Source organism: Perissodus microlepis, chromosome 10, assembly GCF_051167445.1.
Source record: "Perissodus microlepis isolate ML-2025 ecotype Zambia chromosome 10, ASM5116744v1, whole genome shotgun sequence".
Classification (NCBI taxonomy): domain Eukaryota; kingdom Metazoa; phylum Chordata; class Actinopteri; order Cichliformes; family Cichlidae; genus Perissodus; species Perissodus microlepis.
In genome coordinates, this window is record NC_140470.1 from 7,585,628 (window position 1) to 7,727,089 (window position 141,462).

The following is a 141,462-nucleotide window of genomic DNA, read 5'->3' on the forward strand; positions in this document are numbered from 1 at the left end:
AAAACATTGACTTTGATTTCTTCAACTATGCTGGGATTCATCGTTCTGTACTGTTGTATACTACTCCTAAAGTGTATGTGGATGACATCTCAGTGGAGACCAACTTCATGGATAACACTGGTAAATTAAATTAATTAATACAGTGATGCACAGTGATTTAAAATCCTTACTAGCACAAAAGAATTTGTAAGCAGGTAAACTGATGTACAAAAACTCAGAGAGATTAGCATCCGCATCATATACATCAGACTTTAAATGTGCAGTTTCTGTCTATTCATTAGATGTTGCTGTTTCCTCTGCATTGTAGGTCTTGTCAGATACAAAGTATCTGTTCAAGGTGGCTTCAGCAACACTCTGAACATTACTCTAATGGACAAAGATGGCCACTTTGTGGCCTCCTCCAATGGGTCATCTGGAGGGCTTAAAGTGGTAGATGTGAAGCTGTGGTGGCCGTACTTGATGCACGAGAATCCAGGTTACCTTTATTCTATGAAGGTAAGGCAACATGCTCACAGGCATGTAGGTGTGTTTCTGCAGTGTGATGTGGTTTGACTGAGCATTGCCACTCGATTTGTCAGGTTGTGTTGTTTCGATTATTCTAACATTTTCTCTTCAACATCGAGGTCCACCTAATTGCAGTCAGTGAGACATCAACATATGAGGATGAGTATACTCTGCCAGTTGGTATCCGCACAATAAACGTTACCAACACCCAGTTCCTCATTAACAACAAGCCATTTTATTTCCATGGGGTCAATAAGCATGAGGACTCTGACGTAAGTACCCCTAGAAGGATGAAACTCCTTTAAATTTTGCAGAAAATAGGCTCCAATGACCGTATGTTTACTTTTCTGGTTTTAATGTGTTGTAGATTCGTGGTAGAGGCTTTGACTGGCCCCTAATTGTAAAGGACTTTAATTTAATGAAGTGGTTAGGGGTCAACTCATTCCGTACCAGCCACTATCCCTATGCTGAGGAGATCCTGCAGATGTGTGACCGTCATGGGATTGTGGTGATAGATGAGTGCCCAGGTGTTGGCATCAAAGACATGTAAGTGTTACCACACATATCTGTGTGACCTTTGGATATGTTTGAGGGTTCAGTAAGGTCAAAAGTGAAAAATTCTGTTTGCCACAGCATATGAAGACATAGAGAAAACTGCACATGCTGTCCAACACCACCCCTGCTGAAACTCTTTATGAACTTCATGCTGCCCAAGTTAGAATTGCCAAAAAATGTTACACACTATTGTGACCAATAGGAATACTGCATGAAATGACATGTGATTGTCATAGACTATAAGCATTCAGTCTGCATATCAAACTTGACTTCATTCCTAAGTTAATTACAGCTATGTCACACAGTGTATCTGTCACGGTCTGGCTGGCAGACCGTGGGGATATGGGGAATGAGGACCCAGGCGCGGTGCTCTGTGTATAAACAGTGCGTTTATTTACAGTGATGGAAAAACATGACAATAAATCCCGTCGCTCAGACCCAGGACCCTGACAGTATGAGACAATAAGATGACTGTCTGCCATACACATGTTTAAATTGGAGTGGGTTTTTTTTCATATTTTTTTAACTGACGTTTGTCCACATGTTTCAGACCTGAATGTGTACAGTACTCATAATATTACATTTTATAATAAAAGACTAACTCACAATAGCTGAACTTTACTGGAAAGCAGAACAGTTGTGAGTTAGGTCTTCACATCTTGCAGTGTGGATGGATCTGAGTCGTTAGTCTTTCAGCTCAGGCTGAGTTGTGTTCTTTTGTGCCTTGCTGATAGTCGCAGTTTTCGAAACGCCTCTCTGTCTCACCACTTGGTTGTCATGGACGAGCTTGTGCGCCGGGACAAGAACCATCCCTCTGTGGTCATGTGGTCGGTAGCCAATGAGCCCGCCTCAGAGATGCCTCCTGCTGAATTTTATTTCAAGTGAGTACAGGTTATTTTTCTTTTGAGGTGTAAAGCTCCAATTATTGCCACCCTTCAAATAGTCATCACTGCACAGATAAGCAACATGATGTTGGATTATTCCGTTTTTTTGAAAATGTAAATTCTGATGTTTATTCTACTTCTCAAATATGTGCTTTATCACACTGAAGGTGTAACAGTAATAACTCTTAAAATCCTGGTAGAAAAGATCAGTTTGTCTGTAGCATCTGATATCCATCTGATAACTGGTATGAGGGACAAAGCTAGTTAGGCATGAGTAACATAATGTAGTTTTTTAAAAAGTGGATTTTGTTTTACAAAAAAAACCCAAAAAACCCAAAAGGTGATCATGGAGCCCTAAGAAATGAAGTGAACAGAACTAATTAGAGCTGAAGTGATGAATTATTTTTTTTAAAAAGTAGAGTGCTGATTTTGCATAGTTTAGCCATTAGAAGGTGCAACTCTGCAACATCCCTGTTGTTTGGAACCCCACAAACACAAAAACCAGCTGATCCAAGCAGAGTGTAGTGTAAACAAGTCATGTTTGAGAGAGGAAAAAAATGATCAAATAAATAAAAATTGGCTGATATTTTGGAATATCAGCTTTTTAATTCACTAAATATCATGTTGAGCTTAAATATTCTGTATCCTACTGGCCCTAATTGTAATGGCAACAAAATATAACAAACTAACATTTAAAACCAAACTAAATTGAGCATAAAACAACAAACAATTGAGCTAAAAAAACAAAAAAAAAACAAGCAAAGAAGAACTTAGAGACAAACACTAATGTAATTATTAAGAAACAAACATTTATTTTAACCAAACAGAAATAAGACAACTAAATGTCCAACTAAGGAAGGAAATTTAACATTTAAAGTAAATAATTCCAGCCAATTCCCCATAATGTAGCAACACTTGGTATGTCCCAGACGGCATTTCCTGTATTTAGTACAGCTGCATTTCAAGACACATCTTTTGCTGATTTGAGCCCAACATCAAATCACTTCCTTTTTTTCTACCCCCTTACAGGACTTTGATTGAGCACACACAAGCTCTGGACCAAACCCGACCTGTGACTTACGTCACAATCGCTGAAGCTGACATGGGGTGAGTTTCTTCATCCTTCACACTAATGTCAACATCACATATTAAACAAAGTCTACACATCCCTTTCTTTTTTCAGTTTCCAGACTCTTTATTTGACACATCGTTGATGATAATGGTGTAACAGAATTTGCTAAGTAGCACCTCTGTTATAATCATGTTAAAAGATGAAGTTTGTACTAAGTGGAATGAATCACATTGAGTGCTTCAGGTCTGAGCCCTGCTCAAGATAGCAATTTAACTAAGTTAGTTAATTAACACCAGATGAGCAGCTCACAAAACCCATGTTGATTTTTCTTTTTAAGTCCTAATAAGTCATAGTAAGTAAATTTAGTCAACTGAGTATAGAATAATAATCCTTTAATTGTCCCACAAGGGGAAATGTGGGTGTAACAGCAGCAAGAAAGACACATATACAAACAAACAGTACACAAGACACAGAACAGAAACATACACAATTTTTACATATTTACATCAAGGACAAGGACATATGGACAAGGAGTATGTTTCACCCTCTTTGGAATATTATTGTTTACATCCATTTCCTCAGTTTTGTCTGTATTGATCTTATACGCTGAGTAAAGACGAAATTCAGAGATAAAATTCTTCAATGGAGATAATGATGAGTGTGGTTCTGTTAGTATAGTAAAACATCATCTGCATACAATAAGATTATATGTGCTTCGTCTTGACTTCTATGATGCGGTTGTTATCCTAAACTGAGAGTGGAGTTCTGATACCACGATTCACCTAGGCAATGAAGAGATGAAGAGCAGAGCCTCCAGTTTAATGCAGTGGACCGAGGAACATTAATGCATGTCAGTGTGGGGCATGGTGTTTATTTTAAAACAGAAGCGGCATGCACTCATTTACCCAACTTGAAACTGGTTGATAAAAAGCATCTTACAGATTTTATTATTTAAAGGGTGATTGCAAGAAAATTGTGTGATAAATATTTAATAAATAATTGTAAGTCATAACCATGTTGAAGAATACTTCTGAATCCTTTTCTGGGTTATTTTTTTTTCTCTAGGGTCCCTATGTAGATGTAGTGTGTGTAAACAGTTACTTTGCCTGGTATTTTGATCAAGGCCGGTTGGATATCATTCCTCTTCAGCTGAGCACTCATTTTGAAAACTGGTACAGAAAGTACCAGAGACCCATCATCCAGAGTGAATATGGAGCAGATGCAGTTCCAGGGCTTCACATGGTAAGAATACACTCACTCACTAACTCACTCACTCCACTCACTCACAAGTCAGTTCCGCACCTTTAACAAGTCTTACTGTCACTCTTTAGGATCCACCCATGATGTTCACTGAGGAGTACCAGAATGCTCTCCTGCAGAGCTACCATGATGTGTTTGACCAGAAGAGGAATCAGTATTTCATTGGTGAACTCATCTGGAACTTTGCAGACTTCATGACATCACAAGGTACTGCAGCTTCAAAATAAAGCAACCTGTAGAACCAGAACTGCAGTTAAATACAACAATAGCTGAAGCTCTAGGGAAGCAGCCATTAGGTTAAAAACCAGAGCTTTATTTATTCAGCTTATTATATTCTGCACTGTGACAGTGTTCTTGTCAAACTGTGTTGTGTCTGCAGGAATCTATCGTGTGGTGGGGAACAAGAAGGGTATTTTCACCAGGCAAAGGCAGCCCAAGGCAGCAGCGTTCCTCTTGAGGAAGAGGTACTGGAGGCTGGCTAATGAGACGGGCAGACTGCTTCCTGACTGACTAAATAACTCTGATCACTCTGAAACTCTGATGGTAGCCAGTCTGGGAAATAGTCAACACTGTGTAAGCAGTATGCTGAACCAATACTGTGATATTGTGTCTGAACAACATCTGTGTGTGTGTGTTTGTGTGTGTGTGTGTATACATATTGATCTTAACTAATGAACTTTATAATACTTTATTCCAGCTGTAGGGAACATTTTATAGGTCTACAGTGATTGAAAATAGACTCTTGTGCCTTATCTATTGTGAAGTTCACCTTTTCTAATTAAAGCCTCAATTTAAAAAAAGTCTGACGCAAATTATAAAATATAATATCATAAAACAGATTTTTTTAAACTGCAATAATTTGCAAATCTCATAAGCCTGCATTTTATTCATAATAGAACAAAGAAAACATATTTACTGTTTAAAGTGAAACGTACAGAATTGAATGGCAGTAGCACATCTTGTAAAGAACCAATTGAATGCACCAACAAACAAACTACCTGAACAACCAGTGACTTAGCTCTCTCTCCCCCAAAGATACCAATGAATCTCTCTAAATAAATTACACTGTCAGATACGTCCCCTTCAAGCCCCCTACCAGGAAAGTTCAAACGAAATTAATGCCACTGGAAAGCAGGCTAAAACCCACTAAACCAGTCTGTTTTTAAAGAGGACAAGACCTCATTTTGTCATGAGCCAACCCAGAATTCAGACAAAAGGAGAGACCAAAAAGACCACAGAGTTTATAGGACCAAAATATATTTAATTAAACTGACTGAAAATTTTAGAACAAGTGTAGTGTAGTGGGTGCATGGATGCTTGTAAATTATAGCATATATGCAAGAAAATTGCTCAACCGAATGGGAAGAAGAGAGAACAAAACTCTTTTACATAGCAGGCTTCAGTTCTTTGTCAGTGTCCTGGGGAAAGACATGGGATGATTATCACCTATTGCCAATAGGAGGTGCCATAAGGGTGACCTGATACTGGCACATAGATGTCTCCAGACATGGACTCTAATCAATCATGTGAAGTGTGGGTAAGATGGGACAAAAGTTACTTAAGATTTATTTGAGATTTCATGTCCAGTGGGGAATGATCAAAATTCTGGCACACAGCTAGCTACAAAAAAGCCCTTTCACAAAAACTCAAAAGCTTCAGAGTTTAAAATCGCTAAGGCTTAGATTCAACTCACCAAAGGTAATGTTGATCCAATCCAGGAGGAGTTAAAGTACAAAGCCTGAAAATTGTGAAAATGCCAGAATTACACCTGACATTTAAAGTGGCTGACTTCCTGTTGGGTTTAAGATATGGCTCCAAGAGACTTTTTTGAAGTTGTCAGGACATTCCACAAGGCTGCTAAATTTCAGACACGTGGATGAAATGTTACAGTATAAACACTTGTAACATTTAACTACACATAACACTACATTTTAAAAATAATAATAATAATAATAATTTTGTAGGTGGCACTATGACCCATAAAACATGAAAGCCTTTATCAGTTTGGAGGTATGTACCAGTTTTCATGACTTCTTAGGTTTTTCAAGCCCCTCAACAGCATCTTGTTTCTTTATGCTGAATTCCCATGTTAGGATTCACTGTTGAATGAGAAATCACACTGTTCATGATAAAGCACCATGAAGGTCTGAAGTTTATTCAGACTGCTTTTGAGGTGGATGTGGTCAGCCTGAGTGTAGCAGTACATCAGAGTATAAAACATCATTTTGTGTTGCCACTAGGTGGTGCTCTCACTATTGCTTGCTATTGATGTGTTCAGGTCAGGACTGGACAATCTGTCTGAGTTAAAGCAAGGTTGTGTTTCATTCGAAATATCAAAATTTGCACCAGGGTCACACCCTTTGTTAGAAACTGACTGTTTTCAAAATAAAGCAATACCAACTCCTTGAGGCTTTTCTGACCAAATTTTAGATAGCTCAGGTCAACCACCCAGTCCCCCGAAGTGTAAAACATGACAGTTTCTGTTGCCACTAGGTGGCGCTATGATTGTGATTTAATGTTTACATATGGATCTGTTATTAATTTTAATATGCATAACTCAATCTCTGTGTTACAAAATGTTAAGAGTTTGAGCATGTTTAGGTGCTCAAAAGGGTGATTTATTTGATGAAATAGTGTGTATGTGTGTGTGTAAATGAAAATAAACACTTGACACTTTTGTAATGAATTTATTAAAGACAATCTACTCAACATGCAAACAGTATCTGATTTAATTATTTTCATCATATGCAGTGCAGTTCAGGAGTGGACGGTGCCGCCGTCACCATTTTCAAAAAAGACCACAGACACCTAAAAGGTTAAATGACGTATCGATCATGGATGGTGGCGTGACAGCAATCAGACTGTTCACTATCAGTGACTCAGGCTGTACCGTCATCACGTGGTTGACCTTTGAGTTCCAGCAGAACAAATATTAAACATTTAAACTCGTTACACTAGCCTACCTGTCAGAGTTATTGCTGCAGACATTTTCCATTAAAATGTACTTTTCATAAAACAGAACTGTTTTGATTGCTTTTCACTTATTTCAGGCCCGTTTTTCCAAACATTTAAGGCTTTTTTTTTTTTCAATTGGTCCAACTATAAGAGATGTTTACTTATCAGGTTAGATACATGTCATTAAACACTAATCTGCATCCGCGATTACACTGCTATTAAATTAATGAAATTCAGCTGGCGTGACTGAGACACATTGGAGATACTCTATGCTCACATACTGTTACTAATGCTGTTATGTTCTGTGCTGGTTTATTTCATCTGCATTAATGATTCACTATTCACTAACCACACAAGAAAAAAATAGTAGTGGTCAGGCACGGAGTAATTTACAAAGAAATATCTGTGTTTTATAAGCTGTCTCTTTTAGATCATGTACTTCCTAGCCTTACATGTTACTGCATCTTGCTACAGTGTATTTTTACTCCTCTAACTCCCTTATTACCATTTGCATATCCTGGAGCTAACGGCAGCGTTTGTCCTAGATGTCGTTCTAGAGGCAGAACTAGTTCATCATCCAGGAGCTGTTGTGTGACCCTTTGTGTTCTATAAAGGCTATTGAAGACACAAAGTTTAAAGTTTACTCATAAACTTTCCTCTGTGGTTCTCTACATAAAATCTCAGTATTGGAAATCTCGTTTATCTAAAGTAATCAGTCATTTTCCATAAACCTGCTATTTTTTCAGTCATGGTGATCATCAAAAGGATATTCTAAATTAAAAATAAATTAAAAGTTGAATGTGTCTCTTGTGTTTAATTCTGAAGGGTAAGTTTAGAATAAGGAATTCCTGACTGTGACATTAGACTCATGTCCAGTCTCCACCACCCACCCTCCTTTGCCACTTACAGACATTGAACAACCTCAACCAAACATGAAAATTCCACTCTAAATCTCTCTAAATCTTCAGTGTCTTCATCCACATTCTGCCTATAAACAGGTTTGGGTAGGATAGGTACTCAAATCTCATAGGTCATCAACAGCAATCAAGTACTCCACAGTGAGTGTGGTGAATGACACAAGGAGTCAAACAATCCCAGTCCCTAGAGCACCACCTCTCTCCCACTGTGCTGTGAAGTAATCAGAGTACACTCCAGACTCTGATTTCTCCACTCAGATACTGGAACCTTCACAAACATCTTAGATTCTGAGTTACTACACCTCTCCTCCTGACTCGAGGACCCTGATTGCCAAATGAAATGTAAAAAGTTTCACCTGAAAAAAAGACTTTAAAAACAAGTCTTACTTGTTCAATCTTTGTCAAAGTGTTCTGTCATCAACTTTATCTTTAAGCAAGCTAACTGAGCCTGAGGTGTAGCTCTTGGCGGGCTTTGTAGTTACCAAGCATTGCAGTCTGACCTTGGGGTGAATTTACTGGCATGTCCACTCCTGGGAAGACTGGCGACTGTCTTGGATGTTTTCCACCTGTAAATAATATTTTCCACTGTAGAGTGATTAATTTGAAATGTTTTGGAAATAGCCTTATAACCTTAACCAGACTGATGGGCACTAACAATTGTTTATCTGAGACCACAGCTGATGTCATTCCCCCTTGGCATTCTGTAAACACACCCACAGATGCTCCAGACCAGCAAAAGTGCACTTTTTAAGTGCTTTTACAGAAATGCTCATGTTGCCTCCCTAAGATGATAACCAGAGGGGCAACTGGCTTCTTGTTCGACAACGTGTGGTGCTGTGATAAAGAATAGAAAAAGGGACACACGTTGAGGTAATGTTAGTTTCACAACAGGAAGGTTTATTCTTCACAACAGCTTAGAACAGCTTCAGGTATCACCACACTAACTGCAAAGAAATGGCCTTATGCTTCAGTCCAGTTTACCATACATGGCCACAGTTCCCTGAGCTAGAGACTGTATAAATCTCTCAATACAACTTTGACAAAACATGAACAAAATGTTGCTTAAATCCATTGATAATATCAGATCCACAATGTATCACAATAACACTTATTTCACAAAGATAAACAAAACACAATAGTGTAATCTGTACTTCATTTTTAACTACATTTACAAACATCATAAAATTAACTCGTTTTTAAACATTTTAATTCTTGTTCAGTACTAAATTATTTATGTGAAATGTATTTCCACTGTACTGACAATGTAACTTCTGTTTTTTTAAATATAGCTATTTTACTCTTTACAAGTAGGGCTGGGCTATATCATACCGTTCACGGTAATACCGGTGTAATGAAAATGAAATATCGCGATAGAATATGGGTAAAATGCGCAAGTGCAGTGCCTTTGTTTACATACGCACATGGCGGCGACGCAGAATGAGAAGAGCGAAAGTGGATCGTTAAAGGAAATGGATGAACCAGAATTGGTTTGCAAAAATGCTGCAACTTCAGTGGTGTGGAACTGGTTTAGCTTTCATCTGTCAGATACACAACAAAGCACTATTTTTGGTAGAACATGCCAGCGGGCTGTCGTTATTACCGTGTTTTTTGGAAAATACGGCACACTTAAAATCAATCCTTTGATTTTTCTGAAAATCGACAGTGCCCCTTATAATCCCGTGTGTCTTATGTATGAATTCTGGTTGTGTTTACTGACCTCGAAACGATTTTATGTGGTACACGGCGCTCGAAAATCTGTCAAATGTTTCAGTATGACTTTGCTAAGCTACGAACCGCACTGCTTGATAGATTGTCGGAGCATTACGGATATCGTAGGCAGGAGCCTCGCGGAGTGATACGTACTGTGCTTCAACATAATATTACGGTATTGTGTGTGTATAACCTCTTTTTAAGTTTTGTGGATATTATACATGGTTATGCTGAGGATATGTCGGGCAATTTCCACTGGAAATGCCTTTTGGTTAAACTGTCAGCAAGGAATTTGCATTTGCACTGTTAAATTTTTATATAACTTTAATGCACATAAAAAACAGCTGCTTGTTTAAGTGAAAATACATTTGTAAGGCAGTGACTGGAATAAGTCACAAGGTGTCGCTGTTGAGCTGCATATATATATATATATATATATATATATATATATGGTAGAGCTAAGCAATTTTGACTATTTGTCCTCTGCAGGACACCGTAGTTCCGATTTCTCGTTCGCGCGGGCGCCATCTTGGTTCAGTGTTTACTGTGATTTGCGAAGGTAAGCACTGTTAGTGGCATACTGCATTGGTTTTGTTGAAAATGAAGTGTTCCACTGTGTAAAATAGCGGTTTGTCATTTAAGCCAAGCATATATTTTGTTTATTGAGAGGTTCATGTACTGTCTGATGAGGGTATGAGCAGTTTGTGTGCATGTTCCATTTTGTAATATCTGCCGCAATTTCGGGCTACATTCCCGCTTGTTAGCAGAGCACTCATTCGGGCAAAGTAATGCAAGATGAAGCATTAGCTTATAGCTACTATAAGCTCCAACACTGTCATGCCCCCTATCGTGAATATGACCCATGGAGGTTTTATAGCCTCACCCAGCACCCATGCCTCAGTGCACGTACCAACCTCTGCTTTAGACCCCCAAGTTAGTGGACACCCTGGTTTACCCCCCCCCCCAGCAGGTGCATACCTCTTTAAGTGCTCTTGGTGGGGCTGCAGCCAGCGCTAACCCCCCACTAGCTGCCTATGGTGGTTTTATACAGACTCATCAAGTGAAAAATGTCCAAGCCTTCACTGGCAGTGCTGACAGCAAGGTGCTTGTAGAGGACTGGATTCGTGACATGCAGTATCTTCTTGAGGCAATAGAGCTCCCCATTCACCTCCGCTTTTCCACGGTGGTGCGTCACCTAACTGGTGAAGCCCGAAAGCTGGTCCTGAATCTACCTCTCCATGACCAAACACCTGAAAGGGCATTCGAAGAACTGAGAGCAGAGTACGGCGACACACAGAGCTCCTCAGATCTACTAGCGGACTTCTATGAGCGTGTTCAGAGGTCTGGGGAGTCTGCCTGTTCATATGCTATAGCACTGGAGGCAACACTGCGAGCTGTGGAAGAAAACCAAAGAGGAGGCAAGCCTTTCCCTGACCGTGACAGTAAACTCACCCGGCAGTTCATACGGGGGATTAATGATGAGGATGTGTATGCGAGGATCTCGCCAATGAAGCCCCGGCTTTTGAGTTTCCGTGAGCTGCAGGCTGAGCTCCGAAATTTAGCAAAAGAAACAAAGAGATTCCAGCCTCAAAACAAGTCAAAGAAAACGTATGCCCAGGTACAAGTGGCATCAGAGTGTAGTGTGAATGTGAAGGCAGAAAAGGCTAAACATTCCTCAGAGTGGTCAGAGCTAGCAGAGATGGTCAAGAAATTAGCATTGAGCCAGGAGGAGCAGATGGCCAAGTTGACCCACCTTGAATCGAGAATTGATGCTCCATCCTCTGCCACTCCACTGAGAGTCCGACCACCTCCTGGAACTACAACCCCAATGTCAGTGGTCACATGCTACCGGTGTGGGAAGCAAGGACATATAGTTTGCAGAGTAGTGCTCCCAGGGCCTGATCAGACATGGGCACACGATCCTCAGCCCGTGACCCCCATGGAGGGAAACACTTACTCAGCTCAGCCTTTAAACAGATAAAGCACATGGTCGCCGGGGCAACCATGGGCGAGCAGCAAGTCCCCACACTGCAGGTGAACAAAGGTGACGGAGGAGAGAGCACTCCCCTAGTTGGTCCCAGGAATGAGGGGGAGGTGGAAGTCAACGGAATGAAGTGCAGGGCACTCATCGACTCTGGCTCCCAGATAACCAGTATTACGCATCAGTACTGGCGCAGCCACCCCACCCTCCATAAACAAAAGCTACAGCCTTCTGAGATACCCATAGAAGGTGCAGGGGGCCAGAGTGTCACCTACCATGGTGTGCTACGCATCAACCTGAAATTGTTGGGGAGAGAGTTTAAGGGTGTGCCTGCTTTTGTTGTCACTAACACAGAGTACCGCTCCTCTGTTCCTCTGCTTGTGGGAACTAATGTCCTCCGTGCTTCCAGAAGCCACCTCCAAGCAACCTACGGCCAGCAGTTCCTTCTCCAGGTCAAGGAGACTCATCCGAAGTGGTACACCTCCCTGCTAGAGATTGGGAGCACTGAACAGTGTGATATGGATGACACAGTGGCCCTGTTGTTTACACTGGTCGTAAGGTACACATTCAAGCAGGGAAAGAGATGGATTTAATATGCATAATAAAAGCTGGACCACAAAGAAAGACTTATACAGCCCTAATTGAAGGCCACCCCTCCCTGCGGCTCAGCCAAGACATCCTTGTCGCCAGAGTTCTTGCTGATGTAAAGAAAGGATGTGCCCCGGTAAGAGTGATGAACCTCTCCCAGCATGCTATCACTATCAAGCCTCACACGCATCTGGCCAAGGCATCTCTGGTGGAAAGTATTGTGGACTTTTCAGACAGGGTGCGGGGCAGTCATCACATTAGCGGAGGCAGAGAAGCATGCCTGGGTATGGACCACGTTGTGGCAAGCCAGGAAGTGGATTTAAGTGGAGCAGACGTCGAAAACGAGCACCAGCGTTCCCTTCTTAAAGAGCTTGTGGAAAGGAACGTAGGTGTGTTCTCACAGCACCCCATGGATTATGGCCATACAAAGACTGTGCAACATGAAATCCCTCTGGTCGACTCTAAGCCATTTCGACTGCCTTACTGTAAGATCCCCCCATCACAGTGGCAGGATGTGAGAAGGTTGCTGACAGAAATGGAGGCAGCAGGAGTTATCAGGCCCAGCTAAAGTCCGTATGCTTCACCTGTCGTGATCGTAACCAAGAAAGATGGATCACTAAGGCTGTGTATTGACTACAGGAAACTGAACTCCTGTAGCACGAGAGATGCTTTTCCTCTCCCCAGAATAGAGGAAGCCCTGGAGGCTCTAGGGCAGGCAAGATACTTCTCCACCCTTGACCTCACTTTTGGTTATTGGCAGGTAGAGGTGGCGGAGCATGACAAACACAAGACGGCATTCAGCACCCCTATGGGGCTGTTTGAAGCAAATCGTATGCCCTTTGGACTGCAGAATGCTCCCTACACCTTTCAGAGACTCATGGCCTGCTGCTTTGGCGATCTGAACTTCACCGACCTCCTAATCTATCTTGATGACCTCATCATATTCTCCAAAACCTTTGATGAGCATCTGGAAAGACTGCAGCATGGCTTGAAGTTAAAGCCTTCTAAATGCCAGCTTGTGAGAAAGGAGGTTCAGTATTTGGGTCACTTGGTGTCTGCTGAGGGGATCAGGACAGACCCAGAGAAGATCAGCAGGGTGAAAAACTGGGTGAGGCCCACAAACCGCAAAGAAGTGTTGCAATTCCTGGGATTTGCTGGATACTACAGGCGGTATGTAAGTGGGTACTCTACCCTAGCTGCTCCCCTGTACCGCCTAACTGCTGGTGACCCCAGAAAGAAAAAGCGAGGGGGAAAGAAAAGTCTGGCCACCGATCCACCTTTTGTGTGGACAGATGAATGCGAGAAGGCATTTGAGACCCTAAAAGAAAGGCTGACAAGCGCTCCAGTGCTGGGATATCCTGATTATAGCTTGCCTTTCGTTCTGCAAACGGACGCCTCAGGGGAAGGTCTGGGCGCCGTTCTAGCTCAGGTCCAAGGGGGAGCTGAGAGGGTCATAGCCTTCGCCAGCAGAGGTTTGAGCCCAGCAGAGACAAGGTATCCTGCACACAAACTCGAGTTCCTTGCTCTCAAATGGGCAGTCACAGACAAATTCTACGACCACCTCTATGGGCGTAGGTTCTCTGTCCAGACAGACAATTACCCTCTCAAATATGTTATGTCCTCAGCAAAGCTGGATGCTACAGGCCAGCGGTGGGTGTCTAGGCTGGCTGCTTTTGATTTTGATGTCCAGTATCGGAGGGCACAGAGCAACACAAACGCTGATGCCCTCTCTCGCATGTCTAACCAGGAGGTCATGCACATCCTACAGACATGCCCTCAGTGGGTGGGTGTCAACGAACAGGGGTATGGTGTGAGACAGGCTACCCAGGATACTTAAAGCCTCACTGGCCATGGCACGTCTGCAGGGGAGGAAGTTGAACTCGGCCCCCTATATCCACTGAGCCTTACAGGGATGTGGGGATGGAATCCCTGCCCACCATGACCAAACAGGAGATCCGTGCAGGGCAGAAAAAAGACCTTGTTATTGGCCCTGTCTTGCACTATAAGAGTATGAACCAGAAACCAAGCCGTAGTGAGCGGATCAGTGGTGGAGGGCACGTGCGTCTTCTCTTAAAGGAGTGGAGAAGGTTAGTGGTAAGGGATGGCATCCTGTACCGCTGCATCCAAGACAGCCAAAGGGGAGTAGTTGAGCAATTGGTGCTACCAGAGGATTTGCGTATATCAGTCGAGACTGCTCTCCACAATGACTCAGGCCACCTTGGTTTTGAGAGGACATTGCACATGATAAGGGAGAGATTTTATTGGAAATCAAGGCTTGGTGCGAGCAATGTGAGAGGTGCTGCCTTAGAAAAACTCAGGGCCCCCCTGGTCAGTATCCACAGCAGTGCCCCCTTGGAGCTAGTTTGTGTGGATTTTTTGACTCTTGAGAAATCAAAAGGTGGTATCGAAAATGTCCTCATTGTCACTGACCATTTCTCACGCTATGCGCAAGCATACCCCACTAAAGACCAAAGAGCCAGCACAGTGGCTAAGGTGCTGTATAGAAACTTTTTCTGTCGGTTTGGCTTCCCAGCAAAATTGCATGCAGACCAAGGGCGCAATTTTGAAAGTGCTGTGGTGAAGGAGCTTTGTAAATGCACCGGCATCACTAAGACCCACACCACGCCCTATCCCACAGGGCAACGGGACAACTGAACGGTTTAACCGCACCCTCATGAACATGCTGGGGACGCTAGAACCTCACCTGAAGCCCCGGTGACACGAATATGTGGATGCAATGACACACGCCTACAACTGCACCCGCCATGATTCGAAAGGGTACACACCATACTACTTAATGTTTGGCAGGCATTCCCGGCTTCCTGTCGACTTGGTTTTTGGGCTGTCAACCACTAATGGGTTGGGTGGATATAGCGATTATGTCCAGACCCTGCATGATTGCCTGTCACAGGCTTATGGACAGGCTAATCAGGCCTCTCGCCAGGCTAAGGGTCACCAGAAAAGATACTATGAACGGCAAGAAAAGAGTCAAAGCTTCAGCCCGGGTGACAGAGTCCTTGTTAAAGTGTGTCATGTGGAGGGGCGAAGCAAACTAGGAGACAAGTGGGAGTCACGTCCATACATTGTGGTGAAGAAACAGCCAGACATGCCGGTGTATGTGGTGCGATCGGAAAATGGTGATACGGAGAGAGTGGTCCACCGCAACTTACTCACACAGTGTATGTTTCTTCCCGTGGAGCAGGTGGGAGAGGAGACAAGGGAGGAAATGGAGCTCGACATGGAGGAGAGCTGGGAGATTGAGGACATAGAGGACAGTGGAGAGTAGGCTGGTGAAATAATCAGACAGGGGGAAGAGTCGGACACAATCGAGGACGGAGAGGCTGATAGCCTGGAAGGAGGTGTGGAGGGAGTTTCACCTGAAACAGCAAATGGATCACTTGCCCCCACAGGACCAGAGGAAAGGGACACAGGGGCAGGACAAGAGAGTGAAGAATGAAGGGGGAATGAAATTGCCAGGGGCAACCACTCACCTCCCAGACCCAGTGAACCAAGGAAGAACTTGCCGAGGAGTCGGCATCCCCCAAAGAGACTGACTTAGTGGATTGGTATTCTCACTATTTTTGAGGCGCCAGCCGGCACATCAACGAGCGCAGGAAATAACTCCAACCCATCTGGCAAGCGACAGTCTACATTCGGCTCAAACAACATGACTCCTCCTCCAGGAAAAGCTCTCATGCGGCATTTCACCTGACAGATCTGACTGCGGGGAATCGTGAGTCTCTTCTTTCCAACTCTTAATACTGGACATTCTGACTCTTCCAGGGGTTGCTTTGTGTGAACCACTGAAACAAGACTTTCAGCATTACTCTTCTGAATTCTCAGGGCTTCTGAAAGGAGACTCACTAAGTTTCCGTCGTCTCTTTGATCACCATTCCCTGCAATCATCTCTTGTATCACATTGAAGCCTAGTAGCGGGCTGCTCAACCCTCCTCGACTTACTAGCATGGGAACATGAATAGCAACTGAGCCATGTCTGCTACTTGTGATCTCAAGAAAAACTTCTATCCACCCTTCAAACGGCACATCTGTCCCATTATCTGCATTGACTTTGAGTGGGTGATCTGAGAGTAGGCTTTCCAGTGGCCTAATTGTCACATTTGGCAAGGCGTTTTGCACCCAAGACTTCTCCACAATGCTTACTTGGGCCCTACTATCCAACAACATTTGAAGTTTGACCCCATCTAGATAACAAGTTACCATACACCTGCCCTCAATCAGCTGGGCAACACGGTCCCTTTTGGACACTTGACATGATTTGGAGGTCTTGGTTGAAGATGGAATTTTCTCTTTGGGGTGCAGCTTCTCTGGGATTGGGGACTCTGCATTCTCCAAGGTCACTGGTGGTCCCTCCCCAGCGACCTCACCCGGTTTCCCAACAGAGTTCCCTTTTGTAAGCAGCCAATAGCTCTGTGTCCCTCTTTTCCACATCGGAAGCAGTGTGAGCAGGTGTCATTTCCCTTTAACTTCAGGCTTGGCTGACCGTTTTATGTGTGGCAAAGGGTTGTAGGTGTTTTCTGTTGCCACATTCACTACCGGTGTGATGGCTTTCTCCAAACTTTTGGCCAAAGATGACACTTGGGCTGTTAACTCCTGTATAGCACTGCGATTGGCCTGCACCTCTGCCTGCACTTGAATGGCATTCTGTTTGTCACTGTCCAGCTGGGCTGTATTGATACTGATTGCTTTTTGTTTGCATACCTGTCCCAACCTGGTTTTCCTCTCGGTGTCCTCCCTCAGTGATCTCGTGATCACGTCGAGTATAAAGTCATTAGTCACATTCATGTCTGAAATATGTGGTTGAAGATCCCGTCTGATGTATGAGCATTTTTCATTCATCCCCTGGTAAAGTGAATGAAGAAACACTCCCTGCACCAGTTTGCTATCATATTGGAAGTCTGTACCTTGTTTAGAAGCAAACGTTATGCGCTGCTTGACCCCCATTAGTCTATACATAAACTGTTGTGGGCTTTCTTTATCATGTTGCTTTGCGTTACTTAGTTCCTGGAACAATTCAGTACTGCTCTTATCTCTAAGGTGTGCTTTAAGGAACCTTTTTAACTCAGCAAAGGTCAGGGTGTCTTTGGTCATGAGCATGTCTTTAAAGGTACCAGGCTTAATTATCTTGAGCACCGTTCTTAAGACCTCAGCTTCTGAGAACCCCTCAGCCAGACCTTCATCAATTTGTTTACATAGACAGTTAAAACTCAAATCAGAAGCTGAGTCTGAGATTTTGGGGGGGCGGGGCTGTTTTCCCCAGTTTATGTCTGATACCAGATTTTACTAGAAAGCTATTTTCAACTCTCTACACTCACACTATCTGATGATCAGTGCTTTGTAATCAAGTGCATGATCAAAAGTTTCAAATAAAGAAATTTTATTTGAAGAACCTGGTTGCTATTTTGCCTTTTTCTTCCTTTGAAACGAGTAAAGGTGTACTTTATCACATGGTCCTTCTGCATTCTTAAGACCTGATAAAGACCAGGTGATTATTTATTACATCACTATGTGGAAAACCTTAGAATAAAAGACAGTGAAATTAGTTTTTTCTATCTTTTCCATTGCCCTGACAACCACGTACACTTCAGTAAAAGTAACTTTTCAAGTTTTATCTACTCAGTTGTACTCGTGATGGCAGACACATCAGCACACAAGTAGAAATGCAAATGCCATGTGGGTGACATGGCCCCCATAGCGTGGGTGCTATGGTAAAACAGAACTATAAATCCAGCTTGAGGTGTTTATGTAAACACTGAAACAGGTTTGCTTGCTGCAAATATTCACACTGGATCCTACATTAAAGAACTCTGGTACTCCGGCTTCCTCCCACAGTCCAAAGACATGCAGTTAGTGGGGTTGGGTTAATTGGTGACTCCAAATTGCCCATAGGTGTGAATGTGAGTGCGAATAGTTGTCTGTCTCTATGTGTTAGCTCTGCAATAGACTGGCAACCTGTCCAGGGTGTACCCTGCCTCTACCCTGGTAGGTGGGATAGGCTCCAGCCCCCCTGCGACCCTGACAAGGAGAGAATGGATGGATGAGTGGAAGAAAGAAATGATGGGTGACAAAAATCTTTTTTTTTTTTTAGATCCAGGAAGATACAGAACGGATAATATTTTATAAAGTACGTCAGTTATCTTTAAAAGGGAACACAATGATGCCTTTGGTAACTTACCACCATCTGCTGAGCTGTGATACAACTTCATACTCTCTCATTTATTTTTCAGATAAAATCCCCTGTATATTGTTGAAAGACTCAAAAATGTTGTCAAAGTAATAAGATTGCCTTTTAGGTTTTATTAGTCCAAATATTCTAAAGATTTAAGCTAATAAAACCTAAAAGACTTAGAAGCAAGTCTTTTTGTCTATTAAACACATTATTTCATTCAAATAACTTAAACTAGCAGCTTCAGAGGGAATGTTTTAATGGTAGATCATTTCCACATGACAATGACACAATTAAAAATGTTCTCATGTCAACCTTTTTCCACAGTTTTCCCTTAAGGTAAGCTGGATTTAAACAGGTTATTTTTTGCACCTTCCTACCATTCATGTAACACTTTTCCATGTAAGAAAATACAGCATTTTAAAACATATTTGGCAATACAGAAGCAAACCCAGTAAGATTTCCTCCACAAAGAAATTTAATAAACCTTTTATGCTGACACGTGGATATCCTAGCCCTCCAACCCCCCAACATTTTTTTTTTACTAAAACAACCCAGAATGTTAACAGTCTATACAGCTAAAGGGCATAATTAATTCTGAAAAAACATTACAATCTTATCATTGGAACAGTGTGTTTTCAGCTAACAAACATCTCCTAACTAAGCAAGATAAAGATAATTACATAGTGGAGTAAGGAAAAAAGGAACGGCCATTTCTGAATAGAGTTTTGTACTGATACCAGGTATCAAATCTTTAGGAATTACCAATTAAGCAAATTACATCCTAAGGAAGGCAAGCACAAGTGCCTGTTGCAGTTCTTCATTTTACAAGGCTATTTACTGTTGCTTGTCTTTGGCTCAAGGCCTAGTGATCAAACAGAAGGCACTTTCGTTGGCATTGGTGATGCAACTAACATGGCAGTTTTACCTCAGGGCCTAAATGAAGATTTGTGAGAATGTAGCAAAGATTATGCCTTGACCTTGATTTTAGAGTTACATCATCAAGGAAATGGTGATCCTTTTACCTGGCAAAGATTTCCCAAACTTTTGAATAAACATCCATCAAATTTCTTTCTCGTAGTTTCAAAGTAACTTTACACAAATGGTGTAATGGGCTTTCATGACTGGAATCTTAGATATTGTACGCTTCTCAGTTCTATATCAGTACTCACAGGAACCATACTTTTTAACTAGCAATCTGTCAGTTATTTAAATTAAAAAAAAAAAAAAGACTTCTGTGGATTCACTTGCGCAAAACTTATGAGCGTGCAGAAAAAGGATAAAAGAGTGTGGTTGGTAACCTCGTCCAGTGCTGAGATGAAAAACAACCTGGCATAAAGCCAGGAAATACTGTAGATAGGGAAGTTCTTACCAAAGATGTACTATGAGACACTAACATTTAAAGGACTTGAATGGTATTCGCTGCTTCTTCTTTTTTTTGCTACTTTACCACCAATCACATTTACATAACTGGCAACCATTTTTCAAAGCAAACCAATATTTGAATGAGGTCTCCTATTCCAGGCAGCCACTCATCTCCATTCTGTTTTATGCAGCATGGAAATTCAATTTTCACCAGTTTTCATACTGGCATAAGGGAAACCTAAAATTCCATTATTAGCATGACCCAAGTGGCTAGAGGTGATTTGGGTTCTGGGTAATTGATCCATTTTGAATCTTGCTTTAAAAACTTTAAGAGCATCATCAGATACCATCAGAATCAAAGTGAAGTCTATATTAAAGTGGCCCCATATGCTCTTCTCTTGAACTCCATTAGAGTAGCTTTGTGTGACTTATAGTTCAAAATAATCCTCATTTATCTTAGCCCCTTAGTTCATCCATATGGATGAACTAAGGGGCTACATATGTTCAGGATCCCTCTGCCCTCATGAACAGAAGGTTTGAACCAAGTGTGTGGATCTTCTGCGCTCATCGTCTGGACCATCAGACTGAGACGGCCACATTAGAGAATGCCACTCTCATTCATACCATAAAGAGTCAAGAGTGGGAAAGTGACCCGACACCGGCTCTTTAGAGCAGTCTGAAACCTGAGCTTTTGTCTCACAGAGATTACTTGTACATTGACCTCATTATTTAAAACTTTGGCCACGTTTAATACAAGCATCCACCACTGTAACAGTGTTAGCATCACAGGTCCATTTTAAGCTAGTAGGCCCACACTGGACATACCCAAAAAACAAATCTCAACATGACTGTAAAGGATTAAATGATCATCATTTCACAAAGAAACAAATGTCTGCCTGGAATGCAGGAAAAACTATAAGAAATTATTATAAAGTGTACCTTGGAAAACAGAGGCGTAGTAAATGAGTCCCAACATGCAAGAACAGAAATTATTTCACCAAAAAAAAAAAAAAAGAAAAAGGGATCACCTGAATTTCCATTTTCATACACAACCAATGACTTTGTGATTTATCACATCACTAGTAGTAAATCACTAAAATGACTTGTGACTATGACAGTTGCTATCAACACTTGAAAACCCTCAAAACGATGGAACAGCTTTGTACGAGACCCTGAATTATACTACAGAGGAATGGAGAGGATCAGGGATGAAACTATCAACAGGCTGCTTTATGACCACAGATGAATCACATTATTACACTTTTTATGACTCTTACTGATCTTTGACAGTGGGTGCAAGATTGTCCGATGGCCAACATATGCTAAAAGCCAGGAGACGGTGTACCGTGCACGTGACAAACAGGATACTTTTAACAGTGGAGTCTGGATGGAAGGGAGATGATGGTTCTACTCCCTCGTTTCACTACATGCTGCGCTCGCCTTCTCCATGTCTGCTTAGACCTTCCAATGGTGGATTAGAACAAACAACAGTGATCAGGTTATCTTTTTCTACTGGAACAAAACCCAAATAACCACCCGTGTGGTTAACACGCTGCTTGGTTTTCTTACAGATCTCCCACCAATCACAAAGTAGTGCATTTTCCAAGTTTTGTTCACATCCTGCAAATGAACTGTAACTCAGCTTGGCAAGATCACTGTTACTGTTCAAGTGATATCACATGTATACAAAAGCCCAATGAACATTAATGAAGCGGGAACAGAAAAATAAAGAGTTGCTTCTGCCACTAGGCCGCTCCTGCCCTTGAACAATCACAGTGTAGCAGGCTTTGCTACCTTTATGAGCCTATTAGGGAGAGAGAAACACTTTACTGGTATCTTAATTTATAAAATTATGATCATAAAAATAAAGCCTTGGACCTGTGACAATAAAACAATGAGGAAAAAAAATCTGATGCAATAATATGACATCCCCCCCCCAAAAAAAGGAAAGGTAATTTACCGTAACACTCCTTTAGGCACATAATTCTTTATGGGTTTCCACTCGTGTGGTGGTCAGGAATGCTTTATCCACAAGAACAAAAAAAAAAAAAGAAAAAAAAAAGTGAGGGTGCCTTTACTCAAACCTGGCAAAAAGAACCCACAGTTCCATTTTGAAAGACTTGTGTCTGTGGCTTCAGATGAAACAACCACGTACAACAAAGACATTCACACACGGCTGAACTGCACACCCGACCAGGACGACAGGACAGAAGACATCCCGAACACATCTGAAGTCTGACCCACCAAACTGAGACCCTGATCACTTATTTGTAATTTTTTTTAATCCAGATTTTCTGTTGCTTTGTTGGTAGTTTTTTCCTTTTTCCTTAAAGGTTTGTGTCGACACTAAATCACAATCTAGTCTGGAATATTGCTCAGCAGCTATGTACAGAATTGCAAAACAAACGTTCTGACTGATCTACACACACGTACGCACGCACGCACGCACGCGCACACACACACACATACACACAATACATCTCACACTGTGCCGTGTTTTATTTTAGTGGTCCTCTTCAAAAAGAAATATACTAAAAAGTGTAAACATAAAAAAATAATAATACAAACTGTTGCCCCCTTCTCATAGAACCTGATCTGCAACTAAACGATAACCTAGTGAGTGTTTCTTCTAATTTTGGAACCCAATATTCGGCTCCGAGTTTTAGTGCAGATGAGCTGTGCAGCAATAGGAGCTTTCCAACCATTTCAAATCAAGCACCCTAAAAAAGGTCCTGTGTTTTTCTTCCACTTTCCAATTGTTGTTCAAATGAGAGCTGTCCTCTGCCTCTGGTTGTTTGCGTTGTTGTTGTGTCCTCACCTCCCCCAAATCCGAGCATGCACACATACACATGTATGCGCACTTTCACTCACACACACACACACACACACACACACACACACACACACACACACACACACACACACACACACACACACACACAGAGCCAGCCCCTTCCTTAAGTGAGTTTAAAATGTTAAAACAAGGAAAAAGAAATTAAAGGAGAAAAAAGAAAAGAAAAATCATCTTTCACTTACAAATCCTTCCGTGTTTGCAATCAACAATGAGTTGTCAGGCCCAACATTTAAGTTAAATTTCTTCATTTTTTTTTTCTTTTTTGAACACACAGCAGAATAAACATTGTTTGGAAGCAAGGTCTCCTGGTGGCAAGTCAAATGTTCAGAGGTCACATTTCTTTTTTTTCTCTGTTTATTTGTTTCTCGGGTTTTTCTTGCCGTTCTTGGCAGCTCAGTCCTGCTTGGCCTGTAGCTGCTGCTTCCAGGCCTCATTCAAGTAAACCAATCGCTTGTAGTTGAGAATAAAGAGAATGAAGTTCAGCGCGTATGTGGTGATACAGATGATGCAGAAGTCCTTTAGGACAAAGTAGAGGATGTAACCCAGGTAGAGGGACCCAACCACCGACAAGATGGATGTCGTCATGAGAATGAGGGCGGCCATTGCACTGACAGTCATTCCTAAGGCAAGAAACACAAATTGAGGCTTAAACAGGTAACCATTAAAAAAATAAATAAAAAAATACACCTTCACACAATCTCCTGAGAGAGCTCTTGTCACAGAGCTTTCAGCCTCAGGCACTTCTGCATTTATATTGTGAGTCCTCGTGACGACATTCAGCCCGCACACTGAGCCAGCCGGCTGCTCATGTCATCGTGCTGTCACATGATGACATGTCCTTATTTCGTCAGTGTCTGCACTTCTTTTACACCAGGTTTGTACTCATAGGAGTCACCACTAAACACACAGGTATTCTCTTTTGCTACCGTTATTGTTTTAGACATTTATCATCATTATTTAGATCAAACGATGGGATGCAGCTTTGGTTCAACAATCACTAACAACCGGGAACAACATGTTAAAAAAGCTGTATTCGATTCCACCAGCCTGCGGTGATAAAAACAAGGATTTTTACAGATGTACTGGTAAAGTTACTGCGTTTGTCAAAAGAGTGTAAGGACTGAATGATGGGAGGAAAGGCAGCAAAGATTTTCTAAGCACGCTCTTTCAAGCAGCTATAATGTGTGTTGCTCCTTGCTGTATCCACAGACACACACAGATGTAGATTGTGTGTACTTTTGGGTGTCCCCATTGCCATCTATTGTAACTACAACACTGACTATGGATGTGAACTAGGGCTGGGCTATATCATACCGTTCACGGTAATACCGGTGTAATGTTGGGCAACGATAGGAAAATGAAATATCGCGATAGAATATGGGTAAAACGCGGATGCGCAGTGCCTTTGTTTACATAAGCACAAGGTGGCGATGCAGAATAAGAAGAGCGAAAGGGGATTGTTAAATGAAACGGATGAACCAGAATTGGTTTGTAAAAATGCTGCAACTTCAGTGGTGTGTAACTGGTTTGGCTTTCATCCGTCAGATACACAACAAAGGACTATTTTTGGTAGCGCATGCTAGCGGGCTGTCGTTATTACCGTGTTTTTTGGAAAATACGGCACACTTAAAATTGATCCTTTGATTTTTCTGAAAATCGACAGTTCCCCTTATGTATGAATTCTGGTTGTGTTTACTGACCTCGAAACAATTTTATGTGGTACACGGTGCTCGGAAATCTGTCAAATTTTTCAGTACGCCTTTGCACCACTTGATGGATTGTCGGAGCATTACGGCTATCGTAGACAGGAGCCTCGCGGAGTGATACGTACTGTGCTTCAACATAATATTACCGTATTGTGTGTATAACCTCTTAAGTTTTGTGGATATTATACATGGTTATGCTGAGGATATGTCGGCCAATTTTCACTGGAAATGCCTTTTGGTTAAACTGTCAGCAAGGAATTTGCATTTGCACTGTAAAAGTTTTATATAACTTTAATGCTTAAGTGTTTAAGTGAAAATACATTGATGTTTTTTTTTTTTTTGCACTAATAAAGTTGTGGAGTTGTAAAGTATTTTGTCTAGCGTCAATTATATCGTCAGTTTTATTGTTATCACAAATTTTCAAATGTATATGGTGATAAATATTTTTGGTCATATCGCCCTGCTCTAATGTGAACTTCATGCTTCAAAGACACTAAACCCTAAACCCCCACTGACTGAGTGAAAACAGATGAACCAGTGAAAGTTAACTGTGATACAACTGCACACATATAGGTGCCTCCATGTGCGAATAGCCTGCATCTGAGGACTGTGATGATCAACACGCAGTAAGAACCTCAGATGGGTGTTAACAGATGTGCTTGATTTAGTAAGTGTTCACTTATAGAGCTGAAATGGATAAAAATTCATCAGAATCTCAAACTTTGCTTGATTACCTCGACACAAATATTACTGTATATTTATTTCGTCCTCGCAACACGTAACTAATCTCTAGTTTCTTCATTACAGTTAAGGAATAAAGAAGCTAAAGATCCTCTGCAGGGACATCGCCAAATGTCACAACTATAGCAATAATTCAGTGTTTTGCAACGGCAGTTCTAACCTGCTCACTGGCATTGACCAGAGATTATGGCCCTGGTTATGCTGATTTTGGAGCAATGCCTACGTGCAAATATTTTCCAATCCAAGGCCATGCAACCAGTCTTTAATATGGAAATCTTTACCCACTGCAGCAGTTTGGATAAACTGGGATACTATTGTCCTAGTCAAATGAGTGTTAAATGCAGCAGCTAAAAGGACCTCTTGTTCAGTGCCAGGGCCAGGTGGCCGGGCAAGCCTACAGGCCTCCGGCAGGCTAACATGTCGAACCAGCATGACTGAGTCACTTACGCCAGAGGGAGGAAAAAAAATGTTCAAGTTAAAACAAGTCACACACAGAGAGAGAAATATTCACAATCACAGTTATCTGTCGGTGTCAAGATTAGAGTGTGACAAACAAAACGATATCAGGCATCAAACCAAACAGAAGAAGGATAAGAAGTTTTCTAAAAACGCATCTCTGCAGTCCTATGGGAGTCCAAAAACATTTCAATACAGGTCAGCAGGAAATGCTTCCTACAACACAAACTTCGCATTTAACTGCATTATTATCATTTATAAACTCCATGTGATGTCAGTGTCATGTGAGTCAGGTTTAGGCAAAAATAGCTGTGTTACAGGAAAGCAACAAGTTGAGTCAGCACTTGCCTCTAGAGCAAAGGCAAAGAGAGATTTGTCATATATAATCCAAAACGTAATGACAAAGTAACCCACAACTGGGAACAGAGTATAGGCTTACCTAGAAGCAGCTGAAAGGCATAAAAGACAATCCCATAGACACTGTTGGGTTGGTTCAATGCACTGTCATTTCCAAAAATTGAGCCCAGGAGTCCGAATCCTCGACCCCACCTAAACCACAATAGAATAAAATTGAGTTTATTCATGGAAATCAACATGCACAACATGCAACGAGGCAGACTGAAGTCAAAACATAATATTACAAAAAAAACAAAAAAACAAAACAAAAAAACACTTCCTAGTGTTTGCTTCCTAAAATGCTGCAGTGAGGTGTTCATTTGAGTAAAATAACAGCAAATTATTACTCTCAGAAGAGCATTTTACTATTTAATAAAATGAACCTTTAAAAAAAAGGGGGAAAAAAATCAAAACAATAAACATTTATTGTTGGCCTGAAATTCAATAAACCAATTCCAAAATATGTCGAAAGGCAGCATGTCACAAAGACAAATCACTACCTCTTGACTTATGTGTTGCCTGACATGAAGCAGTTCAAACAGGAGGAATTTCTTTCTTCCTTGAGTTTCTGATATGCCATCTTTTCTTTGTATATGAAATCATTGTTTATATTTTCTGGATGCCAAAGTATGCAGGATGCAGAATACATAAATAAATAAATATGTGTGTACATAGAGAGAGAGAGAGAGAGAGAGAGAGAGAGAGAGAGAGAGAGATTATGGGTAAGATCCAGACCTGAAGAACTTCATTTTTTTAAAGCCCCAATCCACATTGATCTATGCACTTGCTTATTTATCATTGTAAAACATATAATTTGATAGAAGCATGTGTAAATGTCATTTCAATAACTCTGATCCATGTTTGACATCGTCCGACGTAACAACGCAATCCACCATGTCTCACAGTAAGAGTACTAGGAACACACAAAGGTTATGTCCTAGTGTGGACTTGCTTTTTGCAATCACATTTCACTTTGTGAAAGCTTATTCTCCTTTTGTATAATGTATATTGTGTGTGCACCCTGTATATAATAAATTGTATTTTCCACATTACTAAATGTCCTTCTTTCCATTCATTTCACTAGAGCACCATTGTGCCTAGTTCTTTAACTGATAAGCAGAGAAAAACAGACCCTTCAGCTCACAAAAATACAGGATGACATAAAGATTACACTGCTGGAAACCATAACTGATCAGACCAATGTAAGCAGCTCGATCTCTTCTTTAAAAGAAATGTTACACTTGGGCAGGCTTACATCAGTTGAGACAGACTCTCAAACGGAAAAGTCACCGACTCATTCAACAAATATGCAGTAAGTCCTAGACAGGTTGTATTCCAGGTGTACTCAGGGCCAGCAGTGCCTCTCATTCAAACAGGCCCACAGTAGATTGTGTTAGTGTAGTTTATTAGAACTGAATGGCCACCAAAAGCTGTTAAGCACCTTAACAGTATGCATACAAAAAGTGTATAATAATCATGAAAAAAAAAAATCAAAGTAATAATCTCTGGAGATGCACCTTCCTGTCTAGCAAGGATGCGTGATGCTACAGTCCCCTCCACTGACCTCTGGACCAGCTCTGTGTTCCTTTAGGTAACCAGGCTGTAGGGTTTTAGCTCCCTGGACTTATAATTGGTGACGTTAGCACAAGAGCTAACGACAGCTGTGTGACAGCCAAAGTAGGAGGTTAGTCATTTAAGTTATTTGACTAAATTCACCAACATTAACCCAGCAAACAAATGTCCCAGTTCTGGTCATCGGAGTAACTGACTTCACGTAGCAGCATCACTCATACATTCACAATAGCCTCGCTGCGCACAAGCTATCGGGAACTTTAATGCTATATAGTTGGTTTTAACATATGTTTTAGCTTTAAGACGTGCAAAAGACAGTCGGTCTGAACAGGATCCCATTAAAACTGACAGCGTTTATGACTCTGCTGTCAGTTGGTTCAGAAGTGAAACTGGCTTAAATGTTAACCAACGGGTTTCGTTAGCTAATGGTTAGCAAAATTAGCTTCTTGGTGCTACAAAGCTAATGTGGCGCTTTAGAACCAACACCTACAATGGTAAAGTTACTTTTTCTAACTAATGCATGCATAACAGAGAGCTACCAGCCATGGCTCGTGATTAGCTTTTACGGTTGGGGTTAGCAGTCAAATGTTAGCAGAGTGCATTTGACAGTTTAAACCGCGCAGCCCTTCCCAGATTGTCACAATAGCAGGCAGCTTCATTGAGCGCCACTGTCGGCGCTCTTTGCTGAATTCAAATTACCTTGAGCTGAACACTTTTGAACAGCTGATGGAGCTGCTGACGTCGCACAGAGCCTTATAACTCGCATCCCGCGCCTTTTCCCTCTCGACGTGAAAAGCATATAAAGACAACAGTATGCCCAGCAGGCAAACAAGAAGCCTGGCTATTCTTTCCCACCGAGGGGTGGACACTCTCAGGACGGGCGCCGCCATCACTCTCTGGCCTAGCTGGAGACACGCATACACACGCAGCCAGCTCGCCTGTGAGACTCTACTGCGACGTGGAAAAGCGTCACTACGTGCCACACCGTCAGGGCGGGACGCTGGGCCGAGGAGGAAAACATCCCAGAAAATGCTGAGCGCGGATTTCTGGGAGAGAAGAAGCAGGCAAATAAACGATATTCAGGCCACATGCCGCGTTTTATTTTAACATGAATGCATGTAAGAGTACTGGGGAGACCGGTATTTGTTGTATTTTGTGCAGATTTATTTTAGAAATACATACAGTGCATTGCCCGATAAACAGGAATCCACATGCTCTACTTAGGCTCCCTTATTTCAAAATGGTGCCCTATTTAGGGTACCTTATTGTATAATAATGTCCCGCTTAAGCTGCCTTTTAATGTCGGCGCGTTAATAAAAATACATACTTTTCTTTTTATCGTAAAATCAAGTTGATTTGAAAGTTTTCATATATAGTCCTCGAACAGTCACGTGAGAGCGGAACATACAAATTGAAACAGAAACAAAAAAAAAATCATAATACAAGGCAGACACGAGTCGTTCGTACGCAGAGCTCATCTTAAGACAGAGCCATTCCACTTCCTATCAATGAAATTGTCTACTTGTTTCTTCAACCCTGGAGCGCAGCAGAGGGCGCTAGCGAGAGAGTATTTGGTGAAATTGATGTCAGGTGAGCTAAACTGATAAAATAATTGTTTACACATGCTTTTAGACAAAAGATACAGCGTTCCTCTTTATTTTAGCGAAGGTAGTTTTAACCATAAAACGACATTTATGTACTTATATTTTTCCCACAGAGAAACAGTTTTGCTAGCGCCTGTTGACTGGTCGGTCGAGGAGTTACGACAGCGCATACTCCTTTTGAGGCATCTGTGTACAAACGATAACTAGATGTTAGAAGCGTGGTTAACAGAAACTTCTATCCGTGTATAAGAAGCAGCTGGTTATGGTGGTTGAAGATGATGCCATCAGGAGACTGGTGCTACAACGCTCTCTGTTGCTGCTGGCTTCATGCCTGAAATCAAAATGGCGGATGCCGTAAAATGGCTCATGGTGCTGCGATGTCGCTAAATTTCACAGAACTGTGTTTAATACAATTGAACTCCGGAAATATCTATATAAAGCATATTTAAATTATCGCAAAGGTGTCTAGCAAAAATGTTTGCGGAATGTAAATGTCGCGGGCTAAACGTTGATCATCCTGAACTAGCTCGTGAGCGCCCCCTTTGAAAACAAAAGTCCAGAAAGGGGGTGTTTACTCTAAATTTACAAACTCTCTGGTATGTCCGCGTGCTCGCCTCAAAAACAGAAGGAAGCGGAACAGCCGTGATCACGTGACTGCATGTATATAAACACGGCGTGACATCATATGTTTACTCGCTGCAAGAAACTGTCTGCGAGTAAGTGCTGCTCTCCGTGTCCAAATGGCGACAGATATTGAAAGACTGGTCTCTTTCGAGGAGGCCTACTACGATCAGTACGACTACTACAATCTGCTAGAGTACTCGGGCCACGCTGGCGGTAAAGGAAGATCCAAGAGGGAAATCGAGCTGAACACAAACCGCCATTGCCCTGCAGGGCACGAGAGGAAGATTGCAGAAAAATATCACAATAGCCAAATGAAACGCAGGAGAACCAAGAGCTCGTCAACCTGATGGCTTTTTTTCTGCGATGTTTACAGGTAGCTATGGATTGGTGTCGTCTGAACGTTGTGTTTATGTTGAACGGTTGTGATAGAAAAACAATCCTGCCTGGAATTTGTACAGCCCAGCCAACGACGCCATGCCAAAACACTTCACACCCATAGAGGAGCAACAACACCTACCATTGTAACAACAGTCAGGAGATCGCGATCCGTCCTTGAAAAAGGCGGAGTAAGTGATATTGTGCATTGTGGCCTTCAGAATGGACTGAGCGTCCCCACAGCTCAGGTTATCATTTGTCAGTAACTGGATCAGTTAATTTCTCTTTAGCGTTATTTTTGGCTGCTTTGAGATTTCGGGCTGTTTGTCTGTCAAAACAAAAATTTAAATATGCGGGGCTTTTTGATATGTCATAGACAAACTGCTCATGTATAAATAAAAAAATACCTGTAGCGCCAGCCTGCCTTCTTTAAAAAAAAAAAACAAAAAACGTATATGTCAGCAAACCTAAATTTAAAAGGGAAACATTGAGTTTGTTTTACTAAACAATGTATTTATGTTTCTTTTTTTATATAATTCTCCACACAGATTTTGGATTTCTGATGTTGACCATGGCCAAGTGTCTCTGCCTTCTTGACCCAGTGAGTGGAGTGCTGTGACACCGGGAACGTGCCTATTAGTCACAAGGCAGCCCTCCATTCCATAGGTTTCCCTGTAACAAGACACCCCCCCCCCTCCCTTCCTTCAAGTTACAGCTGTGCAAGAATAGTTTGTGTTAAGCTATGTAAGTCAGTGGATTGTGTGCTTGAAAGCTAAATGTATAGATATATATATCCACTGTGGGTGCAGGAGATATGCTGATTTTAAATCAAATAAAAAGTTGATGGTAATTGAACCAGTGTCATGTTTTCATTTGAAATGGGGTTCGATTGCATGCGGCAGTGCTTATTTGTATCTCAGAACCCCAAAAGGACATGGTATATGGGCATATCATATCATAGAGAGGGGAGTATAATTTGCAGAGCAAAGACATTTGGCTGGTGCTTCTCTATTTATGGTTTTTCTTAAATGTTTTTTGCTTTATGACATAATAACAATGGATCCATAAAAGCAAATAATAATTTAACAGATTAGGGATTAAGGAAAATACACAACACTGCTGTTTTTCGGATAAAATCTCTTATCAATAGAAGTAAAACTTTTAATCTAAATAAATGTATCAATATAAATAAAAAAAATATCTGTATACAATTCACATGCCACATTCGATGTTCTTTCTCAAATAAGGATGTTGAAACAGGTGGTTGGTTACTATGGAGACATCTTACCCAAAAATGTACCCAAAATTAGTTTACATACGTTGGTTTCCTGTGGCGGCATGCCATCCTTTTATTATATCGCAAGTGTGTGTAGCCCAGAGTGTATATTACATGTATATCATTAATTTTTCAATGCATTTTTATGATTTGGGGATTTTACTCAGCAGACACACATCTGGCACCATCTTTGCCTGGCTTATAAAGCACTATCTACCTGGGCCCATCAATAGCCATTACTGTAATTCAGTTCGTAGACACCAATTGCTGTTCGGATTGCGGATAAACATTTTAGTATAATGATCCAATAGTACTTGCGTGCGTGTGCGCGCGCGAAATCAAATCAGGATGTGTATCCGCAGCGGAATTTTGTTTGAGTTAGGTCTAAATATGAAACGAAGACAGATTTAAAATGGACACGAAGACCCCCGATATTTCCCTGTGTTTGGATTTTATTTTGTACTTTGTTTCTACCGGAAAGTCAAATTAATCTGTGATGCCTTTATTTTGAAGGAACAACTAAACAACCGGAATAGCGTCATTTTTTGGTGCCTACCACTCATATACCGCACGCTAACAGACTTTTTTCCCTCATAAGTTATTCCTCTCCCTCAAAAGAAAATGCAGTTATGCAGTGTGTGCAGCGAACATACTCCAAAATACCGATGTCCAGCCTGCAAAATAAGATAGTAAGTAAACTTTAACTGAATGTTTGTTTGCGGGCTAACCTATAGTTAGCATTTGTTTTGCTTAGCTACGAATACCACAGATAAACTTTTGGGAACAAAGACTACAGTAGTCAGTTCTTTAATCTGATTTTTTGTAAATTATAAAGAAAAAAAGCTAATATAAGCAGCTTGTCTACCGAGAGAATGAAGAGGTACATTACTTTTGTGACGTTAGACTTCACTGAATATACTCGATACTTGTTACTCCGGTTAATAAAAATCAAATATTTTGTATTCAGATTGTCATTTAACAAAATGTGTGTGCAGTTAGCCTAGCAGTAAGAAAAACATTGTTTTTATTACTGTGTACACCACATGGGACGGTAACCCACATAGGTCAAATCGTGCTAGTGCAGTTTTTTTTCTTTGTGCTCTACCGCCGGTTGACAAAAGACAAGCTGGCGACAGTGCTGCCACCTGCTGGCATGATGTTTGTCACAATCTGTGATTGGCATCGACATTACCCGCTCAGAGTTGTCATGTTCCCGTTGATTGACTCTAGAGTGTGTTTTAAGTTTGTAATAAATGAAGATGCCTGTTTAGAATAATCACATGTGAAATGTGTTAAATACTGTTGAGGACTTTGATATGCTTGATCCTTATGAGTGTTTTGGCTCTTACAGTTGTTCACTTGGCTGTTACAAAAAGCATAAAGGTAAATTAGCTTGTTCTAAAATTTTCATTCACATGTTTACATGAGCTGTGGCTTTACTCCAAAGAGATGTTTCTTATCATATCAATAAGTGTTTTGTTTTTTTTCCTGTTTGCAGATACCTGCCTTCCTGTTGACAAGCCTGTCCCTTCAAATCCTGAAACAAAAACTGCTGTAAGCACAGGTACAGTTACATTCCTCTCATCAGCACTGGGATTATATGGTCTGTTTACTAAATAAGTAATATTACAGCTGCATTTAAAAGAAACATATTTAGAATATTACATGATTATGCCCTCATCTAAAGGGTGATATGCTTTTTCTTGAGCACCGTTTTTTTGTTCATTTAGTCAGAGTTGTGAACTAATACTGTATTTAGAGGTGATGATCTGAATTTAAAAAATATTTACATTAGTGACCACAGCACAGATACAGGTATATAATCATTTGGGGAAGATGAATTTTATACATTTGTCATAAATATTTGGCCTAAAGTTTCCAAATAGTTTCGTTTTAGCATAGCTTCAGTAAATGAAATCATGCTACGGTCTGTGACAGTACTCCTGTCTGGCATTACGAGTAAACCTAACACCTAAAAAGAATTTCCCTTCTTTGATGTCTTTGCAGAGTCTTGGAGTGTTGATGATCTTCTGCATGAAGATGACATCACTGACAAAGTTCCTCTGCAGAGGCTCCAGATGTTAGGTATTGCTCCAGCACCCCTTCTTCATTTTTTGCACTTGAAATTAAAAGCTTCGTGCAACAGCAATGGCACGTTAACACAAAGTAGTGTGTGGAGTAACTGCTGTTTTCTTTATCTCCAGGCCAGTCCAAAGAGCTAAAGGACCTGCTCTGTAATCCTCATCTGAGGCAGTTATTGTGCTCTATAGATGGTGCAGAGCGTAAAGAGGATGCAATGAAATCAGCCATGCAGGAGCCGCTGTTTATGGAATTTTCTGATCAGTGCTTGAAAATTGTAGAAAATGCAAAATCAAGTGAAGATGCCAACTTGTAAAATCCAGCTTTCATTTTTTTAAATATATTTTTGTAGTGTTGTTGCTGCAGTTTGTGTTGTGACTTCAAACTACAGTATGTATATAATGTTCAAATAAAAGCCACAACTTTTTCAAACTGTAAAAATTCCAAGAGTTACCATTAACAAGACTTCACATGTAAAGACTTCAAGGGGAAAGTGATGATTGGAAATCCAAACATTTTAAAACTGACATTTATTTCAACAAAAACATTTAAACATACAAGTGGTACTACTGACAGAAACGGAAGAAAATAAGAATAAAACAGTTAAAATACACAAATTCCATATTATAACTTCTGATAATAACCTGGACACGTTTACATATCTAAGTCATTAAATTTGTGTGGATAAAATGAAAAAAGGAAATCTCTTGAAGTTAAAAGTGTGGAGTGAGAGGCTCCAATGATTTCTATGATTGTTGCTAATGTGTTTGTTCAAAGTTTAAATATCAAACCTGATCGTGATAAGAAAAATCAAGTTTATCATACACAAATACTGTAGTGTAAAAAGACTTTGGTATATGTTACAGTACTGCATTGCTTTGGATGAAATTCACACAGTGGTTCAGACATATTTTGTTGACGTGCATAAGACAAAGAGCAGCGATGTAAATAAACCTGGGTTCATCCTTTTTCACATCAGTGAAGTTTCTGTTATGCAGGGTGTCTACGGCTCCTTGAAAGTTCTTCAATACTTATCAATATAAACCCTTAACGTATTAGTGTGGATGTGTCTGATGTGCTTTTACTCAAGTTATTGAGAATTTCTGGCACACTATTCCACTGTTTTTGCTGCCTCAACACATTTAGATCATATCATATGACTTTAGTATTTGTACAATAATGCCCTTGTTTGCCTGTTTTCATTAAAATACTGTCGACCACCAGTGGTTCCTCTCAGTTCTATGGTAGACACAGCTACAGTGTCGATTTCAAAATCCTGTGTCGTGTTGTTCTCATGTTTGTCGCGTTGACGAGGTTTTCAGACAACTTGCTCCGACCTTGAGGTCGAGGTCACTGACATACAAACTTGTCCAACATTTTTAGTAAACACACCTATGGTATCACCTTGTTCTCCAGTTATTGCATTCACAAACTTAAATGTCCGTGCTGCCTGCCTGGTGGGGTAATGACAGTACACAATCAGCCTTTTGCTGCTCAGGGGTAATAAGAAAAAGGCTAATGATTAACTAATTTTAATGGTGCTTAAAAACAACTGCCTCAAAAATATAAAAATCCCTGAAGCCTCAGGCCAGCAAAGTGTAAATATGCACGACCAAGCTGTCGATTACACTGGCAGACACCCTGAAGATATCAGAGCCTGCTCATCAGTCAAGATAAAGATTCTGGGCTATTAAAATGGTGTAAGAATGAAAATTAATAAAATACATTTTACCTGCTCATGCCTGTAGACACCCTGTCGTGTAATCTTGTTGATTACATAAGAATGTGCATGCTTTTGAAGTGCAATATTCGCTTAACGTGCAATATTTGCTCGATTACCATTTTCCTCCTAGCAGCAACCACAAAACTACACAAGAATCAGAAACAGAAGACTGGAAAAATTAAGTCACAGATAAATAATCAGCCCAATAAATACATGTACAGCTCATATGTGGTTTGATCGTGGATTCTAAGAAAGGCACTTGTCTCGAGGCCTAATACTCTGATCATCTATCAGGAGACAAAAGCCTGCAGCCCTGGTATTTTTTTTCTTTTAAAAAAGTGCCAAGATTATGCCTTAAATTTTGAGTTTTACAAAGATTTCTTTTAAAAAGAGTTAGTGTTTATCCTGCATCACCATAATCCCATCTACACCATGTGCTGTTTTCTACATGTGACAAACATGGCAAGTTCTGTAAAAGAATCCCCTAAAGTTGATTCTGTTCATCTGGACGTAGCGTTTTCAGTGGGAGAAACGTTTCGTCACTCATCCAAGTGACTTCTTCAGTCTCAGCTGACTGCAGGTTTCCCCAATCTTATAAACAGTACATTTGTATAATAACTGAAACTAGCCCACTGAAGGAACAATGGGGTTGGGAGATCAGTTCCTTCATCATAATTATGCACATTTTCATGACCATTGATCAACAACCACTGATCAAAGCCCACTGATCAATGGCCATGAGTACCATTCACAGAGAAATGTGAATGGTACTTCATTTCTTTCTGTAAAAGAAATGAAAAGAAGGGGGTACGTTATCTTAAATGCAGCTGAGGATTGTATCCACTCTCCTGACTCAGATTTGGAATTTTAGGTGATATATTTATATATATTTTGTCATCTCTGGGGCCGTAAGGCAACTGGAGGTGATTTTTAGCACTGCACCAGCTTACATAAACACTTCTGATAAATAATAATTATGCAAGGATGCAGGTTTTATAATTCCCTTCATCCCTGTAAGACAGGGTAAGATCAGTTTCGACCTTCGTTTAAAAAAAAGAAAACAAAAAAACAAACAAACGTGGCAATTAGTGTTTTAACCTACATACACAGTGGCAGCATGAAATAATACCATGTTTTCATGTTTCATGTCAGATTATGGAGAAGCAGCTGCTTCACTGCAAGTAGCGTTTTGCACTGAGGGAGCGGTTACAGAGTTTTCTCTAGCAGGATCTCATTGAACCCCGTCACGTCGCTCTTCAGGTCCGGCTGCCTGTCAGCGTAGAGAAGCGGAGATCGCTGACAGTGCAGCTTTACGGATCCCTGTGCAGGAAACGAGAAAGAGAAGACCATCAGATGAACAAAATGAAAACGTTTCTGGAAGGTGTTTGTGTCCTCACCTTGGGCTGAGCCCTTATGGAGGCGAGTTCCTCCGTGTACTGGTTGGTCTTCACCTGGTACTCTCCCCTCCTGGATGGCAAGTTGAGGGAGGCGATGACAGACATCATCTTCTGGAAGCCTGTGGCTGTCAAAGACACAGTCATGGACGGTGCAGAGGCTAGAGCCAGGCCCATGGGCCACCCTTGCACCGTGACGGGCTCCGGGATGGTGGAGAGCTGTACTGAGCCCCGTTCCCTGACGACAGGAGTCAGTGCGGGTGTATCCTCCTCCACCAGGTCCTTTGCGTCATCAAGTTCTGCTTCAGCCAAGGATTTCAAGAGTAACTGCAAGAAGATGTAAAAAATAATAATAAAAGCAAAGTTATTTACAGACTAACACAATGAAAAAAAGCAGTAAAACTTAACACATGAGGATAAACTTTCAAATATAATCTCACCCTCCACTTCCTCCAGGTGCTCTGGATGACTCCAGCTGCTCTGTTCCATCTCCGGACACGATTCCTGACTAGCCAGGACCGCACCACTGCAGGCAGTTTAAAACAAGTTACTTATTCTAAAGGTTTGTTTCTCTTGCAGAACAAGAACCATAAATAAATAAATAAAGCACTTAGAACATGTGTATTGAACAGCTGAAGTAGTTATTTGTGATAGGCTCTGTCGTTAAAGGGATAAACAGCCTGAATACAGAGTGTGCAGACACCGGCAGCTGGTCACCGTGGGCCCGGCCGTCAGGTCAAAGCCTGCAGAGAACCTGTGGGAACAGGGCCACAATTTGCATTACTTCACAGGCGCATTATGAGTTCACCTGCTTGGATCAAAGTAGCAGACTGGCGGTGGGTGTGTCGTCTGCCCCGCTGGTACCGTAGCCAACAGCACTGAATGGTAAAGGCGCAGTGAGACAGGATCTTCTTCCTCTGATCTTCCAGTAAATCTAGCTGTGAGACGAGTCAGACAGGTCAGTGTGCTCAAAAAGAAAAAGAAAACTGGAACATTTATACCTCTAACTAGACTGCATGAGCAAACAAACAAAATGCAACAAAAAAATAAGAAGCTGAAGGAATTCTAAAAATAAATAAGCTTGTTTGTTTGTAATGAAACACACAGATTTTAAATGACTGACCATCACTTGTGTGAGAAAAACTTTAGTCCTCCCACAATGCACCAATGTACTGTGCTCTTCACTCAGACAGCGGTGTTTCAACACCACACTGAGGATCTTCTCCACATGTTGCTGAGGACAAGTGTCAGCTTCCAAATCTAACACTGAAGGCAAGCACAAGTTAGATTAAGTGATCCACTAAAGATATAGTAATGTTCACAGTTGTGCAGCACTCAGACTGTGAGACTGAGGTTTATCACACAGTAACAGCGTGTGAGGTTAAAAAGTGTAACGGGTGAAGAACAGCAAGGGAGCAAACACATCTGAGTCAATAGCACAGCTTCCATAGCCGCTGTGCTGTGAATTCAACACCAATTTTTTAATCTTTTAACATGCACACGGAGCGGAACACAGAGGAGATATGAACTTTTATAATAATACACAGCATGTTGCAGCATTCAGGTTGTGCATGCACGTGCTAAGAAGTTACAGACGTGACAGCAGCTCTGTAAGTCTGTTTAGGCATTTGTCCAACTGATGAATCACTAAGGCGAGCCTGCTTGCTTACTGGAAGCACATTGCTCAGCGGTTAGTACTGCTGCCTCAGAGCAGGAGGCTCCTGGGTTCGAAAGCATTTCTTTAAACACTCTGATCCACCTTCGGATCAGTCTGTCAAAATCCAGCTATTAACGCGACCCAGTAAGATCTAAGGAACGTTAATGTCTAGATCAGGTGTTATGTCATCCACAGGTGGTTCTTTTGACCTTAATAAATCCTTGCAGTCTCACACAGCATGCAGAAATAAAAAGAAAGCACTGTGCACAGTTATATAATTACACACTTTACATTTTATCACAATATTTATGATGTGGGCAGTAAAAAAAATGTCACTAAAACAAGTACAATTAATATTCAAGATCACTAAAATCCATCTAACGTCAACTCCATGCTCACACTGGACAAAAAGTTGGGAGATTTCCCAAACCATTTTTGACCATCATCCTTATACTTTACTAACTAAAAAAAAAAAAAAAAAGACAGCTGAACACAGCAGTGAAGCTAAGTGTCAGTTGATACATAATAACTGAGAAAAAAAAAAATGGAGGAACATGCAAGGCAAGCTCCAACAGTCATGCATGCATTTACCTGGAAAGGCTGCAAATTTTGTTTGTTATTTTGTTTTTAATGCACCAAGTTAAAAAAGTTCCCAAGGAGAGTAGAGTATTGAGGATCATGTTTACTAAGAGGGCTACTGAAGGAAAAGCAGAATAAACCAGCAGACCTAAAGAGAGGAGATAAAATCACTATTTTCCCCAAACACGAAACATGCGAAACTGACCAGAAATGGATTCAGCCACAAGCTGTACTCACCAACACTGTGACCCCCCAACTTTATGTGTTTAGCAATCAGTGCGTAACGTTGCAGGAAGCTTTGGAAAGGAATCCTGTGCACCAAAAGACAAGACGTCAACCAAAATCCAGCAGAAATTATATGGTACATTAGGCTGATATTCCAATAAAGTTTCACCTTATTGGAAATCCAGCAGCACTAATATGGATGGTCTCCACAATCCCGCAGGCCTCTAGCTGAATGATAACCTGAAAACAAACAGCAAGGATCAAGTGAAACCTTTGCCTTTTGTTCAAACATGTCAGTGTTGTCTTTGTGGTGTTAAAACACAGATTATTAAACATGCGAGTAGACTGTCTACCTCCTCCTTTTTGAAAGTCAGTGGCTTGCACTCAGGGTTTGGCTTGATGCAGCGAGTGTAGTGAGGAGTTGTGAAGTGGAGGATTTTCATCAGGGTCTCCAGTGAGTTCTACAATGAGATATTAGCAATTACCAGTGCCAGCACTAAAGCCTCCAAACTATAAAAGAGGTTGTGACTAGCTTATATTGCCCTGATTATGAAGGCTAGAGCTGGATCCTACCTTGAACTTGGAGACCACAGTGGTTTTACCAGGCCCCTTTTTAATCTGACTCTCAGTTTCATTGTCTTTGAAGATCTGGTGAAGAAGCTGGTTGTTGGACTTTTGAAGCAGGCTAATTAGCTCTGGTGGCACTGGGTCCTTAAAATAAATAAATGAAAATCAGTATCTAAGCAGAAGTGCAGTAAAGGAATACATATTCAGCTTATTTCTGACACAGTTGAAAGCTTTTCTCACCTTGTTTTTCTCCGCCATGCCTTCTATCTGATAGCCAACTTTGCCAGCGTAGTGGGCCACAGTGAAGTGCGGCACCTTGCTGAACTTGTCCCAGCTGATGTTAGCATTGTCACACAGCTCCTTCTCCAGACGAACTCGGAACATTTTTGCATCCGAGGCTCGATTTAGACGACTCTCCTACAATATGTAAAAACACAAAACAAAACATGGTAACATAAATTTGCACATGTTAACACTTCCTTACACAACTATGCAGACTGATTTTTTGTGTTTTTAGGATTCAGAAAAAATGTTTTCAGGAGTTTAGGTGATTATCAAAACGAGTCGCACTTCTTTTGATTTTACCCCTATACTGCCTTTCAGTGAAGACCAACCGAAAGGTTATTTAGAATGCAAAATCAAGCTAATGATTGAAGGTCTGATTTTGGTGGCTTTTTACATTCTCCTTTTTTAAAAAAAAAAAAATTTAATTTATTTGTTTATTTATTTTGGAAATTCCATTTGTGTTTTGTGGTGTCTGTCAGAGAAATAAAACCACAACAAAGGCCTCACATTTACAGACATCAAAGATATTAACAAGAAAGTGCCCCAGTAACATCGCCAAAAATCAGACAGCTATGTGCAAGTGACACGTCTATCATACATATCACCTGGATTTATTCAGGTAAGCTACAAGGTATAAAAGACCTCTGGTCATGAAATGTCCACAAAGGTGGTATTCTGATGGCAGTAAGTTGTATTCACTTTGCTTATCTGGCACATTTATTCTTAAATGTCCTAGTAGTAAAAGTAGACAAGAGAAGAAATTGTGTAAAATTAAACCCAGCTTGGTAAAATGTTGGAATTTTGTTTTTTTCTGCTTTTTTTTTTTGAGTCTGTACGATATTTCCTTCTGTTTGTTTCTTAATGGCCAGCATACCTCATTAAGAAGAGAGAACACACTGATGGGGCTTCCCTCTAAAAGATCGAGGCAACTTTGATTGTCTTGGTATTTGACAAAGGACCACTGCAAACCCTCTGACACATACTCCTCCTGGAAAAAGTAGTGATTAAAAAAAAGAAAGAAAGAAAATTCACATACAAGACATTTTAATCTTTTTTCAATCGCTAGAGCTTTTGTGAAAAGTGAAGAACCCCCTGAAGCCCAAGGTCAGAGGAGTACACTGCAAAAGAAGTTCAACATAGCCAGGCTTTCTTTGCATTAGCTGGTTTGACCCTTAGCAAATGCTCCCTATGAGTGCCACCTACTGTAGTGAAAGGCATTATCAGATGATGGTGATAAAAATCTATGTAGAACATACAAATTTAATAGTAAAATGAAATACTGACATTAATGCTGCAGGAAAAACAATCTGATGATCTAGCTGCTGTTCATGTCTAATATAGCAGTTCTGAAACTTTTCTCGAGATACATTTAAACATCTTATTATCCCATAGCCTAATAAAGGAGATGTTGAAATCGCTTTAGTTTGTTGACAGATTAAATCTGAAATCTGCTTGAGCACTCAAAATAGCAGCCCACTGAGAAATCTGAACAGATTACCTTCAGAGAAACAAAACTACCTGCTGAGCCCTGAGATAATGAGCCACAAAGTGCTGCTGGAGTTTCTCATTGGCGTAGTTGATGCACAGCTGCTCCAGGTTATTGGTCTGAAAACATTCAAAGCCGTACACATCTAGGACTCCTGAAGATTACAGAGGAGTTCTGTGAGCTTGGCTATAGAGCTGGAAATTCATGTTCAGCACTATCTGAGAAAGTAATGCTTTTACCTATGAAGTTGCACCACGTTGATTTATCAGCACATATGCTGTTGTTGATGAATGTAACCAGCCATTCAAATAACCTGGTGGGAAAAGTCACACACTTATTTTCAAGCATGGAGATGCTATAATGATTGTAAACAGACAATATTCATGTTTACTGTAAACAGAAAACAGCATGACAGTTTAACATTTAAGTCTTTGACGACAGCAGAGTCTTCCACAAAGATGTTCCCACATCATCATCCATTCTAGCAACAGTTTTTTGCACTCTGAGAAGTTGTTGATGGTCAAATGGAGATTCTTACTGGGCGTAAATGACTTTGGCTAGACAGTCTCTCCTCACACTGCACTCTGCCTGAGAGCACGGCTTGAGCACGCTTTGCTTCCCCGCCTTCAGAGTTCTTACTCTTAAACATGTTTGAAGCTCCTCAGCAGGAACACACAGCAGCTCAGCAGCCCTCTGCAAGAAGTCTAAAGGTAGGAGACAGGTGTGGTGATGTCATGGAACTTATTACTCAATCCAACAAAAAACATGGAAATGTAACTACCATATATACCTAATCATTCATTATCTGGAAATGTTTTATAACAAATGTCAAAGCAAAACAATATCCAGTACCTTTAGATTTTGCATCAAGGTGACAAGGTTGTGATTCATCTGCTGAAGAGGAGAAGCTGACATTTCCCAACTGGAGAATTCCTGCTAATATCTGTAATGTGTTACAACAACAGAGAGAGGGAAGAAAAAAAAAAAACACTGCACATAAACCACTGAAAGTTAAAGAGCTGAGATAACATGTTATCCCCACTCACCACCCACGAGACCCCACGCCCAATGTCCTACAGCAGATTTAGCCAGACTGACTCAGTGGACTGGCTTAAAAACTTTCTAATGGTCCAAAGGTTAACCTGATAGGAAGTATTAGAAACTCAGATTTTGCTTTAGAATCTCCATCTGTAGACAAGCACTTCTTAATTATAGTACAGCAAGATTATATGACTGACGTGGCTAAGGGGTGCAAACCCCAGACCACCCTCTGAGAAGCACTTAGAGCCCACTATAATGTAAGTAGTAGTAAGGAAGTGTTTATTAAAAATGCATCACATAATACTTGTCAACAACTTTTACTCTGAGGTAGAAGATCTAACAGCACTTGTTACTTGAATAATGCATTTTGGTCTGTGGCCTTCATTGAGAGCTACATTACAGACTGCACTTTAAATAACATTTATTCCAGTACATCTACCCACCAATCCAATCAACAGTGTGAATGCAAAGAATGCAGAGTAGAGGATATCCTTTCTTACCCTAAATATTTCTCCTTGCCTTTCTGCATTGATACCCAGATGAACCATTGCTTCCACTGTCTCATGGAAACAATCCTCTATAAAAAAAAAAAAAATAATAATTTTTATATATATATATATATATATATATATATATATATATATATATATATATATATATATATATATATAGCTGTTACCAAAAACCCAAAAATGACCTGGGTCTAAAAATGAAATAAAATGTACAAATGAGTGTAGACATGTGCCTTAATACACATAAAAAAGGGACACCAACCTTCAATTGTTTTCTCGGAATTTGGCAGCCAAACAAAACTTTGGTCATGTGACATCTTCCACTCTTTCCGCTGCTCATCTGTGGCCCCTTTCATCATCTGAAACATTAAATCGCTCGCTGTTCAGCTGTTCATGTATGTTAATACTGAAAAGAATTACTACATATCTGGAGTAAAATATCTCTGAGCTGTAGCGCAGGTCTGTTCACTTGCCTGGTAAAAGATGTGGAAGTTTCTTTCATTAGCTGGTTGGCAGGCCACCCTGGTCTTCTCCAGTAAATATGTCTGTACAGACGCCCCAACTAAGAGTTGACACCTTTAAATAAAAACGACACATTGACCGCAAATGTGGGAAAGTAAGAGAGAACACTATGCAGACGATGCCACCTCAAGTAATGTTTGTAAATACCTGTCCAGCTGTAGCTGAATGTACTTTCCGAAACGACTGCTGTTGTTGTTCCGGAGCGTGCAGGCATTGCCTAAACGAAACATATGCTGATGATGATGATGAGCGACCGTTTATGGGATTCAGTTTTCACATTAACAGAAACACCTCTGTTTCTCTTACCAAAAGCTTCCATTACAGGGTTGGAGTCCAGCACTCTCCTCTCGATCCTCTCCACTGTGTCCTGACTCTTCACCACCGAGACGGACGCCACTGTGGCATAGTACTTCATCAAGCAGCGAGATGTCCACGTCTACAAAGAAACAAATCATTAAGAGACAAGCAGAGTTTTTTTAAGCATATATTAAAATGTGACAAAAAAGCAACTTTGGGCATGGTGGAAAGAGAATCTAAAAATAATTTTAAAACAATAGTAATAAAAATCTGTGATAGGAAAGAATGCATGAGATGTTTATGCCAGTCAAACTACTGCAGATACCGGCATACAACTTCCTGTGGGATGGTGAATTTGGGTTGTCTAGACTATAGCATGTATGATGAACTGCAGTAAACAAGGAGCAATATTTTGGGGGCATTAATAAAAACAGACAGATGTCAGATTACTAAGAGCCAGATCTAATAAACAGGGTAAAAACTGTGTCATGTTGCAGTAGCAAAAAATGTGCTGATGGGAGTGAAAAGTTCTGTGGGTGACCTAACAATATGCTAAGCTGCCACTCGGTTATTGATGATGTTACTTTGACACAATTTTTCTATTCTCCAGGCTGTGTGAGGCTGTGGGTGGGGAACTCCAGGCCTAAAGGGCTGGTGTCCTTCAGGTTTTAGATATCACCCTGGGTCAACAAACCTGAATCAAATGATTAGTTGCCAGGCCTCTGGAGAACTTCAAGACATGTTGAGGAGGTAATTTAGCCATTTAAATCAGCTATGTTGGATCAAGGACACATCTAAAACCTGCAGGACACCGGCCCCTGAGACCTGGAGTTCCCCCACCCCTGCTCTAAAGTAAGCTCAGTTCAGTAAAACTCCACTCTGCCACATTAAAATATCTGGATTACTCTATAGCAGAAATATGTGTTACACAGTTATAGGACAGACTTCTACCAGTCTGTGGTAGCAAGTGCCATTGTCTGCTAGCAGGATAGGATCAGTCCCAGAGAGGCCAGCAGGATCAACAAACTGATTCACAAGGCTGGAAGCATTGTTGGGCAGAATCTGAAGGTGTTTGAGTCAGTGAGGGATAAGAGAACAAACTAATCTGCATCACGGACAATTAATCACACACTACTGAGGCAGCAGAGTTGCTTTTCCCTCAGACCAATTCAACCTCACTGCCATACAGAATGCTTCAGCATGTCATTTCTGCCGTTTCCTGTGAAACTGTGTCATAACTCTTCTTTCTTTTCCTTCCATGACAGGTGAACACATCGGTCAGGCATGAGACTACACACACATATTTCTGCATCACACATTGTTGCAGCAGTTTCTTAGATTTAAAGTGTACATATTTATGAATGCTATTTGCACTACTCTATTGAACAATTTCAGTCTCACTTTTTATTCTTCTCCAACTTAAACACATTTTTATTTTGTTTTTGTTGTTGTGTATATAAAAATGATTTGCCCTCCCACAGTATAAGGCCCTCACTATGCGCCTGTGGCTCTTTCACCTTTACTATGTTGTTTATTTATTGTAGACTGTACCGTTTTTCTTCTTTATCCTGCCACTGTAACACAATCATTTCCCTTGTGGGATCTATAAAGGATTTTTTTATTTTGTCTTAATGACAAACTCTTTCCAATAATCTTTGTCCCCTCATTCCAAAAACCACATATGTGTGATTCATTGAAATATTCTCCTCCCAGAATTTTGTGCTCTGAAAACGAAACTCTTACACTCATTTGGAATAAGGCCAGCTGCAAAGGTTCTTGTGTCTACACATTTCAGTCTCAAAACTAACACTGCACCTCTTTAGTAAATCCCGACAGCAGCTTTTAAAACATCAAAAGAGGGTTTTGCCACTAAATCTGGCTCTTAGTGTCTAATCAGGTTAGTCCATATACAGTAAACTGGCTCATACTCCCACTTGAGCAGTCAATTTTTTATGGTACTGTTTAACCCAGTTTTCAAAAAACTTGCTAAGCTAAGTAAAATATAAATAAAAACAATGTCTCTTTCCAGTAAGATTTGACTGGACAGTTTTCCATTTCACCTCAGTCCTTCTTAAACAAGCTCAGGCTAAACAAGGTGGTGTCATTGCTCAATATTATTTACATAACATTACAGGTTTTTTCACTGTACAATCTTAATTGGTATTTGTGGAAGCAACAATGAACAGTGCTCACTGTTAAAGGATTTTAGAAGTGTATGCAGTGATTTCCACCACACAACTGTGTCTGTTTTTAATGCAGGTTTTAATACCCGAGGGCCTGAATAGGATGGCTTTGACACTGATTTTTATAGTTGCCCCTTGCATAGTGATTTCACTCAATTTTATGATGAGAAACATCATTCTGAACTCAGAGTTTTCTTCAGAAAGACTTAGCCTCTTTGGGGTGCTTTCAATATTTTAAAATACCAGTTATGTTAATAATCTGTTACCAGCTGATCTAATTTAACATTCAATATTTTTTGGCATCACACCACATTTCCAGATTGTCATTGCCCTTGTCCCAACATGCTGCAGATATCAAATTCAAATGAGCATATCATTTGCACAAAACAATAATATTTGCCATTTTTAACATATGACAGCTTGTCATTGTACTATTTTCAGTTAACTATCGTCTATTAATGATTTGCAATTCAAATCATGCAAAGTGCTTCTGTTTTGGACAAACCGTTGCAAAAAGTAACAAGTAAGCTGACATTCTGGTTCATTATTCAGTGTAGCGGGGTTAGCTTGCACTTTAAGCTTAATGCTGCATGTGTCTGGTTTACCTTTCCAGCACCACTCTCACCACTGACCACCAAGGACTGGTTCACCGGCTCCAGCTGGCCCCGAACATTCCTGTAGGCTTCTTCTGCCACAATAAAGATATGCGGCTTGAACTCCTGCAGGCAAAAATGTCCAGATTTATTAAATGGATGGTCATACTTACTGCATGCAGAGCACCCAATAGCTTAAAGACCTCCCAGATGTTAATAAAAGCAGTACTTTTGAGTTTCACTGAGTAGGTCTGCATCATTGGATGGTTTGAAACACTCACTGATGGCACCACTATTCATCTTCTCCCATTATAGCACAAATCTACAGAAATATATATCTACATATGCTAGCCAAATAAAAAAAAACAAATGGGAGCTGCTTGAAATACCTGGGGCTGATGAGCATAATGATACTCCTTCATCACATCCAGAGAGTAGAGGTCTGGAATGGGCTGGAAGGGGTTAAGAGCCACCAAGGTGCAGCCAGCATGGGTGTAAAACACCTTCATGCTGTACCTGGCCTGCAGGCATTTCAGCACTGTCAGGGAAAGAACAAATATTATCAGACATTAAGTGGGAAAATTTGCATTGTTACAAATAGAGATGGACCGATCCGATATTACGTATCGGTATCGGTCCGATACTGACCCAAATTACTGGATCGGATATCGGCGAGAAATAAAAAATGTAATCCGATCCATTAAATATCAAAAAAGCACCTCACAAAACTTGCTACACGGTGTAACTCGGCTCATAACCTAGCACATCGCAGCAGTATGCATCACGTGATAGAGCGGCTGTGTGTATTTGTAGCTTCGCTACCAAACCAGCATTTCATCTCCGAGGAAGTTATCCCAGAGAGAAGTAAAGCAAGTGTGTAAGTTCATCTCTGAATGTTTGTAAAGCATTCCCGCGTTAAGCTTAACAACCGATATATAGAGCAACTGCCTCTTCTCTCTCTCTCCTGCTGCTACTTCAATCGTGAAACTGCTTAATGATCAGCTGATCGGCTTTTCTGTCGCGAGTCCGTCTCTCTTCTTTGTTTTTGGCCCACTTCTCACCAGAAAGAGGAAACCAGCGGTTGAACAACAGCAGCACTATTAAGCTTGATAAGCTGTTGTTAGAATTTATTTAATATTACTTTCTACACCAGGATCTTTTTCTACTAGCTGGTAACTGTGCAGGGGCGGATCTAACAAAGTTTAGCCAGGGGGGCCGATAGGGCATGAACAGGGAAAAGGGGGCACAAAGACATACTTTTCTTTCTTATTCTCATTTAAAATGTCTAGCTTTTAATAAATAATTATCTGAATCTTACACCCAAAGTTTTAATCTGATGTAAAATATATAGTAGTCCATTACTGTATATAGTAACTGTTAAGTCTAATATACCCTAGTAAGCTATACTACTTTTTCCTTTGGGAAGATACCATCTGTGCAGTCTGCAATTCTGTTGAAGAAAGATGTTGAATCTATTTAATTATTCTTGAAAAATAATTTATTTCTGTGCATTTTTCCCCCTGTATCAAATTAAATTTAATTACATCGATTAAGCATCATGAGGTGGAGGGTGGTTCCCTATTTTTTTTTGCTGGGAGTTTGCAACCCTATTAGTTAGGTTGCTTAATATTTCTGCTAAGTACTCTTTAAAATACCAGAATAGGGAGGATGGAGTAGGTTTAAGTTTATTAGATTGATTGGTTTTGCTGAACTATGAAATATTTTGGGCGCAGTGTATTTTTTTTACATACAGGTATAACAGAATAGCTTTAGTGTTGTTATTTATTTAAACTTGAGTGTAAACTTATACAAAATGCAGCAAGATATTAAAAAAAACGTTTTATTGATTAAAAAATACACTATATCGGATTCATATCGGTATCAGCAGATATCCAAATTTATGATATCGGTATCGGACATAAAAAAGTGGTATCGTGCCATCTCTAGTTACAAATGTTTACAGATGCACCTACACAATGTTTTAAAAATAATAATCTGTACTGTAATGTAGTTTCCTCAAGGTTTTTTTGACATATGATCTATAAAATAGATCAGTATGACTACACTTATATATCAAAACTTAGATAAAAAGAATGAAAACGTAAGTAAAGGTGTAATGAAAAGGCTAAAGGTATAACACTGCATCAGCAGTCATTCACACATTAACATTTTATCAACCATGCAGATTTTATCTTGATGTGGACAAATAATACACTGCCAGCACTGCAGATCAAGATTAAGGTGCCATACAGTGGAAAACACTGCCTAAACTCAAGTTTAGTTAAATCATTTAAATAGGTCAACCAGCAGGCACAAGCATGCCCTATTACATCATTGTATTTACATTATCAAGTGATTTAAAAGATAGACATTAGAGATGGATACCTGTCGCTGGGGTCACTGGGTTGACTTTGGTGAGGTCATCGTAAGTGTAAAGTTGGTCTTCATCAGTGAGGAAGGCCTGAATTTCTCCCTCCAGTGAATCATTAAGGGACCGCTGAGGAGGATGGACTTTCTGAATTAATCCCTTCACCTGAGACAAAACACGAGACATGGGAAACATGAGAAAGCATACATTTGAACTATGCTGAAATATTACTTAACATCTCAAGTTAAGTAAATGCCAAAGGTATGTAAAATGGTTAGTCATTACCACATATGGAGAAAAGTGAAAGATAATAAACAAAATAAGGGAAAACACTTATTTTATCTATGAATATGGTTCAATTTTAAAGAACTAAAGGAAGCTAGGGATATTAAATATATTATTATTCAATTTAATCATACAATCACATCACCTAGACAACTAGGTCTCCACTTTATCTTGCCATTAACTCAAGACATGGGCCTGCAGGCTGTCTGACTGCTGTCAACAGTCTGAGGTGTGTACAGACAGCTTTAATCCAACAGCAGGTAGCCTACATCCCATCATTCTGCAAGGCTACTTTTAAACCACGTAAATAATTGCATTAATTTAATGCCCATTACTAGACGACTAATTCCCTGGGCACATTGACTCATAGCAGGTAGCCTACATGAAATCGCTGTTAGAGCAATGTTTGTCTTATTCAGCTAGTTAACCTATAAATATAATTACAAACATAACATATAGGAAGACAAAGTGATTTTTCTAGTTTTCCATTACCTGTGAGAACCTCCAGACCTTGGCTGTCGCGCTCATGCCAAACGCCATTCAATAATTTGCCAATTTAGCGAATGATGTTTATATACATTACATACTTGCAACCTAGCAACTACCTCCATGTAAAGCATAGTGTACAAACAACGAGCCACTGACCGGCCCAGGGCATCGCACTCTGAAATATACTTAACACGTTCAAAAATGGCCCAAAACACGTCTATTTGACCATCTCGAGTCACGTTCCCCGGTGCTACCATACTTTTGTGTTATTAATGTCAACAAAAAAATGCGCAGCTATTCTTCTATAAGTGTAGCTTCGTTTATGTCTTACACTGCATGCACTATTTTCATCTTCATCATCATAAACGCTGCATAACGGAAATGTTATTGAGTCTCAGGTATTTGTGTATTAATAAAATACTCCAAAGAGAGTCCAAATTAGATCCAACCAATCAAAAATTGAGGACAGGTACAGCCTCATTAATGTTCTCCTAGTCAAGTTACCTTTAATCATATTATTTATTTATTTATTTAATTTACAAACCAAAAAGGCAAATCTCGTAAACAGAAAAACTGTGGACAGGTCATACTCATGCTCCAACTCACCGTTGCTCCTCCATTTCTATATCCTTCTCTAACGTCACGTCGGTCGTCCACAGAGCTCATTGATTGACCGCTGCCCTCGTGTCTCTCTTAAAAGTAAGCCGAAACACTACTTTGACAAAAAGCGTTGCTTTGTACTGATTAAGTTGGTCTTTTATTCTAATTCTCAGACCTAAAACTTATTTCCATTACTGTAAAAAAATTCCTTAAGGACAACCTTCGGCTAGCCTGCTGTCCCGCTTGTCTGTCTGACCGCCTTGCTCCCGAACTCCCAAACCACGCATTTATTCCCGCCCTCTTCCTGTTGATTCACGGACCCAGATGTACCTGTGATCCAGCACCGGCTGGGATTTCTATGAGGGACATGTTTCCCTAAAACTGAGACATTTATGACCTAGCAAGATTAACTTTTTAATGACCAGCAGATGTTATAATTGTTATAATAGTTTTCTTGTTACGTCCTCCAATATGCTTCCACATTAAGGGCCCAATAAATTACTTGCTGTCGATGATGCTAAGCCTCTTTGGTGGTGAAATCTAAAATCTTACAAATAGTAAGTAAATACCTTTTTTCAGTCGTTTAATTCAACATGCACAAAAAATATTTGCGCCGTTATCATTGGAAGTTGACAGAAATCCGAGTTCCCCTGAATGCGTCAAGACAACCAATACGGAAATGAGCGAAGGCATTCTCTGTAGGTGCAGACATCATGGTTGGGTTAGTCTCCTGGCTTTCAGCAGTTGTAATTAGAAATGCTGTAAAACCGGTATATCTGTAAGCTATTTCCAGTCCGCAACAGACAAACCTTGGGTAAGTTCTTATAAACTGTAAATAATCTTTGTAGCGTGTAAAGGACGTAGAGCAGGCGAGAGAAATGAATTCCTATCCTGCACTGAGTAAGCACTGGTGAAATTATGTTTGCAAGTTCAAATTGAAATTCATATCCAGCTGATGATCTAGGTACATTGTTTTTCCCAGTACTTCGTTAAAAGTCAGTGTCTGCTAATAAAGGCTGCTTCGCCTGTATGTCCGTGACACCTCTGGACACGCTCAGCTTTTATTCAGAAAGTCTATCCTTGTCCCAGCAATATCAACACATGATGGTTTAATCTTCCACTGTCTGTGTTGCGTATTCAATGATTTTACCAGTAATTTTCTTTCAGCGTCTAAAATAATGAATTCAAATGTGTGCAGGCCATGGCTCAGAGGGAACTGAAGGAGGCATTTGTCAGCAATCTCAATGGGACCAGCCTGGAGGAGGTGGCCCTGGGCTCGTTCCTCTCCCCAGTGTGTGTTGTCAACAGAGGGCTCTTTTTGATACTTTACTATCAAGCCAAAGGGAACCTGCCACTACCACACCCTCTGTTTTCTCACCTGCTTCTAGATCTCTGTGCTCTCATTGTACCCCTCGTCCTGTCGTGCACTGTTCTGAGCAGCGTTCTCCACCAGGTCGCCGTGAGCCTGACCTTTTTTTCTGCTTGTGTGTTCTGCTACATCTGCTGTGGGTGCCCGAAGAACACTGTCAGCGCCTTTCTGCAGAGTCACGTTGAATTCAGTCAGGTTCCCTTTGTGACTCTCTTCAGGGTGTTTGTAAATGTGAAAACAGCCATCAGCATTCTGGCCGTAGACTTCAGTGTCTTCCCAAGACGATATGCTAAAACGGAGACCTATGGCACAGGGGTTATGGACTTCGGAGTTGGAGCGTTTATCTTCGCAAATGCCCTGGTGTGCCCTGAAGCACGGAGGAGGAACATCTCAGGGTCCAAAATGAGTCATGTTGCAAAGCAGCTCCTGTCTGTCTGGCCCCTGGTTGCTCTTGGCATGGGGAGGCTAGTGAGTGTCAAAATGACCAGCTACCACGAGCACGTGACAGAATACGGCGTCCACTGGAATTTCTTCTTCACACTAGCCATCGTCAGAGTTATGGCCTCTGTGCTTTTAGTTGTTTTACCAACCAGTCTGCTGTGGATCTTTGCCCTTCTGATCAGCGTATTTTATCAGTTCACTCTGGAGACTTCAGGGCTCAAAGCTTTTATCATCCACAATAGTGACAGAGAAAAGGACTTTCTGCACGCTAACAAAGAGGGCCTGTTCTCTATATTTGGCTATGTGGCCATCTACCTTTCAGGAGTTCAAATTGGACTTTATGTGATGCAGCCACGAGCCAATGTTAGAGAGTGGCTCAGAACACTTGTTAGCCTCTTGTTGGGAAGTTTCGCCCTGTATGCTGCTTTGCACGCATGTCAGACGCTTGTGGAACCAGTCTCTCGCCGCTTGGCCAATTTCCCTTTCTGCCTCTGGAGTGTCGCACAGTCCTTGTTTTTCCTGTCCTGCCTCGGTTTGGTTGATATCATTCTGTTGTTCTCTAAAAGAGCATCCGGCTGTCACTTTGTACCTTCGTCATGGAATTTGTACAAAAAGCACTACGATGGTGACAAAAAGAGCGGTGAAATAGGGAGACTGTGCCTCATTCAAGCTGTCAGCAGGAATCAGCTGCTGTTTTTCTTGCTTGCCAATGTCATGACAGGATTGACCAACTCAGTTGTGGACACGATTAATTGTAGCACTTTTTTTTCACTGTGTATTTTGCTGCTGTACATGTTCATAAATTGTTTTGTGATATATGTATTACATTTCTATGGAATTACAGTCAAATTCTGGTAATTCTGTGCACTGAAAAGGATTTGTGTTATTTTAAAGGTTGTTTAAATGTCTGTTACTGCTGGAGTGACAGACGTTGAAAGTCCGGACAACTGACATTTAAAAGATTACATGCTGAAAATAATCTTGTGCAGAATATTTTTATGCAAATATCTTTTTATATGCATATGGGTGAATAAATGAGGACATGAACTACGATATTCAGTGAGGCTCAGTTATTTTGCATTTGTATGCATTTTTCTAAACATGTAATCTGTTGCTGCTAGATTCTGCATTCCACTCACAGTGAGTGACATTAAACTGAGGATGAAGAAGGACTTTGTTACAGTTATGTCCATATATATATTACGCATTCAGGTTAAAAAAATTTATTTTAGTTGAATACCACAGTAAAGTAATGATTTAAACACTTGCTTAACAAGTAAAAGATTTCCAGTTCAGTCCTGGGATTGGACAAAAAAATCCTTTGAGGGTTGTTTCAGGAAGGGCCTCTGGCATAAAAATATGTCAAACCAAATATGCGGAGCTACCTGCTGTTATGACCCCTACATATTGGAAATACAGGAACAGCTAAAAGTAGTACCACAGCATGACTTCAGGTGCAGACTTTCTTCTTTAAGTTCAAGGAACAGGATATCAGCAGCAGACAAAATGGTGAATGATCGCAGTATCATTTCCATGAAAAAGATGAAACCCTGTACAACATCCAGCCATGAAACCACTCATCATCATTATCCAAGTCTATCATAAAGAAAATACTTAATGAGAGAAAATGGACAAGATGCAAACTATTGATCAGGCACAAAATAGAAAGGTTAAATAGAAAATAATGGACAATTAAATGAAGAAATTGCATTGTTTAGACACATAAAACTAAGATCAAAATGTAGTAGAATGATGGGAAGAAAAAAAGTGTCATGAAGGCTTGGAATATGACATTGATCACAATCTGTAAAATAAAGATGCACATGCAAAACCTATAACCTTCCAAAGGACTCCTGATAAATTATTAAACGAATAATTTGTCACTATATTGATTTGACCAGTTATTTTTTCAGACCCTACAAGAAAGGGAAATATTTTTATTTGGCCCCTTGAATAAAGCTCAACTCCATCACAATTGTTTCACTCTCAAATCTGACTGTTAAAATGAGCTAAAATTATAGCCTAACCCTCAATGTAACATGCAGCTATTAACCACCTGTTTCTTTTTCTCACAGTAATGTTCTACTCAAATCTCAGTGGTTATTCTAGTTTATACAACGAAATATGACAATAAAATCTACGCTTTGTTTAATCATTTTATCAAATTATGCACTTTGTGCATTATCATCAGTCTATTCCCACCACCATCCTCACAAACGTATGAGCATTATCATCGGCTCTAGAAACGTGAAACAGTTTATTCTAAAGAATCCAGTAAATTACAATGAATGAATTTAAGTTTAGTTTTATGTCTGAATTGCCACGAACTATAATATGATATACTATACTCTGATACACTAAGATTATGATTTGTTTCAATCTACACTTACAATGTGAACGTGAATCGACTTTTTCCTGCCAACATAGCGCCCTCTGTAGGCCGCACGCTTTAAGACGTCAGCGCCTACGTGAGCAGGGCAAAGGTGAAATCAGTAATGAAGATTTCGCCACCGTAGCAGCTTCTCTCACTGTCGCAGTTGTTTATTTCTTTAAGGAGTCTTTCAGGAGAGGGTAAGTGAAATCAATAGTTAGTTGTAGTCGTGCGCCTTTATCTGCCAAGATAATAAAAATCAATCGTGTAAGTGTTGGTAAAAAAAAAAAACGGACGAAAGTGTCGGACGCTAAGTAGCCAGTCACCCAGCTGAACTTTATATTAGCCGTATTCAAGCTTGCTAACGTTAGCTTTGTAGGATTCGCGACGCTGACGATCAGCAAACGGATAAGTTAACCAAGTTTACTCGCATCGACTGGGCGTAGGAAAACTAAAGCAACACTGTAACATATAAAGTATGTGTTAAGCTGTCATACACTCCGTTATGAGGAGAACATCGCGTCCTGAATACGCCGACTGGCTTCCTCACTTTCTAAAAGCGCTTTGGGAAATGAAATTAGCCAACATGCTAATGATAACTTGCTACTCGCCGGTTACTGGTTTATCCTGCTCAGCGATAAAAATGCCAGCGCTAATAAGCACGTCTTAATGACTGGAATTATTTTGGTCCAAACTTATGCAAATTAATATAACGACATTAAACGCAATACAGCTCTCGTCATCTGTTGAAGCTCTCGTTTACCAAGTTGTTTTGCTAACTTAGCAGGATAAATCTAGGGTCGGTACAAATCTGTATCCAAGTTTCTATATCTGCATTTGCACCATTACACATGTAGTTAAATTCAGCAAATGGCTGATAATTAGCACCCTTTGCACCAGGTGATTTGTCAGATCGTGTTGTTGGCCGGTAGTAACCTGCACCAGATTAGCATTAGCTCGTTGTAGCCTGTGTTCAAATTGATCAGTGGGTTTGCTGTGTGTAATCTGCAGGTAGAACTGGAAGTCATGGCACGCCTAGTAGCAATCTGCAGGGAGGGGGAAGAGGAATACCCATTTCTGGCAAGACAGATCCCCCTGTATATCGATGAAACACTCACGGTGAGAAAGCTGTTGTTTTGTCTTTTGGTATAGCCACAGTAAAAAAAAAAAAGAAATGTTAATGAAGCTAGCATGTGACTGCTGTACCGTTAAAGTGTCAAAGCAAAGAGACAGTTTTGCCTGTCATTATGCTCATTTGATATATGGAACACAGGAACACAGTTTAAGCCTTACAGTTACCTCGTGTCTCTCATCAGATGGTAATGGAGTTTTCTGACAGTGTAATGGATGTTGATAGTCACGAAATAAACACTTCACACTTGAAACAGTTTTCTGAGGTGAGTTTTGTTCTACTCCTTTCTTCTAAAATAAAAAAAAAAGAAAATTCATATTACCTACACAAGCTTAGCTTAAAAGAGGTAGCTTGCCCTCTGTTATTTGCTAACAGTGGTGATTCTTTGGCTCACAGTATCACTCAAAGTTGAACCAGCAGGACTTGAATATTGCTCTGATGGTGGCATCAAGAGAGGTGTACACTGCACTAGCTCAGCTGGTGCCATGCGTGGGCTGCAGACGAAGTGTGGAGCGTCTCTTCTCACATCTAGTGGAATCGGGAAACCCAGCCCTGGAGCCCCTCACTGTGAAACCCACAGGCATGCTCTCTGTCACCAAGACATGTTTGGCAGATGTGAAGAAACTCTACACGCTCTTCTACGTCCATGGGTAAGCTGGAGAGAAAAATACAGTGCTTTATTACAGGTCAGAGTGTTAATCAATATAAATTTTTAACTCTTATATGTACACGCAAGGCTTTCAGGTTTCTAACAAGCAGTGACAGTAGCTACTGCCACTTTTCCAGTTTAGTGTCAGAGATGATAGTAGTGTACTTACACTAATGCTTTATTTAAAGTCGTTATAATTTTTACATTTTTTATTTTATTCAATTTTTTTTAACAGGGCAAAATTGAATGACGTGATTGACGCTATTCCGAAAAGTAAAAAGAACAAACGCTGCCAGTTACACTCCTTAGACACACACAAGCCAAAACCTCTGGGGTGAGTAATGCTCCTACTTTTATCTCTGTGCTCATTAACATGTTCTTTCAGATGTTGTTTTTCACAAAATGAAAGAATTAAGAGAATTGTGACGGAAGACAAATCACGGTTTTCATCTGTGTTAACATGATCAGGTATTCAGGTAAACTTGTTGAAAATGGCCCATGTACACATTAGGAATGGGATTTGATAAAAATTTAGCAATTCCGATTCCGTTATTGATTCCTTTCTTATCAATTCTCTTATTGATTCTCATTGGGTTCTCTTTGGCTCCGTTTTGAGAGTAACCACCAAGCAGCAACACTCATGCGAATTAATTGAATGCTGTGGCTCAAATGTTTGTACATGTTTGAGGTCTTTACGCTGTTTGTTGTGATCAGTGTTGGAGTTGCACAGTGCAAGAGTAAAAAGAGAGGGTTCTGTAGCAATGAGGTGAGGCGTGAAAGTACACAATTTTGTTTTGCTTTTTATATGTTGTATGCAAAATCTTCAGCACTGTTTACCCACTAACATGATGCACATTTTCACAGGATTATGTTTGCCTCTGCAGGCCTCTGCAGACTCAAGTCACCATTCCACATATTACACATAACACTTTTCTTGAAAATAATGCAGTTACTAACTTAGCTTTAGCATGTAGTCTGTGCAGATGCTTGCAAAAGAACCGAAGTTGTGTTAGCAGCATAATGTGGTTGTTTCTGTCCTGGATGCAGTTTTCCACTTTACCACTTATCTCGTCCTTTTGTGCAAATTAAAAAAATGTCCATATTCACACTCTAATAATAATAATAATAATGATAATGATGATGATACATTTTATTTAAAAATAGCACCTTTCAAAGCACCCAAGCACCCTCTAAACTCCGTTGCTGTTTTCCTCCTCTGACACACGAACTGAAATCAGCTGATTGTAGTGCTTCAGGTTTCATTAGTGACCCTAAACCTTTGCGTGACAGTATAAGTGTATATACATTGCACATACCATTGCATATGTTGTGGCTCTGCTGAAAAAGGAAACTGATGAGTTCAGTGTTCTTTACCAGCAAACTAGTTAGCAACACTTCATGTTACTGTGCTACTTGTGCTGCAAGTAGTGAAACAGAGTCAGAGCTGCTGTTCTGGACATGCTGCGTGATGCTTTTTCTAAATAAAACTAACACGTTCTTTCGAAGAAGAAAAAGTAGGTATATAAACAAATGAGTGGCATTATTGATATATTTGTGGTAGACAAATATCCACAGTGTTGTGTCAGTTGTGCTCTGCTAGGAAAAAAATAGGCCTGTGAGGAAAAAGGGGAAAAAAATGTTTCTCTCTTTTTCTTTACAACAATCACATAATTGGTAAAATGCCTATAACAGAATTGTGAATATAAACACTTTTTTTTTTTTTTTTTTTTTTAAGCCATGCTCTACAACAGTCATGCATTTAAGACATTTACACTCAGTCTTGTTGATCAAAGTGTTTGAAACTCCTGGTTACACCCATATCTTTCATTCAGTTGTGTTGTGTTGGCATTGAAGAGCTTGAAGGTGGTCGTTGCGTTTGGTCAGTAAGTTGTTGAAAACAAAACAGGTTAACTTATGCCAATCCCTCTAAAGCTGATAATAATGCTGTTGTGTGAATCAAGGTATTAGCATGTCAGTCTGTAAGCCCCTCTGCTTGATATTCACAGCAGTATAGCATTTTTCATAATATGTATACTGGCAATAGAAATCAACATAGAAGAGCATTTAGAAGCTAAAGAGCTAGAGATTTCCCTTTTACAAAGCTCACTAAAGAGAGGTAAAATAACTGGCCTCAGATATGACTCCTAATGATGATGATGATAACACGTCTGTGTCTGCTGTCTGTGTAAATATCCAAACTGTTATAACGTGTTATTTAAAATGACATGTCAGTATTGGATAGACTTTATCTCCACTGTTTCCAAAAAATCCGTTTCTGCAGGTTTAGGAGCTGATAACTGTTCACTGGAATGACATCGGTGTAATAATTGTATGTTACAGGGGAAGCTGGATGGATGTGTGGGAGCTGATGTCTCAGGAGTGCAGAGATGAGGTGGTACTGATTGACAGTGCCTGTCTTCTTGAGACGCTGGAGACATACTTGCGTAAACACAGGTAATCTTTAACTATCTTAACATTTATTTGTAAAATGTTATTTTTTTCGTTGTTAAAAGGAAACTAATAGTGTGGGGGGGGTTTTTTGTTTGTTTTTTGTTTTGTTTTTTTGTCCTTAGGTTTTGCACAGACTGTAAAAATAAAGTGCTGAGGGCATATAACATCTTGGTTGGGGAGGTGGACTGCAATAAAGAGAAGGGGTACTGTGCTGCGCTGTATGAGGGACTGTGCTGTTGCCCCCATGAACGGCACATCCACGTCTGCTGTGAAACCGACTTTATCGCTCATCTCCTCGGCAGGGCAGAGCCTGAGTTCGCTGGAGGATACGAGTAAGTCAGATTCAAATGTTCATTTTGAGTAATTTTCTACCTTTTTGATAATTTCTGATTTCAATTGATTGTTATTTATTAACTTTTTCCTTAAGACGCAGAGAGAGACATGCAAAAACCATTGACATTGCACAAGAGGAAGTCCTGACCTGTCTGGGTATTCATCTCTATGAGCGGCTCCACAGAATCTGGCAGAAACTCAGAGCCGAGGAGCAGACCTGGCAGATATTGTTCCATTTGGGAATTGATGCACTACGTAAAAGTTTTGAGGTACATATGGCTACGTGTTTATCAGATGATAAATAAACTGTGGCTGTTGCAACTCTGAGGTAATGTCCCTTTCACTACATGCATAGATGGCAGTGGAGAAGATGCAGGGCATCAGCCGTTTGGAGCAGTTTGTCGAGGAGCTGTCTGAGGAGGAGAGAGCCAAAGAGCTGAAGCAGGAGAAAAAGAGGCAAAAGCGAAAAAATCGACGCAAAAACAAGTGCGGATTTGATACATCTGAACAGGAGGGAGAGGACAAGGAGAAGAATCTTGATGAGGTAATCATGATCTAATAATCTGGCTTTCCTTTTTTATTTATCTTTGTTGTTCTGCAGCTACATCTCTCTTTACCTCACTCCCAGGGTTCTCTTGAGTCTGTGGAGAGCAGTTGCAAGGTCTGTGGAAGCCGCGATGAGGAGGATGAAGCCGGCTGTGATGAGACCGTCGCCACCAATAGGAGCACTTCCTGTCGTTGCCCAGACAACACCAAACAAGGTAAAACAAATGTACACAGACATCAGTCCTGTATTTTTAAGGAGGGTTTTACATAAGTAACACGGGTCTTAGTTTGAAGCTGGAAAACAGAAATGTTCTCATCCATTTTTCCAGATTTGTCAGCACACAGCAATGGAAGTGACTGCGGCTACTCCTCAAGTATGGAAGGCAGCGAGACGGGATCGCGAGAAGGCTCTGACATCGCCTGCTCCGAGGGAATCTGCAACCACGATGAAGCAGGTCAGTTTTGAGAAGAACAAAGATTCATTTTAGGATATTGTTCATATATTTTTGCCTCACGGTTCTTTATCTTCTGAAGGAGATGACCCAAACCTTCATCACTGTGCTGAAGACAAGGAGGAGGATGGAATAGACAGCTGTGTTGATTGCTGGCCACACTCTGAGGAAAACGCACAGTGCAAGAGTAAAAAGAAAAAAAGGAAGGGCAAGGGGTTCTGTAGCAATGAGGTAAGGCGAGAAAGTACACAGTTTTGTTTTGTTTTTATTGTTTTTATATGCTGTATGCAAAATCTTTAGCACTGTTTACCCACTAACATGATGCACATTTTCACAGGCTCAGAAAGGTGAAGGTTTCATGTCAGATGGGAACACAACAGGCCACAGTCTGCCTTCAACGCACACATGTCGAACCAAAGAAATCTTTTCCACCTTATGTGGCGATACATTTGCCAGTATTGCTCTACGGTTACCGTGGACTGTACATCAGAAAAACCTCAGCCTTCACATGAGGCCTGCAATGGCAAATATAAGTCTTGTAGAACTTCTGGTAAGTGAGAAATGTGTTAACTGTAGAGATGTAGTAACTACTACACAGGAACGTCCTCAATACCATTTTTGAGCTTTGGAGACTGGATGGTAAAAACGTACAGTCAGATAGTATGGTGTGAATAAATTATACATAACTGCTGTGCTACAGTTGCTCAGAGCAACACAATCTCTCTCACCCAGTGCACAAATTCTGACTGCTGCTGCTCTACTCACTCCAATCTACATCTAGAGCCTCTGATGAATGATCTCCTAGGTGCAGATGCAAAGTTTGCAACACTAACATGAACTGCAGCTTTATTATGAGTGTTGTGAGTGAGGAGACTGTCAAGAAGATGAGCCTAGACACTTTATATTCCTACAAAGATTATAGGCAGCCTGTATTTCAGGTGAGCTTCAGCCAGCGAGCTTGTATCTGGATTTATTGCTGCCTGACAAAATCATCACACATGCAAGTTGTGTTCTGATTTCAGGTATATTTGCATAAGTTTAAAACGGAATACCGGCACAATAAATGATTATCAGTATGAATATAAAGGATTCAAGCATGGCCCAGTTAAACCTCAGCACACCTACCTTAAAAACTGGCTGGGAAGCTGGCTTGTTTTCTGCATTAAGCTACATATCAGGTTTTTAAAATTAGAATTAATACAATAATTCTGGACACAGTCCTTCTTGAAGCATATCTTACCACTCGGCCACTATGTCTGCAGCAGCCCCACATAGTTACTCGGGCATTTATTTTTAAGCTCCTGCAAGAGATGCATAACTTTAATTTCCACAAGTCACCAGGATGTAAAAGTTGCATCTACAGAACATGCTTTTTCCTCAAAATAGTGGCTTATACTTGTATATCGAACACTTACAGTACCACTCATGTAATTATAGCATTCACAGCATTACAGCTTTGTATGTGGCTCACTATCAATGTCATGCAAATTTATCTGACGGATATGATTAACTGAGAAAAATAAGTTCACTTACTTACATCTTAAATTACGGTGAGATACATCTTCAACCACCCAGTTAAAATGCTTTGTACGTTTCTCCGCTCTTGATTAGCTCTTTTGGTTACAAAAAACATCTTTAGTTGTAGTCTGCCTACAGAAATTCAGAAGCTTATGTCTCTGTTCTGGCTCTCACGTTCTCTATTCTGCTCGTGTTCTTAAAACAGGATGATTCAGAAGTGACTTCCGACGAAGAGAATTGTCTCACGCAGGATGAAATTCAGGCGTTTCTAGAAAGAAACCAGTCTTTCTACAACAACCGCCACCAGTACCGACAGCTCCTGAAAGAGAAATTCACAAACTACTGCCATGCCACTGAGCGGAGTAAGCCGGTCTGTGGAAAGTGGTTTGCCACAACTAGTGTCAACTAACTGCACTAATAAATCTCCCTACTGGGGGAGGGGGAAAAAAAACACTCACGACCACTGCTGCAACATTGTTAGAAAGATTTCTTGGAGTACCTTTTGTGTCTTGTTCAGTCACTTCTCCTTTATAGTAAATGTGATTCTTATCTTCTCTTTGTCATCTCTTTTTCTCTCTTTTGCACACCAACACACTTCTTACCTGTAGCTCTCTTTGACCAAGCCTAGCTATTTGTTGGTCTTCTCTGGGGGAAATCGGGGTAAGCACAGTGGAATCAATAATCAAGCTTTGCAAGCTGTGATGGTAGGGATAAAGTTTAGGAATCTTGTTTTATGTTTGGTTTTGTTGGGGGTTATTCCCTTTTTTTTTTTTTTTTTTTTTTTTTTTTTTTTTTCTACTTTGTTTCTCTTTGGTGACACTTCAGTGTAGTGACAAAAGTTGTACCTTTAAATGTGTACAGAAATTCTAAATATGAAATTTTACAGAGAATAAACATCCATTTTTAAAAATGATTTGGGTGTGACATCAAAGCGCAATGTGCAGACTTTACTAAATAAAGATTATTTATTAATATGCAGTATACATTTTGTATGGCGTGATTTGTTTGGTTTTTTGTTTTTTCTCGCATGGTTACCCTAACAAAGTAAAAAATTTGATTTGCAGGAAATACATGAAAGCAACATACCTTTGTTGTTGTTCTCGTAATGCCCGGCGGGGGGCGGCATTTAACCACAAGGGGAAAAAAAGTATAGGCCCCAGGGCTGAAAAAGAAAGTGGGAGGTGATGTGAACCAAACATTTACTCACGCCTGGACTTTTCATATTTCGGCCAGAGGAGCGCGTGGATTCGGGTTTACGCGCACTGGTTACTGCTGTCCTGGATGCTTCAGACTGATACAAGAGCCTGAACCTACTACAGCCTTAATTTTGAACCTATCGCACATAATAGCTGCAGTCCCAGCTGTAGGAGCTTGAAGTAAGCAGGTAGAGGTGCAGCATAGGGGCGGCTGTTTTGTGTAGCTACAGTGCCGGTGGAGAGATGGAGCGGTGGAAAGGCAGAGTGGCCCTGGTGACCGGCGCCTCGGTGGGAATCGGAGCCGCTGTAGCCCGGGCACTGGTCCAGCAAGGCATGAGGGTTGTTGGTTGTGCCAGGAATGTCGACAAAATAGAGGTGGGTGATTTTAATGAAAAATATAAATTAATGTTGTGAAACAAGTCGGTTCGACTCAAAGGAGAAGCTAGCTCTGTATAAAGCAACAACAAAGTAGCTACAGCTAGCTAACATCAATTTCAGCTAAAAACCTTTAGCCCCACTATCACAGCCAGTTAAATCGATATTATTTATTTGGTCAATTTAAAAACACGGTTTTATAACAGATTGTGCCGAAATTCAAATTAAAAAGGTCAAACGGTCGTAAGAAGTGTAAATAATAGCTAAATTCCGACTAGCTAATGTTGCCAATTTTCCATATTACTGCTGGGACATTGTTGTACTTTGGACTTCCACTCAGAGAAAGTACCACCCATTAAATCAGAAGGCAGTGATGCTCTTATACCTGCACCCCCACCCACCACATAGCCAGCCACACCCCTAATTCATTACGTTTTCTATTATTCGTTTCCCTTTCTCTTGGTTAATCTTCCCCAGCGACGTCAGTCAGAAGCTTTATTGCATTTAAGTAAGATATACTAGTTAACTGACTATTGTGTGGGACAGAGCCCACAGCAAGAAAAACACTGATTCAAAAACAAACAAACAAATGACCCATATTTTCTTCTTACATAGCCAGAAATAGATTTTTACAATCTTATTAACCGCCTGATACATTCAAAGGCCCAAATGTTATTAAACGTTAATTTTACATAGATAACAGTGTAATAAGCCTAATGTAATAAGCATTTTTCAGTCAAACATGAATAACAAGTAAATCCAAAACATAGAAACCACCAGCTTTACATCAAGTTGTTGTAAAATGTGTGTGCAAGTATTGTCTCTACTTGTTTAGTTCATTTTAATTTAGCTCATTAGATTATGTAAAACAATATAATAATCAAAATGCATGGAAAATGACAATGTTATTAAAAAATAAATTCTGGAAAAGTTCCACTGTAACTTTTGTTTTGGTCCTTCTGGATGCACACACATTTTGCTTAATTACTGGTATCACAGAGGGCTTACATAAACCCTACTATGATAGTAAAAGACTCATCCAGTTACTATTTAAGTCCCCCTCTCATAACTGAATGTAATTAGTGTTGTGAGTGATTATGTTTGAACTTACATGAACTCTTTGAACTGTAGATTTGATTCAAAAAATATTTCAGTGGTTGACAGAGGAACAGGCAGAAACTCTTTATAGTACTGGAGTAACACCCACGCTTCCCCAGAGGTAGGTGTTATAGGCCCTGTCCCACTAACTCTTGCTTAACTGTAAGGCGGTGCACCCTGCTTAACCTGTTGGCCAATTATTAAGCTTCACGTCTTGTCAGCCCAGAGATTCCAGTGCTGTGTTGCAGAACGCCTACTGCATTCACACATCGCCACCTTTGAGACAACCAATGTGTTGTTGTATTTGTTAACTCTGTCATATGTGTATATAAAAGGTGTTGTACTGTATGTATCCTTTAAGTATGTCAGTATTTGGATTTTTAACATTTTCTTTCCTTCTCATGCTTTAACATCAGTCAATTCCAGTAAATTAAATATTGCTATGCAACATTCCTTTCATCCATTGATGAAAATGAATTAAACTGAATGACTTTTAATGCAACTTTCAAAGATGAGAACTTTTCTGGCCTTCTCGGTTGCTTCTAACAGCACATTGTGAAGAACTTGGGTTAAAGTTTCAGTGAAAACTTAAAGATGTAACAGTTGCGCTCACTCATCAGTAACTCAGTGCTTGTCTTCTGCTCCCAGCGTCAAAATGTTATTAATCACTGATGTTAATCATCAGTTTAACTGATGCTTCCAGCACAACCAAGGTTCAAACATGTAAGAACAACTTAAACCGGTACCGATGCGGGCTTAGGTAGTATTTTTTGCTAGTGGCAACATTAGTGAGAGAGCAAGCAAGCATGCAAGTTTAGGTTAGCCAGCTAGCTGCTACGTTGAATATCAAGTAATTTCTCCACTTAGTACATAAACAACCAAGTGGCATTTTAGCCATCAGGGTGAAAGCTACAGTCAGCATCACTGGAACTTGTTTGTTTTTTGCAATCACATCCAAGGTTGAGCTCTCAATGTGCTGGCTAATGCTAGCTTGCCCGGTGTAGATCTTAGCTATCCAACATGAATCAGGTTGTCATAATTATACTTAATTGCTGGTCTCTTTATACAGCATACAGTACATGAAATCATGTGTTATAATGATATATGACAGTGTTATGTGTTTCTCATTGCTGTTTTATGCTAATGCTAGCTCACACATGGTGTGAGCACGAGCTGCATGCAAACACAAGCAACTGAATAATGATTGGATGTCATTTAGGAGCTGGTGCTGGGATTGATAACAATGATTGAGTTCCTTTAAACAAAGAGATAAGAATGTGCCTTTTTTTTTTTTTAATAACCAGGTTTGGTACATCTTACTACAACTGACTTTTTATGGGATACTGCACAATAAAGTGCAGTATCCTGTGGTGAAAGATCTACATTAATTCCTAACTTTGCATCAACCTTTTTTTTACCATAAGGCCAAACTCTTTGCTCAACAGCATTGTAGCCATTACAGTTTCTGCATCTCCACAGTTTGCATTAACTGTTTGCATTAACAGTTTGCATTTCACTAACCTTTACAGGATTATTGTCACAACACGGCATTTGGAACTCCAAATGCTGTGTTGTTGTGAAAGCGTGAATTACAAGGAGAGAAGTTGCTGTTTTCTGTCTTTTTTTCATTGTTTGTGTTTGTGACTCCAAATTGCCCATAGGTGTGATTGTGAATGGTTGTCTTTCTCTTTGTGTTAGCCCTGTGACAGCCCAGAGACCTGTCCAGGGTGTACACTGCCTCTCGCCCTATGGTAGTTTGTCCACTAAGTGACCAAGCATTGAAGCACTTTTTTGTGATTTATAGTACATAGATACAAGCTTCAGCTAATAGTTGTGTTTATGAGGGTGTGAAGAATGAAAGGTTTCTGTCAGATTAAGGCAGAACCATCACTCGTACAAGACTTTAGAGTGTGTGTGTGAGTTGCAGGACAAAGACAGTATTGTACTCTCCCTGCTGTGTAAACTGGGCTCTTGCTGTAGAGCTGGTATGCTGCTAGTGGGAAATGCAATGTATCACAAAGCAATTGTTCTTGAGGTCACTTCAGTTTTTTATTCCTTTTACTCTGGGAAATAATGTTGCTATAGTTAGTGTTTTTAACAGCTGCATTATCCCTCGTGTTAGATGAGCTAAAACAATGAGTAAAGTGAGAAGATTTTTTTGTTTTCTGGGTAAAGAAAACTCTGAGAAAGTGGAGTGGAGAGTAGTGGCAGCACTATTGGTTTGTTGTCTGTGAAACTATAGTGTAGGCAGTAGGGGAGCTGCAAGCTGGAGGGAGACATGTGGTCACCATGGGCTTTGTGCAGGAATGGAGACAGCATCCAAGTAGAGGAAACACGGCTTCTCATTTATTCCTTTGAAATCTTGTAAGACCAGTGGGAGAAGCTTTTATTTTGTTGGAAGAAGGCTCTTGTAAAACGTGTCCATGTGTTTTTTGAAGATGCTAAACATTTAGAAATGGCGTTCTTGCACTCTTAATGTATGCCAAGAAAAGCATGATGCACACATCATGCAGGCACTGCATCATAGTAGCGTAAAAGAAGGGGGTAAGGAGGGGCACAACCAAGCAGAATTGTTTTAGAATGGTTTAGTTTGGGCTAACATCTGACACCAAAGAAGAAGAGCACACTTGCTGATTTGTTCATCTTAAGACCTCTGAGTCACTCAGGCCTGCACAGCTCGTATGTGCATGTTGTTTCTGCTTACACGGTATATTAGGAGGCAGTAATAAACACACATTCATAAGAGAATAAATGTGGTTGCTATTCATCACAACGTGAAGAAACAGTCATGGAAAATCTGAATATGATCTCTAGTGTGCCGATCCCAGAAAGTTGATTCTGTCCATGTGGATGTTGTGTTTTCAATACATGTTTCTCCCACTGAAAACAACATCCAGAAGTACAGAATCAAATTTGTCGGATTTCTTTTCCTAGACAAATTGAGTGTGCATCAAGACACTCTACTATACAGAGTTTTATTTTATTAGGTGACTTTATATTTATTAGTTAAACTTAGTTTTGGAAGTTAAATGTTTTGGTAACTTTTGGAGCATGCTAGCTGCAAGTATATGAAAGTGATGTGACTTGCTGTGTGGTAATTGTAGTAAAGTCAGTCTCAGAAGTCTCTGTTTTAATCTCAGTGGGTAAAATGTATGTGATAGATTTGTCTGTTAATTAACACTAATTACCAGGTAACCGTGTCTGTGTCTGTTTCCCCATACAATGTTAACGTGACTTCTTAAACAAAATTTTTTTCACTTGGCATCCAATTTTCTCATAAATCTGTCTACTTACGGACCCATAGTGTGCCCAGAATGCAATCCTAGAAACCAGTAAATGACATCATGATAGTAATGTCTGCCTCTTACATAGTCATTGGTCTTAATCCACACTAATTCCAGAAAGAACATTTGTCTGGTCTCTCAGACTGCTAGCTTACTTGTGTTTACTGTCCTATTAAAAAAGTAGAATGGGAGACAGAGCCTTCAGATTTAAGCCCCTCTTCTGTGGAACCAGCTCCCAGTTTGGATTCAGGAGACAGACACCCTCTCTAAAAAAAAATCCTGTCCTGTCTAGCCTTAAAGTTTTCCTTTTTGACAAAGCATATTTTTAGCACTGAATCAGGTGCCCCTGAATCTTCCCTTAGTTATGCGACAGTAGGCCTTCCCATGAGGCAAGTGTTTCTTCTTCACTTACCTACTTTGCATTTAATCATTAGTTGTCATTAAAATACTGACTCTTGTAACTTTTGGCCCATCTCCCTCCCCTCACTCCCAAGCAGTCATGGCAGATGGCTGCCCCTTCCTGGGCCTGGTTCTGTCTGAGGTTTTTTCCTGTTAAAAGGGAGCTTTTCCTTGCCACTGTCACCAAATGCTTGCTTATAAGGGGTTCTTTGATTGTAGATTTCCTCTGTATTATATTAGTCTTTAACTTGCAATATAAAGGGGGCCCGGTGGCGCCAGTGTCCGGCAGCCTCGCCTCTGTCAGTTCGCCCCAGGGTGGCTGTGGCTACAATGTAGCTTGCCATCACCAGTGTGTGAATGTGTGTGTGAATGGGTGGATGACTGGTTGTGTAAAGCGCTTTGGGGTCCTTAGGACTAGAAAAGCGCTATACAAATACAGGCCATTTACCATAAACTGCCTTGTAGCGACTGTTGCTGTGATTTTGCACTATATAAATGAATTGGGTTGAATTGAATTCTTTATTTATATATAAAAATATATATTTGTCTGTACACAGGTCCATTTGAAGCAGATGAAATCAAACCCAGACATCCAGCCTGCTTTTGAAGCGTTGGACAAGTGAAGCGCATGTCAAAAATCAAAGCTTTGGCAGCTGCAGTTTTAGATCAGATAAATTTAGCAAACATCATTTGCGGCTTCTAGTGCTGAACAGACTGATGGAGGGTTTTGTTTGCAATAGATGCCACAGGGATTCTGCCTAAAGTATGCCCAAAGGAGATAATCTAAGATGAAAAAAAAAAATCAGCTCAGCAAAAGAAAACATTCTGGGATTAGAATACTGAGAATATCAAATACGAAAGGCAGATTATGTGTATTTCCTCATCGAGACTGTCAGTGGAGATAATAGCCCTTGAATAAAGTGCTTTTTATTCATTTTTTAAGACTTCGTCCCTGTGATCCAGCTCACTTTATTCAATGGGCTAATAACAAACAGACGTCTGACTCACCGCTTGTTGCACACAGTAGCCTCTGGCACGGGCATCTTTTATGTGCGTGAGTAAATCCTAATTTAAAACTCAAAGCTCTTGGCGGGTGAGCCTGAAGTTTAATTTCAGGCACTGGCTGACCTGCTTCAGCATCATGCTTATTCTGAAGGAGGTAAAAGGTGCTCAGTTATGCTTCTAAAGCTGAGGTGGCACAGTAATAAAGCAATCTACGTCTCTGTCTGCAAATCTGAAGCTGTCTTGACCACCTCCTCTAGGTCGTGTCTGAGCAAACTGTGCTGTTGTTTCACAGTGAATAGATTTTACTGCAGAAAGGATTTGAAGTGGGTCAGGTCAAACAGCTTTACCTATTTGTCTAAAATCTTCTGCCTCACTTTGCATTTTGGCCCTGTTTTAGTACAACTTCTTTCTTTCTTTTAGGACAAACCACATAGTTAAATAGCTGTTTGAACGTTTTCTCCAAAGCTCCCATTTGTAGCAGTATAGTACTAATATATTTGCTGCTATCTCTCCTTCCACATATCCTTTTTTTCCCCCTCATATCAAATTTCTCTTGAGCTCATCAGGTTACCTCACAGCTCCTTCAGCTTGCTTTTGTCTTACCCATGCAGAAAGCCTTTCCACTGACTGCACGCTTTCCACTTGAGCTGTGAGCTGACAGAGACGTATACCTAATTAATAAACTGTGTTTCCATGGATTCAGTCCCCAGCCCCTATCCCTCCTGAGAGGAGCAACATTGACATAGGCACAAAAAATAAGAGCATTTTCTCAAATAGGAAAGCAGCAGTCCAAACTGCATGTAGATGCAGATTTCTGACACTGATACAAAATCAATTTCTACTCTCTTACTGTAGTCAGAAGTAATCATTTGTTTGAAACTTAATTTTCACTTATTGCATACTGGCAGGCTTTTGTACAGCCTGTGAGAGGAAAGCAAGAGACATTTATAACTCTAATACATTATTAAAGCATTACTGAAACACAAGCAGTATTCCTGCATTTTTTAATTAAAAGCAACCTTCTTTTCACTGCTCAGTATAGATTTTTGAAAGCTCTAAATGGTCTTAATTGCTTCACCATTAGTTGGATATGAAGAAGTTAGAAGTCTGATAGATCGAGGCAGCTCAGTGACCCCTACGGGCCTTTCTCCCTGCACCACCGCTGTGCTGTCCTGTCTGTGCTTATCATCCTTCCAGGTGTGAAGTTTAATGGCACTGACATTCTCTCCCCGGGTTTCCTGCTGTGATAGGTGGAGCTCTTCCTGTCCTATCCTGTTCTGTCCTGTCAAAGACTTGCTGGAATCCAGTTTTCTTCCTTTTTGCATGTATGATATGTGAAATTGTGTGCGACAAAACGTGAAGTGCAGAAGGACTGAAATGTCTTGAACGCTGTTGCAGCAGGTCAGGATCTTTGAATAGAGGAGTTTTATGGTGCTATGTACTCCAAATCAGCGACGAGTTCACCAAGTTCCAGCCTTTTTTTGAGGCTGTGGGGTGGGGGTGGGGTGAAGGAATGCAAATTGGATTGTTTTCACTTCATCAGCAGCCAAACTGGATTTGTAATTGGGTGTTTGTCTGATATTGGAGACGTTTTATGGCTACTCTAGACTCACATGTTAAATAGGCCAGGCTGGCCCACTTTGAAAGTTTTTGTGTTGGATCAACTCTCCAGTGTGTGTGTGTGTGTGTGTGGGGGGGGGGTTTGTTTTTTGTTGTCTCCTCTGGGCTCAAGTCATCAACAAACTTTGCATGCGTAGTGATGTGGTTCATAGCCAGCATCAGGGTGGCAGTGAGCGCAAAGTTGCCGTAACGACAGCCACAATCAGGTGCACAAACAACCCATCACATGAGCTGGTAAACCAATGTGATGCATGGAAGCTTCACCCCCTCAGCATGTTTCAACTACAAACAGAAGAACTGGAGAGCCATTTTTTAAAAATCATATGATGCCCTTGTGAATGTAAGAATAAAGACTGGATTTTGTAGTTATTTGTTATTGACACATAGTTGAAAAGTTTCCCCATCAAACTGTTTTCACAGCCTAAAAGACGTGCGTCTACCTTCACTTGGGCATCATCACTTGGTTTTTCCAAAGTAAAATGTAACCACACTGGTTGCACCAGTTTGTTACACAACACCTGGCTGCCTGCGGCACCTTTAGCATGTCAGAGTTATAAAAGCATTTCTTTGGAGCCAGTTACATATACCTGGTCATGCACATGTAATCATTGATTTTAGATTTGCATGCTAGTGTGTTTGAAATCAAAGTCTGTGTGCACACTGTGACATTTTTGTCAAAGCGCTGGGAGGCATTTTCTCCTTCTTCTTGATCCCTCGTTGCTGGGAACTCCCCAGCGTGTTGGTGACTTACTAAGAAAGGCTGTAATTATTTTCCGTATCTCCTTGTCTTGATTAGAGTGTTCTATGAGAAAAGCACTATAAAACCACCCTGTTCAACCTTTAGACCTTTTAGTGGCAGCATGAACACAAGATAATTGCACAACCGTCCTTCCTACCCTACTGCAATCGTATTATACAGCCTACTTTCACCTTTGACCCCGCAGTCAAACTGTGAATGACACTTGAGTGCATTTTCATGTCACAGAATGATAGTTGAGCTGTAGAGTGAATGACACAGCTTAGCAAACTTAAGTGTCTTAGCCCGATCTGTGGCTACAAGTTTTTTAAAATAATTTTTTAACATATCCAAATGTTATTTTGGTTCTCTGTTTTGTGATTGCCCTGACTTTTCATTGAAGCTTGCACTTGCAATCTTGTGCTTGTATTCTTCTGCCTTCCTGTAAAGCATACTGAAAACTGAGTGTGTTTTGATAAGCTTTATGCAGCCTGCTTCAGGATGCATTTTCTCTTTCTCCCTCCTTCTGTTTCACTTTCTGCCTGCCAACACGCTCTCCCTCCCTCCTCCTGAACACTTTTTGTAATCACTGGACAACAGCCCCTGTAATGAGGATGAAAATGCATCGTGACAGGCTAAATTGTTTTGTGTGTCACCCAGGTACTTAAAAGACTGGACAGGAAGGATGAAGAGGGGAGGGATCACTGACTGAATTATGGCTGCATTACATCTTTTGATTTTCTTTTTTTTTTTAGCCACCTACCAGACGAGCCACAGTGCCCTATAACACAATCCCTCCCTTTTTTTTCTTTTTTTTTTTACAAGAGAACTGAGTCAGCCTGAGACTAATCTAATTTTTCAGCTCTCTCAGCTCATGGCTGCTGCCTTGTGCTATTGATCTGGCTCACCACTTATAGCTTCTCTGCCTTCAGCACATTGGCATCTTTATTTTTATCTCTTCTAAGCTGCTTTGCTGGTGTGTTTTACACCAGTTCCACATGAGTGAGTGAATGATTGATAAATGTGGTGTGGAACAATGATGGCCCTTCCTTGCTTTAACGACCAGCCTCCTGCAGGGCGTACAGGCCGCGAATGTGACTATTACATGTACATGAGACTGCTGCAGGGCACTTTGTAAATACATTACTCTAATAGTCTGTTATATCATATTTTGTTGTTTGAATTTCATTCACCTCCTGTGTTATCAGTTACTTTACTACTATTTGATAGGCTTTTACAAGACAGTCTAGTCTCAACAGCAATTTTCTTGGTTAACTTAGATTTCCCCATAGCGTGACAGGCTGGTAAAGATTCTTTTTTTTAATGTCCAGTTTACTTTTTCTACTTTTCTTCTCTGCAAATTGATATTTTCATATAAACCCAATTACACAAAAGTCTCATACCGAGACTTCTTTCCTCATACCGAGGCTGCTGGCTTGTGGCTGGCTCTGATGTCCATGTTCAGCTCGGTGAAGATGATTTAGGTATCGGATTAGATTTGTTATTACAAACGTTTTTGTGGTGGTCCCCCCACGGTTTACTTTCCCAAACTTGGTGTCTTCACTCAAGTGAAGAGCTTCCACACTAACAACAGGTTGGTGCATGGCTGTGACCATGCAAGTGATCATTTGCCTGTGCTGCTGTGTGTGTATATGTTGTACATGCCTGAAACATACACTCATAATTAAACATCTATGAGATTGACCAGCTAAGTCAGTCCCTGACCAGTTGGTTGGTAGATCTCTTGTAAAAGCGTTTACATTTTGTGAATCTTGTCCAAAGAAACATCCCCAGGACACCTTGCCCCCAAGGTGTCCTGGGGGACACTGTGTTTTGCTATTTAACATCACTGCTGGTTGCCATTGTCTTAGGGCTTTTCTAGCCTGTATCTTTAACCTCCTAAGATCCGAACTCTTCCACGACATGCATTTTTAATTTCTCTTTATATTTGGGCATATTGGGGCCCAATGCATGTAAAAAACAAAGAATTACCAGATTTTTTTTTACCTTATTTTTGTTTTTAAGAAAAATAAGAGCCACATATGAGGATATTCGTTTCAAATTTTGATAGAACAGTGGCAGTATAATGTCCTCGTAAGTGGATATCAGGCCCATGTAGAGCAAAATTGAGTATTTTAGTCTAAATAACCCAAAATGTGATGTCCACATATGTGGACGCCAGGTACTAGGAGGTTAAAGTTCTGTTTCACAATACGCCAAAACATATTTCATTGGTTTAGTTTGGATGGTGATGAATGAATCTTGGATTTTCCAACTATGCTGCTGTTGTGTTTTCAGACCTGGCTGCTTATCTGCAGGACAGCATGCTCTATTGCTGTTGGTGTGGCCTGTATGAGGTCTGGTACTAACTACAGTGGTGCATCTGGTGCCAGAACACACCTACATACACAAACACACAGAGATTCACAGCCTGAGACTTCCTGTCGTTGGACCGAGATCACATCCGGTTTGTTCTGCTGCTCCCGCTTCAGCCACAGTAACACAACTAATTCCCCCTCTCTAACAAAAGACTGGCCCTGCTTCCCCTTTACGTTAAACTCCACAGAGCCTCTCCAGCAGGCTCTCTGCCTGCTCATTCGTGCCTGAGGGCCAGTCTCTAAACGGACTCAGGCAAGTGTGAAGTAAAGAGGGCTGGTCTAAAGGCAGCTCAGATAATTGACTTATTGTAGTGAAACAGACCGCACTTCACAGCTTACCACAGGTAATGTGCATAAAGGGAGCGGTTCACCTGTCTACAGCACTAGCAAAAGAGTTGCTTGTAGTGTTTTCAGCGGTTTAGCATTTTAACAGCTTTGTTCGGGTAATGCCTTCTTTCTGGATAATCCAAGTTAAACAGCTTAAAGGACGAGCAGGGAAATCTGCACGCTGCGACATCTCTATTATACATTTTAGAGAAAAACGTCAAAATGATTCCTCAATCCAATATCGTCCTGATTATAAAAACAGGCTTTAACGACTTCTCTAAAGGGGTGGCTGTGCAGAGGAATCATGTTCAGACTGTACTGTAGATCAGGTGCCACAATATAGTCATATAGACATTGTAGATAAAACAGTATGTGCTACGTTTGGTGAGTGACAGCCAGCTCTGTTCTGCTGTTTTTAATCATTTATATTCTTACTACATCCTGCTGTGCCCTGATGTAGGTGCCTAACGTAACAACAGCTCATCACGAGTCATTTCTGTGACACGTTTGATCACATAAGGTTTTGTGAACTTTGAACTATGAGAAGATGTGTGTTTTATCTTTACAACATGCTCTGCTTGTAAAATGGGGTTCATTTGCAGGGGAAGGGAGGGACACGGAAGTGTGATTAGGTCTTTATTGGCTAATGATGTGTTTTGGGCAGGTAAACTCTCTTCTGAGTGTCGGGAGCGTTTGAATAAATCATCATTCTCTCAACATGTTGTGTGGCCGCTTGGCATTTTGGGTCTCTTATCTTTTCTCTGGTGCACAAGTTGGCATCTCTGCCAAGGCTATGATGGATTACTTCTTGTATGCCTGCCCAGCAGTACAAAGGGACTTACCTGTAAATAATCCCTTTTTGTTTTCTTATGTGGGATTGAGACCAAAACCAACATTTACTGTTGATTGTTCACATCAGTGAGTTCCTGTCATGGACACTACTACCCAAACACTACATGGACACTACTACAATTGCTAACCAAGCTAGCTAGGATGGTTAGAGAAAGAGTACACCCTGGACAGGTTTCCAGTCTGTATTTTAGTGTATGTCATTTAGCACTTATTAGTAGATACCTACTATACCTGTATGATAAACCTGTAACAGTTTATCAAGGTATCTTTCTAACCAAGCCAGCTAGCGTTGGTTAATAACTTGGCACTCCACCCTCTTGTTCAAATATGGTAATTCCTGGCTTCTGTGAGGTGACTTGTCTTTTATATGCAGTCTATGACAAATTCTAACACCAGTGCAGTTTGAAACATTTTATCCTTGACATTATAGTGTTGTGCATCATTTTGGTGTTCCACCTGCCCCCCACACCCCTGCTGCCTCTGTCTTACTGGCACCCAGAGCAAGGCATCAGGTGACTGGCACAGCTGTGCTAGCAGGGGGATCTGTGTCAGTTTGTATCGTACGCCAATAGTGGTGGACGGCCAGCTGACCTGGTTAGAGTGCAGCCTGCTCGACCTGTAGCGAGCTCAGCCTGTCTGTATCAGTGCTTATGAGGGGTCATGATTATGATTTTGGTCAAAAGCGGAATTTCGGTTAATATGCTTTTTATAATTGAGTGGGGGGATCATTGGGTGGTTTGACTGACAGACTATCTAGTTTTTTGGTGCTGTGCTGTGTGTTCTCCACGCTCTCCTGAGTGGGTGGGTTGTTTGATGTAATCTTAATCGTGGTCTTGAAAGTTAATCAGTTGGTCATTAACAGCACTTGACATTTTGTAGTGATTATTCTTTAACAAATATATCAGTGCAGTCAAACTGGGTGTGATTTATCTTTTTCAGAAGCTGGCAGCAGAATGTCAGAGTGCGGGCTACAGCGGCACGTTGATCCCTTACAAATGTGACCTGTCCAATGAAGAGGAGATCTTGTCCATGTTCTCAGCAATCAAGACACTGCACAAGGGTGTTGACGTATGCATCAACAATGCTGGACTGGCCCACAATGAGCCTTTGCTCAGTGGCAGGACAGAGGGCTGGAGGAACATGATCGATGTGAGTTGGATCGCTGACAATAATATTAACACAAAAAAGGGAAGGTTAGAGCTTCCCCTTATGTGATATTGATTACTACTATTAAACAGTGAAGCAGAAGGAGGAGGTTGCTCACTATGAGTCCAAGTCTTGTTTTTGTGTTGTTCAGTGAGTAAAAGCACACATACACACTGCTCCCTCCCCTCACAAAGGCCGCTTCATTGGCTCTGGGGAGCGACTCTGGCACAGCAGAGGCCTGCTAATGAAAGCCAGCACTATGTCTCTTGTTGAGACTTTTGATTCATTGAGCTCTTGACCACTGGAGACCCCCCTGCACCCAACTCTCTGTCTCCAGAGTCCAGCATTTCTGGCTCTTGCTCATCTGTTGTCATGGCAGCCCACGTGAACGTGTACAGCAGTGTATTTTTAGCCTGTATTTAATCTGCACACTGACCTTGTTTGGTCACCTCCCCCTATCTTGCTTGCACACTCGTGGTAACCTGCTCTCTCTCAATGTCACTATGGAAGCAGTTTGGAGGCTACAAGCTGGACAGGAGCAGCAGGTTCAGATGGTTTAACACACTGACCCAGTGAACATTAGCCAGCTTTCATCATTGGAAATTCTTTACAATAAAGTACAAGCAAATTTCACAAATGATTCTCATTTTCTGTCTTTTTTTTCTTTTCTTTTTTTAAGTTGTAGTTGAATGGTTCATACACCGATGTGTGAATACATGCATACTGTAGGTTATTTTAAAGTTAAAGAAATGTGCTGTGTTCACCTCTGCTGCAGGTGAACGTCTTAGCCTTGTCCATCTGCACCCGTGAGGCATACAAATCAATGAAGGAGAGGAATGTGGACGATGGCCACATCATCAATATTAATAGGTAAGCTATACGAGGAACATACAATTCTAGGAACAAAGCTATAGATTAATGTGAAAATACCTCAGCCAGTTTGTTCTGGGTGATTTTAATCCTGCAGGCATTAAGTAAAGCCAATTTTAAGCCCCATCTGGCACATTTTGGATGTAGAGCAATGCAAAGAACACCCACATGTTGAACTGAAAACTGTTTATAGATTTGTTGTATTAGCATTTATTTTTATCAATATAGGTTTTCTTAGAATTGCCTTAATTAAAAATGGGAATTTAAACTTTGACACAAATGTTGTTTAGAGCTATAGCTCTGTGAGTGTTTTAAGGCTATAGAGATATGTGATATTAAGTGATACAGAGTTTGAAATCTAATAATGCACTGGTTAAGTCATTTAAAAGAACACCACAGGAAATTCAGAGGATTGGCTACTTGGTGTTGAATCACCGTTGAGCTACAAAATGCAATTACCAGCTCATATATCTTTCTCGTCTTTCTCATTTTCTACAGTATGGGTGGGCACCGAGTGGTGCCAAGTGCCGATGAGCACTTCTACTGTGCCACTAAATATGCTGTGACTGCTCTGACTGAGGGAATACGGCAAGAGCTTCGAGAGGCAAACACCCACATCAGAGCCACAGTGAGTTTGTCGTTGCATTATAGTGCAAAGGTTTGTCTTTAGCTTGGTGAAACATGGGATCACATAAAATCCAACAGTGTGAAGAGGACTCCAAGCAGACAACACAGAAGTAGTCCAGCATAAAGTGGGAGTGTTAAGCCTAAAAGCCTTTAAAAAATCTGATACTGTGTTGAATTCAGTTTGGATGAGTCTGTAATGTTTGTTAATAATAATGGATTGCATTTATATAGCGCTTTTCGAGACCCTCTTCCCCTATTCATTCACACACTGGTGGAGGCAAGCTACAGTTGTAGCCACAGCTGCCCTGGGGCAGACTGACAGAAGCGAGGCTGCCATATCGCACCATCGGCCCCTCTGGCCATCACCAGTAGGTGAAGTGTCTTGCCCAAGGACACAATGACTGAGACTGGCTAAGCCAGGGCTCAAACCGGCAACATTCCGATTACAAGACGAACTGCCAACTCCTGAGCCACGATCGCTCGCTGTTAAATGTACTCCCATGGAAACACTGAGGATGACGATGATGATGGGCTCGCTAGCCCACTTTCTCGTTAGTCTGCAAAATCGGGACGATTCCAGTCACAAATGCCTGGAAATGCTTGTAAAAATAAACTGCACAGTATACTGAAGGTGTAACAATCATAATTTTGTTTTCTCTTCACTTCTATAAAATGCGTTTGAAAGCATGTTTTGAAGTTCAATCAGATACTTGATTTGACCCTGCTGTTCATTTTTAACTCACACACGTGTGTTTAATTATAAAGAGTCGTATTTATTGTATATGTGGTATCTTTAAAAGTTTTCATTTTGACGTCTTCATATTTGTAGACACCATGACCCTGTATGTAAAGAGCACATTTGTCATTCATTTTCCTGCCCTGCAGTGTATATCTCCTGGAATAGTGGAGACGGAGTTTGCCTTCCGACACCACAACAGCGATCCAGAAAAGGCAGCTTCAGTGTACGAGAGTATGAAAGTAAGGCTGTGCACATCACTGAAGTCAACAAATGTGAAATTATCGATCTGCTGTTGTACTAATAAAACCTTTTCCCTCTGCTTTGCAGTGTTTGAAAGCAGAAGACATAGCCAGTGCAGTCACATTTGTCCTCAGCGCCCCTCCTCACGTCCAGGTATTTCTGTCTGTCTGGGACTGTTACAGTACTGACTTGTAGTTGAGTGATAGCTGATTCCTGCGTGTTTTCTATCTTCAGATCGGAGATGTGCAGATGAGGCCAGTAGAGCAGGTGTCATAGCAGCAAAAGAGTGAGCTGCAGGAGGAGCAGACAGACAGCACCACGGTGACTCCTTAGCAGCCTCTGCTGGGCAAAGATTGTGGGGGGTGGGATGGTATTAAAAAAATCAACTACAGCTGTGTCAGGTCTGCAGGGGCGGTGGTCAACAAAGGCAGAAGGCTTAAGGAAGCTGTGCAACAAAATGAAGGGCATGGACTTTGGAAAACACTACAAAAATACTACTGAGTGCAGCAAAGTGGCATGTGTGAATTGTTGGGCTCAGGGCTGAACTGAGCCAAATCCAGACTACAATAGGAACAAATAGAGAGAGAGTTGCTGCTGTGTTGTGTGGTCATCTGCTTGGCCATCACTTCAGAGGGAAGCGTATGCCATTGATTGCACGATTTTATTTCTTTTTCCATTTGTTTTGTTTTTTTGTAGTTTATATGACATATCTTTTTGAAATGAAATTGAATTGGTAATTGCTGTTTATAAGAGACAAGTTTTTTTCCATTTCATTTTTCTAATAAATATTTTAACTTTTGATTAGAGATAGATGTGGGCTCACATTAACTAAAAGCTAGACAAGGCTAAGTCATACCGACAGTAACCATAAGCAGTCTGTGCATCCTGCCACCCTTACTACCTTTATGTTTTCACAAACATATTTAACACATTCATTCCAAACACATTCATATTCAGCATATTCCATTCATAAGGAGAGAAACCCTTTGTATGTGAAGCATAGGGGCATCTCCCTTTTTTGCCTGTATAACTTCAGATGTTCTGCACTTTGTATTCATTTCTGAGGAGTTACAAGAAGGACACGCTGGAAAATTCTGTAGTGGAGGAAACTAACTCTGTGCACGTGTATTACTAGAACCATGTACCCTTCTGTTGGAACTTTCTCATTAAATGAATAAATAAAAAGTCGCCCATAAGTAGTTATGTTTCTGTTTTCTGTAGACGTTGAAACTGCTTTTATTACACCTGACATATTGAATCATTTTTTATCATTGGTGTCCATTCACATATGAGTCTGCAATAATAAGCTGACAGTGGTTTAAGTTGATCACTAGAAAAATGTTACTATAAATACTGTAAATTTAAAATGACAGTACATTACAATGTAAGTATGGCTCATGTTTGAATTCATGTGGCCAAAAGATGGCACTGTTAGCAAAGTTTCCATAAACGAGGGCAGTGAAACGTCTACTCCTTTGCCCTTTGGAGCTCTTTCACAAAGAAGTACACTGAAGATACACACAGTGACAGCTAATTTTAAACAACGTCTTTCCAGAAAAAGAAATCCTGTTGCATTAAATGCTCTGCATAGCAGATATGGATCACAATCATGTACATTCTTGTAACACATGTTGGTTAAATTTGACCAGAAAATTGACAAAGATTGAAAACAAATCTGTGATTAGTTAAAGCTTAACAGTATTCTGCCACTGTAGGTGGCCAGCTAAACATTGTGCAAAACACTGAGGCATCAGAAGTACGTCTCAGCAGGATGCTTTTCAGGTAGATCGAAGCTGGGGCTGATGACAGCGATGGGTGGATTTCCACCTGGTCCTCCCCTCTCATAGTACGGCATGTTTGACTTTTCATTCAGCGCATACGGTGTGAGGGACAGCTTTAATTTCTGCACGAGAAATGAAGTAAAATTATTTCCACACAGCTTGATTATATATGAACATGTGCATGAGTACTACACTATATTGCTAAAAATATTTACTCATCTGACTTCAGACACATTTGAACCGAGTGACATCCCATTCTTAATCCATAGGGTTTAATGTAAAGATATAACAGCTTCAACTCTTCTGGAAAGGCTTTCCACAAGGAATGTTTATGGGAATTTTTTGGCCATTCTTCCAGAAGCACATTTGTGAGGTCAGATGCTGATGATGGACGAGCAGGCCCAGCTGACAGTCTCCGCTCTAGTTTTCAATTTCAATGCTGTTTTATTAGGGTCAGGACTCTGTGCAGGCCAGTCAAGTTCTCCCACACCAAACTCACTAATTCATGTCTTTATGGACCTTACTTTGTATGTGCAGGCATGTTGGAACAGGAAGGGGCCATCCCTAAAATTGTGAGCATGAAATTGTCCAAAATGTCTTGGTATGCTGAAGCATTAAGAGTTCCTATCGCTGGAACTCAAGGGCCAAGCCCAACTCCTGAAAAGTACCCCACACAATAATCCACCAAACTGTATGCTTGGTGCAATGCAGTCAGACAAGTGGTGTTCTCCTGACTCTACAGAAAGTTGGTGACCTCTGTGAACTATGTGCCTCAGCGCATCCACTGACACCACTCTGTGAGTTTACACTGCCTACTACTTGTTGCTGTCGTTCCCAATTGCTTCCATTTTGTTGTAAGACCACTAACAGCTTTAACACCGGACTCACTGCATAGGTGGCATCCTGTCACAGTACCACACTGGAATTCATGGTGCTCCTGAGAGTGATCCATTCTTTCACAAATGTTCGCAGAAGCAGCCTGCACACCTAGGTGTGTGATTGTATACACTTGTGGCCATGAAAGTGATTGGAAGACCTCAAATGAATGATTTGGATAGGTGAGTGAATACTTCTGGCAACATAGTGTCTATGCATATGATATGTACATCACCTCCATGATGGAGCCAGGCAGCACCCACAAAGTGTGAATGGCACCCAGAGGAATCCAGATGATGGAGGCCAAAGCAATGATCCAGCCGACCCCCTGAGCCCAGGGAGGGAAGACGTACTCCCCATAGTGGGCAGGTTTGAATTGAATGATGGAGAAAATCAGGATGACCTGTATCAAGGAGCAAACAATTTAAGTTTGGATTTAAGTTTTAATTATTTCAGATAAAAATCGACATTATATTCATGTGAATAAAACAAATGCCCGTTAACATACAGTGATGAGCACAGGAGCAACTATAAGCCAACACAGTCTGAAGAAGATGTTTGCTTTGTGTCCATTCATCTCCTCCAGGTTGGCTGAAAGTCTTTTTACACCTGCAGATGGAGAAGTACTTTGGACCAACCTTTACTTGTCAATAAACATCTGTGCACATTTTATTTGCATGCTGGCAGATTAGTGACTCTAATCGCTGTTTGATTAGAGTGAAACTCGGATACTACACATGGCCATTAAATGTGTTAAGATGCTGCCAAAAAAAGTGCTACATCATTCTAAGTGTGCAATGAATGAAACACATGTCTCTCACCATAAATCCAACAGGTGGCCATGACCTCAAAGAATGCCAGAAACATGATGGATACTATGGCAGTGTAATGATCCATCAGCTGGAAAACATAGATTCCCACCTGGACAAAGGCATACTCTTTAGGACAGCAAGGAAGGGAAAATGAGCACCCTTCAATTTCTTTTTTATTTGGTTCAAATTCAAGCAGGAAATACAGTTTGTACCTGCATGACACAAGGAATTCCAAAGAGGCAGGCTACAAAACAAACCGCAAGAACAAACAGTTCCTTTTTCTTGAAAATGTGAATCACGTCTTTGTAGAATTGATCCATGAGGCTGGTGACCATCACTTCAACCATTGCAAACTGCAATGTGGGAGTGGGACATAAGAATTTCATTATGAAACACTATGCAAACATGAATTCCCATCCTGAGGTTACCAGTAAAGTACCTCACTGTCCAGTCCGAGGCAAAGCAGCATAAAGAAGAACAACACTGCCCAGAGCTGAGCCACTGGCATGTTGGCAAAGGCTTGCGGGTAAACAACATAAACTAGTCCTGGACCTGTATAATAAGACACGTAAGATGTCAGAGCAGCATTTATAACTGAACAAGCAATTCTTCTTAATAACAGATGACTGTGACTTTAGAAAAATATTTCAATCAAATTTGTGTTACTGTAACATTATTGTAATATTATTGTAACATATTGTCCAGATCAATAATCTGTAAAGACAAGACAATCCTTCTTCAGCTCCAACCCTACTTTATGTCCCTATTTACCTACACTGCTCAAAAAAAAAAATAAAAAACATAAAAAATAAAAAATCAATGAACACTTTTTAATCAGAGTACAGAATCATAAAATGTGGTTAATTAAACTTCTGAGAGATTATATAAGTATCAGAGGGGGTGTTAATCAGCTTCAGCTGCTTCGGTATAACTGAAATTAACAACAGATGCACTACATGGGCAACAATGAGAAAACCCCCCAAACAGGATGGTGTTACAGTTGGAGGCCAGTGAGGTTTTTCTACCTCCTTATATTTTCTCACTGATTTTTTCCCCCCATTTTCTATTTGGCTTGGGTCAGTGTCACTGCTGGTTGCATGAGGCAATGCCTGCATCCTACTGAGGTGTCTGCTGCAGGACGGCACATCAATGCATACCATTTCCAGCAGGTTTGCTGTGTTGTGTTAAATTCTGCCCTCTGTGGGTTGATAACTTTCCCTTCAACTGAACAATGTGGAATCTTTTCATTCCTAACACATTACCCAGTCCATATCAGTATCGATATCTAGCATAATTTCTTTTTTTTCCCCATTGAGGTTGGATGTGTTTTCATAGTGTTCCTTTCATTTTTTTGAGCAGTGTACTTTCTTATCACTTATTCCCATCTGACATTAGGCAAAGTGGAGGATAGACCCTTTGAGAATAGACTCACTCACTAATTTAAAAAAAAAAAATCACTTACAAACAGTCATCCATTTTTTTTTTCTTACCATCCACAGCCAGATCACTGACAGGAATGCCCTGCAGGTATGACATGTACCCAAAGGCAGAGAAAATGACAAACCCTGCCAGGATGCTGGTTATGGAGTTGATAATGGATATGCTCAGTGTGTCCCTGTGGGGAGACAAGACGTCTTTTAAATCACTAACAAGAAATCACAGCTATTTTCAAGAACTGGCGGTCAAACATTTATATGGGCAAAAATCAGTGCCATCAGAAACTGAATTTGAATAAGTTCAATTTGAATTTGAATTGCTCAGATTGAATCTGAATTGTAACTTGAATAAATGCTTTTGAAAACTGAATTTGAATTAGTCTAATTTGAAATTGAATTTATGGTTTGAAAATGATCATCACTAAATTGAAATTGAATTTTATATTTTGAAAATGAATTGATTTGCTTTTAAACTGCATTTTATCCTTTAAAAATCCAGCTCTCGAATAATTTCAGTTTCACTTCTCACCATTCAGTTTCAGTTCTACAATTCAATTTCAGTTCCAAAATTCAGTTTTTTGGAACTTACATCCGGTTCCGGTTCAAGCGCAGATTAATAGAACTACGTTTTACTAGCGGACCGAAAGTGTTACTGACGGGAATCTACAGCGTCTTGAGCTGAATTAAGACTTCAGAAGTCATTCGTCATGTCGAATGACCAGCGGATAAACTCTCAGGTTGGTAATAAATGTATTACATGTATAAGAACAAGCGTCATGTTAACAAATGATAGCCGTACAGTAACTTTTATGCTTATTGTAGCTGTTAGCTAAAAACGCTAATTTAGCGTAGTTTGCCCTGAATTCAGCTTTGACAAACAAATATGATCGACTGTTTCTAGTAGAATTCTAAAGTTGTCATCTTGTACCCCCTCTGTATGCTTGCAGAGACCCCTACAGTAGGGAAACATGCAAAACGGTGTCCAAACCTTTGTATTTTAGCTTTATTTATGTCTTACATAGCATCCCAACTCTTTAGCTGACTTAATAACTTTAGCTAAAGTGAATAGTTAGTCTAATTCATTAGTGCAGCAGTACTGGATCACCTCTGTTTGAAGTGATATAATGTGATATACAACTATCACTGAAACAGCAAACTTTGTAAATAAGCAAACAACACTTCTCATTCTCTAAACGTTTGGCCACAGCTGTAGATTACTCTATCAGTGCTTGTTCACTCTTGACAATAATAACATTTCTAAATTTACTTTGTGCATTTACAGGTAAACAATATCTAATATTTTATCTAAATGACTGCTGGGTGAAGAGCCTGAGGCCGGTGACAGTCCAGTTCTACTCTAAGTACATCCTTACAGTGGCTCACAGGACAAGGCCACATTCCTGTCCTGTCAGAAGAGAAGAGAAACTTCAGAGTCTTCATGCAGTTCAACCACACCTGTCATATTCCATATGACAGGGGTCTCAAACTCCAGTCCTCAAGGGCCAGTGTCATGCAACTTTTCCATGCCCTCGAGGACTGGAGTTTGAGACCCCTGCCGTATGGTGTTCATGCTGTTTTCTACCCCACAGTTACAGCATGTCTGACTGCCTGTTCAGCATATGCAAAAATATATGATGAGTTTAAGCATGTGATGACTAAGGCCTTCCATTATGGTGTTTGTCATCACGTCACAGACATCTGGATGATCATTTGGAATAAACTAAAAACTAAAAACTTGTTACTTCATCTTTTATCTTTATTATTATTATTATTGTTCTTATTTTACACTTTTCATTGTTAGGCATTAGGTTTATTTGTAGTAGTCCTTTCCAACATCTTTCCCTCTTCCATGTTACTGTGTCAGCTTGTCAGCATCTATTTGGGTTTGGAAGTGGAACAGAAAGTAAAGAAATCCAAAGTGCCATTAAAACCAGGAGAGGTTCTTATATTTCAGAAGAAGGGATTAATTCAAAAGAAATGACCTCAATGCCATATTTTATTTAGGAACCCTAGAGAGCACTTTGCAAAATAACACATTCTTATAATTTCACCCTCAGATGAGCCAAGCTACGACTGTCAGGGAAGGTGATGTAGGTACAGAGCATATGAGAGTGGTTAAGTTAATGTCTCTTGTCTAGATGAAGGCACAAGAGGGATCAATGGCAAGGCGTAGAGATACAGTATCTTCAGTCTTCAGTGGACACTCCATTTCTGGCACAAAACACCTGTAAAAGATGGTCGATTTAGGAGGTGACCCGACAACTTCAGCCTGTCAAACATATTAATGGAGCAGTATGTTTAAAAAAAAATAAAATAAAATAAAAATCTAATTAAGCATGCACTCAGTACCCTAAGAATTATTATGGTGGTTAAACACAGTGATAGTTGTATATCACATTATATCACTTCAAACAGAGGTGATCCAGTAATGCTGCACTAATGAATTAGACTAACTATTCACTTTAGCTAAAGTTATTAAGTTAGCTAAAGAGTTGGGATGCTGTGTAAGACATAAATAAAGCTAAAATACAAAGGTTTGGGCACCGTTTTGCATGTTTCCCTACTGTAGGGGTCTCTGCAAGCATACAGAGGGGGTACTCTGAGAGGGTACAAGATGACAACTTTGGAATTCTACTAGAAACAGTCGATCATATTTGTTTGTCAAAGCTGAATTCAGGGCAAACTACGCTAAATTAGCGTTTTTAGCTAACAGCTACAATAAGCATAAAAGTTACTGTACGGCTATCATTTGTTAACATGACGCTTGTTCTTATACATGTAATACATTTATTACCAACCTGAGAGTTTATCCGCTGGTCATTCGACATGACGAATGACTTCTGAAATCTTAATTCAGCTCAAGACGCTGTAGATTCCCGTCAGTAACACTTTCGGTCCGCTAGTAAAACGTAGTTCTATTAATCTGCGCTTGAACCGGAACCGGATGTAAGTTCCAAAAAACTGAATTTTGGAACTGAAATTGAATTGTAGAACTGAAACTGAATGGTGAGAAGTGAAACTGAAATTATTCGAGAGCTGAATTTTTAAAGGATAAAATGCAGTTTCAAAGCAAATCAATTCATTTTCAAAATATAAAATTCAATTTCAATTTAGTGATGATCATTTTCAAACCATAAATTCGATTTCAAATTAGACTAATTCAAATTCAGTTTTCAAAAGCATTTATTCAAGTTACAATTCAGATTCAATCTGAGCAATTCAAATTCAAATTGAACTTATTCAAATTCAGTTTCTGATGGCACTGATTTCTGCCCATACATTTACTTCAAAATGTTGTTGTTGAAGTCATTGTAGCTGGACATTGCCATGAGCGAGCCAAAACCAATCCCAATGGAGTTAAAGATTTGAGCCGCAGCATTCACCCACACCTGAAACACAGACCACTGCTAATCAGTGCCAACACAGATTATCAGTAATAACACGACTCTCCCCGCTGCTAGAACAGTTAGGGTACTCCTCCAAAGCTACTACTCATTTCTTCTCTTGTTTCTTACCTCTACTGAGAGCAGCTCATCCCACACAGGCACAATGAAGAACTTTATCCCCTCTAATGCTCCAGGAAGCTGTGCATTATTGATCAGCAGGGCAATCAGAATAACATACGGGAACAGGGCAGTAAAGTACACCACCTGCACACAGAAAATGTATACATGGTATTAACTGTGGTCCAGTGCTCCACTTTCTTTCTTTTTTTCTTTTTTTGTTTTGCTCAGGTCTCAGTTTCTCTCTCACCTTGCCTGTTGATTTCACCCCCTTAAAGATGCAAAAGTAAATGAGGATCCAGGCCAGAATGAGAATGAGGAAAAGATCCCACCGGAGCACTCCTGTATCCTCTACTCCACTAGTCTGCTCTAGCATCTTATATCTGAAAGGTGCCACAGTAAAAGAAATTAGAAAAACATTAATATTCTGAGTGCCCAAAGGCATGCCTTAAAGCTAAACACATGGGCCAGATTCAAAAACACTGTCTGTCCTGTTGTGAAAAAACATTCAATCCAATCAGATGTCAGGAAGTCATTAAAATAGACCTTTTGACATATCTGATTCAGTGTTTGCTGTTTCTTGCTTTTTAACCATACAAGTTAATTTGATATCCACTATAAGTATGTATCTTCAGAACAGTTTTTTATTTCTCTACAAAAGGTAAAGATGTGCATTCATGTGGAAAATTCTACATTCAGAGGTTAAACAATATGGGCTTGATTTTCATGCATGTGAATATTTTTCTTCACTTTTATACTTTTATCTCACAAGTTACTTTCCTGTAGAATGAGCAATACTGCATAGTACAATTGACACACACATTCAATTCAGTTCCATTCACTTAGCATGGACTCATCAGATGAGAGGAGGCACTTGGCAACAGTGGGAAAGAAAAACTCCCGAACAAGGCTCAGGGAGGAGTGGCCATCTGCAACGACCGGTTGGGTTTGAGGGAAGGGAGACAGAACAGAAGAATCAGTGTAGAAGAGAGTCACAGTTTAACAATAAGTAATCATTAAATGAAGGATGGTGTATAAACACACAATGAGTGAGTGAAGAAGAAACATTTAGTGCACCATGGAAAGCCAATAGCAACCTAGGCGTATTGTAGCATAGGTAAGGGAGGGTGCAGGGTCACCTGATCCAGCCATAAGTATAAATTTTATCAATATGGAAAATTTTAAGCTTAATCTTAAAAGTAGAGCGGGTGTCTGTCTCCCAAATCCAAACTGGGAGCTGGTTCCACAGAAGAGGGGCCTGAAAGCTGAAGGCTCTGCTTCACATTCTACTTTTGAATACTCCAATGCACATGTGCAAATACTTTTAAATAAATAGGAACCACAAGTAAATTAGCCGTCTGAGAGCAAAGTGCACTTTTGCCTGATTATTCAAGACCTTGTATATTAGGAGACAGTTTTGAATTAAATTGCAGATTAAACTGTCATGACTGTGTGCTGTCAGGCAGGCTGGATTGGACCCAAACGCAGGACTCACGGAGGCAGAGGTGAACTTAAGATACTTGGTTTAGCACAGAAAACGAACTACACTGGGAAAACAAATAAACTAACAGGCAGGCAAACGAGAAAACGGAACACACAGTGAAAATGAGGGTGAGCAGCCGTTAACGACACAACAGAGAGCAAAGGAAAACACAGGGCTTATATACAAAGGGAGTAATCAGGGAATGGGAAACAGGAGGGAGACACAGCTGGGAGAGATTTGGGCTAACGAAACAGGGGGCAAGTAAAACTGAACACACTGACATCAGACATGAACCTTCAAAGTAAAACAGGAAACAAGAAACAATTTACAAAGATGCCGACTTGACACTGAACTAAATCTAGAATAATAATCAAAATAGAACCAGAACATGAATCATAATACAGAAATATACCAAAATATAAGAAACTGAAAAAGCTGTGTCAAAATGATCCAGATCCGTGACATAAACAAGGAGCCAGTGAAGAGAAGCCAATACAGGAGAAATGTGTTCTCTGTTTCTAGTTCCTGTTAGCTGCAGGATTTTGGATCATAAATTGAATAAATGATTGACAAACACATGGAAATTAAAGGATTCAAGTAACTTGAATCCACATTCCTTTCCTACGCTTATCCATTAACTGGAGTGAAATGAGTTAACGAGTTTATAAGTAAATCTGAAAATGTGAGGTCTTAATCTGCTGTTTACTGCAAGATTTTCACTGTTAAGTTAAGTTCTTTCTGAGAATCTTTCCCTTGCTAAAACTAGAAAGTGAAACAGATCAAAGCCAATAAAGGTGACATGTGTCTTAAGATTTATCACACTTCAGTAAAATATTCTATCAGTTTGCTCATTTCTTATCTGTGACCTTCACTTCGATAGCTCTCACGTGACTCTGATAGGTTGTACATTCAGTTACATTTGTTGTTGTATCAAGTTTTTTTTTTTGTTTCACCTCTGACATAATCCCCAGAAGTTACCTTGTGTAACCAGTTCAGTCTTTTTAAAAATTACTTTAATTTTATAATGCTGCTCAAACTCAGTCATTATTTAGTTGGATTTAATAATCTGCAGAAATAGTGATCACATCCAATGAAACATACTTGAAGAACTCTTGGCTAGCTGTGGAGGAGTAGCTGCTGTTGGTAGCGTGATTGGTGCAGTTAGGTGTGTTCCAAGTATTGTTGCAGTTTTGCCATGGTAGTGGTGCCTGGAAGGAGCTGAAGAGGTAATAGAGAGCCCAGGTGATGACGACATTGTAGTAGGTACACATAATGAAGGAGATGGCCACCGATGCAATTCCCACTCCTGAGGTCAGATAAAACATGCATCAAAAATAAATTTCTCCGCAATACATTTTTAACACTGGACACCAAAATTTAGTCAAAGCACCTTTTAACAGTGGGCAGACAGTAGCCAGAGCAAGTACAGGACCTCTCCTTGTGTACTGCCCCACAGTCAGCTCCATGTAAAGCAGAGGGATGCCCAACACCACCAGCATGAGCAGGTATGGCACCAGAAAGGCACCTGCCAAGAAGTAATAGTGAGTTAAGTACATTTTCAGAAAGAAGGACAAGACTGTGGTAGTTTTATGACATCATTTAAACTTTAACTTTAGCACACATGAATTACTGTCAGGCAAAGTTTGACCCCATACAAATATTAACGATTCTGCAAAATTTGCAAGTATAAAGCCAGATTATAGTATGGGTTTATGAAGCGCCATGCCTCATTAAAAACAACAACAACAACAAAACAAAAATCAAATTAAAAAAATAGTTTGAAATCACACTCACTAACAACACAACACATACAGTCAACCTTTGGACCCCATTTTTAGTCCTGTGTGTGCAGGGATTACAGAGGGCGGCACATTACCACAGTTCTGTTCGAAGATGTAACAAATGTTTGATTTCTCACCTCCTCCACTCCGGTAGCAAAGATAGGGGAACCTCCAGACATTGCCCAGACCTACAGCACAGCCGATGCCGGCCAAAGTGAACTCTATCTGTCTGCTCCACGTTGGCCTGGTGGGCTCTTGATCTGCGTCTGCTCCTTGTGTCAACATTGTTGCTCGCCTGGGCCTAAACTCCATGCTGAGCAGGATTTAATTGTCTCTGGGTGATATAACCTCCCTTTTTTATGATCATTAATGATTAGCTTAGCAGAAACACATTAGTGTATAAAAGCTCAGAGGGCTCAGAAAGAGAGGAAAGTTTGACATTTGTTAATAGGTGCATGCTTTGATTGACTGTAAAATAGAAACGGAGGTAAAAAAAAAAAAAATGCAGAATTTTATTTTCAAAAACTGAACTACCTGAAAAACACCTAGCCAGCCAATGTATACAAATAAATCTAACTCTTATTTATGGATGTGGACTCACTTTATATTTTATTTAATATCTACATGAGCTCTCATCTTATCTCTTATCTTACTAAATAAAATATAAATAAAGTAAATAAATAAAATGTGAACAAAAAAAAGTCTTCTGTGAAGTTTTTTACATGTATAAATTATGCAGCACACAAAACAAATATTTAGGAATTTACATAATTTATTCTCAACAGTATGTGCTCTGACACAGATTTCAAATGGAGTCATGAAGGCCAAACAAATCATGTTCCTGTACACTAACCTTAACCCAGCATAGTCAGCACACAAAGCAGTGGTGACCTGAAACATGTAATCATTCACAAAAACAGCAAGCAAAATCACACAGCTTTTCAAAAAAGAACCTTCTTTCTTAAACCCGTGTGCCAGTTAAATGTTGATTGAATTCCTGCATTTTCCCATGTTACTCATGGAAAAATATATTTCTAATGTTGACATTTTAAAGAAAACATGTTCTCTACTTGTGTAAAGTGGAAACAAGCACCAAAATAGCATAGAATATACAAACATGAGTCTCCTAACAAAAGCATTTCAAGTGCTTCAACATTAAACACATGCTCTGCCGATCACAGTATAAACACTATGCAAGCAAGATTTATTGCATCATGACATCACACAGTTGGGGAAAGAGCTAGTGTGAAGCATCCCCCAGGGATGTGGGTTAAAAAGAAAACACATCCTGCCTGCAGAGAAGGGGTGCAGCAGTAGACATAACTGGTCCACAAACCCTCAACCTGTGTGGTACAGCCAATCTGGAGGCAGGAAGATGGTGCAGTGTTAAGCAGTATCACTGCAGAGGACGGAGAACACATACACAGAAGCACAAACAGATTCTGTAAATTATTTCCTGTTGTGATGACATACAGAGAGTTTGCAAAAGCACAAACTTAAAACTGATGAAAAGTAATTCCAGGATGTCAGGCATCAAGCAGTTGCAGGCCATGCTAGTCACGTTTGGTTTTCTTTTTATTTTCTTGTAATTTATTTTCTTATAATTTTTGGTTTTCAATTTTCATTCATATTCAAGAGTAGCTTTAGTTTATTTTCACTTCTGTTCTGTTAAAAAAAAAACTTTATTTTTCATTGGTTCAAATATTTGTTTGTTTTTTAGTGTTTAATTGTACTGGTGTCTGTGTAATTTCAATTTATCAGGTTATGTGGGCAGGCTATATACCATGCCAATGCCTAGACAGGAAAAGAAGTCAGGGCTTCAACAGTAAAAAGGCAACCCTGCAGGGCAAGTTTTGGTACCATTGTACTTCAGTAATGCTCTGAGGTATTGCAACAAGGGTGTGGCATACATGGTATCTCTATGGTAGGTCAGCACTGCCTGTGGCCTGTTTCTACCCCCAGAGAGTTAGTACCCTGTGAGTCTGCCTTGTTCTTTTGTATTGCAGCATAGTCTCTAACATGTATGACAGCTATATGGAAAACATACCAATGTGAGAAACTTAAAAGTTATTCTAATTAAATGTATCAATAGCAGTTACAAATGAAACCTTAGTGACACTAAGATCAAGCAGCATTATTCTTTTACATTAAACCAAAGGTAAACTAGGCCTTTTGAGGAAGCCAGTTCATTTCAGACTGATGAAATAGTATCTTACAATAATACAGTGGAATGGCTTCTTTATTACAAAAAATAAAAAATAAATAAATAACCTTGACAAAGTATTACAGCAGGACTCCAATTTTAAACAGGCAAGCAGGAGGTGTAACTGTTAGCTGACGGCACCTACAAGGGGGGTTAAAATACTCATGAACTCTTGTACTATGAGCATTTGGTCAATTAAGTGATTTCTCAGAGATGATAATCTCAAAGTGCTGACTGAGCCTGCAACTGTTCAACTTGCCTGTTTTGTTAAACTGTAGTTGAGGTCTCCTCATCATCTTCAAGGTTTTCCTTGCTAACATGCTGAAGAAGTTAGTGAAAACTTTTTCACACTGCATTCCATCTTTTCTATATCACACATTATTCAAGGTGGTCAAGTAAAGTAAAACTTATATTTTACCAATAATGAATCACAGAGACTCATCTAATTGTGATTCCTATCTCTGTTTCCACACAAAGCGGGGCTCAGAGCAGTAAAAGTAGAGCCAGCGGCACATTGCAACAATGCACAAACAACCATAAACTGCTGCTGGCCATCATTAATGCGAGATAGACACGCCTGTGAAATGAAGCCACTGCAGTGTCCAGTGGAATCCAAAACAAGCGGCTTCCATCGACAACAACCAACTACAGTCACAAGATGGCAGTGATGTAAAAGATAGATGAAAACAGGCACAGGTTTTATGACAGAGCATGAAAGGAGAGGATTTTTTTTAACTTTAGTAGGTTTTTGATGTTTATTTTTAGATTTGACAAGGCAAGCACTGCCTGCTTGTCCTGTTTTTAGTCTTGGTGGTCCTTCAGTATTTCCTTCTCAGTTCTGGTTATTTCCTCTTTGACTTTGTATTTAATTTTCTGTGGTGTCCTGTATTAGCTTTACTTCCTGGTTGCCATTTCCTGATTGTTTCCATTTTGTGTGAGAAGACATGTAATCAGGTCTACAAAGACCTGATTACACGAGAACAGAACTAAAAATCAGACACAAGTTTGAAACTTATTGGTTGAAATCATCCTCAGAGGTATGACTGTCAATGCCTAACTGTAATACACAGTGGAGGCTCTTTCATGGTTTGAGGCAGCATTTCAGCCAGTGATACTGAGGATCCTGTCAAAACTGATGGAATTATGAATAAAGAAAAGTACTTTTAGATTCTAATGCACTGTGCAATACCAGCCGAAAAGCATCTGCATGACACTGGCTTCACTTTTCATAATGATGCCAAACACACTGCTATTGCAGTAAAAGAGTAAAAGGATACGTGCACAGCAAAAAAACCACAGTGGAGCTCTATCAGTCATGGCCTGAGCCTTCCCAGAGCCCAGACCTCAACATAACTCAAGCAGTATGGGATCATCTTGGCAGAATGGACTAAAAAGCACCCAACATTCAACAGAGATGTAATATAAGGTAAAAATCATTTTACCTTATATACTACAGTATACATTTGCAGATGTTTCAATGACTCACTGCTCTTATCTATCATTTTCCAAGAGCTTTTTGCACAGTACTGCAAGGTTGCAGGGATATATAGAAAGTGCACATATTTTAGAAGGAGAAATGACCAACATAATTTCTTGGTTGGCTTCTGCTCACGTGCCTGGATGTGATATCATGTGACATGGTCACTCAGTATGAGTGTTTCTTGCAAATTACAGCGAGTGTTGTTTTGGTTATTTGCGTGAGAAGACATTTAAACAATCACGCCTATACTGTTATGATCCGGAGAGGAGGGGCCCCAAAGAAGGCAGGGAGAGGTCTTGTTTATGGAATCTCACTTTTAGAGATTTTATGACCCCCCTTGTCTCCTTTATTTCTGTTCCTTGTTTTTCATTCTTTTTTTATTGTTATTTATTTATTTTTTGTATTGGTTATTCATCTTTTTATATTATTATTATTATTATGTAGATGTGTGTGTATAAATGTGTACGTATGCATGTGTATATGCATATATATGTATATATATATGTGTGTATGTGTATATGTATATATATGTGTATGTCTGTGTGTGTATATGTGTATGTATGTATGTTTACTTTCAGTTATTGTCGATTTCATTGTGGTGTACCAACTGCACTGTGGCAGTGATGTGTATTCCTCTGATTGGGAGAAAAGAAAAAGGAGGTGTGATTCTGTCTCTTTGAGATTGTCATTGTTATTGTTCTAAATAAAGTTCATTTAAAAAAAAAAAAAGAAGGCAGGGAGAGCTGTGGTCACGTGAGTCAAGTGGCAGCAAAACAAGCACATAAGTAGAGCAAAGTAATATTCAAAATAAAACCAAACGGCTAATTTAAACCGGTATTCACCGTATTCACCACACAGGTTTGCCAACATGACTTTATTTTGAAAATTTATCAGCGGAAGTAGTGTGTCTCATTAAGTATAGCGTGACGCAACTACAAAGTAAAAATCTCCATTTTGAAAAAAGAAAAAAGGAATCGTCGGTAGGGGCGTGAGAGAAATATTTTATAGATAGTGGGAAAAAAGGAGCAAACGGTGTTTCAAAAAAACTAAGTGAGTTTTGTATGCGTCGAAAAGGTGTGGATACACGTTTTTTCTGCTGCTGAAATGGGAAACTGTCATACCGTTGGACCAAACGAGGCCCTTGTGGTTTCAGGTAACGTAAACGCTTCGTGGTCGATGTGTGTTTAGCTGCTTGGCGCTTCAGGGTCGTTGAAGTAGAAGAAACGAAAAAATGTTTAATATAGCCATTATACGAAAAGCAACTAATGGCTTTTATTGTGTGCATTATAAAATAGAAAATAACGTGACCTGTAATATCACGGTAAAATCACCATTTGAAGCACTAAAGCGGGCGACAGCCCCGCGATCCGTGCCTCGGTTAGGAAATCAGACGTATCTCCATGTTTTCTTTTCCCACATGTTGACGGGAGTACATGTATCTGGACAGTTAGGTCGAAATTTGGTAATAAGTGGACGAGCCAGTGTGTGTGTCTTTCTGTATTTTTCCCCAGATAATTTATATTCTAAGTCCGTCGATTTCCTCTGTTAATACTCTATTATTGCAGTATTTCATCCGATTGCAGTGACGCTTGTTCAAGTACGAATACTAGTTTGTCAAGCAGCCTTTGGATGGTTTTGGTTTCCGCTGTTTATATTTCGGTTTCTACTTGTGTGCTCACGAGTCTAGCTTTATATGATCATTTTAGTAAGAGTCAAACAAGCGTAATGTAACAGGGTAGGAACAGGACCACACGAAGCTGGACTTGATGTTTATTTGCACTGGTGGCTCACTGGTACTCTTGGCCTACAGGACTACAGCAGGATTAATTGAATTATGAGGGAAGGGCTTGTGCACGCTCCCGCGTCTGTCACCACTGATGTTTCTAATACCCATAACACAGGGTACACAGAATATAGTCCTTAAAAATTTAAAAGCTACTGGCCATGTAGAAAACAAAACAAAACAAATATTAGAACCAGATAATAATAATTTCATGTATTCGCTATTGATTGTTTGAGAATCCTACTGTAGGTTCAAACTACGGTTTGGGAACGTGTTGCAGGAAAGATGTCCAGCACGCCTCTGTAACTGAATCGTTACGTGCCGTTTCCTGTCTGATTCTCTTGTGATGAACAAATAACAACTTTGGGATTTTCCATTGTGCAAAAACCAGCATGTAATTCATCACTTCGAGGAATGTTGATTAAGAGCAAAGTTGAGTGGGTGTGAGTTGCACATTCTGATCCTATGACCCGATTAGTCTCGGATGTCGAAAAGAAATAGCTTTGCTGTTTACATGTTTAGGGGCCAAAACACAACGTACTTTTCATGGCCTCAATTGTATATTAATGCCACCATCTCTCCATAGTGTGATTTAGGATATGCATGGCTTTTTGTCAAGAAAACTGAAGCTGGTAAAGGATTATTTGTCGTTTTCCTAAAGTGTCATTTATTGACGTGGTTTATTGACCTGTAGAATGAATGCATTAGCAGGATAGTTGTCGCTTCAGCATTCCTCCATAAAATCAGTATGTTGATAATCATGTGACCAGACCAGAGTTACTATAGTTTTGTTTTTTTCCAATTTAGTTTTTATTTTTATTCCATTTTTGACTTTTTAAATCAGTTTAGTTTCAGTTTGTTACCAGAGTGGATTTTTTTTTGTTTCAGTTCAGTTTTTATTGTGTGAAAATGTTTAGTTTTATTTTAGTTTAATTAGTTTCAGTGTTAGTTTTCGTCTGTTTAGTTATTATTGTATAAAGGGCATATGTCAGAGGCAAGAGGAAAATCAGTACAGGTATTACAGTAAATACACTATTTTTTTGAAAGTCGTTGACTTGCAGTCTTTTACACATCCAAAATATCAATAAACACAGCCAATGACTCGTGTAATAAAATCAATAATAAAAGATAATAGTAATAAAACATGTAATAACATTTTACTTAACTTAAAATTACTAAAACTAAGACTATTTCTCCCTATTTTTTCATTTTAGTTAGATTTGAACATTTACAAAATTGTTTTAGTTAGTTTTATTTTATTTTTTATTTTTTTTTAAAAAGTCTAGTTTTTACTTTTTAAGTCAACTAAAATGTTTTTCACATCTAGTTCTAATTTTACTTTAGTTTTAAACTATAAAAATCTTGACCTCTTGTTCAAATTTAATTTAAATTAAATTTTATTTTAAGGTTTTGAGGTAAGAAACAGTAATATTCAGGTAACGTGATGTCCTGTATTGCAGACAAACTTAGTTATGGTATCACAGTATTCACAGTTTTATCAAGGATAGTGTGTACTTTTTCTGGTTTATGTACACAAGTGCTGCTGTTTCCTGTCAGATGTTAGTCAGTCAGGCAGCAAAGTGCCCTGTTGTTGGAAGCTTAAAGGCCTGCTGTGTCATAAAGGAAGAGGTCTGCTACAGACCTATAATTTCAGATGTTGAACGGTTTACTAAAAGTATTTGAGTTAGGGAAGTATGTGTTAATAAGGATAGTCTACTCCTGGCCATCCTCCCCTTTCTGTCCGTTATCATGTGACAGCTGAGAATGTCACACTAATCACTCATGATTACACCATGACGCTGAGGCTAGTGAAAGGGGCTGCCTAACCTAACTCAGTCTCATTTGGAAACTCTTGTCAGTGTCATTTTTTAGAGGTTAGGAGGGTAATGGCTTATAAAATATTGAAAATAGTTTTATTGGTTCTGCAAACTTACTGATGAGGTGGCTCAACAGGTTATATTTAATTAAATGAACAACCGCTATCAGAGAAATCACATGCTGCACCACATGTGCAGCATGTCCCTTCATATTTTAGTCTCTGTTGTTTGGATCAATATTGAGATCTTACATTTTCAACATGATTGCTGGATACATTTATATCTTCAAAACAAAAAAATGTATTTTTATGTAAATGTATTTTCTTGCTCTTAATAAAATATAAACTAACATTCAAGTGAACTAAACAGCAGCCTGGCAGAATTTGGACTTGGACTCTGGTGAGGCAAAATGAGAGAGGTTGTGCTGAAAGGCAAAACGAGAATTATTGCAAAACAGAATGCATCACAATAATGATGATTATTATTGCACAATTAAAACTGGATAATACGTTTTAATTGTCCTTGGAATCCACAGTTGTAATAATAACAAACCCACAAAATCAGAAAGAATGGTTCCATGAGGCTGATGTATTTAAATGAGAGCTTGAGTGTTTCACCCTTTACCTGCTTTGTTTTGGAGAACCTTTCTCACGTAGCTGCGGTGGGTGATGTGGTTGGAAGATTGAGAGAAGGGTTTTTGGTTTTCTGTCTTAAAGCTACACATGATCCTGTTTAGAAACTGAGTGCAGAACAGAAAAGTGGGTCACTAATTGATCCTTTTCAAAACAGTGATACTCATTTCGGTTTGCATTAAATTTGCTTCTAGAGTTAGAAGTGTGCATTAGTATGAATTCGGGTGGTTTGTGCACAAAGTTTAAAAGAACCCAGACTGGATGTCATATTGAAAAAGTCACATACAACAGCATGTGACCTTTTGCTACATTGATTGCAGCCATGTGATGTGTTTTATATGTGTTGCTCCAAAGGTGGCTGCTGTGGCTCAGATCAGAAGACTTATGTCGTGGGAGGCTGGGCTTGGGGCTGGTGGCTCGTCTCTGACATCCAGAGGTAAGATCTGTCTGTTCTAGCTTTAACCTGAACAAATGTGCTCACAAACTCAATCAGGAAACTTTTAAGATGAGGGTATCTGCAGGTCCCCACAAAAGGTTCTATAATACCTTTATGTCCTTATGGTCATCACTCAAGGTTTTTTAAGAGAACAAACACAAAATAAAGATCTATGAACCATATGAAGAGCCATAATCAAGCAAGTTATGAGATCATTTATAAATATTCATGAATGGTAATAGTTGTATAGGATTTTTTTTACAGGGTTTTGCTGTTCAGAGATCTTTTAAGTTAATAAATTCAAGAGTTAATTTGTTTTCCCACCTTACACTGTGAGTTAATCAGATAATTTCAACAAAGACATGGTGATGTAGTATACGTCTCCTGTTTATCTAATGAGATTATGTTTGCCTAGACCCCTTTTATTAGGGCACATGCCCCTGTAAGATCTCAGCTTTGCATTTTGAGTAACAAGGGCTTGTGTTTGGATTTTCAAATAGATATCTCTCTCTCTCTCTCTCTCTCTCTCTCTCTCTCTCTCTCTCTCTCTGATTTTAGCCCTAAAACATACTGAGAATGTAGATATTATATTAAGATTGCTATATTTTTACCTTTTAGCCATAAATTCCTCAGTAATTGTTAGTGATGCAGCAGTATTGCAGTGACAGTAGGCCAATAGTGAGTTAAGTAAAGTTAACAAGTAAAGATCATATAGATTTTTAAGTTTTCTTTGGGCTTGCTCTAAACAACTGTGTTGTCGACTTTGTATTAAAACAGAAGCACTAAAAGAGATTGTGTATGTCCTCATTAGAGTAAGGATTTGGATCAGTTTGAAAGAATGATTGTTAACGGGTAATCATGTGACAATCTCAGATGATCTCTTGTGCAGTAATTCAAAAGTAATGTAATATGATGTAATGTAGTAATGTAATGAATTGCCTCTATAGGAAATAAGTAATGTAATGCATTAATTATCAAAGATGAATAATATATATTGACATCAAATTATATGAAACTAAAAGTTAATAAAAAACTCAGTTTAATTTTGTGCAAGTCATTTTGTAACTTTATTTTATAACGTGTGTGTGTGTGTGTGTGCACACCTAAACATATTCCCATACATATACACACACACACACAAAACAGAAGACATTATTCAGAGTTTAATGATGAATAAATAAGCTATTTGTGGCTAATAGAAACGCTCTAATATTAGAAACTAGTGTTTAACAGATTAGTGAGAATTGCAGCTGAGTATAGTCTGCTTTTTTCCAGCCCCAATGAAGAAGCATTAGTGGAAAGACAAACAGATGTTTCATAATGATGATCTGAGGGAGAAGTACTAACAATATTTGTAAAACTACTGTAAACTGAAAATGAGCTAAACTCCTGTTCTGAAATAAAAGCCATCAAAGGAAATATAAACCTGTGAGAAGCTACTCACTAATGGTTTCATAATGAGCTACACCAAATTAAATTTGTGCCTCTTTGTTTCTCTGCCAGAAACCGAAAACAAGCTCTTTCTTTGCAAGCTCCTTTGACAAGCTCTTTAGTTGGCTCTTGTTCATATATATTCCATATCAAGAAATAAAAACTGCTCCTTTTGTTTTTGTTCAGACGTTCAGACGATGCTGTATAGCATAATCCTGTAAAAAAGCAGCATTGATACATCTTGTCTGTGGAAGTCCTGATATTAACTATCTTTTGTTTGCCTGCCTCTTTATTTCAACTTTGCTAACTTGCTTTGCTTTGTGTCATATTGATCTTGCCCTTTCTCAGTCCTTGTGTGCCTCCTTCACACCCATTTCGCTATAAGTGCTGCTCATTGGCTCTAGTTGCTAGGAAACATAATGGTTTGACCTTAAAAACAAGATGCAAAAGTTGAAACATGTCTGGATTTATCTCCATTTAGAGTTAAGTAGTCTCAGGAATCCCTTCTTATATTTTTAGTATTAATTTTGATCAGCATTTCACATGCTTCCTCAGATATTAAGAGCAGCAGGAAGGATCTTGTGCCACTCAGAGTAGTAGTCATCATGTCTGCTAACAGCCCTGTGTGCATAAGCCAGTAGCTGGACAGCATTATTATGGTGCTGGTGGTGGTGGAGGACTTCCTGCTTGTGATGCAGTAATCTTGTTAATGTTGAGTTGAGGCTCCTCACTCATTGATCCAGTTCTCTTGGAAAGAAAGGGAGGTGGAGCTGTTCAGCAGAGAGTCTCTGGTTCCCAGTGTTGCTGCAGTCATCCTCCCATGTCTTTGACTGAAACTGACCCAAACAACTTGGTATGAAAGTAGTGTGTTTATCATAATACAAGGGTGGTAAGCCTCTTTTATCTGCTCTGAAACATAGTCATATGTAAACAGTTCAGTGTTGAAGCACGGGATAGGATCGTTTGTAATGGACATTCCTGTGTATTTGTGATGCAAATGTAATCTTAAAGGATCAAGGATCCTGTTAACACTGGCTTGATTCCATTAGTGATGTTGTGTGTTATTACACTTCATTTAAATTGTTTATAACAGCGACTATGACAAAAATTATGGTTTTAAAAGCGGTATCATCAGCAGCACATCATATGTAAAACAGGCTTAAAACCAGCAAAGCAGAAGGGCAAGTTTTGTGTTTTGCCCCTTCTCTCTTTTCTCTGCCTCTTGACCTTGGCTACTGATATTCCTAACAGCTGTTGTCCAACTTACTGTTTTGCCTTTGCTATCCCCGCTGCCTGCCTGCCTGCCTACGTAGAATGTCTCTGGAGGTTATGACCATCCTCTGTCGCTGTGAGAATATCGAAACCTCGGAGGGTGTACCCCTGGATGTGACAGGGGTGGCTCAGGTAATGCATTTCAGAAGGCTGGGGGGAAAAAAAAGAAAAAAGAAAAAAAAAGCAGTGGCTGGTGTTTGAGGCCGAAGGAAGACAAAAGGTGATGGTTCAGCTAATCGGCTAACATTGTCTGTGTGTTTTCATCCTCTTTTCTTCTTTCTTCTGCAGTCAGAGGAGACAGTCAGCGGTTAATAACTTTGCTATAATGCTGTGCTCTGAGTCACCTTCAGCAATGGGGCCTCTAAATGAATGCTATAGAAATTAAAAAGAGGATATCAGAAGTCCAGAGACCAATCACAACTAATATAATAAGGCTAATTTTTAAATCAAATGCAACTCCTTAATGCAAAATCGATTGGATTGTGGATGGCATCTCATTTTGCTCCGTTGTTAGTGATCTGGAGTCCTTGGGTGAATGGTTTCACTTTGTCTTGTTTTTCTTTTCTTGTGTTCTGTCCCTTCCCCTCATTTGCTTTCCCTGAGAACATGTCAATTTTTATTTTATATTTTTCCACATTCTTCACAGGATAACGCTTGAGATTATGACCCTGCAGCCCAAGTGTGAGGATGTAGAGACAGCGGAGGGTGTAGCTATTACTGTCACTGGGGTGGCTCAGGTAAATCACCACACATTTTTGGGACTCCCAGTTCAGATTTCACTAACCCCTCCCTCCCTTTCTCTGGCATCAGCCTCTAATCACAGCTGAGGTGGTATTTCATACAGGGGTCTCAAGTGCGTATGTGTAACATAATCTGACCAAGCTGGAGTCGAATTGACAATAGCACTGTGTCAAATGCTTCCTTATTTATTTTTGTAAAACCATAGGCAATATTATACAACTTCAGCTGGTATTCTGTGTCCGAGTCTTCAAACTTGATTTTCTGATTATTAATTTATCACCCCACTGCTCCCTGCAGCAGTACACCCCCACCAATTTTCTATGCTGATGATACAGTGTTATTTTCAGTCTTTCAGTGAATTAGCATGGCACACAAAAATGGGTCTATGAAAAGCCTAATTGGTGTTTTGCGGTCAATCTCAGTATATTATGTTATTTTGTATGCTGTTTATTTCTGCTTTTTTTTTTTTAATGATTCAGTTCTGGGTCTGTCACATTTTTGTTTAAAATTCACAGACGCTAAAGAATAACTTGGCTAGTCACAATACCAAAACATCTGAGAAGCAGTGTATCATATGTTGGATCCATATTATTACACTAGGTGTCACTGGAATTTGCAGGGGAGTTTTTAAATAGTCATCTTCTTGCGCACCTCCAGACTTCTTCCAGTGCAGCTGCTATTCTCAGAGGCTCTGTGGGAATTGTGCTCTTATCTTTTTCATTCGTGCCTCTTCAGTGTGCGCCCCGCACACCAGGTATAGCAGAATTGGCTCGGTTTGTCCCCACCATAACTTTTTTCTTTCTTCTGACCACTACTCATGCTATTCAATTCAATTCAATTCAATTTTATTTATATAGCGCCAAATCACAACAAAAGTCGCCTCAAGGCGCTTCATAGATACAGAGAAAAACCCAACAATCATATGACCCCCTATGAGCAAGCACTTTGGCGACAGTGGGAAGGAAAAACTCCCTTTTAACAGGAAGAAACCTCCGGCAGAACCAGGCTCAGGGAGGGGCGGCCATCTGCTGCGACCGGTTGGGGTGAGAGAAGGAAGACAGGATAAAAGACATGCTGCGGAAGAGAGACAGAGGTTAATAACAGATATGATTCAATGCAGAGAGGTCTATTAATACATAGTGAGTGAGAAAGGTGACTGGAAAGGAAAAACTCAATGCATCATGGGAATCCCCCGGCAGCCTACGTCTATTGCAGCATAACTAAGGGAGGATTCAGGGTCACCTGGTCCAGCCCTAACTATATGCTTTAGCAAAAAGGAAAGTTTTAAGCCTAATCTTAAAAGTAGAGATAGTTTCTGTCTCCTGAATCCAAACTGGAAGCTGGTTCCACAGAAGAGGGGCCTGAAAACTGAAGGCTCTGCCTATGGCCTTCAACTGGGTCGGAATTTTCTCCAGGACCCAGATTGACTACTTTTTCTTTTCAAATATTCATCTATTGCTATTATGTGCTGCGTTGTCTCACTCGCAGCATGACTACGTCATTTTTTCTTCGTCTTCTGTTTTACTGGCAGTTGGCAACCCATTTAATTGGAGGAAGAAGAAGCCAGTTGCTTAGAGTACCAATCAGGGGAAACCAGATAATCTTCCATGACCCCTTGATCATTTCTCATGGCACACCTATGTGCTGCAGCACAGTGGTTGGGAAACACTGCGATAGAGGACTCTAAATTATTGTGGATCATAATGCAGGCTCTTACTACCAGCCCAGATTTAGGCCTTACTGCCAGGCATGAACATTATAGATTCTTTCAAAGAAAAGTCCTCTTTAGTCTGTGGATCGTAGGACGAGTTCCACTTTTCAGTGGTCTGAGATGACAGTCATGTCAGTTTTACAGAAGTTGATGTTTTCTGTCTTAAACTACTTAAAGTCCTCATGAAAATGCAGACACACTTGAAATTTATTTGTTTGATTTTTTTTTCAATTGTTCTGATGATGTAAATAATATTTGTAAAATGGTCAGAACAGGACCCCCAGGTACTGAGCTACCAATAGCAGCTGCAGTGTTCCAAAGGTGCCCAAGGAGACATGCTTCAAGGGTAAATTGTCCAGATTTATATAATCTCTATTTATTTATTCATACTTAGACCCCTGTGTTAAAACCACAGAGTCAACTTTTATTATAAGACACTTGCCTCACTCTATAACAAAGAAAAAACCTGAGCACTTTCCTGTTACACCATCCAGATGAACCAACAGAGATACCACATCAGATTTTGTTCATACCGTTTCAAATTAATAATGTACCAGGTTGAAATTGTCCCAATAAGACTTGAAAAGGTGACAGACCTTTCTGAAATGTTAAAATTAGATTTTGAGGCATGTTAAAGAGAAAGGCCACCATAAATCACATCTTTTTGTACATCTTCTCTACTCACAATAAAGATATGGACACTGACTAATAACAATGTTTTGCTTAATATAGAGAAGGAGATAAAAGTATTATTAAACATTTAAAAAAAATATTTAAGCAGTAATAGTTCTTCATCAGTCATAAAAATGCTATGTGCTTACACCAGGGGTCAGCAACCTTTAAGACCCAAAGAGCCATTTGAACCTGGTTTCCACACAAAAGAAAACACTGGGAGCCGCAAATACTTTTTGACATCTAAAATTAAGATAACACTGTATATATTGTTTTTTACCTTTATGCTTTGTGTGAACAACTAAGGTGTGTTGCTTATGAAATCCATGAAGTGCTATAGAGAAAGTTACATTTTATTTATGTAATTAACACATTTTGAGCTCTTAAAGAAATATAACGAAAGGAAAGACACCCAGCTGAACTAAAATGATCCATGTAGCAAACAAAAACTATTGTGAGCCGCCACCCTTATATCGCCTTTGGGCTTTTGGAGCCTTGACCTGACTTTTAAAAAATAATTGGAAAAAAAGCACTATGCTGCTAAAAAAAAATGAAAAATAGATATTTGCAAAATTCTGCCTAAATATGTATTTTACCAGGTTAAGGTGTGTGGCGGGGCGTTGTCTGCAGCGCCGCTGCAAGGGAGGCGGACGCACCTGTGCAACACCCGCAATCATGCCTCGCCGCCTTAACGTCTGTGCCATCTATGCTGTTGTTGGTGTATGTCGGGCTGTGAGCTGAAAAGCTACAGCCGACTGTATGCGTACAGCAACCGTGTATGAAAAGTGGTCAATAAAGAGATGCTGAAAAGCATGTTCATGCAAACATCATCGGGTCTGCCGTGATATGTGTACAATGGGACTTCTGCTCCTGAACCTCTGCGCATATCCCATATGCGCACAGCGTCTGCAAATCGGGGCTATACGAAGTCACTTTCATCTTTACGCAGGACTGTAAGCTGTCATCTGTGAGGCGTGAGCGGTGTTTGTTTTTAACATAGTTCACGGTGGAGAACAGCTGCTGACATAATGTGGATCCGAAGATCCATAATTGGCCTACCTGGGGTTGAAAGTCTCGATAAATGCACGCCATTTCGGCAGGTATACCGGCTTCCGCGAGTGTGACGCTTATTTAGAGCGATGAAAAAATAATAAAATATAATTTTATTTTTATATTTCAATATCACAGTAATCTTCCAATTTAGAAGTACAAGTTTAAAAAAAAAAAGAACTAACATAAATAAAATACACTTCAGCTAAATACTTCTAATTTATTTTCCCAAACCACGCCGAGCCGGAGTATAAGGACTAAAGAGCCGCATGCGGCTCCGGAGCCGCAGGTTGCTGACCCCTGGCTTACACCATAGGTGCCCTCCTAAAAATCGTACTGCACATCAGGATAACAGTGACTTCAGTGATACCAAGGCTACAAGACCGATAGTTCAGCATTGCCTCTACACGTGCCTGATGCTGATTGGCACTGTTTGTAGTGAAAATAGAAGCAAACTGTCTTATCCTCTGCAATTGTCTCTTTGTTACTAGAAGAAGAAAAGGAGGAGTAGCGGGGCTACAGGCTGACTTTTTAACTAATAGCTTCTTTATGCCCTATGCCTTTTAGGTCTGCCATCGCAAACTGTAGCAGCACCATTTAAATCAACATTTCACATTATTTTTGCTGTCTTAAATGTATTACTTAAAGCTACTTTCAGCTGCTCATTTATTCACAAGTGAAGGTTTTACTTGCAGAGCAGCATGTACAGGATTTTTCTTTCCCCAGTTTATGATGGCAAAAACTTATTGTTGACTCTTCACTCTAATCATTCTCTGCTTATTCAAACCAATTCTAACTGCGCCCTGGTGTGTCAGCTTATGGTAATTCAAAAATAGTAGAGAATATTTGCATTGGTGAACTAATTATTTCGTGTAACACAAAGCAAACCTCATAACCTCACTTAAAGCAGTGCATGAAGTAAAGTAAGCACAATACTGCACAGCTGCTTTCATTCTGTCAGTCATATTAATGCCACAGATGCTGATGTACAAATCAAAACCCATGTAGCCAGGCAGCGCTCCCTGGCCTTGGACTTTGCCTATAAACAGAGTCAAGACTCCAGAATGTCTTATTTTGCCTTCTAGATACTTTTTAGCACAAATGTTGACTGAGTTCTAATTTGTAATAGAAAGCAATTATTTTGTGGATTTTCTGTTTAAGAAAATGTACGTATCATCACAGTGTTTTGTGCATTTCCATATCTTGCTCTTAATTACTTCCTGATTTTTTTTTTTCCGCCCGCATGCCATTAGTTCTTTTGTTTGAATGATGACGCCTCATTATCAGTTCTCTGTTTTGACCACCATTTTGCCACTGTGTGTTCCTCTTCTCTGTGTTTTTCTACATGTGTGCTGACAATGAGGCCACTGTCTGGAGTTGAAACCCCCCCCCCACTTTCACACAGTTTACTTCCAGCAGACTCATAATGGTGTCCGTCAGATTGGTCCAGTCTAAGCCAAAGCCACTGTGAAATTTGTGTCCCATGGTAACCGCAAAGTCTTTCCTAATTCAAAGAGACAAATGAATTAGATTTGGTGGGAGACATCCATTTAAAGGAAATGAGCAGAATTTCAATCTAGGATGTGCATTTCATTTCTGTATTGAATTCTTCAATCATATTTTGCCTTGTTACTTTAGGTAGGACTGTTTTTGAATCCTTCGATAACTTAATAGTCAATTTGCACTGGAAGGACCTAACAAATTTTAAAAAACAAAACTGTCTACTGAGATTCTTTTCTGTACAGCCTGTGCATTTAGAGGAGGCAGGAGGAAGGGTGGTGTTACAAGTTGGAGTGGGGCTAGGTAGCAGATTAAGAGCTCAGGGCAACAAATGAAAATTGTTCAAGTCTTTATTCCAATGTCAGCCGTTGCACAGCGCCCCCCGCTGTCTGTTAGAGCTTTCCTTGGCTGTCTTGTGGCCTTTTCTGTTTTCTGGAAGTGATGACAGTCTTTCCTGACTTTGTGTTGCCCTTATTTCTGTTATGAGTGCATGTTGTAAAACATACCCGTGTGCAGACCTCTCGCCTAAGGACCCAGCTCACTCTTTTCTTTTCTTACAGCTCTGATGGACAACAATTTTATCCCAAACCTTTTTAACCCATTTTTTGATTACATGACTGTCTGTTTGTAAATGATCTCTCTTTCTATCACTGACTGTTTCTATCTTTTAAACCTCAGGTCAGTGACATTCATTTTTCTTTGTTTCTTTCTTGTTGTTTTTTTTTAAATGTTACGTGTCCATCATATTTTTCTCCCCTGTTTATTTCTATATATTTGAATTAACCTGTGCAACATTGATGTGAAAATCTAAGTCCTTGCATTTAAGAAGAGCAAAAAATCTAAAAGCAGAATACTGACTTCATCTGACATTAGACGACCATGTATTCTGTAAAAGCCATAATAACATTTCCAAAATACTTTTATTGAAAATGGAGAGATGCTGTAAAAAATTATTTACTCCCTTCCCAATTTCTTAGATTTTTGCATCTTTATCGTGCTGACATGTTTCAGATCGTCAAACAAATTTTAATATTAGGCAAATATAACTCGAGAATGAGACAACAAAAGATTTTCAAACTGATACCAAAGGTCCATCTACTAAAAATCAGAGGTCAAGTTTTCTCAAAATCTTGTGAACATAATAAATCGAGAATGATGTCACCTGTGATTTTCAAAATGATGAGAAAGGTGAATGTAGTAGGAGGCTGACGGGTAGCACTGGCAGCCAGCAGCATTTTTAAATGATTTCATTTATTAAAGGAAAAAAGTTATCAAAACAACCTGGCCCTATGTGAAAAATGTATCTCAGGGTAAGACAGGGTATCTTTGTCTAATATTGAAATTGGTTTGATCTGAAACATGTTAAAAAAATAAAATAAATAAATAAATAAAATATTAATTAAATACATTTTCACGGCATTGTATTTACTCTATAAATAAGTATATCAATTACAAGAAATTTGTTTAAATGAAATGTGAGTCGTGTGGATCGACTTTACCCAAAGGCAAACTAAGAAAGTATTGTTGAACATTTGTTTGGCCATGTCATTGATGGCTGACAGTTTTGGCTTCCTCTTTTAGGTGGGCTGACAGCATACAAGATGTTCTTCAAACATTTTGCTGATTACTATGTCCATAGTTCTTTTCATGTGTAAAAAGCATAATGACATACATACATCCAACACATAATGGCATAACAACAACAACAACAACAACAACTGTTGTAATAATAACAACAACAACTGTTGTAATAATAACAACAACAACTGTTGTAATAATAACAACAACAACAACTGTTGTAATAATAATAACAACAACAACAACTGTTGTAATAATAATAACAACAACAACAACTGTTGTAATAATAACAACAACAACAACAACTGTTGTAATAATAACAACAACAACAACAACTGTTGTAATAATAACAACAGTTGTTGTTATTATTATTATTATTATTATTATTATTATTAACTGTTGTTGATGATGATGATGATGATGATGATAATAATAATATTATTATTGATATTATTGTGAATTTTAGGCTTTGTAATTTCAGCTCTTTGCATTACTGATGCAATGAAGGTGAACAGAAAAAAAATACATTCTAAGTAAAAGGATTTAAAAAAATCTTTGTATAATATTAAAAGCTAGTATGTGTTGTCCTTCTGTGTGCCACACCTGTGTGTTGTGCCTGTCTTTGTGTATTCACAAACACAGGCACAATGAATGATGTTCTCTGTCCATGTTGGCGTTAGGTGAAGGTGATGACTGAAAAAGAACTACTCGGTTATGCCTGCGAACAGTTCCTGGGAAAGTCAGTCATGGAGATCAAGAGTGTTATCCTGCAGACCCTAGAGGGTCACCTGCGTGCTATCCTTGGTGGGTAGCTTCTCCAAACCATATGGTGACTCTGTGGTGTTTTCTTGCTTTTTGTTCTTTTTGGTATCTGCGCCATATGACTATGACAGTGATTGGAGGATTTTTTTCCCCTCTTGACATATTGGCCCTATTTGTCAGTGTGTTTGGTTTTATTCAAATGTATTACAGGACCATGATTTTTGAGGCACTAAACACACTGACCGATCTTCCAGGCACGCTAACTGTTGAGCAGATTTACCAAGACAGAGACAAATTTGCCTCCTTGGTACGAGAGGTGGCAGCACCTGATGTTGGCCGCATGGGTATCGAGATTCTCAGCTTCACCATCAAGGTATAAGAAAGAGAACGTCAAGTTTATGTTATTCTGACTCTATTTTTCAAATATTTGTTTGTTTGTTTTTTAATTTCATTAGGTTAACTGCCTAGAACTGTGTACATTAGTGTTAACCTTTCTTCCTTAAAGGATGTATATGATAAAGTGGACTATCTGAGCTCGCTGGGTAAAACTCAGACAGCTGCAGTACAGAGGGATGCAGACATCGGAGTAGCAGAGGCAGAGAGAGATGCTGGCATTAGGGTAAGGAAAGCTTTAAGACGAAGTTAAAACTTCTATCATCTATTGCTGATGGCTATTATTACATTAAGAAACCACCATACAGCACCTGATCCATCTCTCTGTCATTAGTTGTTGCACTCTGTCTTTTACAGGAAGCTGAATGTAAGAAAGAAATGATGGATGTCAAGTTCATCGCAGACACCAAAATGGCTGACTCCAAAAGAGAGCTGGAAATGCAGAAAGCTTCTTTCAATCAGGAAGTGAACACAAAGGTATGAAGTTGTGTTTGTTGGGTTGAATGTGTCAGCAACAATTGTGAAAGTTTACCCTTTTAAAAAACTTCCTGCTTCTGTAGAAAGCTGAGGCTCAACTGGCATATGAGCTGCAGGCAGCTAAAGAGCAACAGAAGATCCGTCTGGAGGAGATAGAAATTGAGGTGGTGCAGAGGAAAAAACAGATCAAAATTGAGGAAAAGGAGATTGAACGCACTGAAAAGGAGCTCATCGCTACTGTGAAGAGACCTGCCGAGGCAGAAGCCTACAAGATGCAGCAGCTGGCTGAAGGCCAGAAGTGAGTACTTTGCTGACAAATCCTCTTATCAGTCAAAAAGAAATCACTTTCAGTGAGAGGGGGAAAATGTTAAAGGGCTATTTCATTTATTTCTTAACTGAGACTGTCATAGCGGTTTGCTATATTTAAAGACATTTTTTTTAACCATATAATGTTCAGTCTCTTTAGGCATAATTGAATAACTCACCACTGTGTAAATAATGCTTTGTAGATGGAGGAAGTGTGCAAAATATGTAATACATATACATATATGTAAAACATAATATGGGCTACTCTTGCTTGTGCTGTTATTGGTCCATCAGCCGGTCATGCAGAAGACAAAGTTATAACCTACAAGAATTGAACTGAACCTGAGTGTTAAAAACAGTGAAGTGTCCACTGCAGCCACTGTTTCTGCTTTTCATGCTGTATTTTTAATCTTTGAACATTTTTTTCACACTCCCATTCCTATTGAAATCTGCTGTTGCTCCTTTCCCTAAAGCAGAGCAGCTGATTAGTTGGACAGTGGGCCCCAATCTTTATCAATATCTGAAATTATTGTGTTTTTCTAATGCTAAAAAAAATGCCACATATAGCTCAGCACCCAAGAAACATCATAGTAATATTAATTATACTGCTATTTATTATTCATTCTCACATATACCACGTGTAATGTGTAATGCCTGTTTATGTCTGCATGTCAAAGGTCGTGTGTCTATTAGTAATGAGATATTGGTTATGTAATCCAATAAAGAATTCTTTTGCTGTCCCTCTAACACTGATGTCTGTCAGGATGAAGAAGGTGCTGACAGCACAGGCAGAGGCTGAGAAGATCCGCTGTATTGGTGAGGCAGAGGCTGCCTCCATTGAAGCTGTGGGGAAGGCAGAAGCTGAGAAGATGAGGCTGAAAGCCGAAGCCTACCAGCAGTATGGCGATGCTGCCAAGACCGCCTTAGTCCTGGAGGCTCTACCCAAGGTTTGTGATACAGATTTATAAAACAGTGCCATTTGTGGATTTTTGTTTAGTGTTTTTTGTTTGTTTGTTTTTTACAGTGTCTACACCATAAGAGCTTTGAGTACCAAAGTGATTTTATGAACTTTTTCAGACTGTTTAGCAGATTGGACTGGCAGGTTCTCTGGTCTCTGTGATCAAGGTTATGACTTTTTCAGAGTGGACTGCTTGGATAGCAGGACAGCCTCTAATATTTTTGTTTCATCACAATTCAGTTATGAGGAAGAAATTGTAGACATATGGTTTCTGGGTTTTTTTTCATTGTGATATAAACCATTAACAAGCAGCTCAACTTCAGGATTAGTTTTAGAACAATTACACAATTATAACTAACATTTCTGTCTTACAAATGCTAGAGAAGCATTAATTGTCTCACATATACTGTCTTTCTCTGATAACTTTGAACATAGACTTTGTTAAATATTTAGCATTTTTACTGAACAGAGCTGCAAAGGGTTTGATCTGTTTTAACACATGATTACTGTCTTGGAAAAAAATAAATAAAAAAATCAGTCCTCAGTTATTGAAGGTCTCAAACTGGTATTCACACTGTTTTTTCCAGATTGCTGGTAAAGTGGCTGCACCTCTGTCCAAGACCAATGAGATTGTCATCCTGAGTGGAGAAGGCAGCCGTGTAACTGGTGAAGTGAACCGTCTATTAGCTGAACTCCCGGTCTCAGTCAATGCCCTCACTGGGGTGGATCTCACCAAGGTAAGAAGGCACTGTACTGTTCAGAGCTCTCTGCTGAATATGAAACATAGTACAGAGCTTTTTTCTCCCCCTTCTGTCAATGAAAGTAATTACACAAACACACTTGCCATATGTTTATGATGGGTGTAGCCAATAAGGAAAAGTTAAACCACTAAGTAATCTGCGTTTTTAAGTGTTATAAGTTTTTCCGTCATACTTCGAGTTGCTGTAGCCCATTGTCTGTCTCCATTGCAATCACTAATTGCCTTTTCAGGCAAACATATTTATAAATTATGACATTGGCTTGTTGGGTCCATAAGCCTGCAGTTAGATCCTGAGAGACTTAATTACCATATGTGGGTTTGTATTGAAAGGGCTTTGGTGCAGCAAAAAGTCACTTTTTTGTTTACTGCTATATGTCATCTTTATGGTTAGTTGTATATTTGGTTAATGATTGCTTATAAATAAAGAAAGTCTCTGAATACTTTTGGTTAGACATAAATATTTTTTCTCCCCATCTGCAAGCTGCAATTTCCATGCTGTCAGCTCATTATTCACTTCTTAAGAGACTTCCCAAAAATGTAGCACAGGAATGCTGTGCTGTTTAGGAACCGTCTGGGAAATCAAATGGAGAATTTCACCACCCACATATGAACAAACTCTGACAGTTATTACTAAACACTGAAACTCTTGTTGTGTAAATAAGCAACACTTTGTTAACACAGCCAGAGTTGTATTTTTAGCTTGTTCAGTGGCTCTCGAAGTAAGAGAAATCAAGGCAGCTTTAAGAAGCAACAGATGCACTGTACTGTGCACTGTAGTTATTAACACTTTACATCCTTTTTAAAATTACTTTTGTTTATTCGTGTTACAGACACAATGAATATATTTATAATGAATTTCTGGAGCAGGACCACACCTCATACATGCCCCTTCCAGTTCTCTGTCTATATACGAACCCCTGCACTGCACGCTGTTTGCACTCGTTTTCACGCCCCTCCCTCCCTTTTCCAATTCATTCTCATTAGTACATGAGGATCTGCCGCCGCCAGTCCTTCCCCAAACCGCAGCCTCAGTTCATGCTCACTCCATCTGCTAGTATCTACTAGAAATGCTGTCAAACTTAATTGAAGATGTGGTCTCAGCTAGTTAATTCTTTGTGACTACATTTTTTGTAATTACAGAAAAATATTTTTAGACATACTCAAATTAAGTGTTCATATTTGATGTGTGAATCTGTACTGATGAGTTAAATGTCAGTGACTTCCTCTGAAATCCTTTTTTCTAATTAAGACCTCATCATGTCTAAGGGAACAGTTGCTATGACAGATGAATATAATGTACAGCTGTGCTGTGTGAGCATGACAGATGTCTATTAAACACTGTTCCAATGTGCTAATCATTGTGATCACACAGATACCTCTGCTCCAGAAGATGACCACCCCACAGAGCCAAGCAGCCTTCTGATGAAGCAGGCCTGGGACTCGTTATTCTCAATCATTTGCTGTGTATCTGCCTCAAGCATGAAAACTTTGTTTAGCCCTTGACCCCTTATGCAACTGCCTTTGACCAGAAACACTTGACACCAAATCAGAGGTTTTTATATTTTTAAGAGGTTTTTAATTTTCTAAAGGAGAAAATAATGGGGCCTTACCTCTGAAAGATCAGATTGTATGTATTTTCTGTTGTTTTTAGTTCTTGTTTTAAACACGTTCACCCTTAATATTCTGCACTAGTTAGCCAGGATTATATGCTGCAGTTCTTCGCAGTCCTACTAAATCCTTCATAGATTAAAAAAGTCCAGACGCAAAGTAGGCAAGAGAAATTCAGACACGGAGAACTAATCAGAATACTGTACTCCTCTCCAGAGCTTTCTAAGTATATGCCTGGAATTCAAGCATATGTTCCTGTCTGATGTGTTGACATTCATTGATGATTGGAAATGGAGCAATAGGTGCGGCTCCTGCCTCTTAATTACACAGTCATTCAATGCTCAGTTGTTGAAGTAGTTTGCAGTAGACTGAACAGAGTGTGTAATTCCCTCTTTGCTTTTAAACAGACTTCTTAAAGATTAGTGTACTCACCGTGATTATATAGATACAATGACACGTTACCTGTTACCAGTCACTTGTATGATAAGGCTTACCTCACAGGATGTTATGTTGTCTGTCTTCTTGCTCCTATGTGCAGTGCCTGTTCACCACTCAAGTGCCCAAACCAGACGAAAGCGGTTTGGCTTTAGTTGGATTTCTGTCTGACTGTATCACTGTTATAGATGAATGTTGTTTGTTCTATGCGTATACTGACAGCAGTGCTCCCGCTTCTCTTTTGTCATATGTTTGGACATGTCAGCATAAAACAAAGCCATATTTGGAAATGATTAGCCCAAACAGTGACCCTGCATGCCCACCAAGGCTACTGAACAGTTCTGTATTACCTCAAATGGCATGTGGTGGACATTCAGGGTCTGAGCTTTTTGTGTGTGTGTGTGTGTAATTTCTTTTGTCCTGTTCCCCCGCCTCAGATAAACTGTTAGTCTTGCTAATATATTTCCCAGATGTCACTTGTGTGATTGTGTTATTTGTAATTTAAGGAGAAACTCCACAGTGATGAAAGAAAAGCATCGTCGCTCTGACCTCTGTGGGTTAAGTTCCCAGTGCACCCAGTCTGTGATGACAAAGCAGGAATGTTACAGTCAGTCACAAGTTGGGAAACAAGCAGGTGATTTGATTGTAAACACTGTACGCAGTGTTTGTGCTCAGGTTTGTTCTCAGTTTGATGAAAGCAAAGTGAAGTTCATGTTGGGGTCTGAGCAGCTGGATCTGTAGCTGTTTCTGCTGCTGCATGTCAAAGTAAAACATGATTTGTATTCATGTCAGATTTCTACTGTAGTCTGTTACTGTGATAGAAAATGAAACATTTCTTTAAACATGTTCTGATCTTGGCAAGTTCTGCGCGACCTTGAGATGATAAACAATTAAGAGTTTCACAGGTTTAATCATTGCTTGTAGATTTGGTTACCCTGTTGTAAGGTTATATAAATTCATTCACCTTTATACAAAAGTCAGTGTTCAAAGTAATTGTTCAGTATCAGAAGTTTTGACATGTACTTGCAAGTTTCAACCTCTAGATGGCAGAATCTTAGCATGATTTGAGTCTCAGTGAGTCCTTTGTTGCTACATGTCCTAAATCTAAATGTTGTACTTTTGTACCATCCTTCTCTGCTTTCCCAAACCAGCTTATTGTGCACAGCTGGCCTGCCCACCTCTGAATTAATTTTGTACCTCTCATAAACAATATTGTGAACATTCGTTAACCACTTTTCCAAATCTGTGACCATAATGTTTTTTTTTTTTTAATTGCCAGTGATCATTTATCGTACTGTTTCTCTCCTCTGTGAAATAAACACCGTCCATGTGGCTCTTTTGGTCTGTGGCAAATTTCATCTTGTTTCTGTTTTTTTCCCACATTAATGTTACAGTTCCACCTGTTGTTAAAGTGTTGTATTTGTGCCTGAAACACAGTTATGGTGAACCTTTTGATGTTTAATGTTCCTACTGTGAGAAGCCGCTGTTTACCGATACAGGTCATTCAGACCTGTCAAAGATCAGCTGATAATGAATTCACTGTCCCGGTTTGAAGCCGGAGTGCAGATTTCACTGCAGTGTGGATGAGTGAGAGTTGTCATTTTAATTCAGCTGGACAGCAGATGACTGGCAGTTTTCTTCTTCACTCAGGCGCGACACTGCCTCTTACTGCTGGTCATACGGCCAAATGTGGCTGATCATGAAAATTTCCCAAATTTCACCAAAAGTACTCACTTAAAAGTAGAATGTCTTTTATTTTATGTCTGCTTCAGTCAGCAGGTAACGGAGGTGTTACATGCAAGTTGCCGTTGAAAGTCATATCATTGTAACATTCACCAACGGCACCATTTCTGTCTGCAGAAGACATTGTATCTGAACAAAATGGTTAACAACTTCTTATTCTTTGCATTGCTCCTTTTATTTAGACAGAATTCTGTACACAGTGCCTTTGTTGAATAATGTTGGTCTACTTAAATGTGCAGATAGTTGAATACCATTCATACACTCGGAAATACTGACGGGATGATTTGTTATACTTTTGTTTTAGATTGTTCAAACTCTATTATACCTGTACTTTAACATCTATCCTACTAATGTATATTGGAACACACACAAGTATGTATGTATGTATGTATTTAGATGATAAATGAAGCATTCTAGCATTATTCCTTTGTAACCTGGACCTCTTGAAGGTCATTCATTATTTTGGCCAGCAAATGTAGGATATGATACCTACATTTGCTTTGTCTTATCAATGTAGTGGCAACCTCTGAGTAGCATTTGAGAGGAGAATGACCAAACATTATGCCTTAACTCCTGTCTTCATGTGAAACATGTCCATCTGTCAGAGATAAAATGTAACTTCTATAAAATGATATTGTGAATATATTTCTCATGGTCTTGGATCCAGCATGGCATTTTAAGCATGTGTCCATGTTATTCTGCGTTGTGTTCCACCCTCTAAATAAATGTTTTACCACTTCCTGTTGACCTCACTGTCTCAGTTAAATTAGGAGGGTTTCATCTCACACTCAGTGCCATCTGCTGTATTAGTGACGCCTAGGGGGGGAAAACTGTAAAATGTAGCTAAAGTTACGTCGAATCAGATTTGAACAGTATTGTACCCAAACGTTTGTTTGTGAGGGACAGCCAATCATGTCATGTCAACTTTAAGTCAGTTAATGGGGAGTTATTTTATGCAATTGTTTTAAGAGACACTACTTTTGTTATTTGTCATAAAAAAAAAAAAACAGTCTGCGACAACAAAATATTTTTGGTGTTGGGACCTTATAATGCTGCCTGGCATTTTCCTTGACCTGTGTCAGTGTGTGTTGGTGGTAGTGGTGGGGCAGGTTACAAGTCTCTTTACAATTTTACGTAGTTTTCCAGGTCTAATCACATGATACATATAATTGTTGTGCAAATGGTCCTTACAGGATACATGGTCCTCATGTTTCTCAGTGGTCAGGTCCATTTATACAGTAGGCTACTTGAACAAGCAAATACTCTTTAAAATAGACGGTTAAAGATAGAAGCTGTTTTCTGCTTGCCAGCCACTTACTCAACAATCATTAACTGTTATAACTGTTTGTAGGTATTTTGCAACCCGCTGACATTAGTTTACTGACTTTGTTCACCACTCAGAATTCCTTCAGCTGCAAAAAATTAGAATTCTAATCTATGTTATTTTTCTTCTTTAGATCTATCCATAATCCGTTTTAACCCACTTCAAACTTTACCTCAACTTTTGTAGAGTCAGTCTCACGTCATCTTAAAACTCTTTGATATAATGAAGAGTTCATAATTAAATCAACTGACTGCAAGCATCAGACAGTCTGCTTTTGGACTACAGTTGCTGGGGCTGCCAGTCCGGGGCAAATGTGCAGTAGTTTTAAATCTAGACCATTTGTAAAGGATTTTCCCCACAGGGGGATCATTCATTTTAAATATATCATTTTATATATATACCATTTGCCAGACTCATAGGCAACCACATCCTTTTCTCGGAAGGCTTAAGAAAGACTTAAGATCTCGGCACAATGACGCTACACATACCTCCGTGTCTATCTCTAACTTCTAACTTCAGATCTTTACCACCTAATCTGGAAGCCCTGATTCTAAAGGTGTGACAAATAAAGGTTTTATATTACCCATTTCTGTAGTTGCCTTTTCAAAAGGGATCTGATATTTATTTGTCCAAATGTCTGGTTAAAAAAAAAAAAAAAAAACTCCAGGGGATGTACTTCAAATCAAACTACACAATGTAATAATAAAGACTGAAATCCTGCAAATTTGGACAAATGTGTAATTTTTATTTGCATATCAAGCATCCTTACTCTGACCAAAATATCCTTCTCTAATGTACGATGCTGTTAGATTAACTATGATGCAAATGACCATGTACAACAGTGCCGAGATAGAGCTAGTTCAACCAATCATATACATTCAGGTACTTCACTTCTGTGGTTTCCAGTCTATGGGTCAGGCTGTAGGATTAAAAGGACTGTAGAACGATTAATGGAAGAAGAAAGTCGATCAAAGCTCAGCAGCACACATTTTTATTCACTTCTGTAACTTTAATCTAAGAAGTCAAAAACTAGTGTGGCTGGGAAAATGATCTAATCTCCAACAGTGCATTAGATTTAAGCACCTTAATGCAAAACCCTTAATCTGAAGTTCCTCCAAATTGTTCTCCAGTACTTAAATAAATCTCCCATCTCACCTTCTGGTGCTTTAATATAACTGAACACACAAATGCTAAACTTGCCAGAATATTTCAGCATGTCACGCACTCATTAATCACAGGCCAAGAATCTTCAGAACCTTTTATAAGGAGTCAAACCCAAACAGAGCCCTGTTTGGAGTCCCACTTAGAAACCTTCAGTAATGTGACCACTGGCCAGATGTTTCATATCTCTGATGGAACTACCTTCTGTTCATAATAAAAATAAATTTGTTAATCTTTCAGAAAATCTCTCTATTATTTCCAAATTCCATCGCTGTTAATTAGCCTGCCTGCAGTCCCCAATGCATTTACCATTGCATTGGGGATTGGCGGAGGGGGGGGTAAGGTTGTATTTTTACTTTACAATTTTCTTTGAGCTAACATTTTAATAAAACTTCCAGCAAATTTCCTCCAATCATGTAAAGATTCAAAACCAAATTTGTGGCACAATAAAGTCATCCTTCCCTGTTGTGCTAATGAGTGCTGGAGAATAAAAAAAGCTTATCTATGCATGCAAATGGAAAGTTGTAGAAGGAGTAGAAGCATTTCTACAGCAGATAAAGAGCTCAAGGCAAAGCAAACCCCAGATAGTAATACCTCCATCTTTATCTCACCTCTCACACTCCACGCCAGATCCCACACCCTAACTAGGGAGTGTTTTACCATGGCAACTGTCACGTTCCACCTAACGTGGTCCCAGGGTTCATACACAGCATGCACGTAGTTACTGAATTGAATGATTAGATTTGGTTCAAAATATTAGGTATTCCCTCTGTAGGTACACATTGAGCTATGATAAGTGAACCTGACCTTAAAATAGGGGGTGAATAGTGTTTTTCTATATGAATAACTTGGTTTTGGAACTAGTGCTTTCATCAGTGCTGCTCTAGGAGTCCCTACACCTGAAAAAGATGTGGTGTACATTATGTATTCCTGCGTACATCCTGCACTACATGACTCCCACCAGAGTCATTTACAGCTTAACAAGCTTTTGCACCAATTTTGAATTTGGAATTCAACGAGTTTCTACACGAGGAGCAAGAGACAGCTAAACCCCCCAGGAAGACTAATTTTCTCCTGAAAAACAGTCTGTTTTGAAGGGATGCAGACAAACTGTCAGGGATTAAAGACAAACCACAGCAGGCAACCCGCTCGATCACAGTCCAGCCATAATTTGACACTGTGAATTTGATGTTCGGCGTGTATGTGGCATATCTAATAAAAAATTACATCTCAGCTCTCCATATCCCGCAATCTAGCTAAGCGCGAGAAAGAGGAATAGAGCCCGTTTAATAAGTCAGATAACATGACATCAGCTGACATATCGTGGCATTAAATTCCAAACCATTGCACATAAATCCAAAGTATATGAGATTCAGAGGATTGTAGAGATGGCGAGCATTCGATTTATTACCATGCGGCGAGATAAAGTTCCAAGCTTTTTGCTTTTTTTTTTTTTTTAAATAAATGACAGGAGATACCTTGCATTGGCTGACTGCTTGAATTCTTGCAATTAGCCATGTGTGACAGAGAAAGGTCAAAACTAACAATTAACATTGGTGAGATGGAGGAACATTTGGGCAAATGAGAAACATGTAGTTCTTCTAAAAGTCCTTAAATTGCTGAAGTATATAATTGAAAGTTTATACTTCTTAGCGAGAAAGAAAAAGGAGCCTAACTCTTGAAATGTTGCAGTTCATCATATTAGAATATAATTACACTTGTCTTTTGATTCTGGGGGTGAAGAATGTCTAGACCCATCATTGTATGACTGGGCTGCACAGCTTAAGTCTATTATACCTTTATTTTTTTATATTTCATGTGCAATCTTAAGGTCAAAAACTACCTCTCCCCACATATTTAGACACAGTGAAAACGCCGCAAATGCAGTGAAGGCAGAAAATATTTTAAAAACCAGGACTCTTTGTCTCAAAGTGGGTAAACAATTTTCTTACCACAGGAAAAAACGCTGCTAAATTTAAACTTTAGCATTTCCAAAGTACTTAAAAATGAGTCAAGATGTTATGATGTCCTTCAAAGAACTGAATCGAAAGCATGGGATATCCAAGTTAGAAGATCTTAAAGCAGTTTTTCAAACAGTCATCATAAAGTTTTATACATCTGGACGTAATAAAACAAATGGTGTGGTCTTTAGCAGATCTGAAAATGACTCGGATTCAACCTCGGCTGAATTACAAAACGCGACAGAAGCAATTGTTGCTGCTCATCAATCTTTTTTTAACCTTTCCAAAGAATTTGAAGTCCATCATTCTACAGTGAGAAAGATTATTCATAAGTGGAAAAAAAATTAAAGGCAGTTTTCACAGGTGTGGACGTCCCAGCAAGGTCACCACAAGGTCAGACAATGTAAAGTACCACGTACCAACTCTGTTTGCAGGGCTTGCCAGGAGAAAGCCTCTTCTTACTTAAAAGAACATGACAGCACGGCTTCGGTTTGCTAAGTTGCACCTGAACAAAGTCCTTTGGACAGAAGAGACCAAAGTACAGATGTTTAACCATAATGCACAGCACCACATTTGAAGAAAACCAAGCACAACAAGCATATCAGCACAAACACTTCATACCAGCCGTCAAGCATGGTGGTGGAGGGGTGATGATTTAGGCTTGTTTTGCACCTGGGCACCATGCAGTCACTGAACCATTAAAACACCACAAACTCCTCTGTATACCAAAGTATTCTAGAGGCAAATGTGGGGCCATCTATCTGATTGCTTAGGCAGGTGGCACAGCAAATTTACAATAGAAAGGCTGAAAATAACAGAATCAAAGTGCTGCAAAGTCCAGGCTTCAGCCTGACTGAATGGTGGTGTGGGACCTAAACAGAGCTGTACATAAACAAATCCCCACTTCTTCTATATTTTGGGTTAGTTTTTAATAAACAAATAGTGCCATGGTATAATGCCATGAGTTGCTGTTCAACTGAGGTTGTATTTACCAAATTTTCAGACCTGGTAAGGACCAGATGTAAAATCCTAGAACTGAAAGAGGGTGCACTTTTTTTGTCATGCGACTGTTAATGATATTCATCTTTTTAGCCGACCATAATCACCCGGTGAAATAAAGATGAAAAAAGACTGCTTAAGAATCGCAGGCGTTGTGTTTTAGAATCTGCTCACTAGAACATTTTGAAACTGAAATGTCAGCAGAAGATTGGACGCCTACTTGTGTCAGAGTTCATACCGCAGACTGACACGCTATACCTGGGTAAAGTGAACATATGCTCCTGCCAAATGATATGTGCACTAAATGAGACTACTGCTTTTGCAGTGCAGGACATTTTGGCAAGAGGTCAGAGCAACATGTGAAAATTATTTTAAAAGAAATTCCCCTGGACCCAAACCTTTGTGCGTGGCTTATCTAGCCCTTTGTATGTGTAACTGTGAAGAAAAATGAACCCACTACTTTAAACACCAAAAACCTAAATGCATTATTTGGGGACAATAAAATCCTTAATCCCATTGGACAAGACAATGAATGGCAAATGAAAGAATAACATATATTCTGAATAACAAATCAAAAATATTCAAGGAATATTTTTTGAAATATGTGAACGATCTGGCAGAAAATTAGCCATAAAAGCTGTTGTAGATGATAATCTGTTTTTTCCTTCAACAAACACTTGAATATATGTCGAGTGCTTTATTCCCCTACTGTATGTTTTTAAAAGAAAAATAGTATTTGTGTGTGTTTTGAGTCCAGCTGGGTGTAGAAAGGGTGTGGGTCATCACTTGACAGAGGCAATCAGGTTGGACAGAGATAAGAAAAAAAAAAAGTACAGTCTGGTCCACCCCAGATGTCATCACAGTATGTTAATGAGCCAGAGTGGGGCCTTTAAGTGCTGGAACCCAACACAGGGACCAGTAAGGAGACCAGACGATGACACACACTGAAGGCAAAGAGGCGAGTATGTGACAGAGATGTGGTAACTGAGGCCTGGAGGCTCTGCGACAGGATCCCTTTGTTTTAATTTAAATACAAAACAGATTTCATATTACAAACATTTTAATTGGTTGTTCTACTCTAACAGTTATCCTCCTTGTTCTTGCAGATTACAAACTACAGGGACTCCCTGCTCACGGTTCTGTCTTGTGCCCTGGACAGGATATCATCTTATACTGTAAGTTTATAAAAGAGACACTACAGTATAGATGATGTACTATCCAGGGTTTCATTCCCCCTCCGCTGCTATCAGCACACCAACACTGTAACTGACCGAAGCCTGAACACTCTGAGGGAGGCTGTCAAACCGTTACCATTACTGAGTTTTAGTAATGGTAAGGGTTCTACAGCCTTCTCTCGATGTCATCTAGACCGGGAGGTGTCACTCACAAGCTCCTGGCGGGTATTTCCTTTTTTTTTTTTTTTTTTTTTTTTTTTTTTTTTTAAATAGGTGCATATGAAATAAAGCAGATGGTTCTTAAATAAGCTTCTCATTGTTTTTTGTTCATCTCGGTGCAGCATATCAGCACTTTAAACTGATTGTGTTTGAGGGATTGCTTTCCTTCCCTGGCCGACGTGCATTGGTTTAAATATTTCCCAACTGCTGTCGGCTTGTCAAAGTGGCGATCTCTGCTGCACAACGGGCTTGTCTAATCACTGGGAAGCAGCTGTTTTTGAGAGTAGGGGGAGCTTGAGGGGCTGACACAGCTTCTGAGAGACATTCAAGGCCTCCCTCCCTCCCTCCCTCCCCTGCTTAAGGCCACTAGCTGGTTATTTATCAAGATGCCCCGAATAGAGTAACCGTCAAGTTAACTCACAGGCAGCAGGAATGAATCTAATCACCATTATCTGACCCATTTTAGCATCAGGTTAGTGCTCCATTTTGCCATCCATTAGGGAGACAATTCAGCCCTCAGGGGCAAAGCTGGGCTTTATAAGAGCCAAAAAAGCAGAAGGAGGGAGAAGTGGGAAGCAGAGAAGGGAGGTGAGAGGGGGGGAGAAAAAGGAAGAAAGAAGCAGAACAAAAAAAGTGATAGTTGCAGGGATGGATGGCCACACTTCAAAGGCAGTGGAGGAGGCTAAAGTGATGTGGGAGTGGAGGGAACAGGGTTGGATGGTACATCAGGGACATTTGAGTGAACATGACTGCGCAGGTCCCGCTTCAGTTTATCTACAGCCCGTGTTTGCACGAAGCGCCCGCCAAGTAAAAAGCTCTGAGAGCCAAAGATAAACCATCGGCTTTTTCACAGCTCGCCAAACCTGCTCAGCCATGAGCACACTGTCAAACTTGTGTCAAAACACTCATTTGATGGGAGTCTATGTCATGTTTGTTACTGAAAATATATCACTGCTTAATAATAATTAATAAAAATAATAATAATTCGGGTGGGGGCTCTGTGGCTTGTGGAAGCTACATTTAATCAACACTTTGTTTTTTTGCAGAAAAACCAAGGTGCTCTTTGCACTTCAACATCAATCTATGAACCGCATTCTGTAACATCTCTATGTAAAAGCTTTAATAATGCACGGGATGAATGGAGGCTGCAAAAGTCACAATTTATAGTAGAATTCCTCTTCTTCAGAGAGGTGTCAGGTCAAAGGAGTTCTGGGTATGAGAATATTTTATATGTTAAGTTACAGCTCCATATCAAACTCATGATGAGAGGTCTGTCCTTTTCTCTTCCTATTGCAAGTCCTTCATCCATTTTCACTTTTTCAGCTTGACTGAGAGCTTCAACCTGACTTCCCTCAGGTATACTCTGCTCAGGTCCTCGCTCGCTTCTTGTGCGATCCGCGCCACCATCTGTCCAGCTGTGCCGATCACCATCCTCTACACACACACAATAGAAACAGAAACATCAGCATCAGGCACCACTGAGCACATGAAAGGTTTTATTTCATTTAGGGAAGAATAGTTTTCTTCAGGAAAAGTTTAGACGAGCATCATAACCTCAGCGTCATATCAAAACTGCAGGAAAATGAACTTGTCAAAGATTAAACATTTGTGATTCAAGATGCTGATTATTCATATCTTTATATCGTTACCTTATTTGATTAAAACCTCTATAAATCAGTCAGTGTCCTTTATATCTCTGGTCTTTGGTTCCACCCATGTATGGTTGCATGCATGGGTAAAAAGTAGCTTTGAGTCAGGAAAAACACTAAATTCAGTGTTTATTGGTCATTCGAGTTCTACCTCTACATTTCTTGAATCATTCCTGTGTGACATGCAAACTGTGAAGAACAGCGATGATCTGCATAACTCTTCTTGGAGGTGACCAACCTTGAAACATTTTCAGCACAACAGACGTAGCTTCAAATATTCCCTGTCGTTAAAAATGCATGGCTTAGAAAGGCTGCTCTAATATTTATGAGTTCAAAACACAAGGAAAAAGAATTTTTGGAGGTACGGGGCAAACAAATACCAGAAGCCATCAGAGAGGCTACAGGTGTCAGTAAGAGAGGTAAAGATTTCACTTCTTTCAGCCCAGCATGCACTGACACTTCAGAATGGCAGCCTATCATTAAATTACATGTCCACACACAGAAGTAGAAATAAAGAGTTGACCCTAGTAGTGGGCAGCACGACTGCAGTCACCCCTTTGACCCAAAGTTGGATAAAGTGTTAAGAAAACAGATGGATGGCTGTCCTGCCTTTGTGATTATATGGGTACTGCAGTAGATGTGGTCACACCACTGAACACAAAAGTACTTTCAAGGAATTGACTTCCCATCAATACTCAAAATATGCAACTCTTGCTAAAGCATGCGGAAGTAATTAAAAGTTATTTACACAGCGCCAAATCCCAACATCAGTTGCCTCAAGGTGCTTTATATTGTAAGGTAGACCCTACAATAACGCATACAGAGAAAAACCCAACAATCATTTGAGCCCCTATGAGCAAGCACTGTGGCGAAAGTGGGAAGAAAAAACTCTGTTAACAGGAAGAAACCTCAAAGCATGTCAACTGGATTCAACACTTTGACTAAACCACTCCAAAAACCTTCTTTTTTTTTTTTGCTTTTTGAGACATTTAGAGGTGAACTATGGCAAGTTATCCAGCTGCTGAAGCAGAAAAGTGGCCCCAGATGCATCACACTACCACCAGCATGTTTGATTGTTGGTGTGAGGTTCTTTTTATGAAATACTGTACTAGTTTTACACTAGATGTTTCTGGGAATAAAAAAAAAGAGTGATTTCAAACAACTACATGGACATACAGCACATTTACGGCTGTCTCATTTGGTATGCAGGCCAAGTACAGCACTTCACTAACACAGATGCACGTGATAAAAGCCCAATAAAGAGTGAGAATGCTTACCATGTGGGTTTCTTTCTTTGTGTAAAGTTTCACAGAAATATCCAGCTCTCCATCTTCTCCATCTTGCCAGAGTTCAACAGACTAAAAATAGAGACATTTTGATCTTAGAAATGTATTCTTCACACATTAGGCAAATAAAGTTTTTAAAAATGGCAGCAGAGTCAAAGCAAGAGCAGATAATATATCCTGTGCGGAGAGAAACTCATGTCGCATAACTCCAAGAGCTGCTAATAACTAATCAAGCCCACAGTACGCCTTTGACATGGTTGTGTGATTCTGTAATGACAGATTTTATAATGATGTATTCAAAAATGACCCTTGCGTTTTTTTAGAAGCAGCAACAAACAGCTGCATCAAGCACATGTCAACATGTAGAATGGAGGCAAGTATGAAGCTCTTTAAATAGGCTTTAATCAGTGCAGCCAGATGTGACGAGTGCAGTTTGCTGTCAGCTTACGGTCACATGTGACTTCAGAGAGTTCACTGGTTCATTAGTCACCTGTGTCATTGAATAGGGCACTTCCTGGGGCAGATACTCCAGAAGCTTCTCTCTGATGATGTTAGTGCAGACCTCCTCTGGACTTTGGTCAGTCAGGACTTCACTGTGATATTGCCACGATCCTGGCTTGGCAGCAACCATGAAGTAGCTCTTTAAGAACAGAAAAACAGAACACAGTTATACCACATGAACATTACAGTGTATCTTGATGTGGTCATATGACATTTACCTTCAGAGTGTCCACGTCCTCTCTGTCCACTGACGACAGCATGAACACGTCCTTGAAGTGAGGCCAGCCCTGCTGGTTTCTCAGTGTCTTCAGCTGTTCTTTGCTCAGCGCAGAGGTCGGCTCACTCCCATCCTCGGGTTCTGCGTTTTCCTCACCCTCCGAAGCCCTTTCTGATCTTTTCTCTGCCCACGGGGGCTTGATCACTGGCCTGATCCGCATTTTGCGTCCATTCACCACTCCACACGTCAACTGAGCCGTGATATCCAGCAGTCTATCTTTAGCCTTCATGAGGTCCACCTTAAAATAACATAAAATATGCAAACATTATCGCCTTTTCATGCAGGAACTATTTTCTTTATACCATCACAGTGATGGAAACTGTAAAGGTAGCCACATGCACACTTGCTCTGTTTGGCAGTTGTAGCTCTGTAGAAAGAAAGTAGTAGTTCCTACATCCAACTCCGACAACACTTGAAAAGTCAATTAAAACTTTTAATTCTTGCAGTAAAAGAGCGTTTTATCGATTGTTTAATTGAGCAATCGGGTAAAAATACTTTTGAGCAATAATAAATACTCAAAAGAGAAAAACATAGCTCTTTTAAAATGAACTGCTCACTGGTTTCTATTTTAGACTGAAGTGTTTTAATACTTTCATACAGTATCTATAAAAAAAGTAAAGCATTTATGTATTTACCTGCCATATTAAAAACAATCTTAGATGCAAAAATAAATAATCATAAGTACAGTAATGTCAAATAAAATTAGGTATAGATGCAAGCTCACTTTTTCTTCTTAGAAGGCTTACTTACACAAGCAGGAGGTAAAAAGATTTGACAGTTTTTTATCTCCTGGATGAGGTATCTGTTTTTGTGTGTGCATATATTATATATTATATTAACTAAACTAAATCTGCAAAACAGTGTTACTAAAGTCTTGAAATAAATATGGTCTCGTACACCCCATGCCCCCCTTTAGACTCACTCCTGCTTATGTACACTTTAACTTCTGTAGCTTTACTTCAGATATTCTCTGTGTAAAACAATCAGCGGTGGATGAGAGCAGCTACAAAGCTCGCTTTTCTTCACATTGGAGCTTGTTGAACAGGCGGTCTGGTTAAGGACTCAAGCCAGCTTTTTCCCAGTAAAGGACTTTATGGCAATTACAGTAACAAGCGCTGCTATTCTGTACACTAGAAAACCCTTTTCTTTCACTCCACCTGAGCTCACGGTCTCCGTAACAGCTCCACCTCTTTGCTCTAACTGAGCGCTACAGAGTCGTGGATTACACAAAGCACCAAACAAAAAACTTTGCATTGAGGATTTTCTATTATCGAGTGATTTGAATTAATCAATCACTGCAGTGGAATTCACTGCAATGAATCCCATATTATTCCTTACTGTGGACAAACCTAATGAAAGGAACAAAGCTGTAACATAAACACGTATTGGCAGCAACATTGTACTTAATGACCTTTCCCTGCTGCTGTAAATTCTCATATTTTCTTTTTTTTTTTTTAATCATCCTGTGGGGTTTGGGATGGAAGGCCACTGACATGATTCTGAAACTAGAAGCTACTGTGAGATGAACTGATTTTGGGCTCTTTATTTGGTTTGGTGACAGTGACACAAACACTGAATGATGCCAGCTTTAGCTTTTAGCTTCAATAATAATAATGAATTAGGATGTTATAGGCAAAAAAGTGCTTCTTGTAAAGTGTACAGTACATTAGCTGCTACTATCCCTGCAAATACTGCTTGTTTTAAATAGTTATAAACAAGCATGTGAGGTGGTATAACTAGTTATTACTAAGTACTTGTCAAGAGGTTACAATATGAGGCATTCATACAAGAGAAAGGCTAGACTACATTACTACATAAGCTTTTATCAATCAGATTTCTTCCTGCCTTGTAGTTTCTGCTTTTATGAATCATGCGAAACATGCACATTTTACTCCAGCAAAAAGTACCTTATTCAGGACTAGGACTGCTGGAATATCCGGGTGCTGGGCTAGGCATTTCAGCACCTCAAAGTCGAGCCTGCTGCACATCCATTTGTCTGCCACATCCACCATGACTACCACTGGAAATGCAATTATAAGCATTTAAAAGGGAGCACTGCGCACCACTGTTCACATTAGATCAGCACAAAGAATAATAATAAAAAAATAGAGACTGCTCAATTGCGGTTAATAAATGACCCAGAGTGAATATATCATACTTAGGTCAGCTTCTTTGACCGTGTTCCAGGGATCCACAAGCAAAGACTTCTCCAGCTGGTGTCTTTGAAGACAGAATTTATTCATGTATTACACAGCAGAATAAAACCAGAGGGAGACAGACTTGAGTAATATCTAAATGGGAAAAGCACCTTTTGACCTTTGATGGGGTAGTAAGACCAGGAGTATCAAGCAAGATCTACAAAAAACAAACAATTTATTGACAAAGGCATATAACTTCTGAGCAACATTCCTGGATTAAAACAGAAAGTAAGCGAAAAGGTTCGTACTATCTGTGTGTCTTCCTCTGTTAGGACGCCCAGTGCACGTGACCGTGTAGTGTGTACTTTCTTGGACACAGCAAACACCTTTAAGACAAGATTACAGATTTTAGAAGGTGAGCAATAAGACAAATATTTTACAGAGTAAAGATTTTTTAAAAAGAAAGAAAAACCTTTCTGCCAAGGAGCTGATTGGACAATGTGGATTTCCCAGCATTTGGGGCACCTATTATAGCCACTTTCAAAACCTTTGAGTTTTCAGGTTGATCTGGATGTTTCATTAACAGAGACAACTGTTCACCTAAAAAGACAACACTAAACATTAGACAGACCATAAACACAACAGAAGGATGACATGTGCAATTTTTGGGAAAAGGCTGAGTTGGAATGATCAGGCAAATTTAGAGATGTAAATCTCTGAGGCAGTGGTCTGGTTACCGCTGTCTGGCGGAACTGAGGCTGGAAGGCGATAAATGTTGCCGTCTGCCTCTGCTGCTTTGCCTTTCATCAGTCTGCTGAGAAATGCCTCTGATGTAATAAAACAAGCAGGAGTGAAGATAAATCCGTTCCCCCCTCCACGGCTGCAGGCAGCATTTCCTGTAAAGACATCAAAATCTCCATCACTTCACTGCCAGCTGGTCCGCAAGCTGACTGACTGATTATTCATACTGGGATGTTAATATGACACAGAATAGTGACGCATTCAGATTTTCTTTGTCCAAACCCCCTCCTGCCCCGCCTCCCCCCCCCCCCCAAAAAAAAACAGTTCACAAAATAAACCATACATCATCACATAACTCCAAGATTTTTGTGCTGTCTTATCCCCAAAACTGCAGCTTTTGAAAGTCGTTTTGGATAACAAGCACTTTTATGGAGAAATGTGTTAACAAGCAATTTGTTGTTACTTTTGCAGAAAATTTTAGCCTTAGTGGAGGTATAAAGTCTCAGGCTGCTCCTGTTAGCACTGTGCAGGAGAGAAATGATTCACTTTATCTAGCAAATATAAATGTAATCAATTTATGATTTAAACTACTTTTAAAATCAGCTTTCCAAAAGTTTAATAAGAAAGGACTTTAATAGTAAGAGGAGGGGGGGTTCCTCCTTGAGCTGGACCAAAATCAACAGGATCATCTTCCAGAAACTCACTGCTATACTCTCACTACATGAGGCCGGGCACTAGAGCAGTAGGGTCTGACAATGTCCGAGGATTTCATCCCGATACCTAATGGCAATCATGGTGCTGTTGCCTAGCCTGTAGAGGTCTGTGTGTCCCTCCATCAATATGGATCCCCAGACCATTACTGACCCAGTACCAAACCGGTTATACTGAACGATGTTACAGGCAGCATAACGTTCTCCACGGCTTCTCCAGACTCTGTCACATATGGTCAGGGTGAATCTGCTCTCATCTCTAAAAAGCAAAGGGCATCAGTGATGACCTGCCAATTCTGGTATTCTGATGGCAAAATCCAATCAGGATCAACATCATAGGGACCAACAGAGGATGTCAGTACACAGGCCACCTTATGTAGTCTGTTTTTGATCGTGTGGTCAGAGACACTCACACCAGCAGGCTGTAGGAGGTCATTCTGGCGATGCTCATCCTGTTCCTCCTTACACAAATGGAGCAGATGCCGATCCTGGTGATCGCTTACGGACCTTCTACAGCCCTGTCCAGTTCTCCTAGAGCAGTGGTTCCCAAGCCCCCCCCCCGCACAAACACATACTCCAACCACACACACCCATATTTTGTTTTCAAACTCCATTGCAGTTTATTTCACGCCCCAAACATTTAGTAAACAATTAAGCAAATACAAGTAAACTGCAATAAATTACAGGTAGTAATAAAATACACTACTAACTCTTTTACGCTACGTCCACACCTACATGGGTATTGTCGAAAAACGCAACTGTTTCTGTGCGTTTGGGCCTTTCGTCAACACGTAAACGGTGTTTCGAATCACCGAAAACTGAGATTTTTAAAAACTCCTTTTTTGCGTTTACGTGTGGACAAGGAATACAGAGTTCATCACGCAACGTCAAAGGTATGTGCCTTTTTTCACATCACGCTGTGCGCCACGTTATTGTTTACATGAGATGAATTGCAGAATGGCAGATAGAGACAAAATACTGTTAATCTGACTATCTGCAGGTTTTACACGCTTACATATACACACACAGTTACTGTCCCTCCATTTAGAAAGGCAGAGGGGTCACGGTGTAATTATTGTACGTGTAGTTGTTTTTTTCCTGTGTAATAATATTCAACATTGCTATCAATACATTTTTCAAAAAAATGCCTCTCTGTGCAAACTGGGTTTAAAAACATAAACAACTGTGGGATACTGTTTGTCTGTGATTTGGACAGGGGGAACAAATTGTGGCCGGATCAGCCTGATATTATTTGTATCCCACTGTAATTTTACTCTATAAAGATCTAACATCTCCAAAACGTCAGGAGTAGTTAGTCAAGAAGTGTTTGTGAACTAAAAATCGAGAATGTGGGATACTGTTTGTCCAAACCAATTCTGCAGGGGATACCTTACCTTGGCACTTGTGCAGGTGAAGCCAAAGGGAAGATATGCTTCATCATATTTTCTAGTCTTTGGCTTGGAAGGAAGTTGGTTTGGAAACATATTTGGCGATGCTTAATCTCCTGTTTTGCGTTTGTGTGGGAGCCCTGTCAAAAACCTGTCCATTATGCTAGCAGTGTCCAAGCGTTCTTTTTTGGGTTTTTTTTTTCTTTCATACCGCCTGCCATCCTGGAGGAATTGGACTACCTGTGTAACCTCTGTAGTGTCCAGGTATCGCCTAATGCTGACAGTAGTGACACTGATTCTAGCCAAATGCAAAACTGGTGAAAGAACTGTCAGAAAAGATGAGGTGGGACCTATAACACCATTCTGTTTTTGGAGTTGTCTCACCGTTGCCTTTTTTTGCTCCTGTTGTTAATTTCATTAACACCAAAGCAGCTGAAACGGATTAACAGCCCCTCTACTACCTAACTACAAAGATCAATATCTCAGAAGTTTAACTGACTTGATGGTGTACTCAAAAAAATAAAAATCAGAATTGGTTGGGTCAGGGATGCGAACAGTCTACGTAATTCAAAGTAAATTTTACAAAATGTATCAATTTTTTTTAAAAAATGACAGTGTAATCCAATCAGTGTGAAACAAATACACACTGTCAACTGAGTCTACTCGACACAGTTGACTGCCAGCTGGTTATATTCCTATAGAAGAGGAGGGTTGCTCAGCACAAATATATTACAGGGTGTATCAGAAAGAGTCATCCACTTACAAAGCGCTTTAACCTTGCAGCTATTTACTGGTAATGATCTAAACATGTACCTTTAGAAAAAGGGGATTCAAGAGTTTTTGTGAGTGCTTGCCGGTAGGTAACAACAACAGCAGCTCCAGACACACTTTCTTGTATGTTATTACCAGTGTTGGGACTAACGCGTTATTAAGTAACGCGTTACAGTAACTACGTTATTATTGTGGTAACGAGCACGGTAAGTAGTTATTATGCCAAAACCAGGAACGCGTTAGTCGTTACTGGGATTTAAATAGGCTCGTTATTCGTTACTTCGTGTGGTGGCTATCGCGGAGCTTCCACAGATTCAATAACATTAGCAAGTGGTGGAAGCCAGCAGGTGGATGAAGGAAAAGGGAGGCAAGAGGAGAGACCCGAAGCAGCCGCCGGTCCGAGTATCAGGTGAACTGAACTTCAGGTAAGAAGTTATGACCTGCAGTATATCTGAGTCACATATAAATCAAGTTTAGGTGGAGTTTATTTTCGTTATGCTGACTTTTTCGTACTGCCTACTAGCTAGCATGACGGAGTTTCTATACAGCTGGGTGGGTGCTATGTTACTGATGTTGAACTTTATTTTGTTCATACGGTTAATTATTAGAGTTGCCAACCGTCCCGTAAAAAACAGAATCGTCTCGTATTCAGAGAAAATATTACGGGTTTCGTATTGAGGTGAAAAGGAACATTTTGTCCCGGACTTCAGCTACAATGAAAAAGACACAAAGCTGGAGTTATTCTGTGTATACGCTGCACAGCTGCCTCTTCTCCTCTCATTCTCTCCCCTCCCTCTCCTGTTTCTACTTCAATCATGAAACTGATCAATGATCAGCTGATCGGCTTTTCTCTCTTGTTTATTTATCGCCCACTTTGCGCCAGAAAGAGGAAACCAGCGGATGTCGCGCTAAACAACAGCAGCACGTTTAAGCTTGATCAGCTGTTGTTAGAATTTATTTAATATTACTTTCTACTATCAGCTGATGTTTGCTGGAGCCACAGCTGTAAAGCTGCTGGTCATGATATCGGTTTGGATATGTGGTGAGATGGAAACATGAAGATGAAACCAGGAGATGTCCTTACTGAATCATCAGAGCTGAACAGGTGATGGAGAAACAGGTTTACCTTTTAGGTGACATGAATGAGTTGAAGGGAAGTTATGAACTGTTTCTGAGAGACAAATAACACCAGGATCCTTTTTTTACTTAGCTGACAGCTGGTAACTGTGCAGGGGCGGGTCTAGCAAAGTGTTGCCAGGGGGGCAGGTAGGGCATTAACAGGGAAAGGGGGGCACAAGGAAATACTTTTCTTTCTTATTCTCATTTAAAATGTCTCGCTTTTAAAAAAATAATTATCTGAGTCTTACAACAAACGATTGATAGATTGACACATATATACCATCAGAACAGTGTACATCACTGTCACAACAGCGTTTGTTTTCATTCAAAGGCTTTATGATTTTTCCTATAATGGTGGGCCGGTCTCTAGTCAAATTTTTTTTTGTCCCAGTCCAGCCCTGTAAGCAGCTCATCTGCAGTCTGGTGTTACCTACATCTTCCTATTCAGAAGGCAGAATTTCCGAGTTCTGAGTACAATCGAAAGCACCACGACTGCAGTTTTTGTGTTGGATGTAAAAAGCAGGCTAGAATCATGCGGCGGTCAACGACGGTCCAGGCGTGGGATTTCTCTCGTGGAAGTGTGCACATTATTTTTTTCCTTTCTATTGGTAGGTGGCACAGTGCACTTGTGGCAAGTAAGCAAGCTAGAAGACTGGCAGTCTGGCTGGGTATCCAGTTACGGAAGCAACACATTAACAAGAGAATTCTGGGTAAAACCAAAGTTACTTTCCCTAGTAACTAGTTACTCTGAAAGTAACGAGTAACTTGAAGTAACTGAGTTACTTTTGATAGAAGTAACTAGTAATGTAACTAAGTTACTAATTTAAAGTAACTTACCCAACACTGGTTATTACTAACTTGACCCCAATCAATTGCAGACTGATGCCAGACTGACTCAGTCTTACAACAACATGGCAGGTATTAATGACGTGTTGGAGAACGTCTCGTTTTTCAGTCAAAAAACATCTGTAGTGAGAAAAGTGTCTGAAGGTTCTCAGAGCCACCTCCACAGGACAAGACTCAGCTGTCCATCTGCATCTTAAGGATAAAGGATGCCAATGTTTACATTTTGGACAGAGAAGACAGATGGTTTGAAAGAAGAGTGAAAGAAGCCATTTATGTCCACTGTGAGCGACCATCTTTGAACAGAGGCGGTGGTTTACGACACCAACTGTCTGCCATCTATAATCCAGTTTTGAGTTCCCTCCCCAGACGCCTTAACGCCCACTCACATCCTGGGCCATCTGACCTCAGGAAATCACATGATAAGGTGGGGCCAGGTTTCACAATGAGCTCACCCGAAACCCTGGCTGATTGGGACCCACACCCATTTTCACACCTTGGCTCAGGCGATTAGAGGATCATCAGGGGGTCCTTTTGTCTCTCTTTGGGGGGATACTCCCACTAGGTTTAAATCTGGGACTCCCCATCATTTGACCTTAGAACTGAAGAAACTTCTCGGATGAGAGGTGAAACGTCTTCAAGCAACTTAAAGAAGTCCAGACGCTTTTCTTTGCAAGCTCCTTTGACTGTAGTGAGAAAACTTTATCTCGTTGGATAAAACAGAAAGTGACAAACCGCAATATGTTCTTGCAATACTCAACATATCACCGCATGTAAGAAAACCCAGGTAAAGCATTGAGATAATATCGTATCGATAACAATAGCTCATCTTTTCCGCCTCAAATTATCAGCCATATTTTCTGTCTGTTCACGGTCCTTTACACGGCGTCTATACAGTTAATCAAAGCAGCAATGACATCTTCATCCATGTAGATGTCATTATAATGTCTATGGTATTAGCATACAGTCTCCCTCACAAACCTCATTCCGAGCTACAGGTGACATTTCACTTTTCCCCATTTGGTATTAACCCCGAGCCTCAAATATTTCTCCTTTCAAAAATGAACAAAATAAACGATAAGCAGAAAAATAATGTCTCCACTGACCCGCTGTCAGAAACCATGACGCACTTTCCTGTCGAGCAGACACGGCGAGCCGCCTGGAGAGGACAGCCGAGTCTCTGAAAAAGCGACCACACACTCTGAGAGCCATCTTACTTTGACAAAACAACAGCTGCTGTGTTTTAGCTAATAAGACGTTGTTCGTCTGCGAAGAACTGGGTCGCTTGTTTACATTCACATTGCCTGTAAGGTAAAACCATGTTGCTTTAACCAAAGAGAGGTATCTTCCGCTCTGGAGAGGGTCTGTATGAGTGTGCTTGTGAAAGCTACACCGCCCCCTAGCGGCCGCATGGTCAACTGCATCCCTGACCATCCTACTCGCATTCATCTGAAACGTTAAAGTCAGATAGCAAATTAATCACAACCCACTGATTAAACTGATTTTTTTCAAGGCAAATAAAACTGAAATATTTATTGTTTGACAAGATTTACATCATAATATCCAACTACTCTCCTAATGACTCAGTAAAGACTGTACCAGTTGCGTACTCTTCACTGACTAAATCGAAAATGACAGTTCATGGTCTGAGTGACTGAAAATGATTGCATAAGAAGAGAAACAAGGAAACAAACAAATAAAGGCTGAGGAATGAGAAGAGAGATCATTGAGTTTGGAGGAACTATGTGATGGAGGAAATTATTCGAGTGGGCACAACTGTTCTCTAGGCCTTACTTCTACATAACTAACAAAATAATATAACTGTTGTGTGTCATTTTGCAGCAAACCCTCTTTAACTCCCAGAAGTCCCCCGAGGCCCCAGCTTAGGAACCACCTGTCTACAGCAGGAAGGACAGAGACAAGCTGAAATCAGCCGACGGCAATCCCAAATCAGCTCATCACAATGCACAAACGCGTCTTCCAACATGAGCAACCTGCAGTTTGAAATGAATGACAGACCTCAAAGGGACTTTTAGAAGAGGTGATATTCTCTAGATTACTTTGTGAGCAATGCTGCACCCACAACCGCAAATCAGATTGCACTGCTCAGACATTTTCTTTCCCTCTTGTCCCATGATTGCACACAACAGAGCTGATCCCCAAGGGTGCTTGAAGCACAGTTTTGACAGTGTTGTTGAGGATATATTGAGCATGGGTCGCCTAAAGCAGCATACTAACCTGAAGAAAGCATGCATGCTGACAAACTCACTCACCTCCCCGTAAGATTTAAGCACTAATTCATGAGGATGAGCTGATATAATGGCCTGATAACCACAAAGTGCATGAGGTTAATAGTCGGACTAAAAGGACGCAGTTTGCGTGGTGATTGTTTACTGTAATACGTTGTTTTCAATATGCAAGGGAAAGCCAAGCAGAGCAGATGTCTCCCTGTAGTCCATCAAGCTCACCGGCTGTTTGTTAGTCCTGGAGGACTTGCTCGGGGTGGAACAAACACCTCCACTGGGGAGGATGATGAAGGATATCAGGTAGCTCACAATCTGTCATCATCTAACTCTAAAAGCTCAGCAGCAATGGAGGGGCAACAAAAATGGAGCTTTTAGCAGACACTTACTGCCAAATTCCAATTGAACCAGAAACCAAAAGGATATTTGAGGATCAGTAATGTTTGAACTTCCCCTCTATCTGCCTCTCTCCTTCTCTCTCTCAAATTCATTCAAGGCATTTTCTCCCTCCGGGCTTTCCTCACATGGCCACTTCACGTGGGAGTGTATCAGAGTCTTTCTATGACTGCATTAACTTTGGCCTTCAGAAAGAGCTCTCTCTCTCTCTCTCTCTCTAGAAAAAAAAGGAAAAAAAAGACAAAAAGGCTTCGCCTGCAGACCATTTAATCATAAGCTGTAGCCCACTTTGGTATGTGAAGTGCACTTGCCAATGAGATGCTGCACGGTGTGATGGAAAACCTCTCTGCTACGGTGATTCAGCATGCTGTTGATTCCTAATCAATCTTTATTTTCTGTAATTCAAAAGAACACGCGGCACTGACGTTGAACGAGTCAGATCTCCCCGAATATGCAGAATTTTCTGCAGCCCGATGTGGAGATTTTCTCAAACTTCTATTTTTGATTTATTAATAACCCTAGCTGGAATTAGATGAGCAATAACTGGCAGTTTCTGCGCTAATAAGGAGAGCTTGCTCAGCACGAGGAATAACAAAGAACTATAAGCACGAGCCACGGGGCATGTCAACAGGGAGCAGAGGTGGGGGAAAAACAATCTGTCAGTGCGTCAGAGCATCCATCACTCCATCACCGCTGATTGCAGTGAGAGGCGTGATGGGGCACAGCCGGCTGACTTTCTCTCAAACAGCCGCTCCTGAACTTTATCATGCTGAGAACTCCAGCACAGATCGGCTATTTGCGAGGGATCCCACAGATTAATGAACGGATGGATGAATTTCCACATGTGAGAAATGAGATTCAACTGTTACATTTTATGTGACGCCCTGAAGGTCCCCCAAGGTCCCTCGATTCAGCAATCACTGCTCGAGACGTCCTTGCTCTGCCTGCTTTTTTTTTTTTGTTAAAGAGGTGATTTAGCTCCTAAACTACCCATATAGGTCACACTGATGCTCTGATTGTACAATCTCTCTCTCCGTGGGGGAGATAAAGTGGGGTGGAAAAAAAAAACTTTTATTCATTCCAGACTTGCAATCGATGGGACTTGTCTGTGAAGTGGATCAATAATGCCTCCCTTTGAAATCATCAATCACGTCAGTGGTGAATTTAAAAAGCGTAATTAGGAACAGCGTTCTTAAACATCCTGTATTGACGTCTTCTTTGGTATGGAGAAAGACACCATTCTGCATCATTAACTTTGTATTATTGCCTGATGGAGCCTGCTGCTGCTACTTCCCCACCTGCTGAACTCGGAGCGCTCTGTGTGATTGGGCTTTCAGACCAAATTCTCCCTTCTTTCACTTGCTGATGGGGGGAAGTGAAGCTTGCAGGCCTAAATTGGCTGAAGTATTGTAATAAGCCCGGTCCATACTGGAGCTCAGGCCGTGGCTTCACAAAGCTTTGTATCAGAAATGTTTATGGGACTGAGCATGTGTAATTTTCTCTGTAATAATCTTATCTGATTACTTTTGCGGAGGCTCCAACGTGACAAGACATTACATAGCCGTGAGCACACATTCTTAAGCTTCCACAACTGGCCACGGTCTTCAGTGTTGTCGGTCTGTCTCTCTCTTGTAATAAAAATGGTATCAATACTGCAGAGAGGGCAGGTGGGCGATTGTAATGGAGTAATTTATTTTAGTTGTCACAGAAAAATAAGTCTTTGATTAGGGAGCTATACACATCAGGCTGCACAAATAGAACCTTTCATCAAATCACAAAGCATGTGACACTATTGACCAGGAGTCCTCTATCTGGGTTTTTATCTTCCCCAACAAGATTCATAATACAATATGTGAGCAGCACAATGAGGCAAAATGCAAGCAGAATATAGCATAATATAGCTCATGCTCAAGGCAAGTCATGTGCCATTCTTCCAGATGAGTAGGAAATTTTGGTCAGAGATGCGCACAAACAAGCTTAGAGGTAAATGAGCAATATTCAATATTCAAGGTTAGAATACTGATTATTGAAGTTAAATGGCAGGTCAAAACATCCTCACCTCAAGGCTGCTCACTCATTTTCTTTTCGTGAAGTTTTCCGGATTATGCTTTAAATTCATAAATTAATTTCAAGACATCTAGGAGGGAATATACAGATGGGTGACTGAACTTTATTTGAGCTACATGTCCAAAAATATGAAGCATAACACCTATACACCTTGTATATACCTATACATGTACTGACGTGAAAATATATACATTGATGAGTATGAAATCATGCCACAGTACTTAATGTCACTGGGTCTCAACCCTGACTGACAGCTGCTCTTCACAGCAATCCCTGAAAACATTTGTGCTGCCTTAAAAACATTTGATTCAGCTTTTAGTCTCCATCATGTTCAGATGCTTACAGCATTGCAAACTAGAGACCTGTATCAGATTAAAGGGAAAAAATACCTTCAATACATTTTCAGTGGACTGATGCATTGTTTCACCGAGTTTCTGCACTCTCTCAAGCTTACATTTTATTCCACTCTGACACCTCTTTCATATACTGAGTTGCGTTAATGTTAACAGGTATGTGTTTAATTCTGTTTGATTTTGCTTTTGTGAATTTTAGATCATTTGCTTAATTATTGAATTGAATTATTACTTGTTTTTTAAATTTTGATTTGTACCCATTATACTTTATTGTATTTACTTTCCTTTTAGATTAGTTTGGACTTTACAGGGATTTTTGTTTGTTTTTGTTTATGTCGTATTTTATTTTATTTAGCCATACACTATTCTGATTATTTAAGCTATTTTGACATGGGTTGTGTTTAAGTTTTCCAACTGCTGTAACAAAAGAATTTCCAATCTTCTGTGATGAATAAATTATAAATCCAACTCCGATGAATGCTGTCTCATTTCACTCTGTACTGTACCACTGTACATGGTTGAAATGACAATAAAAGCCACTTGACTTGACTTGAATGCCATAGCACATGATTTACACCATTTTCACACTCCTGAAACCATTCAGTAAACGCGTGTACCCTTTAGATGGGAGCACTGTCATATATGTAAGTCCATAATATGTTTAAAACCTTACCACAGCTGATGAAGCTGCTGTTATTTTGTCTACAAAGCTCGTTAACCAAATCTAATTAGACTAACGAAAAATAGACAGCTAAAGGCTAATATTTATTTACTGGCCTATATAGGAACTATTTTAATGTATTTCACTAATTTCACGTCCAAATATTCAGCCGTCCAATCGCGCTTCAAGTTCACTGTCCCTTTAAACCACTCGGGCGTCCTGCGCAGCGCACGGCGCAGTCTGGAACGGTCCCAGCTACAGCGCATGCGCCAGAAGTTGCTGCCGCAGACAGCAGCAACAGCAGTGATTCGGCAGCACAGGGCAACGGGAGAAAATCTGTCCGTTTTAAACCATGGCGACGTACTAAACGATGCCTTTCGCAGAGGTAAACGGAGAGTAAGTAGTTGTATCTTTATAACACGCCTGCTGTCCGACACCGTGTGACGTCCTCTGAGAGTGTGGCGTAAATATTAGGAAAGGTTGAGAAGGCAACAATGGGACTGTGTATGTTTCAGACTGGCTGGCTAGGTTAGCTAGCCAGGAGCCTGGGCAGTCAGCTGGCACGCTGACTGGTAACATACAGGTTTATAGCTACTGTACTGCTCTCCTGCATTGGCCCTGTATCTACTGTAAAGCTCCCATCAAAGGCTTAAATCTCTCTGATACTCAACTATGTTTTAGTTAGAGGGAAAAGCCATAAATTCTCGATTAGAGCTGATGATAACTGTACAAACTGGGCTTGTGTTGTGTTCAGCTGGTTAGCTAGTTTATATTGTGCAATGTAACAGCCACCAGTGCGGATTAAGCTGAGCTGTATTTGCCTGCTAAAGTATCATCGTCATCATCATCACACTCGTATGTTCACCGATTAAAAATGTCATCAACAATGATGCAGGTAGTTTTGCTCCTCACCTCAAGCTAAATCGTAAGTGGTTCTCCAATAAGAAGCCAGTTGCGGATGAAAGTTACAAGTTCGGTTATTTTATACTGCTTGCTACCTTCAAAGTTGTCTACCCCTGGCTAGTGTCCGATATAATCATGAAAGCGTGCAACCATTTGCCAAGATTTAGAGCCTCGGCCGTCTCCACTCGACTGTACAGATGCTGTGCGCCCTCCTTGCTCTCCAGGCGCGTCTGCAAATGGCACCTCTTAAACATAACGCCACGGGGAAGTGTTTCCACCTGCAAAAGCAAGTGTTAAAGGTGATAACAAAAGGTTGACGTCACCGAGCTCATCCTGATCCTGCCGCACAACCTCGACCGCTGAGGAGGTGGAGAAGGAGGAGGAGGAGTGCAGGAGTAGTTTCAGAGGACGAGAACAGCTTCTGTTTTTAATGCTAGGACGTCTAATGGTTCGTGTCTGGAAGGAAAAGGTCTATCTCTGATCAAATTTCGGGTATCCTAAGGGCGCACTTAACTAATGGGATCATATCGACGTTTCTC

General features: G+C 40.0%; 12 protein-coding genes across 20 annotated transcripts in view; 8 read left to right on the forward strand and 4 right to left on the reverse strand.

Moving 5' to 3' along the window:
* gusb (glucuronidase, beta) overlaps positions 1-4,785 on the forward strand; it is a 6,785-nt gene extending 2,000 nt beyond the window's left edge. Inside the window, 9 exon segments of the mRNA XM_084941629.1 lie at positions 1-120; positions 308-495; positions 624-776; positions 872-1,050; positions 1,794-1,940; positions 2,973-3,054; positions 4,081-4,257; positions 4,347-4,482; positions 4,655-4,785. The exon segment at positions 1-120 is cut by the window's left edge and continues 23 nt beyond it. Of these exon segments, the coding sequence (XP_084797755.1) occupies positions 1-120; positions 308-495; positions 624-776; positions 872-1,050; positions 1,794-1,940; positions 2,973-3,054; positions 4,081-4,257; positions 4,347-4,482; positions 4,655-4,785 (1,313 nt within the window).
* Positions 4,786-18,852: 14,067 nt separating this feature from the next.
* Positions 18,853-28,655, reverse strand: vkorc1l1 (vitamin K epoxide reductase complex, subunit 1L1). The gene is made up of 3 exons (XM_084941699.1): positions 28,400-28,655; positions 26,172-26,281; positions 18,853-23,449 (listed from the first exon to the last, which is right to left on the reverse strand). Exons 1-3 carry the CDS (start codon positions 28,588-28,590, stop codon positions 23,223-23,225), a joined length of 528 nt encoding a protein of 175 aa, XP_084797825.1. The 5' UTR covers positions 28,591-28,655; the 3' UTR covers positions 18,853-23,222.
* Positions 28,656-29,946: 1,291 nt separating this feature from the next.
* On the forward strand, positions 29,947-31,158 carry LOC146378717 (nuclear protein 2-like). The gene is made up of 2 exons (XM_084941701.1): positions 29,947-30,301; positions 30,852-31,158. Exon 1 carries the CDS (start codon positions 30,045-30,047, stop codon positions 30,273-30,275), a length of 231 nt encoding a protein of 76 aa, XP_084797827.1. The 5' UTR covers positions 29,947-30,044; the 3' UTR covers positions 30,276-30,301; positions 30,852-31,158.
* Positions 31,159-31,281: 123 nt separating this feature from the next.
* On the forward strand, positions 31,282-34,881 carry znhit3 (zinc finger, HIT-type containing 3). The gene is made up of 5 exons (XM_084941700.1): positions 31,282-32,268; positions 32,931-32,962; positions 33,078-33,143; positions 33,587-33,664; positions 33,784-34,881. The coding sequence occupies exons 1-5, from the start codon at positions 32,201-32,203 to the stop codon at positions 33,972-33,974; spliced, it is 435 nt and encodes a 144-aa protein (XP_084797826.1). The 5' UTR covers positions 31,282-32,200; the 3' UTR covers positions 33,975-34,881.
* A 102-nt stretch (positions 34,882-34,983) lies between these two features.
* myo19 (myosin XIX) lies at positions 34,984-50,755 on the reverse strand. Its single transcript, XM_084941692.1, has 24 exons — positions 50,471-50,755; positions 49,108-49,255; positions 47,112-47,260; positions 46,735-46,848; positions 43,956-44,085; positions 43,797-43,866; positions 43,601-43,703; positions 43,390-43,486; positions 43,116-43,192; positions 42,427-42,517; positions 42,113-42,278; positions 41,814-41,887; positions 41,607-41,728; positions 40,963-41,076; positions 40,044-40,220; positions 39,810-39,947; positions 39,590-39,697; positions 39,406-39,476; positions 39,249-39,322; positions 37,899-38,041; positions 37,584-37,713; positions 37,216-37,301; positions 36,779-37,102; positions 34,984-36,701 (listed from the first exon to the last, which is right to left on the reverse strand). The coding sequence occupies exons 1-24, from the start codon at positions 50,528-50,530 to the stop codon at positions 36,588-36,590; spliced, it is 2,880 nt and encodes a 959-aa protein (XP_084797818.1). The 5' UTR covers positions 50,531-50,755; the 3' UTR covers positions 34,984-36,587.
* A 383-nt stretch (positions 50,756-51,138) lies between these two features.
* Positions 51,139-53,327, forward strand: pigw (phosphatidylinositol glycan anchor biosynthesis, class W). Its single transcript, XM_084941697.1, has 2 exons — positions 51,139-51,278; positions 51,663-53,327. The coding sequence occupies exon 2, from the start codon at positions 51,666-51,668 to the stop codon at positions 53,130-53,132; it is 1,467 nt and encodes a 488-aa protein (XP_084797823.1). The 5' UTR covers positions 51,139-51,278; positions 51,663-51,665; the 3' UTR covers positions 53,133-53,327.
* Positions 53,328-54,724: 1,397 nt separating this feature from the next.
* ggnbp2 (gametogenetin binding protein 2) lies at positions 54,725-62,709 on the forward strand. 2 transcript variants are annotated; one of them, XM_084941693.1, is made up of 14 exons: positions 54,725-54,845; positions 55,657-55,764; positions 55,962-56,042; positions 56,174-56,427; positions 56,662-56,760; positions 58,767-58,880; positions 59,000-59,209; positions 59,305-59,479; positions 59,566-59,754; positions 59,839-59,971; positions 60,086-60,211; positions 60,291-60,439; positions 60,546-60,758; positions 61,932-62,709. In XM_084941693.1, exons 2-14 carry the CDS (start codon positions 55,672-55,674, stop codon positions 62,133-62,135), a joined length of 2,040 nt encoding a protein of 679 aa, XP_084797819.1. In that variant the 5' UTR covers positions 54,725-54,845; positions 55,657-55,671; the 3' UTR covers positions 62,136-62,709. The 2 variants fall into 2 exon arrangements, with proteins under 2 accessions (XP_084797819.1, XP_084797820.1); XM_084941694.1 differs by lacking the exon at positions 54,725-54,845 and adding an exon at positions 54,892-55,121.
* Positions 62,710-62,891: 182 nt separating this feature from the next.
* On the forward strand, positions 62,892-79,814 carry dhrs11a (dehydrogenase/reductase 11a). Its single transcript, XM_084941698.1, has 7 exons — positions 62,892-63,297; positions 75,936-76,145; positions 76,918-77,012; positions 77,511-77,640; positions 78,525-78,617; positions 78,706-78,771; positions 78,853-79,814. Exons 1-7 carry the CDS (start codon positions 63,166-63,168, stop codon positions 78,892-78,894), a joined length of 768 nt encoding a protein of 255 aa, XP_084797824.1. The 5' UTR covers positions 62,892-63,165; the 3' UTR covers positions 78,895-79,814.
* A 14-nt stretch (positions 79,815-79,828) lies between these two features.
* LOC146378723 (sodium- and chloride-dependent GABA transporter ine) lies at positions 79,829-90,602 on the reverse strand. 2 transcript variants are annotated; one of them, XM_084941695.1, is made up of 13 exons: positions 90,428-90,602; positions 89,900-90,034; positions 89,611-89,815; positions 87,277-87,409; positions 87,039-87,173; positions 86,809-86,912; positions 83,578-83,702; positions 82,527-82,639; positions 82,300-82,440; positions 82,097-82,196; positions 81,784-81,884; positions 81,511-81,678; positions 79,829-80,521 (listed from the first exon to the last, which is right to left on the reverse strand). In XM_084941695.1, exons 1-13 carry the CDS (start codon positions 90,600-90,602, stop codon positions 80,369-80,371), a joined length of 1,788 nt encoding a protein of 595 aa, XP_084797821.1. In that variant the 3' UTR covers positions 79,829-80,368. The 2 variants fall into 2 exon arrangements, with proteins under 2 accessions (XP_084797821.1, XP_084797822.1); XM_084941696.1 differs by having other exon boundaries at positions 86,809-86,930; positions 90,428-90,575.
* Positions 90,603-94,907: 4,305 nt separating this feature from the next.
* On the forward strand, positions 94,908-116,779 carry LOC146378724 (flotillin-2a). 4 transcript variants are annotated; one of them, XM_084941705.1, is made up of 11 exons: positions 94,908-95,126; positions 98,560-98,641; positions 101,386-101,476; positions 109,277-109,400; positions 109,613-109,731; positions 109,864-109,977; positions 110,109-110,228; positions 110,312-110,526; positions 111,298-111,481; positions 112,080-112,229; positions 113,625-116,779. In XM_084941705.1, exons 1-11 carry the CDS (start codon positions 95,078-95,080, stop codon positions 113,673-113,675), a joined length of 1,299 nt encoding a protein of 432 aa, XP_084797831.1. In that variant the 5' UTR covers positions 94,908-95,077; the 3' UTR covers positions 113,676-116,779. The 4 variants fall into 4 exon arrangements, with proteins under 4 accessions (XP_084797831.1, XP_084797832.1, XP_084797834.1 ...); XM_084941706.1 differs by lacking the exon at positions 101,386-101,476 and adding an exon at positions 101,991-102,081; XM_084941707.1 differs by lacking the exons at positions 94,908-95,126; positions 98,560-98,641 and adding an exon at positions 101,991-102,081 and having other exon boundaries at positions 101,384-101,476.
* A 5,708-nt stretch (positions 116,780-122,487) lies between these two features.
* eral1 (Era-like 12S mitochondrial rRNA chaperone 1) lies at positions 122,488-135,658 on the reverse strand. Of its 2 annotated transcripts, none has more exons than XM_084941702.1 (11): positions 135,407-135,658; positions 129,466-129,624; positions 129,201-129,328; positions 129,037-129,114; positions 128,899-128,945; positions 128,749-128,810; positions 128,498-128,610; positions 126,532-126,828; positions 126,303-126,452; positions 125,804-125,884; positions 122,488-124,311 (listed from the first exon to the last, which is right to left on the reverse strand). In XM_084941702.1, the coding sequence occupies exons 1-11, from the start codon at positions 135,510-135,512 to the stop codon at positions 124,189-124,191; spliced, it is 1,344 nt and encodes a 447-aa protein (XP_084797828.1). In that variant the 5' UTR covers positions 135,513-135,658; the 3' UTR covers positions 122,488-124,188. The 2 variants fall into 2 exon arrangements, with proteins under 2 accessions (XP_084797828.1, XP_084797830.1); XM_084941704.1 differs by lacking the exon at positions 135,407-135,658 and adding an exon at positions 130,593-135,395.
* Positions 135,659-140,276: 4,618 nt separating this feature from the next.
* Positions 140,277-141,462, forward strand: part of fam222ba (family with sequence similarity 222 member Ba) — a 31,893-nt gene continuing 30,707 nt past the window's right edge. For 2 of the 3 annotated variants that reach the window (XM_084941713.1, XM_084941712.1), the window contains exon 1: positions 140,277-140,405. The gene's annotated coding sequence lies outside the window, so the exon portion shown is untranslated. Of the gene's footprint in view, positions 140,417-141,462 lie in introns of all 3 variants that reach the window. The other variant, XM_084941711.1, reaches the window with a different exon arrangement.

Excerpts from the sequence above, each read along its gene's own strand:
- LOC146378723 (XM_084941695.1), bottom strand. The coding sequence starts at position 90,602 with ATGGAGTTTAGGCCCAGGCGAGCAACAATGTTGACACAAGGAGCAGAC. Across the intron at positions 90,035-90,427 it reads TTGCTACCGGAGTGGAGGAG|GTGCCTTTCTGGTGCCATAC; the intron begins GTGAGAAATCAA and ends ACTTCTTGGCAG. Across the intron at positions 81,679-81,783 it reads TTGCTCCTGTGCTCATCACT|GTCATCCTGATTTTCTCCAT; the intron begins GTATGTTAACGG and ends TCCTTGATACAG.
- myo19 (XM_084941692.1), bottom strand. The coding sequence starts at position 50,530 with ATGAGCTCTGTGGACGACCGACGTGACGTTAGAGAAGGATATAGAAAT. Across the intron at positions 43,193-43,389 it reads TTCCGAGAAAACAATTGAAG|AGGATTGTTTCCATGAGACA; the intron begins GTTGGTGTCCCT and ends TTTTTTTTATAG. Across the intron at positions 39,323-39,405 it reads GCTGCTGGATTTCCAATAAG|GATTCCTTTCCAAAGCTTCC; the intron begins GTGAAACTTTAT and ends TTTGGTGCACAG.
- LOC146378724 (XM_084941705.1), top strand. The coding sequence starts at position 95,078 with ATGGGAAACTGTCATACCGTTGGACCAAACGAGGCCCTTGTGGTTTCA. Across the intron at positions 109,401-109,612 it reads TCACCTGCGTGCTATCCTTG|GCACGCTAACTGTTGAGCAG; the intron begins GTGGGTAGCTTC and ends CCGATCTTCCAG. Across the intron at positions 111,482-112,079 it reads TCCTGGAGGCTCTACCCAAG|ATTGCTGGTAAAGTGGCTGC; the intron begins GTTTGTGATACA and ends TGTTTTTTCCAG.
- znhit3 (XM_084941700.1), top strand. The coding sequence starts at position 32,201 with ATGCAGTTATGCAGTGTGTGCAGCGAACATACTCCAAAATACCGATGT. Across the intron at positions 33,144-33,586 it reads AAAAACTGCTGTAAGCACAG|AGTCTTGGAGTGTTGATGAT; the intron begins GTACAGTTACAT and ends ATGTCTTTGCAG. Across the intron at positions 33,665-33,783 it reads GCAGAGGCTCCAGATGTTAG|GCCAGTCCAAAGAGCTAAAG; the intron begins GTATTGCTCCAG and ends CTTTATCTCCAG.
- vkorc1l1 (XM_084941699.1), bottom strand. The coding sequence starts at position 28,590 with ATGGCGGCGCCCGTCCTGAGAGTGTCCACCCCTCGGTGGGAAAGAATA. Across the intron at positions 26,282-28,399 it reads TCAAAAGTGTTCAGCTCAAG|GTGGGGTCGAGGATTCGGAC; the intron begins GTAATTTGAATT and ends ATTGTGGTTTAG. Across the intron at positions 23,450-26,171 it reads TGCCTTTCAGCTGCTTCTAG|GAATGACTGTCAGTGCAATG; the intron begins GTAAGCCTATAC and ends TTCTTGCCTTAG.
- ggnbp2 (XM_084941693.1), top strand. The coding sequence starts at position 55,672 with ATGGCACGCCTAGTAGCAATCTGCAGGGAGGGGGAAGAGGAATACCCA. Across the intron at positions 56,428-56,661 it reads ACGCTCTTCTACGTCCATGG|GGCAAAATTGAATGACGTGA; the intron begins GTAAGCTGGAGA and ends TTTTTTTAACAG. Across the intron at positions 59,480-59,565 it reads CACTACGTAAAAGTTTTGAG|ATGGCAGTGGAGAAGATGCA; the intron begins GTACATATGGCT and ends CTACATGCATAG.
- eral1 (XM_084941702.1), bottom strand. The coding sequence starts at position 135,512 with ATGGCTCTCAGAGTGTGTGGTCGCTTTTTCAGAGACTCGGCTGTCCTC. Across the intron at positions 129,329-129,465 it reads CTCAGTTCCGCCAGACAGCG|GTGAACAGTTGTCTCTGTTA; the intron begins GTAACCAGACCA and ends TTGTCTTTTTAG. Across the intron at positions 128,946-129,036 it reads CAGAGGAAGACACACAGATA|ATCTTGCTTGATACTCCTGG; the intron begins GTACGAACCTTT and ends TGTTTTTTGTAG.
- pigw (XM_084941697.1), top strand. The coding sequence starts at position 51,666 with ATGGCTCAGAGGGAACTGAAGGAGGCATTTGTCAGCAATCTCAATGGG.
- dhrs11a (XM_084941698.1), top strand. The coding sequence starts at position 63,166 with ATGGAGCGGTGGAAAGGCAGAGTGGCCCTGGTGACCGGCGCCTCGGTG. Across the intron at positions 63,298-75,935 it reads GGAATGTCGACAAAATAGAG|AAGCTGGCAGCAGAATGTCA; the intron begins GTGGGTGATTTT and ends TATCTTTTTCAG. Across the intron at positions 76,146-76,917 it reads GCTGGAGGAACATGATCGAT|GTGAACGTCTTAGCCTTGTC; the intron begins GTGAGTTGGATC and ends CCTCTGCTGCAG.
- LOC146378717 (XM_084941701.1), top strand. The coding sequence starts at position 30,045 with ATGGCGACAGATATTGAAAGACTGGTCTCTTTCGAGGAGGCCTACTAC.